General features: G+C 49.1%; 4 protein-coding genes and 2 pseudogenes across 13 annotated transcripts; 3 read left to right on the top strand and 3 right to left on the bottom strand.

Annotated features, from left to right (window-relative positions):
* The first annotated feature begins 15107 nt into the window (after nucleotides 1–15107).
* On the top strand, nucleotides 15108–31277 carry TEX261 (testis expressed 261). Of its 3 annotated transcripts, none has more exons than XM_077958423.1 (6): nucleotides 15108–15128; nucleotides 23431–23510; nucleotides 25233–25386; nucleotides 27389–27456; nucleotides 28187–28289; nucleotides 28509–31277. In XM_077958423.1, the coding sequence occupies exons 2-6, from the start codon at nucleotides 23502–23504 to the stop codon at nucleotides 28622–28624; spliced, it is 450 nt and encodes a 149-aa protein (XP_077814549.1). In that variant the 5' UTR covers nucleotides 15108–15128; nucleotides 23431–23501; the 3' UTR covers nucleotides 28625–31277.
* Nucleotides 31278–31878: 601 nt separating this feature from the next.
* ANKRD53 (ankyrin repeat domain 53) lies at nucleotides 31879–38581 on the bottom strand. The gene is made up of 6 exons (XM_001101292.5): nucleotides 38315–38581; nucleotides 37868–38114; nucleotides 37353–37552; nucleotides 35117–35281; nucleotides 34515–34635; nucleotides 31879–32609 (listed from the first exon to the last, which is right to left on the bottom strand). Exons 1-6 carry the CDS (start codon nucleotides 38482–38484, stop codon nucleotides 31920–31922), a joined length of 1593 nt encoding a protein of 530 aa, XP_001101292.3. The 5' UTR covers nucleotides 38485–38581; the 3' UTR covers nucleotides 31879–31919.
* Nucleotides 38582–46993: 8412 nt separating this feature from the next.
* Nucleotides 46994–76731, bottom strand: ATP6V1B1 (ATPase H+ transporting V1 subunit B1). 7 transcript variants are annotated; one of them, XM_077959448.1, is made up of 15 exons: nucleotides 76371–76619; nucleotides 68812–68867; nucleotides 62239–62530; nucleotides 54323–54421; nucleotides 54037–54130; nucleotides 53371–53448; nucleotides 52386–52525; nucleotides 51445–51546; nucleotides 50780–50877; nucleotides 49519–49642; nucleotides 49108–49258; nucleotides 48767–48849; nucleotides 47891–47995; nucleotides 47569–47698; nucleotides 46994–47471 (listed from the first exon to the last, which is right to left on the bottom strand). In XM_077959448.1, the coding sequence occupies exons 5-15, from the start codon at nucleotides 54041–54043 to the stop codon at nucleotides 47308–47310; spliced, it is 1182 nt and encodes a 393-aa protein (XP_077815574.1). In that variant the 5' UTR covers nucleotides 54044–54130; nucleotides 54323–54421; nucleotides 62239–62530; nucleotides 68812–68867; nucleotides 76371–76619; the 3' UTR covers nucleotides 46994–47307. The 7 variants fall into 7 exon arrangements, with proteins under 7 accessions (XP_077815574.1, XP_077815571.1, XP_028688246.1 ...); XM_077959445.1 differs by lacking the exon at nucleotides 62239–62530 and adding an exon at nucleotides 55418–55545 and having other exon boundaries at nucleotides 76371–76561; XM_028832413.2 differs by lacking the exon at nucleotides 62239–62530 and adding an exon at nucleotides 68276–68355 and having other exon boundaries at nucleotides 76371–76561.
* On the top strand, nucleotides 56618–58534 carry LOC100428567 (elongin-C pseudogene; annotated as a pseudogene). The gene has a single exon (XR_013402720.1). The product of XR_013402720.1 is annotated as an elongin-C pseudogene (transcript).
* A 2232-nt stretch (nucleotides 76732–78963) lies between the features above and the next one.
* Nucleotides 78964–112466, bottom strand: VAX2 (ventral anterior homeobox 2). The gene is made up of 3 exons (XM_001100565.5): nucleotides 112105–112466; nucleotides 91468–91655; nucleotides 78964–79632 (listed from the first exon to the last, which is right to left on the bottom strand). The coding sequence occupies exons 1-3, from the start codon at nucleotides 112349–112351 to the stop codon at nucleotides 79195–79197; spliced, it is 873 nt and encodes a 290-aa protein (XP_001100565.4). The 5' UTR covers nucleotides 112352–112466; the 3' UTR covers nucleotides 78964–79194.
* Nucleotides 82083–82195, top strand: LOC114672055 (small nucleolar RNA U13; annotated as a pseudogene).
* Nucleotides 112467–140784: the final 28318 nt, after the last annotated feature.

Here is a 140784-nt window from a genome sequence, read left to right on the forward strand (position 1 = left end):
ACTTAGAAGGCTGGACATTGGTCCAGGTGAGAGATGAACAAGCAAGTGATGGAGGTGGGGGTGGGGGACAGAGCAGGAGTCACGGGGAGGGAGCAAGGAGGGGGTCATGCTAACATCTGTTGATCTGGGATGAGGAAGTAGAGAGAGGCTGGAGTTTACTTTCCCACAATGAAAGAGGCAGAGGTGAGGGGCTTCCTTACCGAGGGTGGAGGTGGGACTCTGGGGCTGGCATCTGCAAAGCAAGGGAAAGACAGCCTACGGGACTGCAAGGGACAAGGGGTGCATGGGGTCCCCAGAGCACAGAGGCAGCCATACACAGCTGGTGTAAATGTTCTGTTCTTCAAGTCTCTTCAGCCATGTAAGGGAACTGAAAAAAAAGAGGGATCTTATCTGCCTTGATCTTAAATTGTTCTGAGGGATGTGGGGCCTCAGGCCAGGGCAGCAACTGGAGCAAATCTGGTTAGTTTACTCCTCCTTCTTTTCTGAGCATGTGGGTGTCTATGTGTGAGTTTATATGCATGTCCTGGCTTGTGTCAATCTATGCGTAGGTGTGTATTTTTTTTTTATATTCGAACTTCTCTTTGTATATGTTTCTAAGTGACTGAATGTGTCTACAGATGCATGTAGTTGAGATGACGTCCTCATGTATTTTTCTATATTAATGTGTCTACAGATTTCAAGTGAACGTTTCAGTTCTCAAAGAAACCTAAGCAAGCCTGCATATTTAGGCACCTTTAGGCAGATGCGTAAACGTGCACCTGTAACTTACGCTGGAGCCAGCTCACACAGCTCACAAAAACCCAGTTTCATGTACAACTCTCCATCTTTCATGAGGTATAATTATGTTGGTAGCTTGAAATCACCATGGTGGGAGTATTTACACCACAGAAATCAGTAACTGCTACAACTCAGGTTGTTATTATTTCCAGAAAGCTGACTGTTAACACTTACCAGCACACCACTGGGTATATGCCTGTGAGAAAGCTCATGGTCTGTGTATATCAGTGTATAAGCACACACTGTATATGAAAGTGTGTACCTGTGTAGCGGCTCCAATGTTTTACAGACTGCAAACTCAGGGGTACAAAAAGATAACTTTTTCTACAACTAAACTTGATTTCTGACTCAATCCTCCCCTCTCCCTAAAAGCAGAAAGCTTAATCCAGTTAATCATTTACAGGTAAACTCAGTCATTTCAGGTTTCAACTGAGGTCCAACACTTGTCCTCCTCCCCTTGGCTCACTGGGGTGACGTGTGACAGCCAGGGTTAAACAGCACTGCAGCAGTGCCGAGGAGAGGCATCCACTAGCCTCTGCTGAGATGCGCAGTTTTCCCACTGGGGCATTTGGTCTCCTGACATCTCCTAAGATTCCCAAGGCACCATGAGCCCTCCAGTTGCCCAGTCTATACTGCCATTTTGGGAATGTGTCTCCTTGTCAGGTGTCAGGGATGTTTATATCTCTTTCATAGTGCCTAACTATACAACACTCTGTAAGATAAAGTGTATGTCCATTTTATAGTGGCAGAAATGCTCAGAGGTTAGGGACCAGATTGCCACAACGCCCTGTGAATTATGGACACTAGTACATGCTTTTGGTCATGATGGATTAGACATTGGTGCTTGAATAATCAGAATCCCCCATTCCATCACTGGACCCTGCACCAACTGTGACATCTCCTATGCTACGGTATAGCAGGAAACCCAAAAATAAGTGTACATGGAGAGACGGCTGGGAGGTGGAACCAATATGAATTCTGTGGCATGTAAAACCAGTGGAATAAGTTTCACAGACCTCCCCTCCCGAGCCTGTCTGGTTCCTTTATCAGGATTTAGTTATCTGGCTTCTAGATGGAGCCCTGGTACTGAGCTACCAACATTGTGTGTCCCAGAAGAGAGAGGCAAAGAACTCACAGCAGTGGGGTGGATTTTTCCAGAACAGACCTCCTCTGGAAGAGGTCTTGTGAAGTTGCTGCAAGGAAATGGTGGGCAAGGTTTAGAGGGAGGGGGATCTCTTCCAGGCACCTGCCTTGCCCATTAGCAAATGTGCAGAACTCATAGTTCCCCCTTTTATAAAATTGTATTTTTTTTAAGAGATAGGGTCTCATTCTGTCTCCCAGGCTGGAGTGCTGTGGTGTAATCATAGCTCACTATAGCCTCCAGCTCCTGGGCTCAAGTGATACTCTCTTGCCTCGGCCTCCAAAAGAGCTAGGACTAGAAGCACGCACCACCATGTGAGGCTAATTTTTAAATTTTTTTTTGTAGAGATGAGGTCTCGCTTTGTTACCCAGGTTGGTCTTGAATTTCTAGCTTCAAGTGATCCTCCTACCTCAGCCTCCCAAAGTGCTAGGATTATAGGGGTGAGCCACTGCACCTGGCTATATTTATTTTTAGAAAAAAATCAATAACTATAATTTTTTGAGATAACTTTAGATTCACATACAGTTGAAAGAAATACTACAAAGAGATCTCAGTTTCCCCCAGTGGTAACATCTTTCACAACTACAATATCACTACTCAGATATTAACATAGATACAGTCCATCAATCTTTCAGTTTTCTCCTTTTTTTTTTTTCTGAGATGGAGTTTCACTCTTTCGTCCAGGCTGGAGTGCAATGGCACGATCTCGGCTCACCGCAACCTCCGCCTCCCAGGTTCAAGCGATTCTCCTGCCTCAGCCTCCCTAGTAGCTGGGATTACAGGCATGTGCCACCACGCCCGGCTGATTTTGTATTTTTAGTAGAGACGAGGTTTCTCCATGTTGGTCAGGCTGGTCTCAAACTCCCGACCTCAGGTAATCTGCCTGCCTCGGCCTCCCAAAGTGCTGGGATTATAGGTGTGAGCCACTGCGCCTGGCCCAAATGGTGGGTGAATTGAGCCATTGCAAGGCATATAGGTAGCTGTCAGAATGCTTTTTCTTTTTTCTTTCTTTTTATTATTTTATTTTATTTTATTTTGTTTTGAGACAGAGTCTCGCTCTGTTGCCGAGGCTGGAGTACAGTGGCGCGATCTCGGCTCACTGCAAGCTACGCCTACTGGGTTCACACCATTCTCCTGCCTCAGCCTCCCAAGTGGCTGGGACTACAGGCACCTGCCACCACGCCCAGCTAATTTTTTGTATTTTTAGTAGAGACGGGGTTTCACCGTGTTAGCCAGGCTGTTCTCGATCTCCTGATCTCATGATCCACCCGCCTCGGCCTCCCAAAGTGCTGGGATTACAGGCGTGAGCTACCGTGCCCAGCCCCAGATTTCTCCATTTTTTTTTTTTAATTATACCCATTTTTTTGTTTTTGTTTTTGTTTGTTGAGATGGAGTTTCATTCTTGTCGCCCAGGCTGGAGTACAGTGGCACCATCTTGGCTCACTGCAACCTCCACCTCCTGGGTTCAAGCGATTCTCCTGCCTCAGCCCCCCGAGTAGGTGGGATTACAGGCACGCACCACCACGCCTGGCTAATTGTTGTAGTTTTAGCAGAGATGGGGTTTCACCATGTTGGCCGGGCTGGTCTTGAACTCCTGACCTCAGGTGATCTGCCCACCTCGGCCTCCCAAAGTGCTGGGATTACAGGTATGAGCCATCATGCCCAGCCTGTTGTACCCATTTTTATAAATACATGTGTGTGTTTAGTTCTAGTTTTATCACATGTGTAGGTTCACGTATCCACCACCACAGTTGAGATACTGAACTGGAATCCATCTCTAGCAGTATTCCTCCAGTTCTTCTTGTATACACACTCCCTTTCTGCCTTGAACCCTGGCAGCTAATTTGCTCTCCATTTCCAAACTTTTGTCATTGCAGGAATGTTATATAAATAGAATTGGGTTGGGCACAGTGGCTCATGCCTGCAATCCCAGCACTTTGGGAGGCTGAGGTAGGATGATCACTTGAGGCCAGGAGTTCAAGATCAGCCTAAGCAACATAGCGATCTCCCCATCTCCCCGTATAATTTTAAAATAAAAATGAAAATAATTTTAAAATAGAAATAAAAAGTGCTGTTTTAGTGACACAGTCACACATATAAATCTCTCTATACTCTACATAAAGGTTATAAAGTCATGGCTCCTTATCTGAATCCTTGAACCTCAAGGAAGAATGCAAGACAGAGCCACCTCTGGGGCTTTCTTCTCAGCTCCTGGAGCGGAGCCTGGCTGGAATCCACCTTCCCCATCTGCCTTTGGGCATCTGGGAAGCAGCCCAAGCCTGGGGCTGAGTGTGGGCTTCTGGGAGAGCTCCTGCTGAGACAAGGGACAGTCCCTGGGGGATGGAGGAAAGGTTTGCTGGGGGAAGGAAGAAAGCAGAGGCTGTGAGACTTGCTCCAGGCAACTGTCTCGACTGGCTTTGCCACTCCCTACCAGGTTCCCAGAAGTCTCTCCTTCCAGCCAGAGTGCCTTCTCCCAGAATCCTGAGGGTTTTCAACCCCTCTTCAACTTAGCAGTTCCATCCTTCACAGTTACATGTGTACATGAGCGAAAGCCTGCTCCCATCTAACCTGATTCTCTCAGGACGCTTCTAAGGATGCCCCCTCCCCTGTTGCCCAGGCTAGAGTGCAGTGGTGTGATCATGGCTCACTGCAGATTCGAACTCCTGGGCTCAAGTGATCCTCCCACCTCAGCCTCCCCAGTAGCTAGGACTCCAGGAGCACACCATCACATCTGGCTAATTTTTTATAGAGACAAAGTCTCCCTATGTCGCCCAGGCTGGTCTTGAACTCTTGCCTCAAGCAATCTTCCTGCCTCAGCCTCCCAAAATCCTGGGATTACAGGCATGAGTCCCTCTCTGACACTCTCTGAAGCTAGAAATCGAGAAAGAGGGGCTGTGAGAGTCAACCAGCTGGGAGCATTGGGAGGCTAGAAAAGAAACGGGTTAGAATGGACTGGAGCAGTCAGGTTGGGTTCCTGGAGGCAGTAGTCTTAAAAGACTGATGAGACATGAATGCATAGAGAGAAGGGGCAGGAAGGGCACTTGGAAGGGTGGGGCGGAGGAGGGGTTTGTGCGGGAGATGGGGTCAGAGCTGGAACTCAGAGCGTCATGCTTGGGTGCTTGTGGCTGGTGGGCAGGGCTAGGCAGCTTTTCTTCCCTTCACCTGCCCAGGAGATCTGGACAGTGACCTGCAGGCAAGAGACTGGACAGAAGAAAGAGGACGGGCCAGCCAGTAGCTTAATCAGTGATACCGGTCCCCTTGCATCATGACCTGTAGGTCTCAGAGAGTTCCTGGGGCTGACTGCAGCCAGTCCTGGCTCTTCCAGTACCTGCTAGAGGAGAGTGAGCCCAATAGTCTGGTTTGCTCAGAACTGAGGAGGGCTCCTGGGACATAGGACTTTTCCATTTTTAAAATGGGAGGAGTTGGTCACTCTGAAGAAATCTCTTCCAGAGAGGGGGCCAAGAGCAAGGCTGAGGGAGCGACCCCGGTGATCCATGCTATCGGTAATACGACTTGAGTGTTTTTAGGAGGGGAAATGTTTGGTTTTCAGTTTTATAAAATTGTCTTCCAATAACTTAGGGCAGGATTTATATGTTACTGCAAATAATAAAATGAGGTATTCATAAAATGGATTAAACTGATCCATAGATCAGTTCGGCAGTGTTTCCCAATATTTCCTCAAGATATGTTAATGGGTACCTCCAGAACACAGGATTGTTATGGTCCTTGGGAACACTACGTCTTCCCAAATCCACCTGTCCCACCCTCACCCTGCAGAGACACAATGTACTGCCCATCAGTAGATTGAGGCTCAGAAAGCCCCAAAGGAGAGAAACTTGTTTCATCCTGTTTAATGGCTAAAGAAGCAAGGCTATTTGCACAGATGTAGTCTGGTTTCTCAAGTGGTATTGAGTCCCTAATACATTTTCCCTGCTACACACACCACAGGTTTTCTCTTCCATCGAGTTTGGAAAACTCTGGAAGTGAACATAGATCACAGGGTGCCACCCACCTTATGACCCTGGAGTCCCTGTATCAACTCAATAATCCCACAGCCAGGTTTTAAGGATAAATCAGCTAGAAGTGTAATTTCTATTCTTGTTCAATTTTTTTCTTTAATAATCCACTGGCTGGATTATTACTGGATTAATACTGGATGCTATTCAAAGGCTACAAAACTTCAACTCCCCACATGCCTCATACCAAAGCCCTAGGCCTGGGCTTTGTTTCCCTCAGGTTGGGACAAACAGCAGCTGGGGGTCCATGCCCTGGAGCCAGCTCATCACTTCTGAAGGCCTCAGGAAGATGCAGCAAGCCGAGGCCTGGCAGCATGGGAGAGTGGGGCTGGCCCTCCACTCTTTCTTTCCCTTACCTTCTTTTCGGAGGCAGCCCTGAATATCCCCCAGACACTGTTTCCGAAAGACTTCGGCTGCTCCAGCCTTTTCTGGCCCGTGTGGAGAACAAGTCAGGTGGCTTTCAGTTCTCCAGACCGAGGCCAGGGCCAGATCAGGGCCAGGAGGTGTCACCCAGGACCTCTCATGGGCCCTCCCTAGCATCCTGCCTCTGTCTGCATGATGGACTATATCAAGGGAGGCCATTGGAGTTGTTGACACAATGGATTTTTCTGCAGTCATGAACCCCCAGCTGGAGCATTAGGAGAAGAAAGGCAGGAGAGGTAGGCCTTACCCAAGACCTGCCCTCAGCTCTGCAGTCCCCTGACGGGGCAGATGGAGCAAGGATTAGTCAGAGTGTGCAGGAGCAGGCAAGAGAGGCAGTAGAAAAGGCAGGATTGGAGGATGGCTTGGAGAGTGAGAGGTGTTCTAGGAGGCGATTTGGGCCCCGGTAAAACTGTGAAGTAGTACAAGTTGGGCTCTGGAGGCCTGAGAAGTGGGAGTGGAGTGGGCACCCTTCCACAGGAAGCCAGGTCTTGTGCTTTCTCGTGGCCCAGGCACTGTCCCCTCTCCACCCTCAAACCCCACTGGGAGGAAAGTCAGGTAAACCAGCACCCACTGAGGATCCCAGCCTAGGCTGAGGAAAAGCCACCTCACCTTCCCCAGAGTACCGAGATCCCAGACATGAGCATGACGGCCGGTAAGCTGGGGCTGCCACTTCCACCCCAAAAGCCGTCCACCGAAAAGCCCCGGAAGTGGTGTCAAGGGACATAACAGCATCAAGCTCAGAGACCTGATGGTGGATATGTGCAAGGATCGATTGTGTGTTCCAGTGAGCGGGCCTTCCTCTCCCCACCTTTCAGGACCCCTCCCCAGTTAGGGCTGTGCACTTTAAGAGAAGCCCTGAGGGAGAGCAAGGATTGGCCTGGATGGGTGTTTCTTCTGATGGCACGGGCACTGTGACAGGTTATGCACAGATGCTGGGCTTGGGCCCTTCGTTATACCCTCTTTATTGCACTACATCGTGGGCAACCACCCAGCCCAGGGCCAGTCTTATTGCTGAACTGTCTCTGCTCTTTCTCAAGAACAAGCAGGACTGGAGCCACCATCAGAAAGGCTGGCTGGCCCAGTTGGTCCCATGTGGCCAGGCATGTGCGGTTCAGTGGCCTGCTGAGGACTAAGCAGAGGGGACAGCAGCACCTTTCCTGAGACAAGTGGGAAGAAGGTATCAGCCATGGCTGACCGAGCGGTGACCCATGGCCCAACACAGAGCCAATTAGCAACCACCACAATGGTGGTGGGCTCGCTGCAGCTTCCACAGGAGGTCCCATGTGCAACCGGCGTGTCAGGCCGAGTTAGCACCAGGAGGGCTGAGCGGAGTCCGACTGGAGGCTACCTGAGTGGGAGAGCGTGGGTGATAACACTTCCCTCGGGGTCTCGGGAGCTGAGCCAAGTGAGACATTCAAATGCCTCTGCTCACAAGTGCGTGCGGGGGTGCGTGCATGTGTGTTGTGTGTCTGCGTTGTGCACATGTTTGTCGTGTGTCAGTTGCATGTGCATGCTTGCTCATGTTCATGGAACGTATTTAGTGCATGCCTACTTTGTTTGCGCTGGGAATTCTGGGACTAGACAGGCCAAAGTCCCTGCCCTCATGGAGTTTACATTCCTGTGGGAGAGACAGAAGATAAATGCACATCGACTGTATTGTCTTGTAGTGATAAGTGCTATGAGGAAAGTCAAAGTAGGGAATGGGCTGGGGGCTGCTGTTCAGCTAGTGTGATCAGGGAGGCCCCCCTGAGGAGGTGATCTTGGACCGAATAATGAGGAGGCAGCCTGTTGAATATCTGAAAGAGGAGGGCTATAGACAGAGGGCAGAGTGAGAGAAGCTGCAATTCTACTATGCTGTGTGTAGTGTGGACAGGAGAAGAAGGGAGATACCATATCTGGGGTGGCATCTGGCAGCCCAGATGGGGGCAGCCCTCAGTAAGAACCTACTTGCCCAGCTCAACCCTGAGGGGCAGCTCCGACTCCCTCCCTAGCCCAGCTCCCCTGCCTGGCGCACACGGGCCTCCCCTGCTTGTGTAGTCAGTGCCTGGGACTGCCCCTGTGGGTACCCTTGGCTCTGCAGATCCCGCTGTGTCCACATGGTGTCCAGCTCCAAGGGATGTCCAGGAAGAGTGATCAGGGCTCATACAGCCAGGCTTGACCCTGGGACCAGAGCCTGAAGCTGCTCTCGAAGCTGCATTCTGGTGGCCAGAGGCACAGCTGCCCATGGATATTCTGGTATGTAGGACCCACTGGCAGATGATGGGATGGGCCTGCCCAGAGGCCTGAGGGGACACTGGAGACTCTATACCAGGCTCTCCCAGCCCCCGCTCCCAGACTTTCCCTTGGGGTTCAGAGGCCTGATGCAGTACGCAATTCCAGCAAGTGAAGCAACCAGGGCTGGGCCCTGGGAAAGTTGTGGGGCCTTGCCTGCCCTCACTGCCCCAACCACCTCCCCTCCATGGAAAGGGCAGGCTCCAGTCCCCAGCAGAGGGGTGGAAAGCCAGTTTCCAACTTTGACCTCCATCTCCCAAACCCCACAGCCCTGGGATAGAGAACCTCTTAGGTCCAGGGCAGGGGAAGCTCAGCTGGCCCCGCTTCAGGTGACCTAAAAAAAAATTGGGTAGATGCAAAGAAAGGGAGGTGAGATGGGTATGACAAACTGTTGTCACTGCACCAAACTAGCCAGAGGCTGCCTTTGACTGAGGAAGACTGATTTGGGTGTCTCGGGAGGATGTCAGGTGTGAAGCTGTGTCTGTGGGCCTGCTACCTATGTGGATTTGGTGTCTGGGTTAGTCTGGTACCTTCCTGCTTGCTTGGGTGTCTGTGAGTGAGTCCTCATGTGCCCACAAGTCTACCTGTGCACTCCCTGGGAGCCCTGCACTGCCAGCTGCAGGGGGCCTCTCTTGTGTGTGCCTTTCTGTGTGTGAGATGTTCCGAGGTTTGTGCCTGTCAGCCGCTGAGTCTATAACACTCTGTTCCCCAGCCTTGCCCTGAGGCTCTCTGGGGAGAAGCTGCCTGCTCAGCTCTCACCAACACTGCATATGGGGATGGCAAGGAGGCTCAAGAAGCTCTCGGGAGATGCAGTTCTGCTGCTGTTGGCTGGCAGAGGTTTGCACTTAGCTTTGTCTTCACTGTCATTACACACACACCCCCACCCCCCCCCCCCCACACACACACTGCATACAGCCAGCTAAGCCAGCAGCCCTAAAATTAGTCACGCATTGATTTTGGTCTCTTACTGGTCTCTGGACGTGGTTTCAGACTCACATCACTGCCACTGCCCACTCCCAGCCCCCTCCCCCTGAAGGTGCATGGAGAGTGGTGGTGAGTAAAGACAGGCAGCTTGGGTGGGACAGGCAGTGTGGCTGCCACAGGAAGCTGGTGTGCTGGGCTCAGAGATTTCAGGTTTGGGATGGAATTAAGAGGTAATCTAGCCTCCCCCATCCCTCTACCATCGACCAGTGCTATCAGCCACAGTTGTGTGTCTGTGTGTGTGTGTGTGTGTGAGAGAGAGAGAGAGGGCTCCTGCTCCCGTCCAACCTGATTCTCCAAGGACCCTTCTAAGTATGGGCCCCTCACTGACACTGTCTGGAGTGGGGAAGTGGGAAAGTGGGGTGGGAGCATCCACCAGTGCATGGACTTCTGAGCATCTCCCTCATGCCCGGCTCAATGTTTGGCCAGGGTGTGGTGAGTAGACAAGGGTCTCACAGACTGGTCAGTGAGGCAAGGTGTTAAAGGCCTGGAAAGTCAGATAAGAAACAGCAGAAGTCACAGGGAATCAGTGAGTATGTCTGATGAGGACCGTGAATGCTGGTTGCAAACAGGAAGCTAGAGAAGAAAGGGTTAGAATGGACTGGAGCAGTCGGGAAGGCTTCCTGGAGGCAGGGATGTTACCTAGGTCTTGAAAGACTGATAGCTGGATAGGCAGAGAGAAGGGGCAGGAAGGGCTCGTGGAGTGATCACGGGTGGGGTGGAGGAGGGGTATGCACAGGAGGCAGGGACACAGGATGGATAGGACTCTTCAGAGTTTCAGAGCTGTGACTCAGAGTGTCATGGCTGACTCTGACCCTGTGCAAGACATGGGGGGAGCTACACCGGGAGGGATGGACATGCTGCCCAGGAAACGCTGGTGAAAAAGGGAGAAGGCTGGCAAAGGGACTGGCACTTGTCTCATATGAAGAATGGCTGTGAAAAGACGTGGTCTGGAAGAAGACTTGGGGGCTGTGTGCGTGCCTGCGTGCGTGTGCATGTGAGAAACGTGAAGAGTGGACGTTCCGAGGCAGTGTATTTCAGTGGGTAAGCATGTGGATGCTATTGCCAAGAAGACTGGCGACTGGAGTGACCAACTTGTCCCAGTATGCCAGTGGCTTTCCTGGCTTTAGCACTGAAAGTTCAGTGGCATGAGTATACCAGTATGGTTGGTTGTCCTACCTGGGACTTGCTAGCTGTTACCTAACTTCTCTGTGCCTCAGATTCCTCCTCTGTAAAATGGATCTAATGGATACCTATTTTGGCTGGGTGTGGTGGCTTATGCCTATAATTCAGTGTGTCATGCATGTGAGTGGTGGGTGGGACCAGGACAGCTCCAGGGCTCACCCTTGCTGGGTTGGGTTAGGAGGTAGAGGAGGAAGGGCAGGCTGGGCAGGGCTGGCCTCACTTGCAGGCCCCTCCACTGCTGTCATCTCTACAGCTCTGCATGGGAAAAGGCGGGTGTTGGTGCTCAGGACTCCAGTGGCCGGTGCTCTCCTGTGCTCCTCCTTCCCTAGGGCTGTGTTCCATCCTGGCTGCCCTGTGGAAGCCCTGAGGAAATGGGATGTGGCCCTGTGAAAGCAGGTTGACTTGAAGAGCTGCTGGAGACCGTCCTAGAGAGTCTGATTCAACCTGTCTTAGGTAACTACAATGTACAGCCCCAGCTGAGAGCTACCAGACTGGGAGTTGGGGGACAATGACGGGACATTGGTACGGCTGGCTGTGGGACAGGTAGGGCCCAAACTCTGGGTCAGCATCTGTTGAGCCCTGGGAACCTCCTCCCCTGGAGCAGTTAGGACTCTTTTTTTATTGAGACCGCGTCTCACTCTGTCACCCAGGCTGGAGTGCAGTGGCGTGATCTCGACTCACTGCAAGCTCTGCCTCCCGGGTTCATGCCATTCTTCTGCCTCAGCCTCCCGAGTAGCTGGGACTACAGGCGCCTGCCACCATGCCTGGCTAATTTTTTGTATTTTTAGTAGAGACGGGGTTTCACCGTGTTAGCCAGGATGGTCTCGATCTCCTGACCTCATGATCCGCCCGTCTCGGCCTCCCAAAGTGGTGGGATTACAGGCGTGAGCCACTGCGCCCGGCTAGGACTCTTGAGTTGCAAGAAATAGAAACTCAGGGCTGGGCGCAGTGGCTCAAGCCTGTAATCCCAGCACTTTGGGAGGCCGAGACGGGCGGATCATGAGGTCAGGAGATCGAGACCATCCTGGCTAACACGGTGAAACCCCGTCTCTACTAAAAAAAATAGCAAAAACTAGCCGGGCGAGGTGGTGGGCACCTATAGTCCCAGTTACTCGGGAGGATGAGGCAGGAGAATGGTGTAAACCCGGGAGGCGGAGCTTGCAGTGAGCTGAGATCCGGCCACTGCACTCCAGCCTGGGTGACAGAGTGAGACTCCGTCTCAAAAAAAAAAAAAAAGAAAAAAGAAAAAATAGAAACACAGTAGTGCCTCAAGAACCCAAGGGTGCAGGGAGCAGCCGGAACAGGAAGGGTCTGTAAGGCCGAGGCCACACCCCACTGACCGTTCCCTCTGTCAGGCCTTCCACAGAAGTGAAAATAGCCTTAACTGATGACATTCCACCATTGTGATTTGTTTCTGTCCCACCCTAACTGATCAATGTACTTTGCAATCTCCCCCAGTCTTAAGAAAGTTCTTTGTAATTCTCCCCACCCTTGAGAATGTACTTTGTGAGATCCACCCCCTGCCCCCAAAACATTGCTCCTAACTCCACCGCCTACCCCAAAATCTATAAGAACTAATGATAATCCCAACACCCTTTGCTGACTCTCTTTTTGGACTCAGCCCACCTGCACCCAGGTGAAATAAACAGCCTTGTTGCTCACACAAAGCCTGTTTGGTGGTCTCTTCACACGGACACGTGAGACACCCTCCTCGCAAGCATCAGCTAGGGTCTTCTCACCATAGACTGACTTCCTCCGTCATTTCCACATGGCATAAATGGCCACCACAGGGCTCACAAGCTGCCATTGAGATGGTTCAGTGCCACACACTGCACACAGGCCAATCTGGCCTCGCTCAGTTCTGCTCTCCAGTTGTGGGAAAGAGCCCATTTAGCCAGCTTGGGTCAAGGATCTCCACCTCTAATGGAGGGAGGGTGACCTGGCAGAAATATGGCTTCAGGGGCCATCCCCATAGGCAGGATAACTCCTGCCCACCTCACGCCCCTCTTCATGCCAGGCCCTGTGCTGGCTACTGTGGACACAGACATGAGGACACTCCATGGCCTGCTCAGGAACTATTTGAGCTGGGCTTTGAGAAATGAGTGGGCGTTTTTCAGGTGGGCAGGTGGTAATGGGTGAAGGGGGATTCTGTGTCTGAGGCAAGAACTCCCCAGAAAGAGAAGACAGCAACCAGCTCTCTCCCCTCTGTCTGGGTGGAGTGGAGAATGCCAAGGCGTGGAAGGACCCCCAAGGGAGACCATCCTAACGTGTTGTTTGGATTTGAGATTCACTGTGCATTTTCCTCCTCCCGCCACCGCCCACTGCCCCAGAATCAGACGTCCTTCCTCCAGTGGTTGGGCTGAGGGTGATATGGACAGTTGTTCTATTTTATGTTTGTCTTTTTAAAAGCAGGGCACACTGCTGCTCTAAACAAAATAGAGGCTCTGCTGGGAAGGAAAAAAGGAAAAGAGGACATTGGACACAAACCCTCAACCTATGAACATGGTCCCCTTGATTGTCAGCATCTGACTCTGCACAAGACGTGGGGGAACTGCACCGGGAGGGATGGACATGCTGCCCAGGAAACACTGGAGAGGGAGGAGGCTGGCAAAGGGACTGGCACTAGTATCAAATGAAGAATGGCTGTGAAAAGGTGAGACGTGGTCTGGAAGAAGATGGGGGCTGTGTGTGCGTGCCTGCATGCGTGTGCGTGTGAGAAACGTGAAGAGTGGACGTTCCGAGGCAGTGTATTTCAGTGGGTAAGCATGTGGATGCTATTGCCAGGAAGACCGGCGACTGGAGTGTCCAACTTGTCCCAGTATGCCAGTGGTTTTCCTGGCTTTAGCACTAAAAGTCCCGTCGTGTCATGAGTATAGTAGTATGGATTGCCCTACCTGGGACTTGCTAGCTGTTACCTAACTTCTCTGTGCCTCAGATTCCTCCTCTGTAAAATGGATCTAATGGATACCTATTTTGGCTGGGTGGGTGGCTCATGCCTGTAATTCCAGCACTTGGGGAGGCCAATGTAGGCAGATTGCTTGAGCCCCAGGAGTTCAAGACCAGCCTGGGAAACATGGCAAATTCTTGTCTCTACAAAAAAATACAAAAACCAGCCATGCATGGTGGCATACTCTTGTAGTCCCAGCATCTCGGGAGGCGGAGGTAGGAGAATCACCTGAACCTGGGAATGTCAACGCTGCAGTGAGCCGTGATGATGCTACTGCACTCCAGCCTGGGCGACAGAGCGAGACTCTGTCTCAATACCACTACTACTACTACTACTAATATCTACTTTATAGAAGTATTGTGGTTTAAACAAGAGAGTGTATAAAGGACCTAACCCAGTGCCTGGCAAAAGACATGTCCAACAAATATCATTTATTTATAATACATTATATTAGATATATAGGCTTTTTCTGGGCAGTCCCAAGTGGGGAAACTGGACCAATCTGTTTAGTGTAAGGAAAAATTTCCTCACAGATCATGGGATAGTGAATTGCCATGGTGTTCAAATACAGGCTGATGTAGGGTCTGGTTGTGAAGTGGAATGTAGAGCTAGCATCCACCTGATCCAGAAATTTCTTTTTTCGTTTGTTTGTTTGTTTGAGACATGGTCTTGCTCTGTCGCCCCAGCTGGAGAAGTTGCTCAGGCTGGCAGCATTTCTTAGTTCTCTGATACATTCAATGTCATCTCTTCTCTTTCTTTCTTTCTTTTTTTCTGAGGAGGGGAGCTAGCTTGTCAGAGAGAGCTGCACCTTTTCTTCTCATCAGGAATTCCTGTCATGGGAGGACCCCCTGGAGCTGCTTGGATAAAGACAGAGAGACACTGCAGCCGAGATTCCAGTGATCCGCGTTATGCTAATGACAGGAGTGACCGTGAATGGCTCTCTGCTGTCCTGGCTAATGGGGCTGCCTCAGGATAGGAGCTGCTAGCCCAGGGCGGCTGGACTTCCATCAGCCAGCTGCTCACCTCCCTGCACCCCAGGCTGTGGGACTAGAACAGCCCTGCTCAGGGGCTCTGCTGAGGGGCATGCGTGTGCATGCATGTGTGTGTGCGTGTGTGTGTGCACATGTATGCGTGTGCGTGCATATGTGCGGGTGCTTCCCTCCCCACCCTTTCCTTCTTGTCATTCCCCAGCCCCACCCCTTCACCCCCGCCCCACCCCCTGCCCTTTGTCCTCTAGCAGTTTAGCTGAAGACAATGTTGAGACAATTAACAGTGCCCTTTGAGGACTTGTCACTAGAAAGCTCTTTAACCCAGCCACCTGAGGTCGGGCCCCAGGCACATGACAGGGATGGAGGAGGGGTGCCAGGACCCTGCGGCAGCTGCCAGGGTAAGGCGCCGGCACCGTGTAGAAACCAGGTCGGGAGGCCTAGGTTCCTTGGACATATGGATTATCTGGACATAGCAGGGGTCATTGTTTTTCATTGTAGTTTTTCTCTCACTAGAATTTTGGTCTTGCTAACCGGCTGCAGAACCAAGATCTTAGAGGTGGGGTGCCAAGCAACACACCTGCCAACTACAGGGGCCATCACAGAAAAAATTTCCCCCGGCATGTGGCACCTTAAAGAGGGGACATCGTGTGGTGGATGGCATGTGTTAGGGTGCAGTGGGGCAGGTGGTAACCTCTCTCCTCAGCTCTTCCTACCCCAACGCTGCGCTCCTGGGAGGCCTGGGGAGTTGGTGGGGAAGGAGTTCAGCTCGATGTAAGAGCTACACAGTGGGAGGAGAGGACTAGGCAGAGGGCGGGCCCTGGGCCTCCAGGCCTGTCTCTGCCATGTCTCACAACCATCGTCTATAGCCAGACCATGCCGGGGCAGCAGGAACCCCGATGCCGAGGTGGACCCTCTCTACAATTGTGTGTACTGTGTGTGTGTGGCGGGTGGGTGTCTGCTATGTGTACTCTCGGGGCCTGCCCACCTGGCCTTCATGAGCCGGATAGTGGGGTCCCAATTGTCTCTCAAAACTCCTTTCCGTTAGCGATGAACCGGTCTTTGGTCCTCTCCAGCTCCTCTGGTTGCCACTAGAGGGCAGCAGCCCACACAATCCGGCAAGGGGAACTTTGGCGGCCGACTCCTGGCCCTACTGCCTCCTACTTCCACCTGTCTGCACCTTCCCAGCCCCTGGGGATGTGCAGGTCCCCACCGTGTGGGTGGACCACTGGGACCACAGATCCTACTAAGGATATCCTTGGCCTCAGGCATAGTGAATATGTAAGTCTGTTAGAATGAGAAGGGGAGTGGGTGAAGACAGTGGAGGGGACCAAAAGTGACCAGGGGTGGTCAGAGCCAGAACCCTAAGGTGTGTTCATTTGTTCCTGCAAGGATAAAGGCACGGGGAGAAGAGGAAAAGCCCAGGGGACCAGGCAGCCTGCAGGGAGATGAGGCAGGATCCAGCCCACTGGCCAAATGGCACCTGATGGCAAGGCAGCCAGAATCACCGTAACTGCAAAGGCAGGTGACTCAACTCAGAAAGACCAGAGAAAACATGTGGACTCCGGAGCCAGCCTGCCCGGGTTTGAGCCCTGGCTGCTTAAAATATTAGTGGTGTGACTTTGGACAAGATATTGAACCTCTAAGTGCCTTGGTTTCTTATCTGTGATGGAGACAGTAATAGTATCGCCTGTGCTAGATGTGTGTATTAAATAGGTTAGTACATACAAATCAGTTAGAACAGGTCTGACACAGAGAAAGAACACTATAAATGCTAGCAATCATTGCTTTCTGCACTTCATCTTAGCCAAAAAGCTGAAAAGCAATTTGGTCTTTGTTTTCTCAAGTAGAGATGCCGATTATGTTGAAATAACTAGTTTCCCCTAGAACCCTCTCATGAAATATATGGAATTGGTCCCCCGCCCTACAAACATTTAATGGTAACATTTGTTTTTTCTTCTTTTCTTTTTTTTTTTTCTTGAGACGGAGTTTCGCTCTTGTTGCTCCGGCTGTAGTGCAATGGCGCGATCTTGGCTCACTGCAACCTCTGCTTCCTGGGTTCAAGTGATTCTCTTGCCTCAGCCTCCTGAGTACCTGGGATTACAGGCATGTGCTACCAAGCCCGGCTAATTTTTTGTATTTTTAGTACAGACGGGGGTTTCTCCATGTTGTTCAAGCTGGTCTCGAACTCCTAACCTCAGGTGATCCGCCGGCCTCAGCTTCTCAAAGTGCTGGAATTACAGGCATGAGCCACTGCGCCTGGCCCTCGTGGAGTTTTTTTTGGAGACAAGGTCTCACTCTGTCACTCAGGCTGGAGGGCAGTGGTGCAAACATGGCTCACTGCAGGCTTGACCCCCTGGGTTCAAAGGATCCTCCCAACTGAGCCTCTCAAGTAGCTAGGACCACAAGTGTGTGCCACCATGCCCAGCTAATTTTTTTTTATTTCTTGTAGAGATGGGGTCCCACTATGTTGCCCAGGCTAGTCTTGAATTCCTGGGCTCAAGCAATCCTCCTGCCTCGGTGCCCAAATTGCTGGAATTACAGATGTGAGCCACCATGCCCAGCCACCTGTCAATATATAAATCAACAAACTGATCAGTCACCTTTGAACTTCCAAACCCTTTGACTCTTGAAATGAGTCCCTTGAATTGGGTGTGGTGGCCCTGCTATCCTTTCTTCCCTCCTTCAGGAAAGGCCTGGGTCTGCTCCCCTGGTAACTCCTTCCCTAAACACAGCCTGAGGACCCTCCCTGAGCCCCGCCCTGTCCTGTTGGGTCAGGTGGAGCTGACTTCTCACCACTTTCAGGAAATGGTGGCTTCTCTCTTCCTGCTGTTGGAGGAAATTCGAATCCTCAGCCTTACCTCTCTCAGGCTACTTTTGGCTTTAAAACTGTGGGGAAGTGAAAGTGCCCAGCCCTGGAAAAACAAGACTGGTGCGAAGGTAAAAGCACTTAACCTTTTGGGGACTCCAGTTTCCCTTATCTACAATTCTGGAGAGGGATGGAGGATATTTTTATAGTTTCCTCCTTCCCTGGGAAGATGTTTAGGGAAAAAAAAAAAAAAAGACCAATTGAGACTTTACTGGTTGGGTGTGGTGGCTCATGCTTGTAATCCCAGCACTTTGGGAGGCTGAGGCAGGTGGATCACTTGAGGCCAGCCTGGCCATCATGGTGAAACTCCATCTCTACTAAAAATACAAAAATTATCTGGGCGTGGTGGCGAATGCCTGTAATCCCAGCTGCTTGGGAGGCTGAGGCAGGAGAATCGCTTGAACCTAGGAAGCGGAGGTTGCAGTGAGCTGAGATCGTGCCACTGCACTCCAGCCTGGGCAACAGAGCAAGACTCTGTCAAATAAGTAAATAAATAAGAGAGGGGGAGAGAGAGAGAGAGAGAGAGAGAGAGAGAGAGAGAGAGAGACTTTACTGTGCCTCTACTCACTGATGCTTCTGTGTCTCCAATACAAACTCCTCAGTAGAAAAGATCTGGACATGAAGCCCCCCTATTGGAACAATTAGGGATGACCAAGTCCCATGACCCAAGGTTAGCAAACTTACCAGTAAGGCACCACTCAGTGGTTTTTCCTCACATAGGCACTGGGTAACAACAGGAAATTGGAGACATCCTAGCAGGTGCATCATATTATGAACATTTTAATTTTAAACTTCATTTATGAATAGGTAACACCTTTCCATATCTTTACATAGTTCAATGTTTTAAGGATATAAAAAGACATACAGTGGGAATGCCGTTTCCTACTCTCAAACCCCACCCCTTCTCTTCCTAGGAAGCAAGCAATATTACTGTTTTCTAATGTATCCTTCCAGAGATATTTTATAGAAAGAAATGTGTAGCCTGGGTGATGGGGCTCATGCCTGTGTTCCCAAAGTACTACTTTGGGAGGCTGTGGCAGGAGCATTGCTTGAGCCCAGGAGTTCAAGACCAGCCTGGACAGCATAGTGAGACCTCATCTGTACAAAAAATAAAAATAAAAACATCAGCCAGGTGTTATGGCATGCACTTGTAGTACCAGCTACTTGAGAGGCTGAGGTGGGAGGATCTCTTGAACCCTGGGGGTTGAGGGTGCAGTGAACTATGATCTTGTCACTGTGCTCCAGCCTGGGTGACAGAGTGAGACCCTGTCCCTCCCTGTAAAAAATGTGTATATAGATTATTTCTCCCCATTCTTTTGCTTTTTTTAAAAAATAGTCCTATATAGGTACATAAAGAACACCCTCATTGGCTTTTAGGGCTTGGTTTTATGATGTACCAAAATATACTTAACCAGTTTCTTGTCAATGAACACTTAGGTTGTTCTCAGTCTCCTACAGTGCTGCAGTGAAAAGCCTTGTAAATAAGCATATGGTGAGGCTGGGTGCAGTGGCTCACACTTGTAATCCCAGCACTTTGGGAGGCCAAGGTGGGTGGATTACTTGAGGTCAGGAGTTCGAGACCAGCCTGGCCAACATGGCGAAATCCCATCTCTACAAAAATACAAAAATTAGCTGGGTGTGGTGGCAAGCACCTGTAATCCCAACTGCTCGGGAGACTGGGGCAGGAGAATCTATTGAACCCAGGAGGCAGAGGTTGCAGTGAGCTGAAATCATGCCACTGCACTCCAGCCTGGGCAACAGAACAAGACTCCATCTCAAAAAAGAAAAAAAAAAAAAAAGCATATAGCCTTTAAGGTCTCACTCTGTCACCCAGGCTGGAGTGCAGTGGTGTGATCCTGGCTCACTGCAACCTTGAACTCCCAGGCTCAAGCAATCTCCCACCTCAGACTCCCGAGTAGCCAAGACTACAGGCACCATTGCACTTGCATAATTTCTAAATTTTTTGTAGATATGGGGTCTCACTTTGTTGTCTAGGTCAATCTCAAACTCCTAGGCTCAAGTAATCCTCCTGCCTAGGCCTCCCAAAGTGCTAGGATTATAGGTGTGAGCCACCCCACCATACCCCATACACATATCTCTCAGGCATTCTTAACTGGGGGTCCAGGGACCCCTTAGAAGTCAGCAGGTATAGAATTTAGGGAGACAAATTCAAGAAGCCTGAAAACTTGGAAGGAGAGAAGTTTCTATTTTTATCTATAACTCTCTCATATGATTAATGATATCTTGAAATATCATTTATACTAACTCCTACTTTGTCATTGTGATAGGTAGTTATTAGATTTTGTAATAGGTCTGCTTATGTCATATATTAATAAAGAAGCACATAAATTACAGAATACATTTGGTTTTCTAAAAATATTTTAATACTTGCATTTCAATATAATTGGTTTGCTTTGTAATCTTTCTTTTGTTTTGTTTTTGTTTTTTGGTTTTTTTTTTGTTGTTGTTGTTTTTGAGACGGAGTCTCGCTCTGTCTCCCAGGCTGGAGTGCAGTGGCACCATCTCGGCTCACTGCAAGCTCCGCCTCCCGGGTTCATGCCATTCTCCTGCCTCAGCCTCCCGAGTAGCTGGGACTACGGGCGCCCGCCACCATGCCCGGCTAATTTTTTTTTTTTTTTTTTGTATTTTTTAGTGGAGACAGGGTTTCACCGGGTTAGCCAGGATGGTCTCGATCTCCTGACCTTGTGATCCGCCCACCTCGGCCTCCCAAAGTGCTGGGATTACAGGCGTGAGCCACCGCGCCCGGCAACTGTAATTTTTTTTTTTTTTTTTTTTTTTGAGACAGGTTTTCATTCTGTCATCCCAGCTGCAATGCAGTGGCCCAATCATAGCTCACTGCCATTGCCATCTCCTGGACTCAAGTAATCCTCCTGCCTCAGCCCAGAGTAACTGGGACTACAGGTACACACCACCATGCCTGGCCATTTTAAAATTTTCTGTTGCCCAGGCTGGTCTTGAACTCCTGGCCTCAAGTGATTCTCCGACCTCAGCCTCCCAAAGTGCTAGGATTACAGGCATGAGCCACTGTGCCCAGCCTGCTTTGTAATCTTTTTTTTTTTTTTTTTGTCTTGAGACGGAGTCTCGCTCTGTAGCCCAGGCTGGAGTGCAGTGATGCAATCTCGGCTCACTGCAAGCTCCGCCTCCCGGGTTCACGCTATTCTCCTGCCTCAGCCTCCTGAGTAGCTGGGACTACAGGCGCCCCCCCACCACGCCTGACAAATTTTTTGTATTTTTAGTAGAGACGGGGTTTCACCGTGTTAGCCAGGGTGGGCTTTGTAATCTTATGTATTTTTTTTTTTGGAGGGGGGGAGTTATGCATAACATAAAATTTACCATTTTAACCATTTTTTACGTATACAATTCAGTGACATTAAGCACATTCACACTGTTGTGATGCCATCAGCACCAACCATCTCCAGAACTTTTTCATCTTCCCAAACTGAAACCCTGTATCCATTAAAAAGTAACTCCCCGTTCTTTGTCCCCCAGACCCTGGCAAGCACCATTTAACTTTCTGCCTATGATTTTGACTACTCTGGGTACCTCATGAGTGGAATCATACAATGTGTGTCCTTTCCTATTTGGCTTATTTCACTTAGCTTATTTCACTCATGCCTTCAGAGTTCATTGATGTTGTAGCATGTGTCAGAATTTCACTTCATTTTAAGGCTAGATAATATTCCATTGTATGTTTACAGCACTTTATGTCTATCTTTTTGTTAGCCGATGGACATTTGGGTTGCCTCCCTCTTCTGACCATTGTGAATAATGCTACGAATACTGGTGTACAAATGTCTCTGCTTTCTCAGTTCTTTTGGGTATATACTCAGAAGTAGAATTGCTAAATCATATGGTAATCGTTTTTTTAGAAATATGTATTTTTATGCATGAAAAATATGATTCTGAAATAAGCCTACTAGACTCTTGCTCTACATACTTTATTTTGCATGCCTGTCTCGGCCACTACATGGGAGACTTGTTCACAAGAACTAACCGGTTCCAGGTGCCCCTCAGGAACCCTCCCAAAGGTGTAGTAAATGCATCCAGCTCCTAGCGGACGCCCTGCGTGCCTGGCACGGGGTGAGGTGCAGGAGATACAAAGGTGCAGAACGTACCCCAAAAGAACAGCCTAGAGGGGAATTAGGCCTGAGGATGACCGATTAAAATCACTCCAACTCCTGATTGTGCCGCTTCCTAGGTGCATGACCCAGGGCAACTTCCTTTGGTCTTCCCCATCCATAAAATGATTTACGTCATCTGCTCAGATTTCCAACAAGAACACACCTCGCCTTTATCACAGAGCGTGGCATATATTAGGAATTTCAATAATTTTGTCCCTGCCACCTGCGATAGCAAGAGACAGATCTGTCCGCAACCTGCCCAGAGGCAGGTTCTGGGGAGGTTACTGGTGCGCGGTCGGGCTGCCCTGTCCGGCCCAGGACCACCTCCAGGGTGGTGCGGGAGTGCACAAGGAGCGACTGGAGGCTGCACTCCGATCCCCAGTATGGGCGCTTGGTCTCCGCCCCTGGGGACCGTCCCGCCTCCCCTCGGCTGCAGCCGTCTGCATTCGTTCCCGTCAGTGGAGCGGGGGATCCTGGTGGTCGGAGAACGCGGGGCAGCGGCGGTTGGCCCTCCTCTCCGGAGGGCGGCGCTAGCGCGGGCCTGGCCCCGGGCTGCACTCGAGCCGAGCTCCTCTCGGCGGCGGCGCACCGTCGTCCTGCGGTCCGCGGGGCGGGGGCGCGGCGGCAGCGGCGGTGGCGGCTCTGTGTCGCCGGAGCCGAAGCGCGCAGGCCCGTCCCGGCGGCCGGGGAGCGGGCGGGTGGGGCGCCATGTGGTTTATGTACCTGCTGAGCTGGCTGTCGCTCTTCATCCAGGTGGCCTTCATCACGCTAGCCGTCGGTGAGACTGCACGACCCCGCCCCGCGCGGGCTCGCGCCCCGGCATCGGTGCTCGTTGGGGGTCGCATCGAGGGGGTTTCGGAGCCACTCGTGGGGCCATTGCCCGGCGCTCCTGGCCTTCGCCGCCCCAATCCCATCCCGCCTGATCCTGCCCCTCCTGTCGAGCCTAGCAGCCCGGCCTGACCGCGGCTCCTTCCAGGTGTCACAAAGTCCGCTCCGGCAGTGCCCGGGAAAGGGTGGCTCGAATGCCCCGCCCGCGCCTGCGGACCACTAACCGCTGCGGCTCCCACTCTTCGCTGGCCTGCGGCGCGGAACTTTTCCCCAACGCTTACCGCCTCCTTTGCGCCTCTGGCCCTTCATACTTGCTGCTCTCTCCACCTTTGACACTTCCCCTCTGACTAGTTCCCATTCGGCCTCAGTTGAGATGTCATCTTCTCCGGGAAGTCCACAGGGGTTGATGGTCCAGCAGTGCGCTGTCCTTTCCCTAAAGTAGTATTTCTCACACTGAACTCGTCTGTCTGTCTCCCCCTACTGTTCCCTTTCCCTTTCCTAAGCTGGGTCGGGGAGGACCTTGTCTGTCTTGTTCAGCTGTATCCTCAGCCCAAGGACCTGGCTCATGCCAAGTGCCCAGCAGGTGTTTATTGTATACGCGAAATTCTGTTTTCTGAACCAGAGGTTAGCATTGTACTGAGGCATCAAATGCAGACTTTCATTGATTTTTATGAGATTTCTCCTTAGTTGCCCTTAGAAAGTTTTACTTCTGCAGACTTGGAAGGGCAACACATGGGATGTTTGGTTTGTTCTTGACCTTCTGGGGTCCATAAAGGGTGGATGGGGACTGGGCTGCAGGGAGAGGGGTGACCAGGATGGTGGGAATGACCCTGACTGATAGTGTCCCTGCCTCCCACCCTGCAGCGGCTGGACTCTATTACCTGGCAGAACTGATAGAAGAATACACAGTGGCCACCAGCAGGATCATAAAATACATGATCTGGGTAAGTGGCATCTTTCTCCAGGAGTCCTCCTCACTTTTTACCCTGCCTCAAAAGCAGGAAGTGTGGAGAGTTTGGCATGAATGATGAGGCCTGTGTCTCTGCTGTTTCCTGAGCATACACTCTTACCTCCTTGCCCTGAACGCTGTCTTTTGGGTCTGCACTCCTGGGCCCAGATCTTCCCTGGGCTCCTTCCCCAAGTGGCATTGTTTCACTGTAGGCCTTGTCCTCTAGTCCTTAAGGTGACAGCCAAGTGTACATTCTCTGTTGACAAGACCATGGATTAGACTTTGCTTAGCTGTCTCCTATTGTCTTTAGCCCTTTGCTCTGCTCACAGCATTTAAAACTTAGAGGAGCCATAAGACAGTTTTGAGTATATGTTTATTGCCATCTTTCTAATCGGATCAAGTGATTTGTCCTAAGAGTGGCACAGCTTCGCTGGTCTTGCTCTCCCCTGGTCTCATGGGAGACTTCTCTTACTGAAGACACCGTCGTTGCCACTGATGTCAAAGCCATAGGGGTGACTGCTCGTGGACAGACTTCCTTCAGCTGCAGGAAAGGCTGGGGGTAGGGTGCTGCTGGCGGGAAAGTGTCCACAGGCCCTCAAGTTGCCTGGTGTCAGCAGCCACTTGCACTCTGGGCATGGCCTGAGGTTGGGAGTTCACAGTGGAGACAAGACTATAGCCCTCAGCTCTGGTCCAGAGGCCCAGCTTGTGGGTGTTGGCACACGAATTAGCCCTTCATGCAGCCAACTGTCATTTGCTAAGCACTGACAACTGTAGGTCCTTATGAGTAGTGTTTTTCATACTGTAGGCGTGATTCATTATTTGGCTGTATAGTTAATTCAGTAGTTCACAATCAGCATTTTTTAAAAAAAGGAACATAAATAGAATTGAAATTTGAGCTTTGATCATATATATGTATATATGTGTTGGGGTCACAGTGTAAAATGTTTTTCTTTTTTTTTTTTTTTTTTTTGAGAGACGGAGTTTCGCTCTTATTGCCCACGCTGGAGTGCAGTGGCACAATCTTGGCTCACCACAACCTCCGCCTCCTGGGTTCAAGTGATTCTTCTGCCTCAGCCTCCCGAGTACCTGGGATTATAGGCATGTGCCACCAAGCCTGACTAATTTTGTATTTTTAGTAGAGACGGGGTTTCTCCATGTTGGTCAGGCTGGTCTTGAACTCCCAACTTCAGGTGATCTGCCTGTGCCTTGGCCTCCCAAAGTGCTGGGATTACAGGTGTGAGCCACCGCCCCTGGCAAATGTTTTTCTTACTGTGGGTTGCTGTCAAAAAGTTTGAGAAATGGGCTGAGTGCAGTGGCTCACACCTGTAATCCCAGCACTTTGGGAGGCCGTCAGAAGTTTGAGACCAACCTGGCCAACATGGCGAAACCCAGTCTATACTAAAGACACAAAAATTAGCTGGGCGTGGTGGTGCATGCCTGTAGTCCCAACTACTCAGGAGGCTGAGGCAGGATAATTGCTTGAATCCAGGAGAACGCACCACTGCACTCCAGTCTGGGTGACAGAGTAAGACTCTGTCTCAAAAAAAAAAAAAAAGTTGCCTTTTGGGAGCAGAGAATCTAGTTGGGGAGGCCAGACCTGTGAAATGAGGAGATTGAAGCATGAACCTAGTGCTGCCCAGAGTGGGCTGGGGGTTGGTGAGTCCAGGAAAGTTGCCTGGAAGAAGTGCCCTGCATTGTCTGCCTCTGGTTGTTTCAGTTCTCCACTGCTGTACTGATCGGCCTCTACATCTTTGAGCGCTTCCCCACCGGCATGATTGGAGTGGGCCTATTCACCAACCTCGTCTACTTTGGCCTCCTCCAGACCTTCCCCTTCATCATGCTGACCTCGCCTAACTTCATCCTGTCGTGTGGTGAGAGGGGACAGAGTTGGGGAGGCCCCTGAAGGGGTTGGGTGTGCCCATCTCCGTCCTGGGCACTAAAGGGGATACAGAAAAAGGAATCCAATTGTTGAAGTCCTCCAGGAATCCAGGCTAATTGGGAAGATGCAATTCTTACTGCTGAGGACTCTAGAGCCCACCTTGGCTCTAGTGAATAGAATTTGTTGGGGCTGGAGGCTCAGACAGGAGGGCTTTCCCAGAGAGGTAAGTTTGAAGGAGAGTTTGGGAAAAAAGAGGTTGTGGATTGGCTGAGGCAGGGCCCCCAACTAAGCAATTCCAGCCTCAAAAAAACCACTTGGCCAGAAAAAGCTGAAAGCCCTTCCGGTAGGCAAGCAGGCAGCTCTCCGTGCAGTCCTCTGACCCAAAGTCATGGTTAGAACTGGAGCCTCGTGGGGCTGTGAGCGCCCGGCAGACTCTGGCCTGGTGTGAATGCCAGGTGCGGCTGCAGCTTCTCATCTCATTCTCACTGGTTGCCGCTGCCTCGGGCTTGAGCCTGGATGTGGAGGACCCAGTCTTCTTGGCGTTGCCCTGCCACCGCTTTCTGACCCTGGGGAATCGTTGGCCCTCTCTGGGCCTTAGCTTCTCCATCTGTTCAGAGAGGATGTTTCTGAAAGAACTGTTGGGAGACTCAGTGGACATATAGTAGGTGCGTATAGATATTTACAGATATTCCTGGAAAAGGCTCCGGAAAGTATTTTGGTTGCCAAGATTACCATTGCTCCTGTTCATCATTACTGGCTACCCCAGCTTTCAGTCAGGGTATCAGGTGGAGTTAGGGGATTTCTTAGAGTGACTTTTCTATTTCTATGAGAGAGCCTGGAGAGTGAATATTATCCACACAAAGGGCATATTGTTAAAGCCAAAACTGGTTTCTTCCTTGGATGTTGGTGTGATTTCACCAAAGAATTTGTTCAGCAGAGGTTTGTTTAGGGAGCCCGTCCATGGAGACCAGGTGCCTCTGTCCTAGGGAAGAAGTCCTGCCCCCAGCCCCTCAGCAGCAGGCTCCCCTGACTTCATTCCCTTGATCTGCCTTTTGATGTCTAAAAGAGTTTTTCCAAAAGATCTTGTGGGCACCAGGCACTATCCTACCTCCCATTATCTCTTAGCCCTAGAGTGTGGCTAGGCATAGCAGAACTGTAGTCTTTGCCTTAGAATGGGAGAGGCAGGAGAGAAGAAAGGAGACATGGGAATTGCTGTGAGGTGTGTTTGAGGGGACAGTCAGTTTCAGGCGACATGTTCTTTCTGGTGCCTGCCCTTCACCTCACCATGGGAACAGGCAGGGATGACTGTCTCTTGAGCAGCCTGTGTCTAGGATATGCACACGTGCCCTCTTTTATAAACTCAGTTGCACACCAAGGAGGGGTGGCTGTGTGTGCGTGTGTGTGTGTGTGTCTAGAACGTATCAGTTCACGCCGGTATGCCTTACCTGGGGACAGGATGGGGAAAGACCTGCTCCCGCAGAATGCTGAGGAACCTGAAGACTGTACCTCAAAGCATCTAGCAAGTCTTGCCCTTTTATTCCTGAGGAGCGAGAGCCTTTTTATTTGAGCAGGACTTCTCCCTGCTGCCCAGTTTGGAGTAGAGCCTCTTAGGGGCATCTAATCTGCACACCCGTGATTTCTCCCCACCTGTCACTGTGGGAGAGCTTTCTTTAGCACTCACATCCACTAAAAACGAGGTTCATTATCATGATGCTTTGGATTATGTAACATAGAAGTCTCATTTTTATAACATGCAAAGAGCTTTGTTACCTTCTAATTTTACTTGGAATGCCCTGTGCAGTGGGGCAGGTTGAGGCTCATTCTCCCATTGTAGCAGATGGGAAACAGTTCTAGGCAGTAGCCTACTCTGAGTTGAGTGTAAAGTCAGGCCTAAAACTCCGTGGAGGCTCCCAACTTCTGAGGGCCTTGTGAAGTTAAAAGTACAGTTTTCTATTATTCCCCTTAAACTGACTGACTCTTCATTCCCTCAACAGGACTAGTGGTGGTGAATCATTACCTAGCATTTCAGTTTTTTGCAGAAGAATATTATCCCTTCTCAGAGGTAAGAGGTGTCCAGCACATTCAGCTGTTAACAGGGACAGGGTAGTAAAAGGGAACTTGCATGGTTTACTTTGTGAACTTAGCTATGATTTGAAACTGAATCTGTTCAAGGATTACATGTTTGAAAAAAAACAAAACATAGATAGTTTGAGAAAGCAGTGTGGATGGGGACAGAATGTGCCCCTTTGTCTGAGGCGGGGAGGACACTGCTCTTCCTCAGTGAGTCCTTTGGGTCCCCCTGGAGGGGTCATCCTGAGGTCAGGAAGGGGCACTAGGGTGACCTTCTCCGACACAGTCCTTACAGGGCTGGGATGGACTGCACCCCTGAGCCCCAGCTTTTCCCAGTGGCTGCCAAAGTTTTCTTCTCTCATGATTTCTCCACACCCTCCTGCTCCAGTTTGAACCTCTGGGAAGAGCAAGGTCACTTCTTTGGGGAGTGTGGGTCAGTCATTCATGGCTTAGGACTTCGTCTGCCTCCTTCAGTCCAGGGGAGTTGCTTGTCCTAGTGACCAAGATGTGGGGCTTGTGGCCACATTCAGTCATCTTCAGCCTCCACCTTTCCCCACAGAAGGATTTCTATGTCTGAGGGTGGCGTTCCCTGCTTCCCAGGCCTGGGCCCCCTTTGGAGATCAGGTGTGGCCCCCTGTGCACTCTTGACCGACACAGTGACCACACCTAGCCTACTCTTGGCACCTCCGGGACACCCTCTTCTCAGTCTCTCTTGTTGCCAGGTCCTGGCCTATTTCACTTTCTGCCTGTGGATAATTCCGTTTGCGTTTTTTGTGTCACTTTCGGCTGGGGAGAATGTCCTGCCCTCTACCATGCAGCCAGGAGGTGAGAAGGGATTTGTAAGGGGCCGAGGTGGGAGCAAGCCAGCAAGCCCTGGGTTGGCAGGGATCCACTGAGGGAACCGGAGTCCAGCCCTGTGTTGGAGACACCTGGGCTCGGGGTTGGGAGAGCCGTATTCACACACACACTCACACACACTTTCTCTCTCTCTCTCTGTCTCTCTCTCTCTCTCTCTCTCTCATATTCTTGCCTGTGTCTCCACAGATGATGTCGTCTCCAATTATTTCACCAAAGGCAAGCGGGGCAAACGCTTAGGGATCCTGGTTGTCTTCTCCTTCATCAAAGAGGCCATTCTACCCAGTCGTCAGAAGATATACTGACCCCGATGCGGGCAGGATGTGGGGGCAAGATCAGGAGAGTCAGGCCCCTGGGCCTCTATGCCAGGTGGGGACCGGAAGTCGGGAAGGCACCTACCACCTGCCCTGGCTTTTCTCCCCTCAACTCTGAAGCCCCATCCCCACCCTCCTTGGGGGGCTCAGCTTGGCTCAGATCTGATGCTGCAAGAGGCTGTAACCTCAAAGGGCACCAAGGAGGGTGGCAGAGCCTACTTAGCCAGGAGGCTGAGATCCCTCAGCCCTCCCCTGTCCCTTCCAAGGTGGGTCAGGAGGTTCTGGCCTAGCTGGGGCAGGCAGGGCAGGGTCTGTGAAGCTGAAGAGCAGATGGTGACAAGTTCTCTGGGCAGGTGGCCATGGGGAGGGGCCATGGCTTGGCATGTCCAACAGAAATAGTTTTTGCTGTTGAACTGTGATTTCTCTCCAAGTACGGATTTCCGTTTGAATAAAGCTTCTAGGTGGCACTGTTTGCCTTAATACCCTGACAGTTCATCTTCCTTTCTTCCTGCTAACCTTCTGCCCTGGACTGGACTCACTTTTCTGCTCCAGGGATTCCTTTTCTGGGTCTGGGTCTTGCCCTTCCCAAGGGACTGTTCTTGTGGCCCTTAATGGGAAGGGGGCAGGGGTGAGGAACTGAGCCTGCTCAAGGAGTGGGAAGTGGGGCTATAGGCAGCCTCTCTGATGCACTCTCTTCCATCTCTTTCCCCAAGGCTCCGTGACTGTCAAACTGGGAGTAGGAGAGGGGACAATTTAGGACTGGGTTAGATTTTCAGAAGAACATCTACAATATCCTATTTATAGATCTTCCTCTGGGAAAAGGAGTGGTTTCTGGCTGAATACTATCTTAGGCTCAAGGAGAAACGAAATAAAAATTAGCTTCCAGGCAGCCTGTTTTTAAAGAAATGGGACTAATGGGAGAAGCTGTTTGTCACTCTAAGAGCATCCAAGGCCTGGCCCTCTTCTGTGCACTCTTGGCTCCTGGGGAGATATATCTGCCTTCTAAGAAGGCAGGCCAGGTCTTGGGCACAGACCTGCATTTGTTGACCTTATACTCCAACTACAGTGCCTTGCAAGTGCTCAACAGTACATATTGGAATGAAGTCCCCCGTGAGAGCCATTTCTGGCCATGTTCTATACCTCAAAGTGAGGCCGGCAGGTACAGAGACGAACTGTACACATGTGATACCTTTAAGCCACTGGAAAAACCCCCGTGCTTGAAAATATTTCCTCTATATCATGCCTGAAGTTCCATCATAGCCCTTCATTTCCTTGGCTTTAGCATGTACCTTCTCTTAAGAATACCAGCTTTCCCCTTTCCCTGAGAGGAAGAGCACATGTTGGTCTTCTCTCAGTGTGAACGAGGTTGCCAGGCCCTTTTCTCCTATGCAGACCAGAATAGACAAGGCAGGGGACACTGGCGGCCTGCGTTATCCTCCCATTGGACTGATAGCTGGCCCTACTCTCCTCCCTCTGCTGCTTGGTTCTTCACCTTGATGATGTGGCTTCGCCCCCTCCACTCTACTGCCAGTGTTCTCCCAGAGGTTGCTAAATCCAGCAGACCCCTTTCCTATCTTACTAGATCTAGGCAGCATTTGACATGGCTGATCACCCCTTGCTTCTTGGATGACACTTCCCTGGCACCTCTGTGGCTAGTTGTCCTCCTACCTCTCTGGCTGTTCCTTTCAGGCTCCTGTGCAGGCTTCTCCACTTGCCCATGCACAGTAGGGTCTTTCAGGGTTCTGCTGTGGGCTCCCTAGGGAAGCCCATCCATCTGGATGGTTTCAAGGACTGTGAGGAATTTAGTGTTGACCTCCAGCCCCAACATCCTTCCTGATCACCTGAATCACAGTTTTGCTGCCTTCTGTGTGCACAGACAATTCAGGTCCACAGCCCGGATGGTACTTGCTGTCTTCTGTGAACCTGCCCCTTCTGGGTACTTCCCTTGGCCCCGAGATCACTCAGGAGCCAGACAGGAAACTTCTATTCCTGTTTTCTCTTTCTGCCCACCACATCCAGTCTCTCAAAACGGTCAGGTCTACCTGAACATCTTGATTTGAGCCACTCCCACTGTCATCATCTTTCACCTGGATTATCGTGACAGCCTCCTATTGCTTCTCTATCCCGTAGCCAGAGCTGTCTTCCTAAAATGCATTGCATAGTTGATCAAGTCACTCTCTGGCCTAAAACCTTCCATGGCTCCCTGCTGCCCTCAGGATAAAGTCTGGACCCCTCAGCATGGCTTGTGAGACTCATGGTGTCCTGGTCCCTGCTCACCTCTCTAGTTTCATCACTTGTCTTCTTGCATTCTGGGTCCCAGCCTCCTGTATCCAGAGATGCAGTGGCTCTCCGTTGCCACTCTGATTCCTCCTTTCTTTTGGCCACAGAGAAAGGGTACTTTCTCTGTCAAATCTCAACTTAGACTTGACTTCCTCCGAGGAGCTTTGACTATACCCTCTCCTCCTGACCCCCACCCTGGCATACTACACAGATCACTCTGGGCTTACTTGCCTGCCTAATGGTCATCTCCCCACTAGACTGTAAGCTCCTTGAGGGCAAGGATTGTGCTGGAATTTTTGTATTAACAGTGCCTGGCTTGGTGCCTGGCACCTAGAAAGCACTCAATAAATGTTTGTTTAATGAATGAATTGTAGTGATGTGTACAAAGAGATACATGGGAGCCAGTTAACTTCCTGGAGGAAGTACAAGTGCTTTCATAGACTGGGATGGAAACCACACATCCCTCCCCTCCCTGGATGTGCTGCCCATGCCTCCCTGAACTGCTGGGAATAAGAACCTCAGTGGCTGCTGGGAATAAGGATGGCAGCCCATAGTAGCAGGGAAGCCCGTGCCAGGGGGACATATTAGCTGTCCTCCACCCCATTCTGGGTCTCAGCTTAGAGCCTGCAGCAGGAAGGGCTTAATCTGAACAAGAAACAGAATTTCCCAGTGGGTCCTTCCATCCTGGAAGCCTGGGCCCTTTGGGGTGGGAGGGCAGTGGGTGCCAAAATATGACAACTTTTACAATGCCAAGGTGAAGGATAGCAACTGACCCCCTACTCTGAACCTAACTTGGATTTCCTGGGGGTGTGCCAAGAGATTTCTTTGCAGAGAGAAAGGAGGCCTGGGGTCTGGGCTCTTGATTGGGAAGGGGGACTCCTGTTCTCGAACTTGGGAGTGGGAAGCCCATAGGCACCCCTCCCCCTTTCCTGGCCACCCACAATGCAAATCGCCACACGTCAGCCTTCACTGGGCTGCCTCAGGGGGAGAGGTAGCAATGATAACTTTATGGGTTGATTTGTGGGGAGGGCAGGGCAGGGAGTCCTTGATGGGATCGCACAGCTGCCAGGAAGGCTTCATCAAATGTGTCACGCAGGTTCATGGCCAGAGTGTCGGTCCAGAAGGTGTCGTCACCCAGGTGCCGCTTCCTGGGCACTTCCCTCATGCTGATGGGGTAAAAGCCCTGGGGCACCTTCATTCTGTACGGCCGCACATGTGGATACAGCATGCGAAGCAGCACCTCAAAAGGGAGCCGCGGCACTGGCGCCACCCAGTGGCCGTCCACTGTGTGCAGCCACGCACCGCCGTGCCGGTCTGGTCTCACCTCCAGGAAGCTGCTGAAGTCGTGCTCCGGGCTGGGGTCTGGATGCACGCCCAGGCGGATGCCTTGCGAGTGGCTGATCTTGGTGGTGGGGGGTCTGGCAGGGTTGTTGCTAACATTCCACATCGTGGGCCGCTTGATCGTGGACTTCCTGTAGATGGGCTTGGGCATCTCCGTGGGCTGTGGAATGCATTGCAGGCGCGCCTCCACAGAGGGGTGGAAGCTGCTGGAACACTGCGATCCCCGTTGCTCTGGGGTCTTGGAGAGGGCGGTGGCCCGGGCTTGCTTGGTATTAGAGACCAGAGAGTGGCCTGGGTGCAGCTTGCCGTGTAGCCACTTTCTGATAGCAGCTTCCCTGAGAATTTTGTGCTCTTTCTGCAACAACAGAGGGTACAAGAGAGTCATGGAGGCCTGCTGCCCTCTGCTTCTGTGCAAGGAGGCCCTGTGGCTGTAGCTTTTGGAAACCACGGTCTGAGGGATGAGGGAAACTCTGACTCTGATGGGAGTAACACCTACCTTACGGAAGCCAGCGTTCCGATGGGGGAGACAACTTTTTCCATAAGGGTGCCCCCGGGCTGAGTGGGGAGACAAAGCATCTCTCCCAAAGGGGAGATCTCCAATCTGATGGGAGAGAGATAGCCTCTGCCCTAGGTGAGGCTCCAACTTGACATGGGAGACACAGTCCCTGCCCTAGGGAAAACCTCAAGTCTTACAGAAAGACAAGTCCCCACTTCTCTAAAGGAATCTGCAGTCTGATAGTAGAGACATGTCCTGTCATAAGAGAGTCTCTGGTGTGAAGGGGGAAAAGGCAAATGGGAAGTGCACACTGCATCCTTGACCCTGGAAGGAGAAAGCAGAAAGGACCAGATGGCCTGATGTGGACACACTTCTTGGAAGTGAGAAGTCATGCAGGGAGGATACAATTGGCTGGCTCTCTAGGCCCGGTGGCAGCAGCTCAATCTAGCTCTCTCCTTGCCTCCACTGCAGCCTTCCATATGTTGTCATAGAACCTCCCCCACCGCCATTGTCTCACTATCTCACTCCCAGACTGTTGCTAAGCAGTCAGAGGCTTTGGAGATTGACCCAGCTCCAGACACAGGCTCTGATTAAGCTAAGCCAATCATAATAATTCCATCAGACCTTGCCCCAGACCTAAGTCAGTCAGCATATGGCTTTCCTTTAGTTGTAGCTATAGAAACGAGAATGGACCCTTGATCGAATTGAGGGCATAAGAGATGAGGGGAGATGCAAGGAGCTTCTGGAAAAGGTTAGAGCTACAGAAAACAGATGGGCCTTGCCTCCTCTGGACAGTGTGTGACTCTGAGGACTAGTGACCCCGGCATTAGAGGAGGATAGGGCTGAGAACTGGAGAGAAATGGAGCTGAAACAGACCTGATGTGCTGGAGTCAGCAGCCTCAAAGCCCACCCCACTTCAGGATTCACTTAAGATTCCCAGTATCTTCTGAGTTTTCTGGGTTTTGCACCCTATGTAATTTCACCTGCTTAAAATCCCCTTTCTTACCCAGCCAAGGTCCTTCACTGATGTGGGCCCCTGCCAAATCTTGGCAGCCTCCAACTTACATCTGATCCCCAGCTGCTCTGAGTTTTCAGTTCTCTGCATACATCATGTTCCCAGGTGCCTCTATGCCTTCCCATGCGCTGCTCCTTATGCCTCGTCAGCCCTTCCCTCCTTCTTCATATAGCTAACTGCTGCGCATCCTTCAAGACTCCTCTTAAGCATCATGCCTCCTGACACCCTCCTGGACCCTCTTCTCCTTGATGGGGCTGTAACCTGCCTCCTCTGCTAGACTCTAAGCTCCTTGAGCATGGGGACCACATATTGTTCATCTTTGGACCTGAGGGTCTAGTAGGTTTCTAGCACAGAGTGAATGCCCAGTGCCTGCTGGAAGGAAGGGTGGATTTTTTTAACCAGAATGTGAGCTCCAGTTACCTGCAGGGCCTTGGTCTCATTGAAGGTTCTTATCCTGAAAGAGGCAGTGCACTAAGAGGGGCCCGGAAATACTTGTGAATTTAAGCTTGCTTAAATTGGCTTTCTAACACAGGATAAGACTTTTGACCAAAAGACTGGCTTATTTAAAAGTGGAATTTCAGAGTACAGGGTGGGAGTACAGGCAAAAGGGTGACTCTTTCAGGGTGGGAGTGCTTCTAGCCACTTTTCCACAGTATGTGGGTCACTGCCCCTCTGCTCACATGCCTGGATAGCAGCTGGCACCCGGCTCCCCGCACCCCCCCCCCCCCCCCCGCCCCTTCCCCACTTACTTGATACTCAATCAGGTAGTTGTACTCCATGAGGGCCAGCTGGCTCTTGAGTGTCTTCATCTTTCTCATCTCACAGGCAAAGTCCTTCTTGTCCTTTTTCCACATGGCATCCTTCAAGAACCTGGTGCCAAGGTCGGGACAGGGGTGTCATCCCACAGTGACAGAGCTTCCACCTGGGCTGGGAAGACTGGCTGCTGCTGAGGGCTTGGATGGGGATGAGGGGAGTGGCCAGAGGGAGATGAGCAAGATGAGCCATCCCCATTGCCTGGGGCCCTCTGGCTCCCTACTTCTTTAGGTGAAAGAGGAAAGTCCTTGATGACATGGTCACCGCCCTCCTGCTGAGGCTGGTCACCTTTCCTGCCTCAGGGCAGGAAAGGAGGGCAGTGATCAACCCAGAGGGCAGGGGACCTGGGCAGACTTACCCCCGAGCCTAGGTGATGAGGTGATTGCCTCATTCAAAATATCCTGGGCAGTAGACGCTTCCTCCAGCTGTCTGGCATCCCAACCCTCCCCTTAAAGGCTCAGCTATGGTGAGGGCTCTAGGGAAAAGGCTGGGGGAGGGGAAGGGGTGGGCAGGCTCTAGGTGGTTCTCACACTCTCACCGGGCACAGGCACGGTGGTTCCATATTTTGCAGAAGTCAATGGGTTTGTAGCCCATGGCATCTTGGGCGTGGACGTTGGCGCCACTCTGTACCAGGACCTTCACACAGTCCAGCAGGCCCTCACGGACTGCCAGGTGCAGGGGCGTGCAGCCGTTGCATGTCTGACTGTGGAAGGCCCCGCCAATGGGGATGACAGCAGAAACGAAAGACAAAGAGCATCTGCCCATCAGATAGATGGACACACCAGTTTCCAAGCCCTGCTCTACCATCTGTCCACTGGGTGACCCTAGCTATGTCTCTCCCTTGCAGCACCTCAATTTCCTTTACTGTAGAGGGAGGAATTGGACTAAGTGAACAGTAAAAATCTGATTTTAGGAGGTATGTGACAGTTAAGAACTGCTGGAAGGAGAGCTGGCTTGGTTCAGAGACCACTAACCTCATCTACTCTTAAACCAACCAGCCCCCTGCCCTTTCCCCATGTCTCATCAGATTCCCTGTGCCCACAAGATCTACATGACCTGGGCCTAACCTCCTCGATTTATCCTTTGACCTTGCCCACTCTTTCCCAACACATGATGTTACCTCTACCTGGAACACTTCCCTGGCTCTTTGCATGTCTGGCTCACTCTGTCTTCAGGTTGCAATTTAATGTCACCTCCTTAGAGGTGATTGCTTCATCCAAAATAGATCCTCCCCCTACCTGCTTTACCACCTACCCCATCACCTTGTTTATTTTTTTCATAACCACTTCCCATGCTCTGTCAAGATTTTCTTCATTTATTTGTTTGCTAATTTACTCTCTGCTCCTGCACTAGAATGTCAGCTTCGTGAGGAGAGGGAGCATTTCTGTGACTAGCGTAGTGCTTGGCACATAGTGCATGCTTGATACTTTGAATGAATGCAGTCTCCTGTATGCCATGCACTTTTCAGTGATCACAGTAGTCCCATGTGATAGGCACTGCCATTCTCCCAAGTTTCAGTTGAAGACACTGAGACAGAGGTTCCCAAACTTAGCTGCAAGTTAGAAGCACCTGGGGATCTTTTCTGACTTCCAAAGCCCAGGTCACACCACAGACCCATTAAATTATAACCTTTGGATTGCAACACTGGTGTTTATATTTTTTAATTTTAATTTTTTTTTTTTTTTTTTTTTGAGACTGAGTCTCACTCTGTCGCCTAGGTTGGTGTGCAGCGGCGCAATCTCAGCTCACTGCAAGCTCCGCCTCCCGGGTTCACGCCATTCTCCCGCCTCAGCCTCCCGAGTAGCTGGGACAACAGGCGCTCACTACCACACCTGGCTAACTTTTTTGTATTTTTAGTAGAGACGGGGTTTCACTGTGTTAGCCAGGATGGTCTTGATCTTCTGACCTTGTGATCCGCCCGCCTTAGCCTCCAAAAGTGCTGGGATTACAGCCGTGAGCCACCGCGCCCGGCCTAATTTTTTTTATTTTTTATTTTTTGAGATGGGAGTCTTGCTCTATGGCCAGGCTGGAGTGCATTGGTGCAATCTCAGCTCACTGCAACCTCCGCCTCCTGAATTCAAGCGATTCTCCTGCCTCAGCCTCCTGAGTAGCTGGGACTACGCCACCACACCACCCGGCCAGGTGTTCATATTTTTTGAGCTCCCTAGGTAATTCCAATGTACACCTAAGTTTGGGAGCCAAAGCACTGGGGCTTAGAGGTTGAGTGACTTGCCTAAGGTCCCGCTGTCTGCTAGCAAGTTGCAGAGCTGGGATGTAGACTAGGTCTGTTAAAGGCCAATCTCTCTCTCTCTTTTTTTTTTTTTTTTGAGACAGAGTCTCACTCTTGTTGCCCAGGCTGGAGTGCAATGGTGTGATCTCGGCTCACCGCAACCTCCACCTCCCGGGTTCAAGCAATTACCTGCCTCAGCCTCCCGAGTAGCTGGGATTATAGGCATGTACCTCCATGCCCGGCTAATTTTGTATTTTAGTAGAGACAGGGTTTCTCCATGTTGGTCAGGCTGGTGTCCAACTCCCGACCTCAGGTGATCCGCCCGCTTCAGCCTTCCAAAGTGCTGGGATTACAGGCATGAGCCACCACGCCCGGCTAAAGCCCAGTCTCTTTACTACACCATGTGGATTCCTGACTGCTTTATGTGGGACCCAATCCTTGTCACCTCCAGCAGCCCCTCTGCTTGTCCTGCATGGATTTGCCTGCCTGGAGGTGGGGCTGTGCCTGTGCCTGAAGTATCCCTCCTGAAGCAGGCTGGACTCACGCATTGAGGGCTGCGCCTTTCTCCAGCAGGTAGTAGATGCAGGGGAGGGCCACGGTGGTGTTGTCCTTGTGGATGACGAGGTGCAGGGGGGTCTGGCTATTGTTGGTCAGCAGGTTCACGGGAAACTTGTACTCCTCTACCAGGACCTGCAGGCATGCAAGCTTGCCCCGTTGGGCTGCGAAGTGGATGGCAGTGAAGCCCTGTGAGGTCCAGAGCAGGCAGGATGAGGCTGAGTGGGGTTGAGGTCCCAGGGTCCACAATTTATATAAATTTATTGGGGTTACCTTCACTGTCTTTCCTGTGTCCCCAGGAATGCTCACATCCTTTTGTTAATTAACCAGTGTGTGTTCATCAGCCCACCCAACCTCCCTGCCCCCAAAATGGTCCTTCCACAGCCAGAAGATGAGTTAAATTAGGAGGCTTTACCCAGAAAAGGACATCTTCTCCAGGTGACCACTCTGAGCAGGGTAGCGGGAGAGGGACCTCAGTCTTTGCCCCCACACTCAAGACCTCACCTTGTAGTCGGTGGGGATTTCCCTGAGGCTCTGGTTCAGACAGAACCGCAGCCATTCCACGTTGCCCACGGCCGCCGCGAACAGCTGGTAGTAGCTCCGGATCGCCGTCTGGTCGATCGTGGTCTGGTCGGACTCCTCGCTGGGGCTGGGATCAACGTGGGGTGCGGTGAGCGAGGCAGGGCGGTGTGGCAAGGCGAGGGCAGTCGCCTGCGCACGGAGGTGGTCGGCGAGGTAGGGCAGGGGCTGGCTGGTGGGCGGGGCAGTGGGGAAGCGACTCTGGGCCAGGGCCCGGGCACCTCTCGGGAGGCGATCCTTGGCCCCCGCCTGGCTCTCCGGGCTTCTCTGGCCGCAGCCTCCGCCCCCGCCCTCTCCAGGCCCTGCCCACCAGGGAGGCGCTGGGCCGGGTTCTCGCGCCTGGCAGCCTGGACACCTTCTCCCGCTACCCACCTGGGCTGCTTGGACTCCGCATCAGTCCAGGTGGCCTTCAAGGAGACTTTGTTCGCCCGCTGCATGGAGCCATGTGGAGCTGGCTGCGGCCGAGCACCTCTCCCTTCTCCCCTTTCTGAGTGCCAGCTTCCCGAGCCTGCCCGCCGAGCGGTGCTGCCCGCGGAGGCCATCGCGGGGCTGGAACTTGAACCCGGGCCAGGCGGGCTGCTCACCCACCCGCTGGCGCCCCGTCCCCGGGGGGCGGCTCCTCGCCCGCTGGCCGCAGTTTCCCTTCCAGGCCGCTAGGGTTCGGCCGCCTCTCTAGCTAGAGGGGCAGAGCCCGGGCGCCTCCGGGGACCCTGCCCGCCTGCCGCTCCCAACCCGCCGCTCTGCTCCCGGACTGAGCCAAAACCCCCACCCAACCTCCCAGTCCTGCTGTCCAGGAAACTCAGCATCAAACACACAAACAACAAAGACACTTAGCTTTTGTTTCCGATTATCAAACTAATAAGTAGAAAACAGAAATGTTCAATGTGGAAATTAAAAATTACCATCCCACCACCCACAGAAATCATGGTTTATTGCAATATATATGCATATCATGACTATTTTTTGTATCTCTTTTCGTTTATTAATAGCATTATATTATGAGCTAGCGCCGATTGTCACTCCACATACTAAATGTACATTATGATGCAACCACAGCCCAGCATCATAATGGATGTGCCATTGTTTCACATGAGCTGCGGGGAACGAAATGGCTCAACTCTGGTTGTTTTCTTAGAATGGATTCCTGGGGGCTGGGCGCGGTGGCTCAAGCCTGTAATCCCAGCACTTTGGGAGGCCGAGACGGGCGGATCACGAGGTCAGGAGATCGAGACCATCCTGGCTGACACGGTGAAACCCCGTCTCTACTAAAAAATACAAAAAACTAGCCGGGCGAGGTGGTGGGCGCCTGTGGTCCCAGCTACTCGGGAGGCTGAGGCAGGAGAATGGCGTGAACCCGGGAGGCGGAGCTTGCAGTGAGCTGAGATCCAGCCACTGCACTCCAGCCTGGGCAGCAGAGCGAGACTCCATCTCAAAAAAAAAAAAACAACATGTATATGATTGTTTTGTTGGGCCTATAATGTATAGAAATGTAATCTATTTGACAATAACAACACAAATGAGGTGGGCGAGAGCAAAGCTGTATTGGAGTAAAGACGTAACAGCAGTTGGTAACTCATATCCATGAGAACAAATAACAAGAACCAGAAATAGTAAGTTAGAAGATTAATATAATACAGTCTATAAATATGTATTTACTATACTTCTCCCCGTCTTTAAATGACATAAAACTATACAAAGCAATAATTATAACAATGTATTATTTGCATATTATATATGCACTATGTATAACAATAGCACAAAAAGTTAGAAAAGGGAATTGAGTAATAGAAGAATAATGTTTCAGTGTCTCACCAGAATTAATTTAGTATAAATCTGAAATAGATTCTGATAAGCTAAAATGAATATAGTAAGCCCTAGAGCAACCACTAAGAAAACAACTGAAAAAAACAGAATGAAAAATGATTGAAGGAATTAAAATGTTACATTATGAAATATTCACTTAATGCAAAAGAAAGATTAAAGGAGAAACAGGAATGAAAAAGACATGACATATACAGAAAATGAAAAGTAATGGAGTCAGAAATAAATAAAACAAAAGGAAAAGAAAAGAAAAGTAAAATGACAGCTGTATATCCTACCATATCAGTAATAACAGTCAGACTGGATAAAAATCAATATTCAACTATATGCTGTCTACAGGAGACACTTTATTTTTTATTTATTTATATTTTTTGTAGCAATAGGGTCTTACTATGTTGCCCAGGCTGGTCTCAAACTGTTAGCTTCAAGTGATTCTCCCACCTTGGCCTCCAAAAGAGTTGAGATTACAGGCGTGAGCCACTGCCCCCAGCCCAGAAGACACTTTAGAATCAAAGATACAAGTAGGTTGAAAAGGAAATAGATATATTATGCAAACAGTAAACATAAGAAAGATAGAGTGGCTACACTAATGTCGGACAAAATAGACTTGAACAGCAAAACAAAACAAAACAAAACCTGCAATCAAACCATGTTACTAGAAACAAAGGAGGACATTTTATAATGAAAACAGGGTCAATCTGTCAGAAAGATATAACAATTATAAACATATATGCACCTAACACCAGAGGCCAAAAATATAGGAAGTAAAAACTGACAGAATTGAAGAAAAAATAGATAATTCAACAATAATAGTTGAAGACATCAATATCCCACTTTTGATAATGGATAGAACAAGTACCCAGAAGTACAATAAGGAAATAGAAGTCTTGAACAATACTATCAACCAACTAAATCTGAAAGAAGTCTGTTGTACTCTTCATCCAACAATGGCAGAGTACACATTCCTCTCAAGTGCACATGAAACATCTGTAGAATAGACAATATGCTGGACCATAAAGCAAGACTCAGTAAATTTAAAATAATTGAAATGTTTTCTGACCGCATTGGAATGAAATTAGAAATGAATAAGAAATTAACTTGAGAAATTCACAAATATGTGGAAATTAATTCACTCCTAAATAACAAATGGGTCAAAGAGGAAACCACAAGGAAAATTAGAGACTGCTTTGGGATTGATTAAAACAATAGGGAAAATTAACTAAACTCAAAGTCAGTTTTTATTTTTTATTTATTTATTTTTTTGAGACAGGATCTCACTCTGTCACCCAGGCTGGAGTATAATGGCACAATCTTGGTTCACTGCAACCTCAACCTCCCAGGCTCAAGTGATCCTCCCACCTCAGCCTCCTGACTAGCTAGGACTACAGGAACGTGCCACCATGCTCAGCTAATTTTGTTTAATATTTTTGTAGAAATGAGGTCTCACTATGTTGCCCAGGCTAGTCTCGAACTCCTGGGCTCAAGTGATCCTCCCACCTTGTCCTCCCAAAGTGATGGGATTACAGACATGAGCCACCATGCCTGGCCTCAAAGTTGGTTTTTAGAAAGGGACACCAAATTTGGCAAACTTGAAGAAATAAGACCTAGTGTTTGATAGATCAGTAGGGTGACTATGGTTTACAACAATCTATTGTACATTTCAAAATAGCCAGGAGAGAATAATTTGAGTGTTTCTAGCATAAAGACAAGACAAGTATTTAAGGTGATGAATGTCCCAAGTACACTGATTTGATCTTTAAAAATTATATGAATGTATTAAATTATCAAATGTACTCTGAAATTATGTACATCTACTATGTATCAGTAAAATAATTGTTTTTTAAAAATTGGTAAATCTTTAGCTAGACTGACCAAAAAAAAAAAAAAAAGAGAGAGAAGACTAAATTTATTAAAATAAGAGATGAAGGGGGATATTACTATGTACTTTACAGAAATAAAAAGGAGTACAAGGGAATATTATGAACAATTACTTGCCAACAATTTGATGACTTAGATAACAAGGGAAAAAATCCTGTAATAACACAGCCACCAAAATGGATTCAGGAAGAAATGGAAAATCTGAATAGACATATAGTAATTAAAGATAATCAGTTAGTAGTAGTAGAAGTTAGTAGCAAAAACTGCCGAAAAGTCCAAGTCCAGATGTTTGGTGAATTTTACCAAACATTTAAAAAAGAATTAATACCAGTTATTCACAAAGTCTTCCCAAAATATAAATGAAAAATGAACAATTTCAACTCATTTTGTTAGGCTAGTATTACCCTGCTACTAAAATCAGATAAAGACATCACAAGAAAAAAAATTTACAGACCAATATCTCTTGTGAATATAGATGCAAAAATCCTCCATAAAACTCTAGCAAATCATATCCAGTAACATATTAAAAAAGATTGTGCACCATGATGAAGAAAATTTATCCCAAGAATATAGGTTTGGTTTGATATCTGAAAATCAATATAATGCACTATATCAAGGGAATAAAGGATAAAAAACCATGAGCATCTCAATAGCCACAAAAAGAGCATTTGACAAAATTCTACATCTCTTATTACAAAACAATCAACAAACTTGGAATAGATTGAACTTCCTCAACTTGGTAAAGGAAATCTATGAAAATCCACAGTTAACATCATACTTAATGGTGAACAGCTGAATGATTTCCCTTTAAGATCAGGAACAAGACAATGGTGTCCACTCTTACCACCTCTATTCAATACTGTGCTACAAACAAAACTTATTCCCTGAAAATTATAAAACTTAGTTGAAAGAAATTAAAGAAGACTGGAATAAATAGAAAGATATTCCATGTCCATGGATCAAAAGATTTAATATTGCTAAGATGGCAATACTCCCCAAATCAATCTACAGATTTAATGCAGTCCTCCTTGTAATTCAGGCTAGCTTCCTTTTAGAAAATGACAGGTTGATCCTAAAATTCATGTGGAAATTCAAGGGATCCAGAATAGCCAAAACCGTCTTGGAAAAGTGGGAGCACATCCACTTCCCAATCAAAACTTATTACAAATCTACAGTAACTAAGAAGGTGTAGTAATAGCATAATAGTAGACATATAGATCAATGGAGTAAATTTGGAGTCCAGAAATAACCTGTCACATTAATCGTCAACTGATTTTTGCTAAGACAATTCAATGGGAGAAAGAATAGTCTCTCCAAAACATGGGACACTGGAACATCCATATGCAAAAGAATGAAATTGGAACCCTGGCTCACATCATATAAAATATTACAATGGATGAAATACTTAAATATAACAGTTAAAACTGTAAAACTCGGCCGGGCGCGGTGGCTCACTCCTGTAATCCCAGCACTTTGGGAGGCTGAGGCGGGTGGATCACGAGATCAGGTGATCGAGACCATCCTGGCTAACAAGGTGAAACCCTGTCTCTACTAAAAATACAAAAAATTAGCCAGGCATGGTGGTGGGTGCCTGTAGTCCCAGCTGCTGGGGAGGCTGAGGCAGGAGAATGGTGTGAACCTGGGAGGCGGAGCTTGCAGTGAGCAGAGATCGAGCCACTGCACTCCAGCCTGGGCGACAGAGCAAGACTTCATCTCAAAAAAACAAAACAAAACAAAACAAAAAACCTGTAAAACTCGGCTGGGTGCGGTGGCTCACACCTGTAATCCAGCACTGTGGGAGGCCGAGGAGGGAGGATCACTTGAGGTCAGGAGTTTGAGACCAGCCTGGCCAACATGGCAAAACCCAGTGTCTACTAAAAGTGCAAAAATTAGCCCGGTGTGGTGGTGCTTGCCTGTAGTCCCAGCTACTCGGGTAGCTGAGACAGGAGAATCACTTGAACCCGGGAGCAGTGAGCTGAGATCGTGCCACTGCACTCCAGCCTGGGTGACAGAGTGAGACTCCATCTCAAAACAAAAACAAAAACAAAAAACTGTAAAACTCTTAGAAGAAAACATAGGTGTAAATCATTGTGACTTTGGATTAGGCAATAGGTTCTTAGATATGACATCAAAAGAAAAAATAAACAAGACATCATCAACATTAAATTTTTTTTTTTGTGCTTTAAAAGACATCATCAAGAAAGTGAGCAGACAGCACACATACAGAATGAGAGAAAATATTTGCAAATCATTGGTAAAGGACTAGAACTGGTATGTCAAATATATGAACAAATCTTACAACTCAATAATAGAATGACAACCCAATTTTAAAATGGGCAAAGGATGTGAATAGATATTTCTCCCAAGAAGATATACAAATGATCAATAATCATTCATTGTTAGGAAAATGAAAATCAAAACCACAATGAGATACCACTTTGTACCCACTAATATGGCTGTAAAAAAAGGACAGATACTAAGGGTTACTGAGGATGTGGACAAATTGGAACCCTCATCCACTGCTGGGGGAAATGGAAAATGGTGCACCCACTTTGGAAAGCAGCTGGCGGTTCTTCAAAACGTTAAACTGAGTTACCATCCGACCCAGCGATTCCACTGCTAGTTGTCTACCTAAGAGAAATGAAAACATGTCCTCATAACAACTTCCACAGGAATGTTCATAGTAGCATTATGCATAATAGCAAAAAAGTGAAAACATCTCACATGGCCATAAACTGCTGGATAAACAGAAGGTGGTATATCCATTCTGTGAAATGTTATTTGGCAATAAAAAGAAATGAAGTACTGATGCATGCATGGATGAACCCTGAAAATATTTTGCTAAGAAGCCAGTCACAAAAGACCACATATTGTATGTTTCCATTTATATGACATAAAACAGACAAATCCATAGAGAGAAAATTGGTTAGTAGTTGCCTGGGGCTGAGGAGTGAATGGATTGTGGGGAGGTGTTGAGAGGTGAAAGCTAAGGGTGTAAGGTTTCTTTTTGTGGTAATGACGACGTTCTAAAATTGTTTGTAGCCATGGATGCACAGCTCTGTGACTATACCAAAAACTTACCTCTTACAATTATAAATTGTATAGTATGGGAATTATATTTCAATAAAGCTGTTATTAAATAAAAACAACTCTTTGCCCAGTGGACACTCAAACCTTTCCCCAAGATGGCTGTAAATTATCTTGGGATGGGAATGGGGAGGGCCTCCTTTGGTGCTAGCTCTTGATCCAATAATTCTGACGTCATCTACAAAACGTTTACCTAGAAATGAAACTCAGCTCTTTGCTGAAGTTCTATCCTTCCAAACCACCCTTCTTTCCCTTCCTAGGTAGCATTCATGAATTCACTGTAGATGGGGCAGGGGAGACAGAGGGATTGATATTACAGAAAAGTTGGCAGCTTTGAAAGTAACTTGAGGCAGCCTGATTTATAGAATACTCTTCATCCATTTCTTAACTGGGGATCTTCAGTCTTCTGCACTCATGCCCCCCATGTCCTTCAGGGCCTCTGCCTAGCAACTCTCCTCCCTTCCTGTCTGGAGCAAACCAAATTCTACCTAGCATCTCTCAGCCAGAGCTGTTTAGAGTTACGCACATCTTTTGTGGCCTCCTGAGCTCACGTTCCACATGAAATTTATTAAGATATATGTGTGTTTGTTTGTTATTGAGACAGGGGGCCACCCTGTCTCTCTCTGCCGCCCAGGCTGGAGTGCAGTGGCGCCATCACGGCTCACTGTGGCCTTGACCTCCCAGACTCAAGTAATCCTCCCGCCTCAGCCTCCTGGGTAGCTGGGACTACAAGTGTGTGCCATCAGGCCTAGGTGATTTTTAAAAATTATTTTTCTAGGCACAGGGATCTCACTATGATGCCCAGGCTGGTCTTGAACTCCTGGGCTCAAGCAATCCTGTCTTAGCCTCCCAAAGTGCTGGGATTACAGGCTTGAACTATCACACCCAGCCTATCAAGCTCGCTCTTTCTTTCTTTCTTTCTTTCTTTCTTTCTTTCTTTCTTTCTTTCTTTCTTTCTTTCTTTCTTTCTTTCTTTCTTTCTCCTTCCTTCCTTCCTTCCTTCCTTCCTTCTTTCCTTCCTTCCTTCCTTCCTTCTTTCTTTCTTTCTTTCTTTCTTTCTTTCTTTCTTTCTTTCTTTCTTTCTTTCTTTCTTTCCTTCCTTCCTTCCTTCCTTCCTTCCTTCCTTCCTTCCTTCCTTCCTTCCTTTTTTTTTCTTTTGAGATGGAGTCTCACTCTTATTGCCCAGGCTGGAGTGCAATGGCACGATCTTGGCATACCACAACCTCTGCCTCCTGGTTTCAAGCGATTCTCCTGCCTCAGCCTCCCATGCAGCTGGGATTACAGGCATGTGCCACCACACCCGGCTCCTTTTTTTTTTTTTTTTTAGTAGAGACGCGGTTTCTCTATGTTGGTCAGGCTGGTCTTGAACTCCCGACCTCAGGTGATCCACCCACCTTGGCCTCCCAAAGTGCTGGGATTACATGTGTGAGCCACCGCTCCCAGCCCAAGCTATTTCTTAAGGAAGATAATTATCTCCCTAAGAAAAATTTTATTGTCAACTGTTAAGACATTAATGTAGCTTTTAAAAATTTTATTTATTTATTTATTTGAGATGGAGTCTCACTCTGTTGCCCAGGCTGGAGTGCAGTGGCGTGATCTCGGCTCGCTGCAACCTCTGCCCCCTCCCACCCCGGGTTCAAGTGATTCTCCTGCCTCAGCCTCCCTAGTAGCTGGGATTACAGGCATGCGATAATATCACACCCAACTAATGTTTTTTCGTATTAGTAGAGACGGGGGTTTCGCCATGTTGGCCACGCTGGTCTCGAACTCCTGACCTCAAGTGACCCCCGCCTTGGCCTCCCAAAGTGCTTGGATTACAGGCATGAGTCTCGCTATGTTGCCCAGGCTGGAGTGCAGTGGCTATTCCCAGGCACGATTCCGCTATTGATCAGCACTGGAGTTATGACCTGTTTGGTTTCAGACCTGGACTTGTTCACCTCTCCTTAGGGAACCTGCTGGCCCCCGTCTCCGGGAGGTCACCATATTGATGCCGAACTTAGTGTGGACACCACATCAGCATAGCTCACGACAGACCAGAACTCCTGAGCTCAAGCGATCCTCCCGTCTCAGCCTCCAGAGTAGCTGGGACAACATCCTCAGGCTCCGCGCTGGGCTTTTTAAATTTTAATTTTAATTTTTATTTTTTAGAGGGAGAATAGTTTAATGAACTCCTTGTACTCATCACCCCAGCCCCCAGCTTCAACAATTATCTTTTCCTTTCATTTTTATCTTTCTTTTGCCAATCTTGTTTTCGACGAAGATAAATTCATCTCAGTTACTTTTTATTTTTATTTTTGTGGGCTTTTAACATAAAAATACAGATACTCCCGTCAGAGCAAGGCATCGCAACCTTCTGTTCTTCCGCAGCGCCGGGAATCGAGGGGGAGGCATGGAGCGCGGGAAAGCAACCGAGAGAGGCAAAGGGATGGAGCGCGCCGCCTCCCCCGCCAACCTCGGAGCCAGCGGAGAGCGGAGGGCGGAGGGCGGCGCAGAAGCCGCTGGTTGGGGTGGCGAGGGAGGGGAGACCCGGGACCGAGGGCAGGGTCCCTGCCGGTGTTGGGGCGCCACGGCGCGCGGGGTTAGAGCGCAGTGTCGGGCGCGAGGTCCTGCAGCGCCCCCTCGCGGGAGTAGAACTCGTCGATCACGGCCTGCGGAATGCGCTTCAGCATCTCCTTGGGGAAGATGCGCAGCAGCTTCCAGCCCAGGTCTAGCGACTCGAACACCGAGCGGTTCTCGTAGGGGCCTAGGGACAGAGCGGGATTCCCGGGAGTGGTAGAAATGTGTGTGGGGCGGGAGGAGGGTGAAGAGTTTACTGGCTCCACGCCAGCGACGCGCCTTACCCTGGTTGATGAAGTTCTTCTCAAACTTCTGCAGGAATTCCAGGTAGAGCAGGTCCTCAGAGGTGAGCGCCTCCTCCCCAACCACTGCCTTCATGGCCTGCACGTCCTTCCCGATGGCATAGCAGGCGTACTGCGGGAGGGGCAAGGCGTCGGTGTCCGCTGCGAGCTTACCACGGGAGTCCAGTAGCCCCCAACCTGGCTCTGCTGGGACCCCGTTCGGAAAGGAATTTTGACGGGAGAAAAGCTCGTCCTTCAGATGGGGCTCAGACCTTCAGCTTCTGAAACTAGAGGACCCACCAGCCCCGGACCCTCTCCTCCTTACCAGCTGGTTGGAGACATCTCCATGGTCCTTTCTTGTCATGCCCTCCCCAATGGCTGACTTCATCAGCCGCGACAGGGAAGGGAGCACGTTGATGGGGGGGTAGATCTGAGGGAGAAGAAAAAGGAAGTGGTGGAGAGCAGGACTCAAGCTTTGCTCCCCCCGTCCCCAAATTGTTCTCAGGAGAAGCTCCTCATTTATTCTACATTCCGAAGGGTCAACAGGCACACCCACCCTCTCTTATCTCCCACAAAGTCTAGGGCTTGGGCATGCAGCTGTCATATGTGGCCCTAGACAGAACAGTGGAGGGAGTAGATGACATGGCATTAGTTAATAAAAGGCTCAGTATTTCAAAACTTTTGATAATGTGGACAAAAACCTCTTTGAAGCTTAATGGTTAATAGCTGAAAAAACAAAAACAAAAACCTGCCAAGCAAAGAGAAAAATGTCATAGGGGTCGCCTTTAACCTACACACAGGACAGATGTGTGTCAGCCGTTGTTTTCTCTCTACCAAAGCAAATAACTGGAAAGGGAAGGGAAATAGTATTTACTATCTGCCAGATGCTGTCTATATGCCAACTTATTTTTATCCTCCACAATGCGTCTGGATGATATATTTGATTATTCTCATTTTATGGATGAGGAAACCTAGGATCCAAGAGATGAAATTATCTTCTCAAGATCCCAGAGCCAGGTAAGCCAGATTCTGCTCAGGCCTGTCTTCTGTCTGTGAACCATGCAATCTTCCCTGTGGCTGTCTCCTGTTTGGGGTTCGCTTTGACTGGCCCCTCCTAATTCATGCCCGGGGGCAGTGGAACATCTGTTCCTCAGTGTTTCTCTGGGCTGAGAGCAGGAAGTGGGCAGGGACAGGGCAGTACCTGTCTGTTGTGAAGCTGTCTGTCCACGTAGATCTGTCCCTCGGTGATGAAGCCCGTCAAGTCTGGGATGGGGTGGGTGATATCTACAAGAAAACACAGTGGTCTCAGTGTGGGTGGGGCCCAGGTCTCCAACCACTCAGGGCTACCTGGGTTCTGTTTCCCTCATGGGAGTGATAGCGGTGTGTGGGGGACATGGATGGTGGAGGAAAGGGCTGTGTCTATCTCAATGGAGGAAAAGCGCTGGTGCACATCTGTGCAAAGCAATGTGGGCTTTTTAAGTGTGTGGTCAGAAAAGGGAGGGCAGGGGAGCTCTGGAGGGTAGTGGGCTGTGAGGAGGCTACCGTCATTGGGCATGGTGAGGATGGGGATCTGCGTGATGGATCCGCCCCGACCCTCCACGCGGCCTGCCCGCTCGTAGATGGTGGCCAGGTCTGTGTACATATATCCAGGAAAGCCTCGGCGCCCAGGCACCTCCTCTCTAGCAGCAGAGACCTGCAATATCCATGGGCATTGAGGTAAGAAAGGGAGTGAGAGGCTGAAGCTAGGAAGGGTGGGTGGGAGTTCAGTGACCCTGTGAGAAATGGAGTGGGGGGCAGGGGAGGAATGGCCAGGCTGAGACCAAGCCCTGGAACTCATGGGAGTGGGGCAGGCTTGGGTGGGCCAGCTCCCCTCTGTTTGCAGGGTGACCCTCTGGGGTGTCAGGCTTAGGGAGGGGTAGGGAGGAACCTGACACCCCTTGCTAGCCAGCTCACCTCCCGCAAGGCCTCTGCGTAAGAGCTCATGTCCGTCAGTATGACCAGCACATGCTTCTCACACTGGTAGGCAAGGAATTCAGCAGTGGTCAGCGCCAGGCGTGGGGTGATGATCCGCTCGATCCTGGAGGTGTGGCCAGGTGTTGAGAGAGCCTGGAGCCTGGGCTAATGCTCCACATAGCCCGGGGGTTGAGTGCAAGGTGAACTGGGAAGCTGGTGTTGTGCATAGTGGCAGAGGAATGGATAAGATGAGCCCTTGGCCCCATCCCCTAGGCCAGGACCACGGTTCCCGGGAGTAGGCAGACTCCAACACACACCTCGCCTACTGTCCGAGGTAGGAAAGGGGACAGAGGCTGAGGCCAGGAGGCAAGTTGGGTGGGAAAAGCCAGGCAGGGCCAGGACTTTGTCTGGTGACGAAGAGAGTGGCTTTTGTCCCCTGTGGGCTGAAGGGGAAGGACTCTGGCATATCACCCTGTAGATGAGTTGGGGGCACCTGCTTTACCTCTGTCTTACCCTAGGGCACCCACACTTGGGTCAGCTGGAGCACTCTCACCCCACATTCTCTGGATGGTTTCGTCCCTCTCACTGCTCCTCTCAATGTCCCTTTCAGTGCTCCAAGCACACCTAATGTCCCTGTCTCTATGCTTGCCAGCCCTACAAACCCTTCCCACGTGGAGCGCTCCTGAGCACCGTACCTTGGCTTCAGACACTCTCAGGTTCCAGCTTTGAGGCTGTGGCTCTTCCCCTTGGGGATGTCACCAACACCTCCAGGATTCTATTATCTGCTTTCTGGAGTACCCTCCAGAAACACCCGGGACAGTTTATTAGAATTGTTTTATCCACCTGGCCGCCAGATTTAAACTCCCATTTTCTACACTTTTAAAATAGCAGTTTTTCTAAACAAATGTTTAGGGAAATGATCTCCTTGGGGTGACTTTGTGGATGTGACACGGAGATAAGGAGCCCTGAGTTGGGATGGTGGCTGGACATGGGTTGTGGGAAGAGCAGAGGGCACAGGCAGCAGGCAGAGTCATGGTCTGGCTCCCTCTGTCTGCGGGTTTTTCCTAGCCCTTCCTAGGAGGCTAGCCTTTCCTAGCCCTTCCCAGGCCTCAGTTTCCCCATCTACACAATGAGGGTTGTTCTCCCAGCTATGGCCCGTGGCTGTAGTTCTGGGATGCCCTGGAGCCCCGGCACTCTAGGTCTTGGAAGGGGACAGGGTCTGCCCACCTGAGGGCAGTTTGGGCCTCAGGGGAGAGCTCACGTGGGGTCGTTGGCCAAGTTCAGGAAGAGGCAGACGTTCCCCATGGTTCCATTCTGCTCAAAGTCAGACTTGAAGAATCTGGCTGTCTCCATGTTCACCTGGATACACAGCAGGGTCGGCTGGAGGTAGGGCCCTGTGGCCTGAGGGCAAGGCCCGGCCCCTCCCAGCTGTCCTCAGGAAAGCCTGTGGACTGACCAGCTACCAGTCGCTAGGCACCATGGCCATGGGGTGGTGACCCTGGGGCTGGAAAGGGCAGGCTCTGGGTTTGCTGCCCCAGTCCTCACAGGGCCTCGTCAGATGCCCCTGGAGAAGCTGAGACTTCTTTAAGTCCAGCTCTGCTCAGTGCCATCCCTGCCCCTCCTGTCACCAGCTGCTGCTCTGCCCACCTCCCTGGGCTCCCAGGCCTCCCCTTCCTGAAGCTATCTTTTCTCCCCAAATCCCCTGGCTTCCCCTCCTTCAGGCCACCCAGGGCCCATCTTACCACTGTGATTGCCTTTGGGACACCCTGAGGGCCATATGGCCCTGGTCACTGCTCCCATCCTCACCCCTCCTGGCTGGCCGGGACACTGATGGCTTCCCCATCAGATCAGGTCATGCCAGGGGCTGAGGGAGACAGGCTGCCTGCTCCCAGCCTCCAGAACGTGCCAGTCTGCTAAGTCCCTCACCCCCATGGCTGCAAAGACGATGGCGAAGTTGTCGTCGTGGTAATCCAGCACAGCCTTGGACTTCTTCACCAGCCCCGCCTGGCGGCAGATCTGAGCGGCAATCTAGGGCAGAGTGGATTGGGCGGGAGTACTTCACAGTCGGAGCCGACGCCCACCCCATTGAGCACCACTGGCTCATGGCCTTTGGTGGGAGGGATCCAAGCCCAGAGAGGTGAAGGGGCTGCCCCAGGTGTACAGTCTTTCTTGGGGTGGAGGGTGGGGGCTATTGTGCAGCTGCTAGTGGGCTGGGGGTGCCTGATACGAGAGGCAGGACAGAGTAACAGTCCCAAAGAGCAGCTGCCTCCGTACGGGTCTGGGCACCTTGGCATAAGGCAGGGCCATACCCTTCCACAGCCTGCTGGGGGGCTATCTGGGCACAGAGTTGCCCTGGGCCTGCAGTATGTGGGCCTCCAAGACACCATGCCCAGAGTCAGGAAGGAAGGGTCACAGTAGGGTGGGGGCACTTATGCCCTCTGATCGCTCAGGCCATTTTGAGTGGTCGGGGTGCTGGGTGTCTGGAGGAGCATCTCGAGACCTTGTCACACCAGCTGCTCTGAGAGGAAGCGGCTGTTCACTGTGGTGGTTGAGAGAAGCAGGAACGGGTAGTAAAGATGAGTGCAGGGACAGTGGTGGGGCTGTGAGCTCCCCTGAGCAGGACTTTCTACTCTGGGAGCTCCCCATGGGCTCCCTTGCTTGGGGCAGCCTGAATTTTGGACCTGGAGGAAATCTTGTACAGTCCTGAGTCCCTGAGCTGCCTGGAGACAGCTGCCAGTCTTGATACTGGTGACCCCAGCCCCGCCAGCCCCTGCCTGCTTGGCACAGGAGCCATCCTCACTGGCCCAGCAGCCCAGCCACTGCTCTGTCCCTCCCCCAGCCGTGCCTGCTGGCCATGCAGGCCTCACCTCATTGTGGGGGAGCCCGGCTGCTGAGAAGATGGGGATCTTCTGGCCACGGGCAATGCTGTTCATGACGTCAATGGGAGAAATGCCCGTCTGAATCATCTCTTCTGGGTAGATGCGGGAGTGCGGGTTGATGGGCTGGCCTGGGAGAGAGCGATCACAGAGCCATGCTCAGGCGTTCAAACCCTTCCCTGACCTCCTCAACGCTGACCCCAGACTCCAGAGCAGCGCTGTTTGACGGGCCTTCTGGCGATGATAGAAACGCGCTCTGGCCGTGCTGCCTGATGTAGCCCTAGATACAAATGGCTACAGAGCACATGACATGTGGCTCTGAAATGGGACTTTCTTTCTATTTGAATTAGTTCAAATTTAAATAGCCACAGGCCCAGTGCTACCTTGGACAGCGCTGCCCTCGTGCTTTGGAAGTGGCAGGCAGGCGGAAACTCAGGCTGAGGCTCTAGTGCCCAAGGGGGCAGCGCCCTCATCACCACCTCCAGGTACTAGTGCAGGGTTCAGAGGGCCTGCGGGTGACTCAACCTCCTGTCTGAGCAGATGAGTCTTCTGTGCTTGGCCACTGACTTTCTGTGTGGCCTAGGGCAAGCCATGGGTCCCCACAGGCCTCCAGCATGTCCTCAGTAAACAGGTGGGATAGGGTTTGAGGCCTGGGGAAGGTGCCCACTTGAATGGACGAGAGCTGGCAGAGCACCGCAGCCCACTCTCAGGATTGTGGACAGGAAGCCAAAGGCAGGGGCATGATGGCCTGGGGCAGGCATGGAGCACTGCCCAACGATGATGGCATTTTACAGAGGATGGACATGGAGTGCTGATGGCAGTGTTGGGGTTCAGTGGAAGATTTGGGGATAGAGACGCACGCCTTTGCTGCTCTCCCATCACATCTGATCTGCTCATGAGTCTGGGCAGAACTTCCAAGAGTGGGGAAGGTGTTAGGGCTTGGTCCTGAAGCCATCCAGTGCCTCCAGTCACTCACCGTTGATATCCAGAAAGTCCTCCGCCATGACCACTGGCCCCTTGTCAATGGGCTTGCCGGAGCCATTGAACACCCGACCTGAGTGTGGGCGAGGAGTGTTGGAGGGTGCTCAGGCTAGCCCTGTGTCCCTCACTGCTGCCTACCCTCCACACCACCACCAGCTCCCTCCCACTCCCCAAAGGAGTGTCCCGTGTCCCCTTCCCCTGCAGCCCACAGGTAGCCCTGTGACTAGCTACAGTGACTGTTGCTGTGAGAGTCTTCCTTCCTCTCCTGGAAACCTTTACAGGCAAGGCCTTGGCCCAGGACAATGACTCTAATGGGGGATTCCAGGACTAGAGAGAGGAGAGGGCCAGGCCGGGTCTTGGGAGAGAATTAGGGGATATTCAAGGTTTAGCAGTCCCTTTCAGCCTGGCTCCAAATAGGTGGCTACCTACTGTGTCTCTAGTCTATTGAACCCACCTTCCTCATTTATTGAACACCTGTATGTCAGACCCTGCGCTGGGGTCAGGAATCAGAGAGAAGACACACCCCAGACCTCAAAGAGCCCACCAGGGAGACAGGCATATAAACAGGGAGCGACAGTGTAGTGTGCTGAGGGCTTGGTCAGAGAAGCTGGGCTGGGAGGGCAGAGGAGCACCTCCATCCCTTCTCCTTCCTGTCCCTCACCCAGCATGTCCTCTGACACCGGAGTCCGTAGGATGTCCCCTGTAAATTCGCAAGTGGTCTTCCTGGCATCGATCCCTGATGTCCCTTCAAACACCTGTGGGAACAAGAGGGAGTTTCTCCACTAAGGGGCCTGCTGGAGGGAACAGGGCTACCCATTCTGGACATGTTTTGTACTCTCAGGGAAATAGACCATTTCCTCCTGCCTTCAGAGTTTGTAAGATAGTGTGGGAACTTTATGGGTTAATTCATTGATTTAACTAGCCAATGTCCCATTGACCCCACTCACCTGAACAATCGCCTTGGTGCCAGCCACCTCAAGCACCTGCCCGCTCCTCTGAGTCCCATCTGGGAGGGTGAAGTGGACGATCTCCGCATACTGGGCAAACTGGCAGGAGGGGAGAGCAGCCATGTGAGACAGTGAGACCAGAGGCAAAGTCCCTTCTCCTCAAAGACTTCTCCGGCCACCCCTGACCCAGTCCCAAGCAGTTCTCTCCCCTCTTGTGCCCAGACACTTGTGGAAATGAACTCGAGGGGCTGGAAAGTGAAAGTCTGAATTCTGTTTGGGAGGCAGTTGCACCCACTTCGGAGTTGCAAGACCAGGTTAGAATTGAAACTCTGAAGCTTAGTAGCTGCCTGACCTTGTGGAAGTTACTTTACAATTTCAGTAACTCATTAAATACGTAAGTCATAAGTAATGAGCTTTAGTTTCCTCATCTTTAAAATGAGGATAATAATAATACTACTTCCCACAGCTGCTATAGGGAAGAAATGAGATAATATATGCAGATCCATTAGCATGGTGCCTGGCACTTTGTAAAAGCTCAATAAAGATGTAGTAATGATGCCGGGCGCAGTGGCTCAAGCCTGTAATCCCAGCACTTTGGGAGGCCGAGACGGGTGGATCACGAGGTGAGGAGATCGAGACCATCCTGGCTAACACGGTGAAACCCCGTCTCTACTAAAAAATACAAAAAACTAGCCGGGCGAGATGGCGGGTGCCTGTAGTCCCAGCTACTCGGGAGGCTGAGGCAGGAGAATGGCGTGAACCCGGGAGGCGGAGCTTGCAGTAAGCTGAGATCTGGTCACTGCACTCCAACCTAGGCGACAGAGTGAGACTCCATCTCAAAAAAAAAAAAAAAAAAAAAAAAAAGATGTAGTAATGATTGGGCTGCCTCGGGTTCTGGACAGCGTATCTGTTTCTGCCCCTGTGGACTAGGGGTCAACACACTGGCAAAGTGCTTGCCTCTGCTGAGGCACCAGGAGAAAGACTCTCTGCTCACAGGCGTCTTTCAGTACCAGTGGCATGGGACTAGAATTGACTTATGTAGTCCTTCCAGGGATCAGGAATTTTAAAAATCAGGCTAATATTCAGAATATATACAGAACTCTTAGGCTGGGTGTGGTGGCTCATGTCTGTAATCCCAGCACTTTGGGAGGCTGAGGCGGGCAGATCACTTGAGGTCAGGGGTTTGAGACCAGCCTGGGCAACATGGTGAAACCCCGTCTCTACTGAAAAAAGAAAAAAAAAATATATATATATATATATATATACGCATATATTGCCAGCTGTGGTGGTGCACACCTTTGGTCCCAGCTACTCGGAAGGATGAGGCTGGAGAATCGCTTGAACCCAGGAGGCAGAGGTTGCAGTGAGCTGACATCGCACCACTGCACTTCAGCCTGGGTGATACAGTGAGACTCCATCCAAAAAAAAAAAAAGAACTTTTAAAATGCAATAATCAAAAGGATTTGATCAAAGGATTTGAAAAAACATTTCTCGGCCGGGCGCGGTGGCTCAAGCCTGTAATCCCAGCACTTTGGGAGGCCGAGACGGGTGGATCACGAGGTCAGGAGATGGAGACCATCCTGGCTAACGCGGTGAAACCCCGTCTCTACTAAAAAATACAAAATCTAGCCGGGCGATGTGGCGGACGCCTGTAGTCCCAGCTACTCGGGAGGCTGAGGCAGGAGAATGGCGTGAACCCGGGAGGCGGAGCTTGCAGTGAGCTGAGATCCGGCCACTGCACTCCAACCTGGGCGACAGAGCGAGACTCCGTCTCAAAACAAACAAACAAACAAACAAACAAAAAAAAACATTTCTCCAAAGACAACATACAAATGGCCAATAGCCACAAGATAAAATACTCAACATCAGTAGTTATTAGGGAAATGAAAATCAAAACCACAATGAGATAGATGTCACTTCACACACCCTAGGATGGCTATAATAAAAAAGATATGCAAGGTGAGGTGGTTCATGCCTGTAATCCCAGCACTTTGGGAGGCTGAGGCACATGGATCATATGAGGAGTTTGAGATCAGCTTGGGGAACATGGTGAAACTCTTGTCTCTACAAAAATACAAAAATTAGCCAGGCATGGTGGCAGGCATCTGTAGTCCCAGCTCCTTGGGAGGCTGAAGCAGGAGAATCCCTTGAGCTGGGGGTGGGCAGAGGTTGCAGTGAGCTAAGATCACACAACTGTACTCCAGCCTGGGCAACAGAGCAAGACTCCGTCTCAATACAATACAATACAATACAATACAATACAATACAATACAATAAAAAGATAGATAATAACAAGTGTTGTTGAGGATGTGAAGAAATTTGAATGCTCGTACAGTGCTGGGAGGAATAGAAAACAGTGCAGCCACTTTGGAAAGCAGTCTGGCAATATTCATAATAGCCAAAAGTGAAAATAACTCAATGTCCATCAACTGATGAATGGATAAACAAAATATGGTGTATTCATACAGTAGAATATTATTCAGCATTAAAAAGGAAGAGACTGCTCTGGAACCCATGGGGGCAGGCAGCCAGCTCAAGGGGCGGCCCTGGAATGGGGCTATGGTGGTACATGTGGACCCAGCTATGGTGGCTGCGGGGCTAGTGAAAAACTTCTCAAGATCCTTGGGAAGCAAAGGAGGATTTCATAAGAAAAAAATGGATGGAGGGGAGAAAACCCATGGTGGCTGCGAAGGCCCTGATGCCATGTATGTCAAATCGATATCATCTGATGGTCATGAATGTACTGTAAAAAGAGAACATACATCAGCACCAGGCACTATAAAATCTATGTTGAGTGGCCCAGATCAGTTTGCTGAGAACAAAACCAATGAGGTCAATTTTAGAGAGATCCGTTCACATGTGCTATTAAAAGTATGTTTGTATTTTGTGAACAAGTTTCACTACACTACCAGCTCCGCCAAGATTCCCGAATTCCCGATAGCACCCGTAATTGTGTTAGAACTGCTGCTGGCTGCCACCTTCCTAGACTGTTAAAAAAAAAAAAATTATAATCAACTGTTAACTCTTTTCAGTAGTTAATACCCAAGCTTCAGTTAGCAATTTTTTCATACATAGTGTGTTGCCTGTATGCAGTTGAATTATATAAAGTTCATTGCAAAGCAGATTTGTTTTTTGCATAGCAATCAGAGTTGAAATTTGTTTGTTACATCAACAAATTAAGGACATTTTCACAAACTGAGAAATAAATATGCCAATTCATAAAAAAAAAAGAAGTACTGATAGATGCCGCAACATGAATGAACCTTGAAAATATTATGCTAAGTGAAAAAAGCCAGGCACAACAGGCCACATATTACACAGTTCTGTTAATAGAAAATGTCCAGAAAAGGCAACTCCATAAAGACAGAAAGTAGATTAGCTCAGGGCTGGGAGAGGGAGGACTGGAGTGAGAACTAATGGACATGGGGTTTCTTTTTGAGGTGATGACAATGCTTTGGAATTTGATCATGATGATGTTTGCATAACTCTGTGAGTATACTAAAAGCCACTGAATTCACAGTACGCAAATTATATTTCAATTTTTGTAACACATCAGGGTCCCAGATAGTCAGGTGGCTGAGACAGGAGGATCACTTGAGCCCAGGAGGTCAAAGTTGCAATGAGCCATGATTATGCCACTGCATGATCATGTCCCACTTCAGCCTAGGTGACAGAGTGAGACCCTGTCTCAGAAAACCAAACCAAACCAATCCAAACCAACAAACCATCAGGCTGTCCCTCCAGGATCACAGGCAGCACATGGGCAGGTAGAGCTTTGTCCCGGGGAATCCCTAAGCTCTGCTGTCTGTGCCTGCTCTGGGAGCCACCCAGTCCCAGTCTTTACCCACAGCGAAAGGAGACCACAGACGTGGCCAGGGAAGCTGGGCTAGCAGAACACACCATCCCCATTGACACTCATCATCAGCTGTCATAAGCACCAAGAGATCTAAGCCCCGTACCTGCACCTTCTTCCTGGAAAAAGTCCTGGAGCAAACGCATTGCATCCCCTAGGCTCCCTCACCTCACTTCCCAGGTGGCTGATTTACTCCAGGGAGTAAACTATAATCTTAATCCAACTAAAATTAATGGTTCCAGGCACAGTGGCTCACGCCTATAATCCCAGCACTTTGGGAGGCTGAGGTGAGAGGATTACTTGAACGTAGAAGGTTGAGATCAGCCCGGGCAACACAGTGAGACTCATCTCTACAAAAAACCAAACCAAACCAAACAAAAACCCAAAACAACAAACAAACAATTGATGGTAAAAAGATAACACTTTCCTCCCAAATTCCTAATATTCTGGGAAATTAAAGCACTCTTCTGAATTACCTTTTGTCATTAGAGGCAATCAAGACTGAAATAACAGATTATCTGGAAAAGAATGAGGAGGTCATCATTTTGTGCCACGACCTATGAAAGATATAAAGCTGTACCATGTTCTCTGACCATAAAAGTAAGTTAGAAATCAATAACGACAGAAAAAAAAAAAGTCAGAAAAACCTCTTACATTTGGAAGAAAAGCATTCTAAGTATAGAAGCATTTATATCAGAATTAGAAAACATTTAGCTCCCATAATAGTGAAAAACTGTATATCAACATATGTGTGAAGCATTTAAAGCTTTAAATGATTATATTAGATAAGAAAAATAGTTGAAGAAGCTAAAAGTATGCAATGTGAGAAGTCAGAAAAAAGAACAGCATTAAAACCCCAAAGAAAGTAGAGGAAATAAGAGTAGAAATTATTAAAACAGAAAACAAATATATAATAGAGAAGACCAGCAAAGCCAACTGGTTTTTTGAAAAGCTGACTAAAACAGACAAATTGCTGGCAACACAGATTAAGAAATAAGAAAGGCATCAATAAATAATTGTTGGAATAAAAAAAGTCACAACTAGATAAACTGATAATATTTAAAAGATAATGAAAGGAACTATGAACAATTTTATGCAACACATTTGAGAAATTAGATGAAATGGATAAACATAACTCAAACCAAAGCCAACTGAAAATGAAATTGAAAGCCAGAATAATCCTGAAATCTTGAAGATATTAAATAAGCAAAGAAAACACCAGTCCCAGATAGTTTTAGCAGTGAGTTCTAACAGTCAAGGAATAAACACTTTGAAACTTAAGCTCTTCAAAGCTGGGAAGAGAAGGTACCGTATTTAACTCATTTTATGAGGCAATTATAGCCTTGATACCAAAATAAAATAATTATGGGAAACTGGTAGGCAATCTCACTCATGAACATGGATGCACAAATCCTAACAAAATATTAACAAATCCAATCTAGAAATGCATAAAAAAGACCAAGTTGTAAGCCAAAATAGTAAAGAAAAGAAATAAAGATAAACATATACACACAAACAGAAATTTTAAAAGACCAAGTTGGGATTATTTTAGGAATGTTAGTCTGGTCTAGTATGAGAATATCTATTCATATAATTCACCTTATTAACAAATTAAAAGATTAAAAACTATGAACATCTAAAAACATTTTGAAAAAAGTTTTTTTAAAAAAACCCATCCAGCCGGGCGCGGTGGCTCACACCTGTAATCTCAGCACTTTGGGAGGCCGAGGCGGGCGGATCACAAGGTCAGGAGATGGAGACCATCCTGGCTAACACGGTGAAACCCCGTCTCTACTAAAAATACAAAAAAATTAGCCGGGCGCGGTGGCGGGCGCCTGTAGTCCCAGCTACTCAGAAGGCTGAGGCAGGAGAATGGCATGATCCCGGGAGGCGGAGCTTGCAGTGAGCCGAGATCGCACCACTGCACTCCAGCCAGGGGGACAGAGCGAGACTCCGTCTCAAAAAAAAAAAACCAAAAAAAAACCCAACCCATCCATGATTAAAACCAAAACCAAAAAGAACAAAAGTACTCTTTGAAAACAGGAAATAAAAGGAAAATTTCTTAACCCCAAAAAGAATATCCTCAAAAAACCCTAAATAGGCTGGGTGCATTGGCTCATGCCTGCAATCCCAGCAGTTTGGGAGACTGAGGTGGGCGAATCATTTGAGGTCAGGAGTTTGAGACCAGCCTGGCCAACGTGGTGAAACCTCATCTCTACTAAAAATACAAAATTAGCCAGGTGTGGTAGCGCATGCCTGTAATCCCAGCTATTGGGAAAGTTTAGGCAGGAGAATCGCTTGAACCTGGGAGGCGGAGGTTGCAGTGAGCTGAGATCGCACCACTGCACTGGGTGACACAGCAAGACCCTGTCTCGACAAAAAACAAACAAACCCTACAGAAAATATGATATTCAATGATATGATGCATAAAGCATTCCCTTTAAAATTAGGAGCAAAGCGAGAATCTCTGCTATTTTCATTCTATTCAGCCTTGTACTGGAGGAACTAGTTAAACTAATAAAATAAAATGAGTAACAATTAGAAGGAAACAACTACCAAATAGAAAGCCCCCCTAACTCCCAAATACATTAAAGATAGTACCAAAAGGAAAACTATAGATCAATTTCTCTTATTAACATAGATGCAGAAATAAATTATTAGTCTAATCAAGCAGTGTATTAAATAAACATGTATGACCAAGTAGGATTTAATCCAAGAATGCAAGACTAGAGCAATCAACATTACGGAATTTGTCAACATTTGATAACAAAAATTATAATAATAGAGAGTTCGTCAACATAGATTAAAAACAAATCCTACAAGATTATGTAAATAGAAGCCGAAAGGCTTTTAATAAAATTCAGCATCTGTTTCGCTTGTTTGTTGGTTTTGAGACAGAATCTTACTCTGTCCCCCAGGGTGGAGTGCAATGGTGAGATCTCGGCTCACTGCAACCTCTGCCTCCCGGGTTCAAGCAATTCTCCTTCCTCAGCCTCTCAGGTAGCTAGGATTACAGGCGCACACCACCACGCCTGGCTGATTTTTTGTATTTTCGGTAGAGACGGGGGTTTCACCATCTTGGCCAGGCTGGTCTCGAACTCCTGACCTCAGGTGATCTGCCAGCCTTGGTCTCCAAAGTGCTGGGATTATAGGGGTGAGCTACTGTGCCTGGCCAAGCATCTGTTTCTAATACAATTCTATATAAAACAGGAATGGAAAGCAACTACTTGAACACTAAACTATTGACCAAAACCAACATCAGCATCCTTGTACATGGTAAAATGTGAAAGTTACTTTTATTTCCAATAAAAATCAGTAACAGACACAGATACCTATATCACAATTGTTACCTAACATTGTTTTGGAAGTTTTTGTTTATACAGTAAGACCAGAAAAAGAAAGGAGAAAATTAAACATAAACAGAAAATGTCCTTTTTTTTTTTTTCTTTGAAACAGAGTTTCGCTGTTGTTGCCCAGGCTGGAGTACAATGGCGCGATCTCGGCTCACTGCAACCCCTCTGCCTCCTGGGTTCAAATGATTCTCCTACCTCAGCCTCCTGAGTAGCTGGGATTACAGGCATGCGCCACCATGCCCAGCAATTTTTTTGTATTTTTAGTAGAGATGGGGTTTCTCCATGTTGGTCAGGCTGGTCTCGAACCCCTAACCACAGGTGATCTGCCTGCCTCAGCCTCCTAAAGTGCTGGGATTACAGGCGTGAGCCATCACAACTGGCCGAATGTTCTACTTTTTTAAAGATGGTGGTGGGAGGTGACTGTATTCTTCAAAATGTCAAACAAAGGCTGTGGGAAAATGTTCCAGATGATAGGAAGCTAGACAGACATGACAAATGCAATACCTGACCTTAGACTAGATCCTATACTGGAGTGAAGAAAAAAAATGCTATATTCCAATTTATCAGCTTACCTGGGAATTGGAATATGGATGGTAGATTAAAGTATTGTATCAGTATAAATTTCAGAAGTTGATAGCTCTACTGTGGGTATATAAAAGAATATCTTAATTCTTAGGAAATACACACTGAAGTACTTGAGCTTAACATACCCTCAAAAGATTCAGGAAGTCCAGGTGTGGTGGCTCATGCCTGTAATCCCTGCACTCTGGGAGGCTGAGGCGGGTGAATCACCTGAGGTCAGAAGCTCAAGACCAGTCTGGTCAAAATGGTGAAACCCTGTTTCTACTAAAAATACAAAACTTAGCCGGGCGTGGTAGAGGGCACCTGTAATCTCAGCTACTCGGGAGGCTGAGGCAGGAGAATCGCTTGAACGGCCGGTGGAGGTTGCAGTGAGCCAAGATTTTGCCACTGTACTCCAGCCTTGGCAACAAGAGTGAAACTCTGTGTCAAAAAAAAAAAAAAAAAAGTGTCAGGAAAAAATGATGCACACACAGCCACACATGGAGAGCAAATGATAGAGCAAGTGAGATAGTATGTTAACAGTTGGTGACATGGATGTTCCTACTACTATTTTTATTTTTGAAAATTTTTATAAAATTGAAATTGTCTCAAAATAAAAAGTAAAGTAAAAGTATGCTGATGGAAAAAGAGACATAATTCCCTTTATTTGCAGATTATATTATACTTTAGAAAAACTCAAGAGGCTCTGGTTTAGAAAAAAGTTTTAGAATGAATAAGATAATTTGGCTGTTTATAAGACAAATATATAAAAATCATCCCCCCCCTTTTTTTTTCTATTTTAGTAGTAACCAGTTAGAAGAAGCAATGGAGAAGACTATCCCATCCGCAATAGGGCCAAAACTCATAAAATAGCTATAAATAAACAAGAAAGATACAAGAAAAAAATATTATGGAATAACATTAAACAAGTCCTAAACAATGAAGAACATTATTGTCTTCCAAGACAGAATGACTTACTAGCATAAAAACATGAATCCTGCCGGGCGCGGTGGCTCACGCCTGTAATCCCAACACTTTGGGAGGCCGAGACGGGCGGATCACGAGGTCAGGAGATCGAGACCATCCTGGCTAACACGGTGAAACCCCGTCTCTACTAAAAAATACAAAAAAACCAGCCGGGAGAGGTGGCGGGCGCCTATAGTCCCAGCTACTCGGGAGGCTGAGGCAGGAGAATGGCGTGAACCTGGGGGGCGGAGCTTGCAGTGAGCTGAGATCCGGCCACTGCACTCCAGCCTGGGCGACAGAGCGAGACTCCGTCTCAAAAAAAAAAAAAAAAAAAAAAAAAAACCATGAATCCTTTTAAAAAGTATATAAATGTAATCCAACCCTAATGGATTATCGTTTATTTTAAAATTTAATAAAATGATTTTGAAGTTCACATAAATGTCTGAGAATAGCCAAAGTAGTTATGAAAAAGATCAGAGATAGAGGACTTGCCTTATCAGCACGGTGCTGGTGATTATCATCATCATTACTATCGTTTTATCACCTCCTGGCCACAAACTAGTGACCTTAAGGGCTTGGGGGGAGGAGCGAAGGGCCCAGTTCCCCAGCAAGGTGTGACCAGGGTAGGGGCCACTACGCCAGGAACCCTTGCTGGTCGAACTTGAGACTAGGTTTGCAGCTCTGACAGTCACACGGAAGGAAGCTCTAGCTTAGGTCCCTCCTTGTCCTGTGAAGAGGATGCCAGGAAGGTGACCTGTGGTTCCCCAAACCACCCCTCAGCCTTGCGGAGTGGGGGCCTTAGCAGGAGGCCGGCCCAGGAGGAAGGCTCCGAGGTGGGAGGAGGTGCTAAAACCCCGGCGTCTTGGGTTCTCAACCACAAGAGGGAGCCCAGGAGCACGGACAGCGAGTGCCTGGGAAACGCGTGGAACACACGTCCCGGCTCGTCTCCCACTCTGATAACCTGTGTTTCGATACCAAACGGGCCTTGCCTCATTGTTTATTACCTCCCTGGAGGTGACGGAGGGCTGTTTTTAACCTCAGGGGAAAAGTTGCTGTACAGAGCACAGGCCAGAGTGTGCCTCAAAGAAATCAGGCGGAGTGATTAAAAGTGATCATTTTCTGTAATCCCAGCTACTCGGGAGGCTGAGGCAGGAAAATCGCTTGAACCCGGGAGGCGAAGGTTGCAGTGAGCCGAGGTCGTGCCACAGCACTCCAGCCTGGCGACAGAGCAAGACTCCGTCTCAATAAATAGATAAATAAATAAATAGTGATGATTTTCATGTGGGCTTATGTGGGTGAGGGAGGGAGGGAGGGTGGAGAGGAGAGGGGTGTGTTCTGTGTCCCTGAAGGATAAAATCAGAGAAAATGAACTTTAAATAGCAAAAATTATGGTCAGATCTGGGGAAGGGCCATCAGGTTTTCACACCCAGGCATGGAGGGTGTAGTGTCTGGAAACTTTAGGAAGAGCCCCAGGCTCTAAGTGTGTGCTGGCTCTTCGTCGTTGTTATTGTTGGTGGTGGCATCTCATGACCAGTTAGGGCAGTGGGTGCCAGGGAGAATTCCATTGGGGGATAGCGAGTCCAGGAGCTTGTATCTTAAGGGGCCCTATTTCCCAACCACATACTGAGCAGGCCTGATCCCATCGACTCTCACTGTGGGTTACTAAGAGGGCTGCAGGAAGAGGGCATGATGCAGTGCAATGGAACCCTGTGCTGGAGATTCACCTGAGCTCTCAACCAGCAAGTGGCCAGGCACCGGGGAGCTGCTGCGTACACACAGAGGACTGAAAGTTCTTAGCAAGCCTGTCGGGATTTGTGCACAGGAATGCTGCCTCTAAGGTCCCTCCTGCTTACAATGGCCAGGGCAGTGCGGGAGCTCCTCTTTGGAAATTGTCTTCAGAGCTGATGCAGACTCTTTTGAAAGCAGCCACAGACATTGGGGGTCGAGTCTGGTGGTTAAGGTGAGTACTTACTCCAATTCTCAAACAGGGAGCAATTTGAATCACAGAATACAGGAGTCAGAAAATTCTCTAGAACAGAGGTTCTCCGTGTGGTCCCCATACCAGCAGCATCACCTAGGAATTTGATAGAAATGTACATTCTTGGGCCTCCTACGCCAGACATGCTGCATCAGAGCTCTAGGGTGGGGCCCAGCAATCTGCCCGTTAACAAGCTCCCTGCACCCCCGATATTCTGATGCTTGTTCAACTTCTGCAAATCAGTTAGCCTTTTCTGGGTCACAAACATCTGGAAAATCAGATGAAACTGTAGAAACTCCTCCCAGAAAAATGCACAGGCACATTCATGCATACCTTCAGAGGTTTGCACACAATTTCAAGGGCCTAATTCCCTAAACTAAGAACCTCTGATCTACACAAAATTCTTCTCTCAAATGTTCTTACATTTGAGGACGGAAGCAGGAAGAGTAATTGCCTGTGTGATTCAATGTGGGCAGAAGGTGGCGCTGTAGAAACGCTGTAGCATTTGCTAAATCCTGGAAGAGGGAAACGGGTAGGGGCAGAGGAGAGGAATGCGGAGAGGTGCCTCCACCACCCAATTATTTTCTCTGCCAAAGCTACAGATGCAAACGATAGTCACAGAACCACAGATCTGGGGACCTAGTTCTGGTTTCCTAGGTCGGCCTCATTTTACAGTGGAGAAGGTGAACACCTGTATAGGTTCCGACTCCATGCCACCCTGGGTCCCATGGGGAATGGCAGGTGTGGTGGAGAGTGTGGTGGAGGTGGAGAGGGGCAGGAGGTGGCACCAACTGTTTAATCAGGCTTATTAGCATTTCTGCATTCCAGGCAGAAATACTGCTGGCTATTCTCAAGGGAGAATAATGCTACATTTGTCTGATGTGACCCTCACAATAACCCTATTATTATTTAATAGATGAGGAAACTGGGACTTGCAATGCTAGATCGATGGTTCTCTAAGCATCAGTTCATCTGGAAGGCTTGTGAGGACAGACTTCTGGGCCCTGCCCCCAGAGTTTCTGATTCTGCCGGTCTGAGGTGGAGCCCAAGAATTTGTATTTCTGACAAGTTCCTGGGTGGTACTGATGCTGTTGATCTGGGGTTGGCAGGTAGCTAGTAGAAAAGAGTGGGATGGAGCTGGGATTAAAATCCAAACCCAGTGTGCTACACTCAACTACTCAGCCACACTTCCTCCTGGGGCATCCCTTACACTGGGGGGTCAAATGGTAATGTCCCTATGAACTCAGAATCTGTTTGCTAGCAACGAATGGGTCTGATTTCTTTAATATTGCTGGCTCAGGTTTTGACAGGTCCATAGCTAGTCATGCTAACATTTATTCATTCATTTATCTCATTAATGTACTCACCTTTCCTTTGAGCAAACATACTGAGCACCTACTATAGCCTACGTGTTCAGTAAAAATGCTGTGTTGGGCTTCTGGAGCTAAAGACGAACAAAACACAGTTCATGGCCAATAGCAGGGCACGGTGTGTGTGGGGAAGGGCAGGGAGGAGATATGTGGCCAGATCTTGACCAAATGCCTCAATGGATGCCACTAATAAAACCACAAAAAGTAGAAAAGAGGGAGAGGCATCCAGGAGAAGGTGACCTCTCAACCCTGGGGATGAGTCAGAGGGAGGGAACAGGGGGAAGGGTAGGATAGGAGGCAGAGGGAAAAATCTGTGCACAAAATTACAGCTAGCCAGGAGCAATAAGTTCTAGTGTTCTATACCACAATAGGATGACTGTCCATGACTCTAGTTAACAAATATATATACATATGTCTTCAAATAGCCAGAAAGCGGATACTAATATTCCCAACACAAAGAAAGAATGCTGGAGATGATGGATATGCTAATTGCCCTGACCTGATTACTATGCATTATATAAATCAAAACATCACTGTGTACCCCAGGAATATGTACAATTATTGTGTGTCTATAATAAAATACCCAGACACAAGCCTGCAATCTTTGTCGTTCCTTTCCACATACTCTGTCCTCTTGTCCAACTAATTGTGAGAAGAGTTCTTTGCCTGGAACCTGTCTCAGAGTCTACAGAGAGAACTCAGGGGTTCTGTGATCTTGGATGGGAAAGTTATATTTTTACATTCATTAATGTTTACAGAAATTTAGTGTTTCCTCTAGTTCTGAATGTAAGCAACAAACCACAGTAGAATTAGCAGTTCCACAGTACCTGTGACTTTGTCACCATCAGAAATCACAGATATTTTCATACCAGTTACAGTTGTTGCAGAGATCTCAAAATCCTATTTGTGCTCATCACTACTTTAAAATTATAGCAGTGAAACTGGTGGCGAGATCTCGTTATTTAATTTGTTAATAAACATACATTACTGATCACATTTTTAAAAAATGATATGCAAGTGCCCAGAGATCTCAAATGGCAGCCCCATGCAGACACTATTTCAGGTGTTAGTTTTTACACAGGGAAGGGAGAGTGATGAGCGTGAGCGGAAAGGCTTGCAGCCACCTTCATAGAAAAGACCTGTAAGTGGCCGGGCGTGGTGGCTCACACCTGTAATCCCAGCACTTTGGGAGGCTGAGGCGGGCGGATCACAAGGTCAGGAGATAGAGACCATCCTGGCTAACACGGTGAAACCCCGTCTCTACTAAAAATCTAAAAAATTAGCCGGGCGTGGTGGTGGGCGCCTGTAGTCCCAGCTACTGGGGAGGCTGAGGCAGGAGAATGGCGTGAACCCGGCAGGCGAAGCTTGCAGTAAGCCGAGATTGCGCCACTGCACTCCAGCCTGGGCGACAGAGTGAGACTCTGTCTCACAAAAAAAAAAAAAAAAGAAAAAGAAAAAGAAAAGACCTGTAAGCTGAGGGCACTGGGGAGCCCTAGGCGAATTTGATGCAAGGATCAGGTCTGAAAGGCTGGAGGATGGAAAGAGGATAGGAGGGTGCCAGGCTGGGAGCCCAAGGCCATTGCCATAAAAAGGTAGCAGTGGGGTGGGAGGGAGCTACAGACATGGGTGCTGGCAGGTGTGGGGGCTGGGACAAGAGGGTTCAAAGGGGCACTGAGACTTCCAGTTTGCTCAGCTAGGTCGTGGGGTGGGAGGCTGAGGGATTGGGGCTGGTTGGTGGAGGAAGGATAAGAGAGTGATCTTGTACCTTTGCAGGGCTCTTTATGGCTCAAGAATTCCCAACCCCAGGACTCAAGATACTGTGAGTGTCTGCCAGTTTCCCAGGGGCTACAAAATAGCCCACAGCCCACTTACCTTTGGTGGGGCCACTTCACTTCCCACCCATGTTGCTGAGACTGAGATATTCCAAAGGCCTTTGGAAGTCATCAAGATCCCTAGAAATTTTAGTTGGCATTGACTCGCCACCTCCTCCTCTTTCCCCTTAAAAGAAGATCCTGTGAGAGCTGCGGGTGGGGAGAGTCTAGCCCTCGAGGAGGTTAGGTGCAACCGTGCTACGGTCCAGCCTTCCTCTGAGGTTAGGTACGCCCATGCCACTGATGGGGAAACGGAGGCAGGACAACTCGTTAGGGGTAGAAGCAAGTTTCCCAAGGCCCAGGGCTGGGCCTCCATGGGTTTTTATGGTTTTTACTGAAAAGGCAGGGAGGAGAAAGCTTGGATGGCTGCGGTTACAGCTAGGGTAGGAGAGTGGGAGTGGGTGCCTGGACGGAGAGAATAGAGCAGGCCCTGGGGGCCATGGAGGGAAAGGGTAATTTAAAAGAAATCCTGCAGGGCAAGGGAGAGGCGCCCTGGGATTTGGCCTTAGTGCCAGGGAGGCGGCGGAAGAGTCTTACCTTGACCCGGTCCAGCACCACCAGAGGCCCGTTCACGCTGCACACAGTCCTGTAGGCTGGGGGAGGGGCAGGGGTGAGGAGGGGTCTCACCCCAAACACCTGCTCACACACACAGAGGCATCCTCCGCCTTCCCTTCCTCTCCACACCCCACCTCCTTCCCAGCCTGGGCCGTCAGGGTCATTAGCTGTGACAGGGCCAGCCACCATTGCTGTAAGGGTCATGCCCCTGCCCGCAGGGCCCCCGCTGCTCGGACACCTGCAGGAGGCTGGGGGAGGGCCGGGCAGAGGGCAGAGGCCTCCTCAGAGTCCGCCCCCATCACACAGAGGCCTCTCATCCCTGGGGCTGCTTCCCCTCTGGCTTCCACCCCCACCTCACCCACTCCATCCTCTCTCACTCCAAACATTTTCCAAAAGTTCCCGGCCCCCGGCTGTGGCCGAAAAGTGCCCTCCTCTGCCCTCACCAGGACTGTGTGTGTGTGGTGTGTAGGGGGTGCAGGTGTCAGTGAGAAAAACCAAATGGGGCTTCTGCTCTCATCACAAGGTTTCTGGACTCCCCAGGCTCACTGGGTGCTCAGCATGGGATGGGAGGGAGTGCAAAGGCAGGGGAAGGAGGGAAATGCCTGCAGATGTGGCAGCTGCAGAGACCCACACATGGGAAATGAGCTCAGCTTGCACAGGGAATTGGGTTAGATGTCAAGAAACACTTCCAAACTCCCATAGAAGAAGCTGTGGACTGGCAGGAGGCAAGCGTAGTTTTGGTTCTGCTAGAGGCTGGCTGAGAGACCTGGGACAATCCCTTGCCCATAGTCCTGGGATACCAGTGCCCTTCTCTGGGGTTCTTGTGATGCACCAATGAGATGAGACACCTGAAATGAAGGCACTTGGCAAGGTGGGCATAGGGCCTGTGAGGCCACTGGGTCAGTCACAGGCTGGCAGGATGCAGAGGGGAGTGGCCCAACCCCTCTTTCACAGGCAAGGAAAATGGGGCCCAGAAGTGTGAGAAGCCTTGGCCAGGGCCACACAGCACATCTGTGGCAGAGCTGGAGCTGGGACCCCGCCTTGTGCTTCTTGCTGGACCACACTGGTTCTCGGCTCACTTACCCTCCTGCTTTGGACAAGCCTGGCCCCAAGCCACCACATGCCAAAGAAAAACCAGAAGTCCCTCCCCTTCCCAATCTGGATATCTGTGGTCAAACTTCTTATTTTTGTTTGATCTAAGCTCTTTTCACCAGGACTTAAACTAGGAAGACCGACTGGGCACAATGATTCTTGCACAGATCTTTACAAGGATCCTCCAAGTGTAAGAACCATTTGGAAAACTCTGGGCCTCGAGGACAGCCAGAGATGACAAGTTCAACTTGCACTTTGCTGTAGCAGGGGAACTCCCTCAGTTCCCTGCCTTCAAACCTACCTTACAGACCTGACTGGCCTGCACCTGAGCCACCCTCTTTTTCCTTCCTATTCCCACCAAGGAGGTGTCCCTGCTTCCTTCATAGCGGGTCCTTCCTCTGCACTGGGAAACAGGCTCTAGAGATGACTCCATGGGGTGAAGGACCAGAGCCTCCTTGCCTCTCTCTCTCTCTTTCCTCTCTTCCCATGAAGCTCTGATGTTTCCAGTCCTAAAGAAACCTCGCTCAGTCCCAGTCCTTCTCCAGCTCCTCCCCTCACAAGCATGGCCCCCACTACTGGCTTTCCTTCCCCACCTTTCACCCTCTCCTTGGCCCTGTCAACTCTGGCTTCAGTGGTCTCTGATGCTATACTCAGAGCCCGGGCACACTGCCCTCTGGAAGATCTCCTCTGGGGCTGCCCATCAGTCTCCTCTGAAGACTCACACTCACACTCCTCACTGTCAGACCTTTGGGTGCCAGAGGACTTCAAGGCTTGGCCTGGCTCTCCACTTCTCCCTCTCCTTTCCTCTGAGATCTGCTTTCTTCCTTCCCTCCCCGCTTCCTTTCTTCAAGCATATCTACTGCATGGATGCCTTCTATGTACTAAGCGAGGCAAATGAAAGTGACAAATGAAAATATGAAGTGCCTACAGGCTAAAAGGATACAGAGCAAATAACATAATTACAAACTGCAGTGGGTGCTCCTAAGGGAAAGATCAGGATGGGTGAACGAGAGTGGGAGGGAAGACCAGACTGGGTGCGCTTGGAGGAAGCATCTTATGGGAAGAGCTGTTTGAGTTGAGCCTTCAGGGTCAATGGGTCGAGCCTCCCAGGGAGCTAGGGAAAGGGCACTTCTGGCAGAGGTGAGAAAGAACTCATTCAGGGCCTTCGGGGAACAGAAAGAGGGCAGTGGGCTGGCATGCACAGGCTCACTTCAGGTGCAGTAAGACCTGTCACCTCCAAGAGGGCAAGACATCATCTGTGGTGCTCATCGCGGTGTCCCACTTCGTGGAGTAGTGCCGGGAATATGGTACACACTAAAGAAATATTTGGACAGGTACAGTGGCTCACGCCTGTAGTCCCAGTGCTTTGGGAGGCTGAGGTGTATGGATTGCTTGAGCCCAGGAGTTTGAGACCAGCAATATGGTGAAGTCCCGTCTCTACAGAAAATTAAAAAATTAGCCGGGCACGGAGGAACATGCCTGTGGTCCTAGCTCTCAGGAGGCTGAGGTGGGAGGATCACCTGAGCCCAGGGAGGTTGAGGCTGCAGTGAGCTCCGATCATGCTATTACTGCACTCCAGCTTGGGTGACAGAGTAAGATCCTGTCAAGAAAGAAAAGAAAGAAAGAAAGAAGGAAAGAAAGAAAGAAAGAAAGAAAGAAAGAAAGAAAGAAAGAAAGAAAGAAAGAAAGAAAAGAAAAGAAAGAGAGAGAGAGAGAGAAAAAGGAAGGAAGGAAGGAAGGAAGGAAGGAAGGGAGGGAAGGAAAGAAAGAAAAAGAAATCTTTGCGGCTGGATTATGTTAACTCACCCCATCTGCTCCTTCCCATGCTTCCCACATCAGAACCGTTGTGTGTCCCCTCCTGACCTTCCCAAGCCTCCAAACCAAATGAGAGTCCTATCGTCCAGCCTAAAGGGTTGCACCCGTAGCACCAGTCATACGTCCTGAAAAGGCAGAGAGTAGAAGAGAAAGAGGATGCACTGGGCTAAGGGGTTGTTGGGCGTAGGAAGACTCCTCAACGAGAAAGGGTAGGAAACAGAGGCTTGGGCATTACCCTTCCCACCAATAAAAAAAAAACCTCTAAACAGCCACAGCACTCCCACACCCACATGGTGTTTGGATCAGACTGTCTGGATCGCTAGTGGATTGTGCAAGCAGGGGAATGCAGGGCAGGCAGGAGAGACCCTCATTTTTATAAGCCCCAGGGAGAGCTGGCATCTGGCATGCCACACCTGCCAAAGGGCTGCGCTGGGGGAAGAAAGCAATGATGAAAAGATGCAGGGTGGGTGGGCTGGATAGGGAGGTGGGGCTGTGGGAGGGGATGGGGCCCAAGGACCAGAAAAGTCCAGGGAATCATTTCTAATTCCACCGCCTCCGGAGACAAGTCTTTCAACTTCCTCCCTTCCTTCACAGCTGCTCCCCCACTTCACAACCCCTGTCATGTAGAATCCCCATTAACCCTGACATCCAGCAGCTCCACCTGGGAGTGGGGGCAGCAGCAGAGTGGTGATGGGGGACAGAGGATTAGGGGATCCACACAGCCCTTCCCTCTGGAGGAGGGGCTGGCCTGGAAGAGGCCTAGAGGCGGCTGCAAAGTACTTGCCGCAGGCCCTCTGGGAGTCAGATGCCTTCCCCGGCCAGGCCACTCTGGTGATCAGGGTGAGATATCAAAGCTCAACATCTTAGCACATCAGCCTCAGCTGTGAGTTGCCTTCCTGGGCTTCTCGCAGCTTCCAGGCCTGGCTCTGCGTGAACACATCGCTTCATAGCCTGGACCCTTCATTGCAGATAATCCACTTACGCGGCTGTTTCTGTTCAGCACTGGACTATGTACATCCTTCAAGGCCTTGCCCCTGACTGACTACGGCAGCCCACTGGGTCCTCTCCCGACTGCTGTCCCACAGTACTATAGACAGGGACCCTAGAGGGATGATGTCTCTCCCCTCAGATGTCTTAGAGCTCTGCCCCTCCGCCGTTAGGCCAGCCTGATCTTTTCTTCTAGGCTGTTCGGTTTGGACACAGCCAAAATGGGGGCTGAGCAACAGAGGTGTCCTTGACTGCAAGCCGGTCCTTTTGTTTGTATACTGCAGCCTCCACCTCCATATGTCCCTTGCATGGAGTGGCAAAACGAGGCCCAGAAAGTGGGCTAGTTTCTCGTAGGACGCGCCACAGTTCAGGACGGTATCCTGCAGCGCTCAGCGATTATGGCCACTCTGCAACCCTGGGATGTTCGCCTGGACCCTGGAGAAGGAAGCGGGTGCATTGCCACAGGCAGAGGGGCGCTCCTTCCATGGGCCTTCCAGAGACTTTGCCGACACTCCCTCCAGCTGCCCGGCCCACCCCCTCTCCATTGTCCTAGCTGACACTTTGGGTTGTGCTCCGGCCTTCTGGCTGGTGGAGCGCCTCTCTGCCCCCACCTCCCTACCGCCTTTTCTGTCAAAGGCTCAGCGGGGCTTCCGCGCGGCCCACTAATTAGCGCTGGCCCAGCCACACCTGCAGCGTCCTGGGAGAGGGCTGAGACAGGCGCCCATGCGTGAGGCCAGGGTGGGGGCAAGCCCAGGGCAGCAGGTCCCGCACCTCCTCCCCGATCCCGCTGAAGGGATTAGGGGAGGGAGGGCAGGGGCTGGAAGCTGAGGGCTCTTCAGCCCAAGACCCTGCTTGTTGGCACTCTCTCCGTGTAACTCCTTCCCCTTCCAGTTGAGGAAATCGAGGCGGGGAAGCAAAGCCAGTGGTTTGACACTCAAGCTCCTGGGGGATCTGCGGGGATCTGACCTGGCTTCATCCCTCCAACCAGGCTGCCAGCTTGTCCTTCCTGACCTTTGCTCCTGCTGGGCACCTCCACCTGCCAAGCCCAACATCTTCTGCCCAAACAGATGAAGCTCCAGGATACCTCCTCCCCGGCTGGGAGCCAAGGTCCTTGGGGAACAATTCTAGCTCCTCCACCCTTTCTGGTGTCTCCCCCTTTCTGGCCAGTCCTCTCTCAGCCACTGCAGTGAAATCACCCTTAAAGTCTCAGGCCTCTTTAGCCCACCTGCCCAGGGAAGGCAATGCCTCTTAAGTCACCTGGACTCATCTCCACCCATGGCTGAGCGAGCCCTGGGGACTCCTTGCCCTTAGCTCCCCCCTCCCCAGCTTTTCTGCCAGAGTTCTGTCTGGGAGTGCTTACAGACCCAGGGTAGGAGGCCAGGCTGGCGGGGAGACAGGCGGAGAGGGACAGAACAACCCTGCCTCCAGTGTACTGAGGGTGCAGCCCTAAATTTTCAAACCCTTGCCAGCCCTGCGCCTGTCCACAGGCCCCAGGGAGAACCCCCCCACCCCTCCCACCCTCAGAGCCTGAGGAGGAAGCAAGTGGGGTGGGGAGGGGATTGGGAGACACTGCAGATGAAGGGACACACCGAGGAATCTGAGCATGCCCCTGGGGCTGGGAGGGCATCTGGGCTGAGCTGAGGCTGGTCCCGTGCATCCTGTGAAGACACTCGATAGGCAGCAAAAGTAAAGGTGCTGGCAGCGAGCAGAGCCTAGAGGGGCTCCCCTGCACGGACCTTTGCTCTGGGTCCCTGTTGGGTTGTTGGGTGTGAACACATTTTCCTGGGTGGAGGCCATATACAGCCAGCATCGAGGGAGGCATGCAAACATGGGGTGGCGGGGGGGACACTGCCACCCCTGGGTTCCAGCCTGGGTCAGAATCTCCAGGGAATGTTGACTATAAATAAGGGGCTGGGTGGGAAGGAGCTGACAGGAGGTGGCTCCAGGCTTGGGCCATCCTACCCAGAGGAGTGTGGGGTTAGATGTTATCTATAGGGTCCCTGGGCATCAGGAGGTGGGAGCACATTCCAGGAAGAAGGAAAGCAGAGCATGAAGGTGCAGATCACACACCACGCTCGGCACCCAGCAGCTCCCCAGTGCCCACAGGGAGGAGGGACGGCCTGCAGGGAGTGGGGCTCATCACAACAGACTGGCAAGAGTCACACATCCTAGCTTAGGGCTCCAGGCCTGGGCTCTGGACCCAAGGGGGCCCAGTCACTGCATATTTTTGGGCCTAGGCGACCCTAACTTTGGTCTAGGGAGAATCTGGACCTCCTATCCTCCCCCAACCTCCATGGGGCAGGGCCTACAGGCCTTCCTTGAGAAATCTGACCCACCCCATTCTCACCATTTCTTCTTCGCTGGAATGTGCTCCACCCTCAGCACCTGCCTCAGGCCTCAGGAGGTGCCCCACACCCCAGGGCTCTCCTCCCATGCGCCCCTGGGCCCCTTTGCTCTGATTTCACCCCTCAGCTACCCTCTGAGTTCACGCCACCTCCTCTCCTGGCCTGGATAGTAACAGAGGAACGGAGGGAGGTGGGGTGGCTGTCAGGCTCACTTCCCCTCACATCACACTCCCTGTTAGGAGCCTCTGGCTCTGCATAGCTGTGGCGGCCACGCTGGTTTACTCCAGTGAGCCTCTGGCTCTGCATAGCTGTGGCGGGCCACGCTGGTTTACTCCAGTGAGCAGGGCGGCCTGAGAATTCACCAGGCCAGGGAGAGTGACCTTGGACAAGGAGATGCAGGGGTTCCTTTTGGTCCTCTGGACCTTGCCCCAGACATCTGGGCCACCCTTGCAGGACAGGCACAGGAGCCACACGTAGGGCCTCCCCTCTGAAATTGACAAGGGTACATCCCAGCGCCTGTGGACACTTCCATGCCTCAAACCTGGATACTCGTTCTTATCCCAGCTGTACACACTCTCACCTTACTCAGATATATGACCCTGCCGGAACACATACACACGTGCTCTCTCCATAAGCCCACATGCACACACATACATCACACCTAAGTGCACACACACACACCTTTGCCCTGAGTGCATAAGCATGCTGTCACACATTTCCTCACCCCAAGTGAAGGTGGGAGCACCCCCTAGACACATGCTCCTACCTGCTTATGCACACAGGCACCTCCCCAGTCGGGAGCAGAACATGACATGCACCCATTGATGTGATGCACACAAGGCACCTATTTCCTCAGGCTGAGAGTGCTGACACTCTACACTGCCACACACGCCCCTCCAAGTACACTTAATCACACCCCGCCTCACGCTGAGTGCTTGGGTGCACGCTCCTCACACAGGCACGTTTACACAAGAGCAGGTGCACAGCACACCCCACTCTCAAGGGCAACTGGAAGCTGTCTCTGGACTTGGGGTGTTACGGCAGGATTGGGCTGATGACAGCTATTCCCCAGCCCCTCTTCTGGGGTAGGCTGGGCTGGGGACCTGCAACCCCTCACCTGCAGAGGTGGCCCCTGGTCCAGGTGGCCCCACGGTGTCACTCTGCTGGACAGAGAGCCCTCCAAGTCTCCCCAGGTCTTGGGTCCTCCTCCTTTTCTGAGGCCAGAAGCAGAGCCAGGGAATCTGGCAGCCCACCCCAGCTCCCCACCCTGACCTCACCCACCATGGTGGAGGGGCTACTCACTGACACGGGGGTGGGTGATGTAGTTTCGGGTGACTGCCTGCATGTGCTCTCGGGCTGCGCCTAGGTTGCAGCCACTGCTGGGGAGCCCCCCAGGCCTGCTGTCTATCTCCATGGCCATGGTGCAGTGCCCGGCTGGGAGCCCAGTGCCTGAGCCTGCTGCTGGTGGCAGCTCTGAGACCTCAGGTCCAGCTGGAGCTGGAGAGAGCCGCTCAGCCTTCCCCTGCGGCCACCCCTCCCCTCTCCCCTCCCTTCCCTCTCCTCCTCCTCTAGGTTGACAGTAAACAAGGAAGCCTCGGGCTCTGGCTCCCAAGCTTTCCTCACACTGAGTTGTGCAGGTCTGGGAGGGGCACCGGTCACCTGGGAGCTGCAGGATGTGGAGGGAGAAGGGCAGAGGGGAGGGCTGGCTTTTTCCTGCTTCTGTGCTAGGCGGTCCCTCCCCGCCAACCCTAAACTGTGTGAATTCAGTTCCTCCCCCTGGACCTTCAGGTGCTGTCAACATTCCCACACTCGTCCCTCAGCACAGCTCTTTCTGGTCTCTCCACACCCAACTTCTGGCAGGCTGCCCTCTCTTCACTGTTCTCGCAACCTGACCTCACCCTGCACTCCTTGCCCTGACTATACCTGGATACTTCTTCCCCGCACAATTCCATCGTCATCTTTTTGAACATCTGTAGAGAATTATTTCCTGGTCAGCCTCAGTTCTGCCTCCTACATGAAGCCTTCTCTGGATTCTCTAGCAGCCAAGATTTACTAAACATCTAGCCTCTTTCCTAAGTCATGCCCTTTAGGAGAGGCCTCTCTTGTCCCTGCCACTGGGCTGTGAGCCCCCAAAAGCTGAGCCTGTGTCTCCACCCACAGACCTGGGTCTCCTGAAGCCTGTCTGTCTCATTTTATTGAGAGATCTTGAGAACGAGGGCTGGTCTCTCTCCATCTGATCGTAGAACCAGGTCTCATCTTCTTACATTCACCTCCAGAGTTCTGTACAGCAGGCCTGCCCTGACCTTTCCAGTCCAGGTCAGAAAGTAAAATAGAGGTCCCTGTATCGTATAACTAAATACCTGGAGTTATAAATCAAGCTATGTGCACAGCCTGGCCTGGGTTCCACCCAAGACCTCACCACTCCTTCCCAAGAACTCTCTTTGTGTCATGAAACTAAGAGTTGTGGTTTCTCCTGGTGAGTGGAGTGTGGTACAGGTCCACTGGGCAAGGCAGGGTGGACCCTGGATGGTAGCTGGACCTGCCCAACCCAAGGTCTTCCGGTCACCCCCATGCCTCATTCTAGACTCAGGATTTCTGCATTTCTAAGCTCCTCCCCAAACCATACCACTGAGCAGAGGGTAGGGCAGAAGTATGTTTGTCTAGGGATCACTGTCCCCAAGCACCCACTCCAGGTGACTCAGGACAGCCAATCTGAAACCAAAGCAGTGGCTACTATGTTTCTCAGAGCAGACTGGAGGAGACTGTGCTTGTTATTTCTGTTCACAGAGTCAAAATCTGACCCCGCATCCTCCCGCCTGAGGACCCATTTCAGGTCTCTGGTTCCTGTCTCGTAATGCCCATCCTTTCAAAGAACTCTCCTGTGGAGGGCGGGGGTGGGTGTGACCACCAAGGAGCAGCACGAGGAAGATCTTTGTGGTGATGGAACAGGTCTGCATCTGGATTGCAGTGGTGAGTCCACGAATCTATAAAATGACATGGCACTATGCACACACATGGTACCAATGTCAATTTCCTGGTTTTGATATTGTACGATAGGGAAGATGAAGCTTATCTGTCTCATACGATTGAGTTCCTGCCAATGGAGGGAACTTCTCTGTCCTATCTCTGCAGCTTCCTGTAAATCTACAATTACTACAAAATAAAAAGTTAAATAAAAGGGTCTTGAGCAAGACTCTTAAATTTAACTTTTAAAAATTTTATATTGTTTGAGCAATATAAAATATATACATTATATATATATATTTTGAGACAGAGTCTCCCTCTGTTGTCAGGCTGGAGTGCAGAGGCATGATTTCAGCTCACTGCAGCCTCCGCCTCCTGCGTTCAAGCGATTCTCCTGCCTCAGCCTCTTGAGTGGCTGAGATTGTAGGTGCCTGCCACCACGCCCAGCTAGTTTTTGTATTTTTTGTGGAGATGGGGTTTCACTGTGTTGGCCAGGCTGTGTGTATATATATTCTAAAGGGTTTCATGTTGCAGTCTGTGATGGGTAGGCCCACTCTGAACACCTGGACTCTTGCTTGCATTTACCTTTGATGCCCTCTCTCCCTCTCTCTCGACCTGGTCTCACCTTTCATCATTCACCCTCTTCAACGTGACAATGTTTCCCTCTCTCAAGTATTTTTTATGTTTGAAAGAGAGTTTGTAAAGGGCAACATTTAACCAAAGAATTCGTGTTGGTGCCATGGGCCTCTATTGAGTGGGAGTCAGGTGCCTGCTGACCCACACATGTGAGTGCCCTGACCCCCAGAATCCCAGTTTCTGCCCCCTCCCATCTGAGATCCCTCTGACTCTAAGCCCATTTTCCCTTCCAGTGACAAGAGGGATAAAAGAGATTGAGGGGTAAGTAGTTGTGCTGTGGGCGCTGTTTCCCTTCTTGTCATTGTTTTCCTTTTATTTCAGTGAGAGACACACACACGCACACCACTCACGCACACAAGCTGCGGGACCAAGGCCGTTTGGTCTTGAGTGTCTGAGCTGGGGGGCAGGTGGGGAGGAGTGCGAGGCTGCTGCCCCTCCTCTCCGGGGCCTGCTCAGTGCAGTCCGCTGGGGCACAGGAGGCTGGGAAGGTGCTGTGCTCAGGACTCAGTGTCACAGGGTAGGAGTCTTAAGTGTTAGTTTTCTTGCCGCTGCCGGCGCTGCCCACTTTCCGTTCTAGCCAGCTGTATGGCTCGAAGGCCGAGGAACCCAGTTCGTAGCCAGCAGGCAGGTCCAGCAGTGGGGCCGAGGAAAAGCAGACAGCTGGCAGAGGGGGCGGCAGCGGGGGGGAAGCCGAGGCCGAGGGCAGCGGGTTGAGGCGTGGAGAGGAGTTCCTGGGGTCACCTAAGGAGGTGCCCCTGTGGCTGGCAGGTAGGCCTGGCAGGCTAGGGGTCAGCGCCAGGAGGCTGGGGGCCCTGGGCACAGAGAGCAGCCGGCCCTGCTCCAGCAGCCGCAGAATGTTGGAGGTAGCAAAGGCCTCGGAGGCTGAGGAGGACGCCCGCTTCTCCAGGTCTCTGCTCTGGTCTTTCTTCTGCTTGGTGCGGCGGTTCTGGAACCAGACCTTCACCTTGGGGTGGGGGAGGGGTTGTCAAGGAGGGAGATGGGACAGGCGAAGCAAAGTGGGGGCAGGCAGGAGGAGGAGAGGAGAGGAAGGGCATGGGTAGGGCAGGTGGTGGATGGGGTGGGGCAGGGTGTGAGGGTGGAGCGAAGAAGGGCATGGATGGGGCAGGTGGTGGATGGGGTGGGGCAGGGTGTGAGGGTGGAGAGAGGAAGGGCATGGGTGGGGCAGATGGTGGATGGGGTGGGGCAGGGTGTGGGGGTGGGGCAGGGTGTGAGGGTGGAGCAGGAGGGAAAGAAGAGCAGATTGTTGTTAGGGTCTCCCCACAACCAGCCTGCTCTAGACCAACTGATTAGGGACTCTGGTCCCCCAAATTATGGAGGCCCCTCTACTGCTAAACTGACTCTGGCCTAGGATGGAGGAACGGATTGACAGACAGAGGATGGAGTTTGGGGGTACAACTGATGTTCTCCTCTTGACCCACATGCCCTTGGCTCAAAGTCAAGTTCACGGCCTCAGCCACCATTTATGTGCTGGTAATTCCAACTCTACCTCAAGCCCAGGAGTCTGAACTGAGATCCAGGCCACGTATCCACCTGCCTGCTAGACATCTCCCCATGGATATCTCAAAAAACACCCCAAACCCCACATGTGCAGCTCTGTCCTCCAAACAGAGGCTTCGCATGTTCCCTCTTCCATCATGGCCGCCTCCACTCACCTATGCAGGAGCCCCTCTCCCCGCTCCCTAGAGCAGACCCTCCTCTCTTCCTTTGTTCTCTCTGACCTGGACCATGGCACTGTCTCTACAGAAGCACCTCTCGACCCTGGCTGCCCATGAGAACCTGGGGAGCTTTAAGACCCTAGTTCACTTCTCACCTTGGACCAATAAACTCAGAACAGGGGAGCCTGGGACCCAGACTCTACTAGTTTTTAAAGCTCACCAGGTGGTTCCAAGGTGAAGAAACTGGTGTTTTAAAGGTGTCTCTGCCCCAGGTCTAAACTGTAACATTTAGAGGGCTTGGGGCAAGAGAAAAAATGGAAGCCTCTGGCTCATGGCCCACCCTGGCTCTGATCCACACGTGTGTGGCTGCCCCAGCCTGTTCACACTCTGCAAATAACCCCGCATTGGCTGCTTCTTGGGCCTGGGGTGCTGAATAATGTCTGTGGTCTGCCCTTGGGAGGACTGACCCTGGAGAGGCCCAGACAGGTGCTGGATGTGGGCTCAGGGCCATTTGGCAGGGAATTCTGAAACTGGACACTTTGGTGGCAGGGATGGGTGGTCTCGAAGGTGGGCACAGGCTTCTGGCAGGCTAGACCCCTTGGCTTTGCAGAGTCCTTATCATGTAGTGGGGGGGCACGGCCAGAGGAGGGGCCAGATTCCTGTCTGAGGACGGTGAGGCCTCTGCCTCCATGCTGGCTGCTGCTGCCTTTGGAGGGAGCTCTTTCTAACCTGATCTGACCGTTGCCCGGTTTGAAGTTTTTAGCAGCACCCTCCCGCCCCATCACCTATAAAGGCCAAGTTTCTCAATGTGACACCAAGTGTGACTGGATGTGGCAGGTTGTTGAGGGGGACTTCTGTTGGCCACACAAAGCTGAGGACACTGTGGTGCCACAGTCTGAAGAGAGTCACCAGCATCATGGAAGAGGTCTTTTTCAGGGCCTCTGAGAGGAGGCAGAACTGGCCCTGCCCCTACCACTCAGCACCCAGTGCTCCAACCCCCTTCCTAGTCTACGTGAGGAAAGGGAACTGGGCAGGAAGCTCAGGCTCAGTCCCCTGGGGGCCACAGAACCTCATGGGAGGAAGGGTGTGCTGCCCCACAGACACAAGTTGGGGGAGGGCCCAAAAGAATCACTTGTAGGCACTAGGAGAGACTGGCATTCATGCCCCAGTCCAGAAACTCATCAGGCCACAGCACCTACAGGCCCATGTCATGGGGGCCACCATGGGAGGACCCAGAGTTGTTTCCCTGGGAACACAGAGGCCAACCCTTCTCCTCACCTGGAGCTGGGGCAGGTGTACCAGGAGGGAGGTTGAGAACCGTGGAGGGGAGGGCCCAATAAGAAAAGGTCAGGAAGACCTTGCTGGTCCCTTCCTGTAAGGAAGGTTTTGAGAAGGTGCCAAGAAATGGGTGGAGGAGGAGGCTGGAGCCAGAGGGTTGCCCAGGTTAAGAAGACAGGCAGAACCAAGGCAGACTAGGCCACCTTGGCCATGCCAGACATCACCACCTCCTAGGAGTGACTGGCCCTCCAGCAAAGGCCTTCAGAAAGTGAGGCCTGGGTGCCTCCCCTCCTCACACCAGAAGATGTCCAGTCTTTTAAAAATATCTCCGCCTCCTTGAAGCCACCCTCTACCCTCTGATCCTGGAGGAGGTGGCTGTTGGGGGAAGAGGGAGCAAGTGACTGAGACAGATCACAATCCCCTCCAGAGGCTGCACTGGGAGGAGGCAGAGTGGGCAGGGGTCCTTTCGTAGTTCTTCAGCAGGATGATTGCGTGTTCATGCTCCTATGTGAGATGTGCTTTCCTCAAACCTCAAACCTTGCTGGCAAGCAGTGAGTCAAGGCTGTTCTGAGTGGGGAAGCAGTGTGGGGCTTCAGGAGAAGATGAGATTTAAACTAGATGTGAGCTTGGTGTTTTGAAGGACATTGGATTGAGTTTCTTTCTTTATTTTTGTTTTTAGAGACAAAGTGTTGGTTTTCTGCCCAGGCTGGAGAGCACTGGTGTGATGAGAGCTCACTGCAGCCTCAAAATCCTGGCGTCAAGCGATCCTCTTGCCTCAGCCTCCCAAGTTCTGGGACTATAGGTGCACACCACCGCACCTGGCGGACACAGATTCAATAACCAAAAATGACCAGAAAGTTATGGGATCTACTTGAGGTTGATTGCTTCCTTTATGTGTTCATTCACTCATCAGATATACACTGAGGCCCAGGGAATCAGCAGTGAACAAAGCCGAGTGAATCCTTGCCATGTGGAGTGGGCAGTGGAGTTGGGGAGGCAGAGGATGAACAACAAACACAAACAAGCCTATCTGTCAATTGGCAACAAGGACTTTGAGCCGTGTTTCTCAAATTATTTGAGGTGAGGACCATTTATTAAGTGTCCAATTTTGTTGAGGACCAATACTTTAAAAAAATACAATTAAAATGAATTACTGGAAAGATTACTATATACATTTTTTTTTTTTTTTGAGATGGAGTCTCACTCTGTAGCCCAGGCTGGAGTGCAGTGGCACGATCTCGGCTCACTGCAACCTCCACCTCTGGGGTTCAAGTGATTCTCCTGCCTCAGCCTCCTGAGTAGCTGGGATTATAGGCGTGTGCCATCACACCCAGCTAATTTTTGTATTTTTAGTAGAGACAGGGTTTCACCATGTTGGCCAGGCTGGTCTTGAACTCCTGACCTCATGATCTGCCCACCTCAGCCTCCTAAAGTGCTGGTATTACAGGCATGAGCCACTGCACCAGGCCTTTTCTAAATACCTATTGTCTATTTCTGTACTTACCGTGTCATAGACAGGTAACAGTTTATGGGCTGGCAGTGGCCCAAGGGTCATACTCTGGGGGGCACTGCTTTAGAGAAAGGTGGCAGGATAGCAGACAGGAAGGAGCGGGGGTGACTATTTTGTTAATGGAATGACACATGCAGCCTCCCTGAAGAGGGGACATTTGAAGAAGATACCAGTAAGGGATGGTCAAGGGAGATTCAGCCAAACCTAGCTAAAGGCAGTGACTGGAAAGAAGAAAATCCTTTCCTATTTGTCACCTCTGGAATCTGACTGCTGAGGGAAGCAGTCCCACCAGATCCTCAAGGACCATAGCGCTGCACACTGCTGCATTCCCTGTCCCTGCTGGGAAGCTTCCTGACCTCTTAGCCAAGCCAGCACCTCCCCGTCCTAGGACGTGAAGCCAGGCACCACCTCCAGGAACCCCTGAGCCTCAGTGTCTCATCTTTAACATGGGGACAATAATACTTGGCTATTGCAGAGATGAAAGAAGAAAACCCATTGAGGGGGCTTAGCATCATGCCTGGCCCACAGGAAATGTGGGTAGTTATTTATCGCTTGCTTTCTTTGTTTCTAGCTCTGTTTCTGAACTAGAGGGAGAGGAGACACAGATGTCATGATTCTGGTCCTTGGGAAGCTGAAGGTCTAGTGGGGGAGTGGCACTAACTCATTGCCGACAAACAGAGGGCAATTCGTACTCAGGGAGTGGCAGTAACGGGGTGTGACAGATGAATGACCAGGCATTTGCAAGGTGCTCTCCCACATATCCCATCTTCCTGCAGCTCTGAGTGTAGCAAGGAGAGGTGGGTGTGAGCTGGTGATGGGTTTGGGCATCTCCTGAGAAGGTGAGCCTGGACTCTAGGAGAGGAGAAGTCAGAGGCAGATGGAGCAGGGGCTGGGACCAGGGGTGCTTGTTTCTTGGCCACATATGGGCTAGGTCAGGAATTCTCAAACTTGGCTGCACATTGGAATTTTCTGGGACAATGTCCAGGCCTCATTCCACACCCATATTAAATCAGAATCTCTAGGGAATGGGGCTGAGGCCTGAGTATTCTTCTAAAGCTCTGTGGGTGATTCTAATGTGCTTCCCAGCATTGCAAACTTCAAGAGCAGGAGTAAGAAGGCTCAACTCTCTACTTCCCACCATCAATCCCATCAGGCCCATCAGGCCGTAACAGGTAGGTTCATAAGGTCCTGCAAATGTTGTCTCTCTGTCTCTCTGAAGAACAGACAGGCTCAGAACCCTCTGAATGTGTCCCTCCTCCCCCAGGAGGCCTTCATTTCCACCTCCGGGTCATCCTCTTCTCAAGGTTAAATCCAAAGTGATCCGTCCTTTTCCGCTTCTGGGAAACCATTCCTAGCCAACTTCACAGGGCGGCGAGGCCAGCACGCCTCTCCCCTCACCTGCTCAGTGCACCTTCTGGGCTGTCTCCCTCCTCTGTCTTCTCAGGGCCCTGTGTGACCTCCTGGAGGCTGTCATCTTGACTCCCTGGGACTCAGTGAGTGCTTGGTGCCTGCCCTGCCCGCCTCCCGATCTCTTGCTGGGCCACACTGTGACCCATGGCCCCGCCCCGCTCCCTGATGTCTTGCTAGGCCACACTGTGACCCACAGCTGCGCACCAGGGGATGGGCATGGTTTCCACTTGGCTGCCAGGACTACAGAGGAATTTTCCAGGAGATTACCCACCAGCTTCTTTGGGATCATGGTCAGTATTAAATTCCAAGATTCATTGTTGATCTGGAAATGGCATTCTTCTTTTAAAGACTGTTTCCTGTGACCATGGGCCCATACTTAATCTGAGGTGAGCGGTATCTGTGTATCTAGGATGGCCTGGTTTTTGTAATCTGCACTGGAAAGGTATAATCTATTCTGCTGTTCTGGAAGAAGCCATCTGGGGCACAGGCATCAAGCATGAGGCTGAGGACAATGCTGAAGGGCTGGACCAGCTCTTATCCAAGCTAAGTGGGCATCCCGGGGGCATACTGGGACTTGGCAGTTTGTTCTCCGCCTGACTCCTGGGCTCCTGGCCCTAAGAACGTCCTCCAGGCCAGCTGCAGGAGGGGAGTCCTGAGCCAGCCTCTCACCTTCCCTTCCTCTGCAGCCACATCCTCTTATGTCCTGCTCGGACCCTGGTACTCCGGTCATTCATTCAGCAACACAGAAATATCAAGCATTTGATGCAAGCCAGGCATTGCCAGGTGCTGAAAAAACAAAGATAAATAAAACTCCATTTTGACCCTCTTGGCTGTCAGGCACTAGCAGGGTGGGTCATGGGCAAGCAGTAAGTGTTATGGTATGGTAAGTGTTTTGGTTGAAGTAGCAGACAATATAGTGGAGAATCAGAGGTCAGACAGCCCCTAATTCAATTCTGGTTCCCTTACTAGCTAGATGACTTAGGACAAGTTACTTAACTTCTTGGTGCCTCAGTTTCCCCATCAGTAAAACAGGGTTCATAACTCTTCCTCATAGTTTTGTTGTAATGACTCCGTAGGCTAATAATCATGGACTTAGTAAAGTGCCTGGCAGATGATGAAGTCTTTTTTTTTTTTTGAGATGGGGTTTACTCTGTCGCCCAGGCTGGAGTGCAGCGGCACAATCTCGGCTCACTGCAAGCTCCGCCTCCCGGGTTCACGCCATTGTCCTGCCTCAGCCTCTCAAGTAGCTGGGACTACAGGCGCCTGCCACCACGCCTGGCTAATTTTTTGTAATTTTAGTAGGATGGGGTTTCACCGTATTAGCCAGGATGGTCTCAGTCTCCTGACCTTGTGATCCGCCTGCCTCGGCCTCGCAAAGTGCTGGGATTATAGGCGTGAGCCACCGTGCCCAGCCGATGATAAAGTCTTTTAAGCAACATGGTGATCACATCTGGTCAAATTTGCTCACTTTTCCGTAAGCCAGTGATTCTCAGACATCACTGTGCACCTGGAATGAAAAGTATATAGGTTGTGGGGTCTTCCCTAGAAATCTGACTGGGAACCTCTGGGCTGAGGGTGGCACAGGCATCTGTATTTTACCCCAGGGGAGCTGTACGTACAGCTGGTCTCCAGAGCATACCTTGAGAAATGCTGCTTTAATCAAACACCAAACTTTCTTTTTTAAACAAAGCATGGTGACAAGGTGTATCAGAATGTTTCTAAAATTAAGGAGAACTGGACTAAATGGGGCTGTCCCTGTTCTCCAACATGAGAAGAGCTTTGAGTGCATGCTACTGTTGGGCTGATAAAGGTGGGCAGAGGGTTCTTTTGTAGTCTCAAGAGAGAGATTCCTCTGAGGCTGCCCCTGCTCTCCAGGGCAGCCATGCACAGCCTCTATTTCACAGCCATGGAGTCTGGGCAAGGCTGGGACGGAGGTCAGCTGCACTGTGTCTTGCTCACTGTTCCTACTGTGGTGGACTCTTTATCCTGCAGAGCCCTGTGGGTGGTGGGGAGCCAAGGAAAGGGCTTCCCCATTCTGCCTGCCCAATCCTGTAAGTGGGCTTCTGATTTAAATCTGCAGACAACTCAACTGAATTGGGCATGCTAGATTATAAAAAGAGACTAGCCATGGAAATGGGCCCTGAGCAAGCTCTGTGTTTTCTCTGCCTGAATTGGAACCATGCCTGGGTCCTCTGAGTATCCAGGGAAGAAGGTAGAGATGCTGTTTGGCAGAAGGAAGAGAAGAGAAAAAAGAGAGAAGAGAAGAGATAAGAAGAGAGAAGAGAGGAGAGGAGGAGAGGAGAAACAGAGAGAGAAGCAGGTATTTTGGAGAGCAGTTGGAGTGCATATTCAGCAGAGCACTGGGAGGAAGGTCTGTGAGCAGCTGGTGCTGAATCTGTTGGGCCCAAAAGAACCTTTGGCTTTCAGTCTCTTCCAATTCCTGGCTACACCGTGGTTCCCGTTATTGAATTTCCACAAGGCTATGGCTTCTGTTTTTATCCCTGGGGAGACCACCCATTATCTGAGGGCACCTGAAGGAATTTCTTATCTTTTCCCCCAAAAGAGCTCTGACAGAGACTCTCAGATAACTTAACTTAAATCAGAGAAAAACCAGTCCTCCCCAAAATCTGACATGCCTTCCTGACATCTCTGCTGGGATCTCAAACTTAACTAATCCAAAACAATATTCTTGATTACGCTCCCACCATCTTGCTTCTCCCCTACTTTCTCAACTCGTTAAATGGTGTCACCATTCTCCCAATTGTTCAACCCAAACCACTTCCTTTCCCTCACCCTGTGCGTGTAATCCATGAACAAGTCCTAACAGGTTCCAGCGCTAAATTAGAGTACCTCTCACGTCAGTGCGCTTCTCTTCTCCACCACCGCTCTGTTCAAGGTCCATGTCAGTAGTCCCTACCCGTCCACTCCTGTCCCCTGTGGTCCCTTCCCTGGGTGGCAGCCAGAGCAACTTCTGTAAAATGCCAATCATCTCCTGTCACTTTCTCTTCAATGTATTATCATGATCTCTAAGCCCCGCATGATCCTCCCCTACCTACTTACTCTATTACCCTGTAGCTCCAGCCACTCTGGCCTTCTGACACTTCTAGAGCATTCTATGCCAGTTCCTGCCCCTCAGGTCTTCATAGTTACCCTCTGCCTTGACATGTCCTGGCTCCTCATCTGGCTGTCTCTTCCTTCTCACTCAGGCCTAAGCTCAATGTCATCTTCTCAAAGAGGCCTTCCCTGAACACCTCAATAAAACACTTCCTTCTAGTCTCTCTCCTATGACCCCATTTGAGCTCCCTCATAACACTTATCACTCTTGGAAATCCAGTTTGTCTTTGTCTCCATGGATCTTAACTGCACAAGGGCAGGTGCCTGGTCTGTTTTGTTCTAAGCTATAGCCCTAGTGCCTAGAAGAGTACCCGCTATATAGTAGATATTCAATAATATTTTTGAACAAAAGTATGGGTGAACATACTGAGAATGCCACAGAATCCTAGCTACAAGTTAGTTAACCTCTCTGAGGCTTAGTTTGCTTAAATGGGGATAATAGGACCCATAAAGCCATCTTCTTCTAAAGGTTAAATGAGCTCATGAATGCACCTGCTGCAAATCTTGAGCAAGTTATTTATTTAACTTTTCTATGCCTCAGTTTCCTTTTTTTAAAAGTGGAAACCATATACTCTTATTGGCTGGGCATGGTGGCTCACACCTATAATCCCAGCACTTTGGAAGGCGGAGGAGGAAGGATTACTTGAGACCAGGAGTTCCAGGTCAGCCTAGGAAACAAAGCAAGACCCTGTCTCTACAGTAAATAAATGAATGAATGAATAAATAAATAAATAAATAAATAAATAAGACTTACTGTCGTATGCTAATGAGGTGATTCAGGGTGGATCTCTAGGTAGTTTCAGGACTGGGGCTGGTTCTAGAAAGACCATACTTGTGATTAGAGGGTGGAAACTTTCAGCCGACCCCATTTTTTCCTTCTAGGCAGGGGAGGGAAATGGAGATTGGATTATAGTCTTTTTTTGTTTGTTTTTGAGATAGAGTCTTGCTCTGTCACCCAGGCTGGAGTGCAGTGGAGCTAACATGACTCACTGTAGCCTTGACCTCCTGGGCTCAAACAATCCTCTCACCTCAGCCTCCCAAGTAGCTGGTACTACAGGTGTGTGCCACCACACCCTGCAGTTTACTGTTTAAACTGTAAAAAATGTTTCAAAAAACTGTTTTAGAGATGAGGTCTCCCTGTGCTGCCCAGGTTGGTCTTGAACTCCTGGGATCGTGAGTGATCCTCCCTCCTTGGCCTCCCAAAGTGCTGGGATTACAGGCATGAGCCACTGTGCCAGGCCAGCCTGGATTTAGTCTTGAACAAGGAGACCAGGAGAACTTCTGGTTGGTGAACACGTGGAAGCGGTGGGAACAGGGACACTGGAAACGGTATGGGAGCTCCACGCACCTCCCCCTTACCTTGCCCTTTGCCTCTTCCATCTGGCTGTTCCTCACTTGTGTCATTTATAACAAACCAGCAAGTGTAGGGGAGGTGTTTCCTGAGTTCTGTGCGTCATTCTAGTGAATTGTCAAACCTGAAGAGGGTGATGTGGGAGCCCCCAGTTTTAGGCCAGTCCATTCAGAAGCACAGGTGGCTCCTGGAACTTGAGTCTGCTGTGGCACTGTCTTGTGGGACTGAGCCCTTAACTTGTAGGGTCTGAGCTAGCTCTGGGAATTGCTGTCAGTATTGAACTGTTGAATATACTCAGTGACGCTGGAGAATTGGAGCACTGCCTGCTGGTGGTTGGAACATACCATACGCTTGGTGTTGGAAGAAAAATCTCACATGTATCCCACAAGGTTGTGGTGAGGACTAAACTAGTTAGACTATGTCACACCCTTGGAACAGGACCTGGTGCATGGGAAGTGCTCAATAAGCATCAGCTGTCCGTGACTTTTACTATCTGTCAACCCTAGGACTGGGGACAGAGAAAGGAGGGTCATCAGTGGGAACAGTGCGGAGGACTCGCTGAGGGCCTACTGTGTGAGCAGCTGTGTTCTGGTTTCCTTGCGGAGCGCCACGAGGGGCCGTGGCCTATAAACACATTCTTGCCCTTGGGAAGCAAATACTGGTGGAGATCCAACACCACACACATGTACACATACGCGCACACTCACACACACACGTACACATGCGCGCACACACACACATTCTCTCTCTCTGTGTCTCTCTCTCCAGGTCAAGCCATGTGGAAAGGTCTCTTGGGAAGAGGGCAAGGCACCTGCAGAAGGCTTCCTGGAAGAGGAGGGGCTTGGGCTTGACCTCCAAGGGCAGCTCCGTGTAGGGAATACGGGCCTCGGTGACTTCCCCAGGAGCTCTGGCCTGGCCCTGCCACTGCAGCCTCCTCTCTGAACACAGGCCAGGCTTCCCAGCCCCCTGTTGAGCCCAGCTGGAGAGAGGCCCTGAAGGGTTGTTTGGGAGCTCTGCAGTGGCAGCTGGGGGAAAACAAGTGCAGGTGGAGATGACCCAGCCCTGCAGGACAGCAGCTGCTGTCCTTCCCCAGCCTGCCCCTCCTCCCGGTCTGCCCCTCCTCTGCCTCTCGCCCCTTCTTGCCTCTTCCTCTGTCTTACACTCAGTGTACCCCAGGAGGAGCCTGCTCACCCCTCAAGGGGACCAGGACTTCCACGGGCATCTGACTATCCCCTCCCCAGGGGTGGGCTACACAGCACTCTGTTGGTGGGATTTGAGGGGCTGGAGGAATTACACTGAGGGAAGCAGGGAGAGCTGACCTCACTGAGGCAGGGACACAGGGGAGGACAGCAGCCACACAGCACAGAGGGGAAGCCCTCACTCCAGCACAGCCTCCTGCCTCACTCCAGGAAGGAAACCAGCACACTGCTCCAGACCAGCGCTTCCTCACTCCCCTCCTCCCTTCCTCTCCACTTTCTCAATCCTATTTTGGCCATTGTTTGCAATGCATGTATTGATTGATCTCCCTCAAATATGAAAGCAAACTACTAGAGGTCTGGCTGAAAGAAGGGTCTCTGAGTTATTCTTTGACAAGCTCAAGGAAGGTTGCCCGTTTATAGGCAGCATGAAGACGAGAGACTGCTTGTCCAAAGCCCAGCTCTGGAACGAATTAGTTCTCTGACCTTGGGCATAACTTCCTGTCACCTGTAACATGGGAATGACATCATCTGCTTCTTGGCAGGGATTAGTTACTTAACATAGGCAAAGCACTTAGTGCCTGACACATGTTAAGTACTAAGTATTATTATTATCATTAGTAGTAGTATTCTGTAGCTCTAGTACCAGCTTGAAGGGTCTCCATTCATACAGGGTAGGTGCTTAATTTACAAAAGTTTTTTTCTTTCGAGTTAAGCATACTTCAGTTAAAATGCCAGTCCTACCCAGGTGAAGGGGGTGTGCAGACCCCTCCTTTCCAACAAGAGACTGAGGCACCCTGAGATGAAGGGAAGGTGATGGAGAGTGGGAAAGGGCCAGAAATGGAGAAGCAAGAGGTCCCCAGCCCAATTTTATAATGTTTCATCTTCCCCAGAATCTTTATTTCCAACCAGCCAAGCCCTCACCATCCCTTCTCGTCACTCCTCTTACATGCCAACACCCCCTCAAGCCATTCCCTGCGCCCTGAGGGCTGCTCTCCCCGTTTCTCTGAACCTTTTCCATATTCCATCCAAAAGTGCCTGATGTATCCAGAAGGGCCTCGCTGGCATTTCCTGACTGTCTATGGTCACGGTGTGTTTATTTGCTCTTTCGCTCTCATTTACCTGTAGCTGAAAGTCTTTCCCTCGTGTTTGTCTGAACTCCTCCGAAGTTGGGTCTCCCTGTAGCAGTTCACAGGGCCTCATATCCCCAGGAGTTCCCAGGCTGCCAGGACAAGAGTGGAGTGGCCTGGCCCTGGTCTCTTACCTGGGTCTCGGAGAGGTTTAGCTGGCGGGCCAGCTCAGTGCGCTCGCGGCCCACCACGTACTGGCAGCGCTGGAACTCCATCTCCAGGCGGTACAGCTGCTCGGCAGTGAAGGATGTACGTGTCCGCTTGGGCCGGTCCAGGTCCAGGCCCTTAGGCAGGACAATTTCCCGAATTGTCCCCTTGGCATCTGCAGAGACCATGAAAGGAGCCAGGTTAGTTCATTAGCTAGGGAGTTAGATCACCAGAAAGCATCTTAATAAAAGGTGGTGTGATCTATCGCGGAGCTCCTCCGGCCTGGATCTGGTTGCATGACCTGTAACAAGTTGCTCACCCTCTCTGGGCCCAGATTCCTTAACCACCCAATGCAGGATATTGTATCGAATGAGTGGCTAAATGTATGTGAATAGGCCTCAGTACAAATACCATCGTGGTCTGGGAAGAAAGGACTCACTCTGACCCAGCCAGGATTCTGGGCCTTTGCAGAGTAAGGAACAGATGGGAAAAATATGCTGGATCCTCAAGTACATAGGGAATGATGGGTTAGAATTGAGTGTGATCAATCAGGTAAGGCTTACTGGAGAGGTCAGAGCCGGGTCCTAAGCTGTGTGTGTGTGTATGCGTTGTGTGTGTGTGCATGCATGAAGGAGTGTTATCCACAGACCTGGGGTCCATGAGGAGGCGGCTAGCTGATGAGGGGCAGAGGACAGTCTGGGGAGCTGAGGTCCCCAGGAGGAGCCCAAGGACAACTGCTGTCATATCAGGCTGCTGGGATGCTTTCCAGATGGGGGCTTCTGCCACTCCCCATATACCTAGTCCTGAACAGTAGGGCCACTCCTGGACTCTGACCAATGCCCTCCACGCACAGGGCCTCCAATATTTTGGAGCCCACTGAAGAGAGATTGAAAACCCAGCAGCCCATGTTCCCCATGCACTCCTGATAAAGAACTTAGTAACATTTAACTACAGGGGTGGAGATGATCCATGTTTGACCCACACATACTGATGGCTTGAAATCTAGTTATTAGAACATTTTCTGTTACAAATTAGATTGTGGAAATATGCAGCATCACACCTGTAGGATTTACAAAATCACTACCAACAAATGATGTCCATGATAACGAAGCTAAACTAACAGGAATTTCCATTACTTAACATTGGCAATGGGAAGCTTACCAACTCAAGGACGCCGTGAGGAAACCCAGGGAAGAAAGCAACCCTCCACAGGTGCAGGAATTCCAATACCCTCCAGGGGGCGCACGCAGTCGGAGTTTGCAACGCGGCCAGACTGGGCAGTGGCTGTTGACGTTGCAGCCATAACAAAGGGTGACACGTCTGCAGTACTTGCTCTGGGTCAGGCACTTAATTTAATTTAATTTTGTTTTGTTTATTTATTTTTTGAGACAGGGTCTCACTCTCTCGCCCAGGCTGGAGCGCAGTGGCGCATCTCAGCTTACTGCGGTCTCGACTTCCTGGGTTCAATCCATCCTCCTACTTCAGCCTCCTGAGTCGCTGGGACTACAGGAGCGCACCACAACGCCCAGCTAATTTTTGTATTTTTTGTAGAGACGGGGGCATAGGGGATTTCACCGTGTTGCCCAGGCTGGTCTGTAACTTCTGGGCTCAAGTGATCCGCCCTCCTCAGCCTCCCAAAGTGGTGGGATTACAGGCGTGAGTCACTGCACCCGGCCTTATGTTATTTTTATTTTTTTCTTTGTTTTTAAAAAATGAGATGGGGTCTCACCCAGGGTGGTTTTGAACTCCTGGGCTCAAGTGATCCTCTTGTCTCAGCCTTCCAAAGTGCTGGGATTGCAGCTGTGAGCCACCACACCCCGCTGTTTTAAGCAATTTAACCTTCCCAATGTCTCCATGAATTTGGAATTATTATGATCCCCGTTTTACAGATGAGGAAATGGAGTAACAAATTTTAAGTAATTTACTCAAGGTCATACTGGCAGTGTCCAAGAAACTCTTGAAACACCGTCAATTTTTTTTTTTTTTTTTTTTTTTTGTGAACACACTCTGTTGCTTAGGCTGGAGTGCAGTGGCACCATCTCAGCTCACGACAACCTTCTCCTCCCAGGTTCAAGTGATTCTCCTGCCTCAGCCTCGCGAGTAACTGGGACTACAAATGCGTGCCACCATGCCCGGCTAATTTTTGTATTTTTAGTAGAGACGGGGTTTCACTATGTTGGCCAGGCTGGTCTCGAACTCCTGGCCTCATTCATGATCCATCCACCTCGACCTCCCAAAGTGCTGGGATTACAGGCATGAGCCACTGTGCCTGGCTCCATCATTTTACTTTATGCCTTCCCTCGGTTCGTTCTTTCTTTCTTTCTTTCTTTCTTTCTTTCTTTCTTTCTTTCTTTCTTTTCTTTCTTTCTTTCTTTCTTGCTTTCTTTCTTTCTTTCCTTCTTTCTTTCTTTCTTTTTCTTTCCTTTTCCTTCCTTCCTTCTTTCTTTCCTTCCTTCCTTCTTTTCTTTCTTTCTTTCTTTCTTTCTTTCTTTCTTTCTTTCTTTCTTTCTTTCTTTCTTTCTTTCTTTCCTTCTCTCTCTCTCTCTCTCTCTCTCTCTCTCTCTCTCTCTCTCTCTCTCTTTTCTTTTCTTTTCTTTCTTTTTGAGATGGAGTCTCACTCTGTTGCCGAGGCTGGAGTGCAGTGGTGCAATCTCAGCTCACTGCAAACTCCATCTCCCGGTCTCACACCATTCTCCTGCCTCAGCCTCCTGAGTAGCTGGGACTACAGGCACCCGCCACCATGCCTGGCTAATTTTTTGTATTTTTAGTGGAGACGAGGTTTCACCATATTAGCCAGGATAGTCTCGATCTCCTGACCTCGCAATCCGCCTGCCTCGGCCACCCAAAGTGCTGGGATTACAGGCGTGAGCCATCATGCCCGGCCCTCAGTTGGTAATTCTTAATAATTCAATTAATAGGTTGAAATGAAGTGGACTTGGTCATGAGTAAAAGATGGAATCTTCTGGATGAGTTCATCACTCCCCTGGAGAACATAATGGAAAGAGCTGTATTTGGGACATGCTGTCTACCAGGAGGCTCCTTGTGATCCACAGGGACTGAGGAACCTACCTTGAGAATCCCTGCTCTAGATGGTTACCCTGAGTCCCTCCCTCCAAATGTGGCACCCCAGGAGACTGACTCTTTCTGGGTCCTGCCAGTGCCAGTTGATGCTCCCTCTCCAGGGTATGATCTGGCTCCTGGCTCAAGAGTCCTGGCTCTGATCTCACAGGTTCTCAAGCACCATCCTGTTCACAGTCAGCCTCAGGGAGAAGGTGAGCCAGGGTGGAGGATGTGTCACTGCTCACTCAGAGGTGGCCTCCCTCCCCATCCCAGGCCAGGTCCTACCAGGCTGCTGGGCAGAGCCTATCAAAAGCTGTGTCGTAGAAACTATAGACCTCTTAGGACAACTCAAGCTTCCCAGCTCCAATTCTGTTCACATTCTAAAATGATAGGGTAATATTTGTGACCCCACTGTGACTGGATCAGTCTCCTTTGCTCAGGTTCCATAATTTCCAATTGTGAGAGCAGACTCAGAACTTTGTCACAACACTCCCAAGTGAATCCATCTCAAATGGCACTGATTTTATCAAACATGTTTTGTGGGGTACGAATAGGAGGAACGGTGCTGTTACAGCTGGTGTCATACTCTCCCCTTAATCAGCCTCCTCAAGCCCACCCTGGAGCATCTGAACCTGAGCCCCTAACCATAAGATCAAACCACCCCTCCCTCTTTATACAAGACCTAAAAGGAGGATTGCCACCTCAGGGAGCAGCCAAGTGCAGCTGTCTCCCTCAGGGTCAGGGAGGCACGAACCAGACGAGAAAGGCAACCTCAAACTTGCCACCAAATATCAAAACATGCCATGCGAATAAGTGCATGAAAAATGTTCAACATTGCTGGCCGTCAGGGAAAGGCAATTAAGGTCACAATAAGAAACACCTATCAGAACAGCGAAAAGAAAAAATACCAAGAGTGGAAAAGCTGGTGAGGATACAGAGAAGCTGGATCTCTCCTACATTGCTGATGGGAATGGAAAATGATACAACTAGCTTGGCAGTTTCCTAAAGAGTTAAAAATATACTTATCCTACAACTCAGTGACTGAACTCCTGGGCATTTATTCTAGGGAAATGAAATATTTGTTTTGTTTTATTTATTTATTTAGAGACAGAGTCTCGCTGTATCCCCCAGGCTGGAGTACAGTAGTGTGATCTCAGCTCACTGCAACCTCCACCTCCCAGGTTCAAACGATTCTTATGCCTCAGCCTCCTGAGTAGCTGGGGTTACAGGCACCTGCCAGCATGTATGGCTTTTTTTTTTTTTCTTTGAGATGGAGTTTCACTTTTGTTGCCCAGGCTGGAGTGCAGTGGCGCGATCTCAGCTCACTGCAACCTCCACCTTCCAGTTTCAAGTGATTTTCCTGCCTCAGCCTCCCAATAATACCAAGTAGCTGGGATTACAGGTGCCTGCCACCACACCCAGCTAATTGTATTTTTAGCAGAGATGGAGTTTCACCACATTGGCCAGGCTGGTCTCGAACTCCTGACCTCAGGTGATCCGCCTGCCTCAGCCTCCCAAAATGTTGGGATTACAGGCGTGAGCCACTATGCCCAGCTGAAATCTTATGTTCACACAAAAACCTGTATACAAATGACCATAGCAGCTTTATTTGTAATAGCCCCCTAATGGAAACAAATCAGACGTCCCTCAGTGGGTGAATGGTTAAACAAACTGTGGCATAACTGTACTCTGGGATAACACTCAGGAAAAGAAGGAATAACGATTGATACACACAACAATTTACTGAGGAAATTATACTGAGGGGAAAAAACAGTCCCCAAAAGTTATACACTATATGACTCCATTCATTTAATATAAAAGTAACAAAATTATAGAGGTGGAGACCAGATCAGTGGTTGCCAGGGTTTGGGGATGGAGGAAGGACCTGGGCATCAATGAGTAGTAAGAGGAAGTTCCTTTGTGGTGACACCATAGTACCGTATCATGGCTGTGGGGGTGGTGACATGGATCTATAAATGTAATAAAATGTCATAGAACTATATACAAAACCCCAAAAAACAGTGCAAGGAAAAACAGGTGAAATCTGAGGAGGTCTGTAGTCTAGTTAATTATATTGTACTAGTGTCAATTTTCTGATTTTCATAATGTACTATAGGTTTGTAAAATGCCACCTACAGAGAAGCTAGGTGATGGATACACAGGACCTCTCTGTACTATTTTTGTAACACCTTGTGAGTGTATAATTATTTCAAGATAAAAAGTTGACAACAAAAGCATGCCATAAAGCTAGAGTGATGTGTTGTCACAGAAACTGACTAATCCATTAGTAGAAAGAACACAATAGTGTCCCTGTATTCCATCTGTAAGATGATTTAAAATGGTACACAAATAAACATATGTCATGTCAAAAGTTAGGCATTTATTTTAATGTTTACTATAAAAAATTTAAACCTATAATTTTATAAGCTTAGGGTGAGGCTAAAGTGGAAATTTAATCTTAAAATGCATTAAGCTAAAATATTAAGAAAATAAATGGAATATGAATATAACAAATGAAGATGGGACTCAAATGGCTGCATATGGGGAAACAATAGCGTGGAAAGTACAAGATAAGGGGATATTAGACACATGTATCTATAGTCATAGAGTTTATCATAAAGGGGCATTCGAGATGGGAAAAGAGTGATTTAGTCCATTAGGCAGATTGGTGATCATAAATTGTATGTTTGGAATAAAATTAAGTTAAATTTCTGTCTTGCTCCATAAATAACAACACATTTAAAGTGGATTAAACAGCAAGTCATAGATGATAAAATGATAAGCGCATTACAAGAAAATACAGGAGGATGTTTTTAGAATCCTAGGCTTGGGATGAGATTTCTCAGCAAGCTACAAAACTGGAGGCTGTAGGCCAGGCATGGCGGCTCACGCTTGTAATCCCAGCCCTTTGGGAGGCAGAGTCAGGTGGATCACCTGAGGTCAGGAGTTCGAGGCCAGCCTGGCCAACGTGGAGAAACCCCGTCTCTACTAAAAAATACAAAAATTATCTGGGCATGGCGGCAGGTACCTGTAATCCCAGCTACTTGAGAGGCTGAGGCAGGAGAATCACTTGAACCTGGGAGGGGGAGGTTGCAGTGAGCTGAGATTGTGCCATTGCACTTCAGCCTGAGAGAGAGAGCAAGACTCGGTCTCAGAAAAACAAATAACAAACAAACAAAAAAATACTGGAGGCTGTAAAGGAAACATAAAGGATGTATTTGACTACATTAAAGCTAAAAACTTGGGTGACAAAAGCACCAAAATCAAGGTAAAGTAAAAGAAACAGATTTGAAAAAAAAATACATTTAAGAGTCAAAGAGGCTGGTTGTGGTAACTCACGCCGGTAATCCCAGCACTTAGGGAGGCCAAGGTGGGCAGATCACTTGAGGTCTGGAGTTGGAGACCAGCCTGGGCAACATGGTGAAACCCCTTCTTTACTAAAACTACAAAAGTTAGCTGGGCGTGGTGGCATGCACCCGTAATCGCAGCTACCCGGGAGGCCAAGCCATGAGAATCACTTGAACCTGGGAGGTAGAGGTTGCAGTGAGCCGAGATCACACCATTGCACTCCAGCCCGGTGACACTGTGAGACTTTGTCTCAAAAAAAAAAAAAAAAAAAAAAAAAAAAAAAAAAAAAAAAAATTAAAGTAAATAGCCTAGTAAAATAAATGGTCAAGTAATTTATCTGGGTCATTCACAGAAAAAGACAGCTAAATGGCCAATAAACCTATGAAAGGGTAAGCATAGCTTTATGGTAATCAATATAATACAACAATGTTTCCAGCAACAATGGAAAGCCCTTTATATCCCATAAGATTGAAAGGACATTAACAGGTGATTAAAAACAATGATGACAATTAATAACAATGATGCACTGTAGGGAAATCTACATTCCTATACGCTATTAGTAGAACCATAAATGAGTCCATCTTTTAAGGCTGCATTTATCAAGATTAAAGATGCACATAACTTTTGCTTCCATTATTTTATTTTATTTTATTTTTTTTTTTTAATTTTTTTGAGATAGAGTCTTGCTCTGTCGCCCAGACTGGAGTGCAGTGGTGCGATATCAGCTCACTGCAGCCTCCGCCTCCTACGTTCAAGTGATTCTCCTGTCTCAACTCCCGAGCAGCTGGGATTACAGGTGCCCATCACCACGCCCCCTAATTTTTGTAATTTTTTAGTAGAGACAAGGTTTCACCATGTTGGCCAGGCTGGTCTCAAACTCTTGACCTCAAGTGATCCGCCCACCTCGGCCTCCCAAAATGCTGGGATTACAGGCATAAGCCACCACACCTGGCCTGATTTTATTTTCGTTGGCATTTGTGCTAGAGAAACACAGGCTCAGGTGCTCCAAAGTATATACAACAATGATGTGTATTGCTGCACTGCTCAAAACACCAAAAATTTGAAAGCATCTTCAATATTTTCCACAAGAGAAATGGTTGAACAAATACTGGTACATTCATATTATAAAACACCATGTAGTAATTGAAAAGAATGAGGCAATAAGCTATATGAACAGACATTAGTGTATGAAAGTAAGGTACAGAATAACATGTGTAGTTTAATCTCATTTATGTAGATTAAAACAACTGAATATTTTCAACCATTCAATATGTATTTAATAAGCACTTATGTGTCAAATACTATTCTAGGGCCTGGGGATACAGAAATGGGCAAAAGAGAAAAGTACTTGTTTCCATAAACCTTGTACTAGGGAGGGAGACAGATAATAAATGTAAAGTTATTTATTTATTTATTTATTTATTTATTTATTTATTTATTTTGAGACGGAGTCCCCCTTTGTCGCCCAGGCTGGAGTGCAGTGGTGTGATCTCGGCTCACGGCAACCTCTGCCTCTTGAGTTCGAATGAGTCTCCTGCCTCCACCTTCTGAGTAGCTGAGATTACAGGCGCCCACCACCATGCCCACTAATTTTTGTATTTTTATTAGAGGCAGGGTTTCACCACGTTAGTCAAACTGGTCTCAAAATGCTCAAGTGATCTGCCCGCCTCAGCCTCCCAAAGTTTTGAGATTACAGGCGTGAGCCACTGCACCCGGCCTTCAAACAACCTATTTTTAATAAAAAATAAATTTTAAAAATATGTAAGGCAATGATGAGTGCTGGGAAGGCAATAAAACAAGATAAGGGGATATTACTGTCCCTGCCCTAAATAACAAAACCCAATAACCAGAGAGAGTATGTGTGCTGCCACACCCTTTCTACTTTGATGGTCTTGGAAGCAGGAGTGAAGAAGCTTTACCAGCCTGGGTTTCTGAGTACCAAGATGAGCCCCTGTCCACTTGTGATGGACTTATGTGAGTGATAAATGCATTTGTGTTTTGTTGGGCCTCTAAAATTTGGGATTGTCTCTGCAGCAAAATATAGCCTATCTTACTAAAGTAGCCCTCTTTTTTTGAATTGCTCCTTTTCTGGGAGGAGTTTGGGAGGAGCATCAGGAAAGAGGAACAGCTTTCATTCCAGGGCTTCCTTGCAGGTAGGCACTTATTAGGGTGAAATGTACTCATTCCGAGTCCTACATTTTGCTGCCCCTCAAGTCTCCTCAAAGAGGGGTGAGCTCTGGGGGTATGTGGGAGGATGAATTCTGCCCAGAGAGCCTTTGCTTGGGAGAGGTGGTGACCCCTGGCCTAACAGTAGTTAGCTTATGCTTCTGACCTCAGGTGCCCTGCTGGCACCTCTCCAGTAGACACCCCCCGCGACGCCCCGTCCCACCTCCAAAGCCCTATCTCACTTCTTTTCCTACCTAGAACCAGGTAGTCTCTGTGCACAATAAGCTGATAATATGCTGACTTTTTTTTTTTTTTTTTTTTTTAAACGGAGTCTCGCTCTGTCACCCAGGCTGGAGTGCAACGGCGTGATCTTGGCTCACTGCAACCTCCGCCTCCCGGGTTCAAGCGATTCTCCTCCCTCAGCCTCCTGAGTAGCTGAGATTACAGGCGCCCACTGCCGCGCCTGGCTAATTTTTGTATTTTTAGTAGAGACGGGGTTTCGCCATGTTGCCCAGGCTGGTTTTGAGTTCCTGACCTCGGGTGATCTGCCCACCTCGGCCTCCCAAAGTGCTGGGATTACAGGCATGAGCCACCATGCCTGGCCGATAATATGCTGACTTTTAAGTGTGCAAGGCCCTTCCTGCCCCTACCTACAAACATAATGTGATTACTATAAAAATTCCTTATGGAAAATTCATTCTCAAGTTTATTGGGAACATTGAAAATGCTAGAATAGTCAACAAGAAAAGTTAAACAATAGGAGTGAATACATGTATTACCACACAGCAAGTATGTTACAAATCTACAGCAACTAAAATGGTATAATGCTGCACAAGGGTTATGAAGCAAATCCATGTGTCTGTGTGGATCTGGTATGTTATGAAGACAGTATTTCGAATTAGTTGGAGGAAAGACAGGGTTATCAGAGATATGACTTTTGGACAATTAGTTCATTATTTGGAATAAAGTTATTTATCTCACACTGTGTGCAAAAATAAACACAAATTTAAATGTAAATAAAGCTCTAAAATTTGAAGAACAAATATAAAATAACTTTCTAAAAAGGAAAATAAATGACATATTTGAGTACCAAAAATAAATGCTTCTGCCGGGTAAGAGACAGTTAAAACACAAATGAAGATTGGGAGAAAATATTCATAATGAATGCTTAAGAGAGTCCTAATGTCTGGTGTACACACAGCCTCTGTAAACCAGTGAGTAAAGTCAAGCAGTCCAGGGAGAAACCAAACAAATTATTCAGAGAAGGAGAAATGCATGTGGTTAATAAATATGAAAAACGACTCGGGCTAGAGGAATCAGAAAAATGAAAGTTTTAACAGCAATGAGATACCTCCTTTTTTTTTTTTTTGAGATGCCATATTTTATCTATCAGACTTGGAAAGTTGTGCTGGCAAGGCTGAGCAGAATTAGGTTCTCTCAAGCTGTGTTAATAAGAACATAAATTGATATAATATATGGTTTTTGAAGAGAAATAATGCCTAACTAAACTTAAAATGCACAGTGCCTTTGTCTCAGAATTTTTATAGAGCTTTCTATCACACAGAAACATTGGCATACTTGATAAATACAGACCCATTGTTTGTAGCATAGTTTGCAAGAGGGAACAAAAGGGAAAAAACTGAATGTTTATCAATAGGAAAATTGTCAATAAAATCATAGTCTAGTAATAACTTTCGCTATATGTAGACATTAACAAGAATGAGACACATAACCTGGATGGATGTTTATTGTATACTACTAAGTGGAATGGCAAGTGTGCATAAACCCATTTTTATATTTTAAAAAAGCAGTAAAAGTAAATCCTCTGTGTGCATGTGTCTGTGTTTTTATAACCACACAGGAACAAATCTGGCAAAATAAGTACCTCACTCTTCTCTTGCCTCTGAGGAGTGGAAACTGATCAGGGAGAAAAGATTCTATGCATTTTTTGTCTTTCTTTATTATTTCTTTTGCTGAAAAAACTAGGTAATAAAATTTTTTTGGTAACAAAAATTTTTAATATGTTTGTATATGTATATATAATGTTTTAAATGCTGGATGACGATTTTTCTAACTAAGAGCTAGAATCTAGAAGCCCAAAAAGGAACGACCATTAAATGTGATTAGGGTTTAAATGTCAGTTTAGGAAAAAAAAAAAAAAAATCCCACGAAGAAAGTTTTTTGTTGTTGTTGTTTTGTTTTTTTTGTTTTTTTAGAAAGTGACCTGGGAGTTGTTTGCAATACATGTCACAGAAAAAGGGCTCCTTTCCTTACTATATAAGTAGCACTGCCAAAGATGAGAAAACGATTAGTGATTCGATGAAGAAATGGCTAAATATATGACTAATTCACAGAAGAGAATATTAAATGAAAAATAACTACATAAAAACATGCTTAACCTCACTAGCAATTTAAACTACTAATAAAATGGGATTATTTTGTCACTTGAAAAGATTTCACTCTAAAAAATTAAGTATATCCTGAGTTGGGAGGACGTAGAGAAATGGCACTTTTATACAAGATGGCTAAGAGCATAAATCAGTATTTTTGATATAAAATTTGGAAATACTATCATAACTTTAAATTTATATCCTTGGATTTTAAAAGTTTGCTTCCAGGAATTTATCCTGTAATTATATTCATACCGTGTATATGTAAAATGATTGTTGTTACTTTAAATATTTTATTATGACAAATTTCAAACATTTACAAAATTAGGGAGAGCAGTATAATGAGCTCCAATATACCTGTCACCCAATTTCAACTATTAGAAACTCAGGAATAATCTTATTTCTTCTATTCTGCTGTAATTGTTAGCAAATTCTAGAAGTCATAACATTTCGCTTACGAGTATTTCAACATGTATCTCTAAAAAAGGGGGACTCTTAAGAAAGTCACCTACAATACTATTATCACAATAAAAATTGACAGTTATTCCTTAACATAATAAAATATCCCACCTGGTTTTACATTTTCCAAATTGTCTCATAAATAAGATTAAACAAAACCATTTGTTCAAAGGAGCACTCATTCTATGGTAAAAATGAGATGTTGCCTGATAAAAAGATAGGAATAATTAAATATAAAACAAACCATTTGTTCAAATTAGGATACAAAGATGTTCACTACAGCCTTGTTTGTAATAATGAAAAATTACAACCAACCTAAATATCCATCAATAGAGAACCAGTTAAATAAGTTATATTATATCTACATAATGGAATCCTATGTGGTGGTTAAAAAAAATGAGGGAGTTCTAGAAAGAAAGATTTCCACAAATATTCTTTTACCATACTTGCAAGCTAAGACAATTTTTTTAAATTAAAAAAAGCCATTGCCAAAAATCCCATTTTTGTAATATATAACTTACATATTTGTATTTTTCAATTACTAGGTAAAGTTTGGAAGGTAAATCTTAGGAGTGGAAGTGTATTATGTAAGAGAAATGAGAAACTTTTAAATTTTATATGACATAGCAAAATAGTATGGATTGCTTTTGTAATTAAAAAGATATTTTATGAGAGGCCCAGGCAGGAGGATTGCTTGAGGCCAAGAGTTTTAGACTGGCCTCCTCAATATGGTGAAACCCTCTCTATTAAAAAAAAAAAAAAAAAAAAAAAAAAAAAAAAAAAAAAATTAAAGCCAGGTCAGCATTGTGGGGATTGCCTGTAGTCCCAGCTACTCCAGAGGCTGAGGCGAGAGGACTGCTTGAGGCTAGGAGTTCAAGATTATAGTGGGCTATTGTTGGGCCACTGCACTCCAGCCTGGGTGACAGAGTGAGCCCTTGTCTCTAAAAAATAAAATATAATGACATAACAAAAATAAAAAGATACTTTATACTTTTGAAAACAAAAGACCATCCTAAACCGAATCAAAGGATAAATTGTAAACTAAAATGTTGCAACACATATTGAAAGCAATACATAGAGTTTCTGCAAATCAGTGAGGAAACAGTATATTTGCAAATTAAACTGGTCAAAGGAAATGAATCAATAGATAGAGGAAATACAGCTGGCTAATGAATATGAAGATTGACAAAGATGAAATGATACAAAATGTCCAATGTGGGAACAGGGCAAAGGGGTGGGCATAAATTACTAAACTTCTCCTGCAGAATAACTTGGCTATATTTATCAAGATGTAAAATGTGAACTGTGCTGGCAAATTTGGGGAAACAATCACTTTCAGACATCCCTGGTGGCAGTGTAAATTGTTACTATCTTACCGAGGACAATTTGGGATTATCTTGCAAATTTCAAACACAGATACTATTTGACCCAGTAACTTACTTTTAGGAACTTCTCTGACAGATATACTCACACATGTGGAAATGACCAAGAACAAGTTTTTTTATTTCAGGATTACATATAATAGAAACAGATAAGAAAATAACCAAATGTCCACAAATAGGGCACTGGTTATATGATATTCATTATGATCCACCTAGTCCATTTAAATTGAATATTATGCATCTATAAAAAAACAAACAAATAGCTATTTACACCCCGAGATATATTGGGAGAAAAAAATTATATAACTGCACTGATTTCCATAGGCATAAACATTATCTGGAAGGACATATTAGAAAGTCCTTGAGCCAGGTGGGAAGTGGGTGATGGGGACAGGGATGGGAGAGGTTTTTCACGGGATAATTTTTAAAAAGTGCTGTGGCTCCCACCTGTAATCCCAGCTATGTGGGCGTTTGAGTCCAGCTTAAACCCAAAATAGTGAGACCCCCATCTCCTGATGTCTGAAAAAAAAAAAAGGATTTTTGATGAATTATCTATTTTACAATTACCCATTACAGAAAATGAAACATATTTAAATTGCGTGTGTAAACCTTTTGAAGCAGCAATCACACTGCTAGAAACTTATCCCACAGAAACAAAGGTCGAGAAGGCCGCTGCCTTCGAAGCTTACTTCAGTGTTTATACAAAGGAAAAACAACCCCGACGCCCCTCCTGTCTTTAGGGAAATTAGGCTCTCCCCAACCAAAGGAATACTTAATTCTACAGTCAAGGGACAGCAAGAACTAGTTCAGCAGAAAAGATGATCACTGCAGATTAAATTTTTTGAAATGGTAAATTGCAAATCAGCCTATGAAATATGATCCTGCTTTTATTTATTTGTTTGTATAAGAGCATGGAAAAATCGCCTGGAAGGACTCGCCCAGAATTGAAAACAATGGCTGTTCCTGGGATCCTTCTCTGCCTTTGGTTTTTAAAAAAAATCGAGCTCGTATTACTTTTTGAATTTAAATCCTCTATTTACCTGTCTACATTGTAAGTGTGGCCCTGCCGGAGGCTGTGCTTTGCAGTGTCCTTTGCCCGGCCCTGGCTCCCGCAGCTCCGCGGGAGGACGCCGTGGGCTGCCAAGCAGTGGGGAATAGAAGGCGGGATAGGGGCTCTGAAAGTCAGTGTCTCCAGCAAGACGCTAAGGAAACCGTGGCATCAACTGCGCGGTTATTTTTGGCTCCAGTCGTGGGCTGCAGCCTTGTGAGCTGGCAGGGGCAGGGGCACAGATTTATCTAGTTATTTCTGTCAACCCTCTGGCTGGCTTTGCCCGTGGAACCTCACACCCAGCAGCCGCCAAAAGCCGGGACACTCACCATTGACTTTATGAGCGGCCCAGCGCTTCCCAAGACCTCCGCTCCAGCCTGGGCCGGCCTCTAAGCGGCCGCATATGTGAGGGTTTTCAGTTTTTGTAATTTTGTAGTTTTGTAATTTTGTAGTTTCAGGTTTTGTAATTCAGTGCTTCCCAAAGCTGCGGATTGCACAAACAAAATTCCAAAGCTATGGCGTTGCCAACTTCATGTTTTAACAATTATTCTATGTCCTGCCATGATCACTGTTTCATATAAGAAGGACATTGCAACGTCAAAAAATAAGATAATCTTAGAACACACGTTCTTCCAGGAGAAGGCGTTGGCCGCCTAGTACCTACAGAAATACGCGATGTTGATGAATTCTGTCTCGTTTAAATTATTTGAGAAGTATTTATTGAGTGTCTACTGTACGCTAAAAGCATCCGGGAAGATCGCCTGGATTTGGTGGGCACAGTGACCACCTTCTACGCGGTCTTTGCCTGGCGTCGAGGGAACAGGGCTCGGGGAGCGTGCCCCCTAGACTTCAGCGCGGAAGTCCCTACCCAACTATTCATGGCCTGGCTGTGGGAGCTGGGCAGAAATAGCTCACATCCCTGGGACACTGCATGCCGGCAGCTTCAGCCAGGATCAGTCTGGCACACAGTAGGTACGCATTAATGTTTGTGGAATAAGTTAAAGAACAAGAAATGCGCGGTAGCTCAGTCCTGTAATCCAGCAATTTGGGAGGTCGAGGAGGAAGGACCGCTTGAGCCCAGGGGTTCAAGGTTACAGTGAACTATGATTGCACCCTTGCACTCCAGTCTGGGCGACAGAGCAACCAGTGTATCTAAAAAAAGTGAAAGAAAAAAGGAAAAAAAAAAAAGAAAGAAAGAATAAAGTATGTTAAGGCTACCGGGGAGACGTTCAAGGAGGGCCCTGAGCCCTTACAAGCCCAAGCCCCTATCAAGACCTTACAGCACACTCCTCCAGTCTGGCACTCACCCTGACTCTCCGGGTGCATTCACCCTGGCTCTGTAGGTCACATCCAAGCCTGGGGCTGCTACCTCTTTCTGCAGTGCTGGATGTCCCCAGTTAGCATCCACCAACAGTGGGAGAACCTAGGGCACTGAAACCCCCAACCACCTTCTGGGATAAGCGCGGTTGGGGGTGTGAGGAGTGAACTAGGCTCCTAGATCTGTCTGGCCCCAGGGATTGGTGGGCAGGCTCATGCAGCCTTGGTGTCCTCTATCAGAGTATCTTGAACTGGGGTACAGAATCTGCAGATGCACAGCCAGGTAACTGGCTGCTGGCTCTCCAAGGGTAGTCAGGTCTAGCATTATTTGTGATTTTATATTAAGCAAAGAGCAAATAGGCAAAATTCACATGCTCCACCTCCCACCATTAAAATAGAAATCAAAGAAATGTAGCCAACAAGAAAGGAGCATGCGGCCAAGAGGTTTAATTGGGGAAATGGCACCCAGGCCAACATGATGTATAGACACCCTGTCTCCTTACAGATGGTGCACAAAAGAGGAGGACTTGAGCCCGGTGGCTTTGACTGACTGCGGGTGCATGCCACTGCCATCTCTTCCCTTTTCTGTAGCCCCAGGTACCCACTCACTGTCTGGACTTCCAAAGAATTTGGCTTCCTTGCCCCTCGGACTCCCCAGAAGCTACCTGGGGGACCGTTCCTGAAGAGGCGGGTGTGTGGGGCGGGGGATGCGGTGGCGGTTCCATGGGTTCCTGGGTCTACCAGACCAGAAGGGGAACAGAAATCGCCTGAGGAGGGAAGGAGCTGTCTAATCTTCCTGAACGGTTCCCTGAAAATGAAAACTGGGCACACAAGACACAACTACAAGATGATTTTTCGGGTTGCTGGTCTGCTTCAGTGTGTGTTTGTGGGGGTGAGGGTTATGGAAGGGGGAAAACAAAAGAAGACCCAAATGAGAGGGCCTGCTGGCATAGACCCACTAAGGGAATGTGGGCCTCCTGCCGAAAACAAGTAAAAGGGAAAAATAACGTAAAGCAACTCCAAGAAAACAAAACAAAAAAAGAAACCCTCTACAAAAGCTAAAACCAAAAAATAAAAACAAGTACAAAAATCTAAGTGTAGTTCCTTGCATGAGCCATTTACACTTTTCCACGTCTGCCTGGGGTGCTGGTCCTGGGTTATCAGGTCTATTAACAGACTCAGATATTGAGACGAAAGTCCCACGGTCCTTGCTAAACGCCTGCGCAGCAGGGCTAGGCCTGCGGCCAGGGCCGATCTCCCCAAGCCCAGTGGCTGCTGGAAATCCAAGCAGAAAGCGAGCAGAGGCCGGCCGGCCATGAGCCTGGACCCGGCTGCTGGAGGCGAGGCGTCTGTCCCTGCAGTAACCTGCCAGCCGGAGCCCCGAAGCTGCACCCCCTTGCACGGCTTCTTCAAACGCGCCACTGGGAGATAGGGCCCCAGCGGCTGCACGCCATTGTGCTGTGTGTACGAGTTTGGACTTGCGTGTTTCTGGAGCGTGGGTCCCGGCTGCCCGCAGATTCTCCGAGGGGCTGGACTCCACTAAGGTCAATCCCACCCGTCCCACGGCGGGCATCGCCCAGCCCAAGCAAGAGGCCTGGGCTTCACGAGTCCTCTCACGGCCCCCAGCCATCCGCGCATCCATTCAGCTCCCGGGTGAAAGCGTTTTTGCTGCTGGTGGTGGGGTTGCAGCGAGTGGCTTCTTCAAGGGATCCTGCAGTCATCACACCCTACCGCTCCCAGACAGAGGGGTTCGGAGGGTTTCGAGTGGGGTTTGAGGACCCACAGTGGTGGCTCTCAGCCCAGGGTGGCCGCTTTGGGTGAGCAGGAACGGACACTACGCATTGTCTGTAAAAGTTGCTGTGTTGGTGGACAGAATTTCCCGGATCTATCAAAATCGGTCGTTAAATTCGCGTCCGGATTAATTTGGGAAACAGGTGCGTTTGAGTGTGCAGGTGCGAGCGTTGATCGTGGGGTCGTAGGGAGTCTGGGGTCAGAGTTGTCCACCTCTTCTGCCTGCTGGGATCCCAGCTCCACCGAAAAGGCTGGTGCTCGGCCACTGCCCTGTGCTGTTTGAGCCACGACTCAGGCGGCCTGTTCCTTTGGTTGCTTCCTGCCTGCCTTTGGTGTGCGGTTTCCAATATAAAACAAAAGGATTCCTCCGTCCCCGCCCTCACTGGTCTAGGGACTGTGCACGCGGAGGTGTGGAGCGGCCTTCTCGGGCCTTAGGGTCCGAATGGGAGGCTCGCTGTGTCCGCGGTGCGACGTGCGGGGTGCCTGTTGTGCGCCCGGCCTATCATCTCAGCAGCTCCGGTCCGTGCCCTTGTGTGACGGGAAAGAGCCTTCATTTTGATGCACGGGAGGCATCACATTTGGCCTCCCTGGCTCCCTACCCTGCATTGGCAGAGGCTTGAGTCACTGGTCCCAAAAGGTTCCCACCAAGGAGATTGGGGAGGGCGGCACTGTGTGGTCTGCAAGATGGTGCTGATTTTCCTTTACCATCAGTGTGTTCTTGACCCCTAGGTGCTCACCTCCCAGTACAGCCCAGACCCTGGGCCAGAGCCAGAAGGAGGGGGAAAGGGGTGACTTGGGAGAGGCCTCAAACAACAAAGGTCCACTGCCCCACCCATCAAAAGTGGTTAACCTCAGAGCTACACCCTTCCTTCTGTCAACAAATATTTATGGAGATCCTACCGGGTGTTTGCAGTTTTAGACATCACCTCTGATTCTTGGCAAGTCCTTTAAGGTAAGGGCTATGGGTCCCTTTGTAAGATGAGGAGGCAAGCAAAGAGAAACAAAGAAATTGGTTCAGGTTTAAAGGGCTATAAGGTCAGTAATCTAAACCAACTTTGCTTAACTCTGGCGCCCAAGTTCTCCTCCTACTCCCTGTGCCAAAGGACTCCCTCAACAAACCTGCTCCCTTGTGGTAGGCTCTTAGGTGGAGGAGTGCAGAATGAAAGGAGGCAGAAAGGACCCAGAAGGCCTCCCCAAGAAAGGGGAGGTCCTGAGGAGGCCCCAACCCAACATTGACACAGGACAGCAAGTGCAAATGCCTCCCTTTTACCTTTTAGTGGTTTCCTTCCAAAGATTCTTTGGGAGGATGTGTTCTCAGAGGTCAAGGGAAAAGTGTATTGAAGGCCTATGGAAGGGATGTTCATTCAGGGGCCAAGGCAGTTCAGACTTTCCTTCACCAGTCCAGGCCTGTCTCATTGATCAGAGCCCTGAGCCATGGCAGGACTGCCAGTGACTCAGGTGACCCTGGCTAGGAGAGATTAGTGGTAAATCACATCCTGAGCGTTTCAGGCCCATAATAACCTCCCCATCATTAAATGGGGAAGGGCAGAGGGATTTATAAAAGCCACACTTGCCTTTCATTTCTGTTACGTGTGTAAATATATCCTCTATGCTTTATATCTAATATTTTGATTATATTTTACAAACGCAATGGCACCTCTGTGTGTGCACATACATTTATAAAAAGTACACCCCCTGAAGACTCACACAGGCTGTCTTACATCCAGTGCAAGCCCATCTCTGCCTGACTGTGGATTGCTCCAGCTTGGGTGGCCCCACCTCACAGGCTGGAGGGTCACTTTTGAATTCCACTTCCTATTAGTTTACCCCTGAAGGCTATTTAATTGACATCTGTACACAAAACTTATTTGCTCTACATAAAGGGTTAGTAGGGCAGAGAGGGTGTTAGGTGGGCACAGAACTCACAATTGTCCTGGGGGGAAGAAAATGCCCACCCATAGGTGGGGTTCAAAGTGATGAGTGTCACAGGCAGGGACTTTAGATCTTCCCCTGGGAATGTGTGGGATTGGGGGACTGAGTTCTCTGGCAGTCCTACAGATTTTTTTAAAGGAACCAAAAGGGCTGCTTATGCCTTCACTCAGGACACCCCACAGTCTAAAGAACAAAACCGGATTTAATCCCTGGTGCCCAACAGGTCCATACACCTGCTAGAATTCCTGATGGTATAACTGCCTTGACTTAAGCAGTCAACTATGAGTGGCAGTGAGCACCCACTGTCCCAGTGACATCTGGCACCAGCAATGTTTCCCAGAGCTAGGGCCCCTACCTCTGTATTCAAGGCAGTCATCAGTCACCCTCACACTGGGCTGCCTTCATGCTCTGCACTCCAGTCCTCAGAGCCACCCACACCCAGCAGTCGCAGAGAGGTCGTACCCAACTGGCCCAGGGTGTCCCAGTCAGCTTGAGGGTAGCCGAGCTCAGACCAAACAGAATCCCTTCGCTGGAACGACCCAGGGCCAGCTTCCAGCCTGTTCCCTTTCCCCAGGCGGAGGCCAAAGAAATCAGCTGGGGACAGTGGCCTCCAGAGGCCCAGAGGCTCTCCCGAGCGGCGCGTGTGAAGAGGCTGGAAAGAGGCAGCGGGAGGAAGCCGGGAGGAGGGAGCCCAGGAAGGAGCCTGGGGGAGCCATTACCGCCAGTGGCCTCTTCTGGCGCTGGGTCTCCCGGTCGCAGGGCTTGGGGTGGAGGAGGCAACGGACTTCAGTCTCTGGCCGCGACCTGGGGTCGGGCTGAGGGCAAGACCCTGGAGTCCCCTTTCTCCTCCCATCTCGCCGGGCAAGGCCCAGATCCTGGGAAAGCGGAGCCCTCGGCACTGCGAAAGGCTGGCGCTGGGGGCCTGGGGAGCCTCGGCCTCGCGGCGAGGAGGCCAGGAAGAGCTGGGTAATCGGTCGCAGTCCAGATCGAGGCGCTTGCAGGAAGAAGGTGCCGGGAAGACGCGTTCGGCTGAGAGGAATGGCCGGGAAAGAAGAGAGGAGGACGAAAGCCAAGGGAGAAAGGGAAGGACGTGAAGGCCAGGCCGCGGGAAGGCGGCGCCGAGAGCTGGCTGGGCCCAGGCGCCGCGAGGAAGTGGGAAGCGAGAGAGTGAAGCACAGCTGGCGAGCGCCGCGCACGCCACTCTCCGCGTCCCGCGCCATCTCCCCCGGGCAATCCGTGCGGGTCCGGATTGCCGGGGATGGGAAACGCGGCTGAGCAGGACGGGAGGAAGCACCCCGGCCGCCCTGCAGAGCCAGGGCCTTTTCCTCCCGCGGTTGCCGACGCTGCTCTCTCCACGTCCTGTCCCCGCGGAGCGCGCGTGACGCTTTTCTCCGCACTTGCTTGAGGGTCACGGGACAGAGACCAGGCTCTCAGCATCCGGCACTCCATTTCTGCCCCCGCCACAGTAGAGGTCCCGGGTGGGCCTACGACTAGGGGACTGGACCGAGAGGCGGAGTAACGGGGACCGCTTCGGTCCCATTCGCTGCTTTGTCCCCTCACTCAGCTCAATGTCCAGCACACAATAGACGCTCAAAATATTTGCTGAATAAATGACTGGATGACGAATAAATGAATATATGAATTGGGAGATGTCACCTGCAAGAAGGTCGGGGGCCCCAGTATGGGTAGGGTGAGGGTCCAGTGGAGTAGGGCCACGGGTTGTCCCCTTACCTCGCACCAGGATGCGGCGGCAGTGGTCTGCCTCGCCGGGCCCGGGCTGCCCGTCGCTGTCGGCTCCGCTCTCCCTGGAGCCTGCGGGACTGGAGGCTGAGGTCCGGGCCACCTCCGTTGGGCTGTGGCCACCGCCATCAGCTCGCAAGTCCTCCGCTCCGCCGCGGTCCCCGCCGCGCCCACCGCCGCCAGCAGACTCCGCCCGGCGCGCGGGGCCCCGGTCGCGCTCGGCGCCCCCATCGCCCATGCCGACCGCCACTGCCAACCCCACTATCGAGGAGCCAGCCTAGGCTGGTCGTGAGCGCCGCTCCCCGCCCCTCACGCCCCCGCCCGACTCCTCCTCCTCTGGCCCCGCCCCTGGCCGCTGCTCCTCCCCTCGCCGCTGATTGGGCGGGAGTCAGGGTTCCTAGACTCCCAGCTGCGCCGGGGCTCCGCGCCAGGGGGAGAGATGGAGGGGGAGGGGAGCGGTGGTCCCACTCCACCCGTAGTCTAGCCCTGCTCCAAACCGGGCAGAGGGAGAATGGGGCGGCCTTGAGGAATGCCCTACAACCCCTCCTAAAGTTGATCAATCTCTCCTCCCCTCCACCGTTCCCCTAGCTTACTCACCTCCCCACTCCCTTGTTCCCACAGAAGCGCAGCCGCTGCGCTCCGGCCGATTCAGCGGGATCAATAACCAAAGTGCGCAAAGAAGGCGACCTCGGCGAGACCTAGCAGAGAAGAGGAGGTTGGCCTTGCTCGGGGGCTTGGCAGGGTGGGGTCGGTGGGGGTGCTGGAGGCGGGGGCGCAGGCCTGGGCTCAGTGCGCCAACCCCTAGATTTATACCCACACCCACACTCATGAACACAGACCGGAGGACCCCCTCCCCCGGCCCTCATGGAAGATCAAGGGCGTGAGTGGGCGAATGAGGCTGGGAAAGTGAGGCAAGGAGATCGACTCACCCGCGTCCCCGGGGGACACTGAACAGGCGCACAGACAGACAGCCGGGTGCAGGCGCCCAGAGACTCGAGAGCGAGGCTGACCGTGGTAGGCGGCAAAGTCCTGGTTTCCCCGCAGGTCTGAGGCCGTCACAGGGGACCGCACCACGAGACAGGGATAGAAGGTGGGGATTTCCTTGTTTCCCTCCGCGGAGCTTTCCCCGTGCTCTGTCGCTGTGTCGCTGTCCCGGGTCCCGCCTTCTCCGAGTCTGCGGAGAGGTAAAGGGCGGAGGTGAGCAAGGCTGGAAGTGTAGCAGGGTCAGGCTGTGAGGAGTTGAGCAGCTGGGATCCTGGGGCTCAGTACCCCTCCCCGAGGCGTGCGGATCCCCAGCATTTACTGGAGAGGCCGGCGCTCGCCCGAGCCTAGTGTCTCTCTCAACGCACTGGGAGGGGACTTTCTTTGACTCAGAAGGGGACCTGGACGAAAGATTGAGAACGAAGGTGTGTGTGCAAATGTGTGCACGCGCAACAAGGCCTGTGACCCTTCCCCTAAAGCACTACAATCTCAGACTTTCCTTCGTGTTTTTGACCTGCTGGCGTGAGCAGGGTGCTTCGGTCTGTCCAATAATCTGGTTAAGGGGGTCTATGAGAGCGGGTGTGGATATGCCCGTGAAAGTGGCTGTAGCGTGGCTGTAGCATGGCTGCATGTGTCCCTGGTGCAGCCTCCATTATCCCTGTGAGTGGGAAAGCAGTTATATGAGTGTGTGCGTGTGTCAGTACCATAGTGCGTGTACAGTGTTCATGTGAATGGTTGCCTGTTTCTGATGCCAGATATTCCTGGCAGAAGGTGAGGTTGCGGGGGGACACATACCAATTATTTAATTGAATAATTAACAACTACTCCACTTAGGATATGGAACCTAGGGAAAGGGGAGGGTAAAAAGGGCAGGTCGGGAGGTCTTGCTGGTAATAAACAAGGGAGGGAGAAAGGAAGAAAGGAAGAAAAGAAGGAAGGAAGGAAAGAAGGAAGGAAAGAAGGAAGGAAGGAAGGAAGGGAAATGCAGCCACAAAGTGATTTGGGTGGGTGGCAGGAAAGGTGGGATTGAGCCCAAGGCTTAAGTCAGCGTGTTCAGAGGGAGAACAGCGTGGACTACCTGTAGGTGCTGAGAGTTTGTGGGCCTGGGGCACAGGACTGTAGGAATGTGTATGTATGTAGGAGGAAGGAGTGAGAAAGAGGTTTCAGGAGGGTCCTGGGGAAAGTGTGACCCAGTGGAACTGAGCTCGGCTGAAGGAATCCATGTTGCCGGTGGCCATGAGCTCTGCACTGTTCCTCCCGGCCTGGCCTTGGAAGTGGCAGTGAACTCCTTACTGACTGCCATGCAGGTCAGACCCTCTCTCTCTCCATCCGCCAAGCTTCCCAAAAGTCTTGTCTCTCACCCAGCCACCACCTCTACTCTGCACTTCAGTTTTTTGCCTCTCTGGCTCTCTCAAGTTTATTTTTATTACTTGAGTAAGATACATGTAATATACAAAAATTATAAACAGAAATATAAGCGAACACTCGGCTTGCCTGGACACTGCATCCCTACCCCCAGCTCTAGCGGTTCTGCTTGCTGCAGATGAGGCCCCAGTTTCTGTGCAGACAAAAATGGAAAAGCAGCACTTGCTGGACCGTGCCAGGCTTCGTTTGTTGTCATCGTTTTAATTTTTTCATTTCACAAATGGCATCTTTCCATGCCAGTAACTCGAGTCTCAGTCCTGGAGTCCTTTTCCAGTGCCCATGGATGAGGTCCTGGGTGTGAGCACACTCCTGGGAGAGGTCGGAGGCCTCTTATAGAGTCCTCCGGAGCCTAGACTCTGGACGTTCTGGCAGCTTTCCCTTCCCTGTCTGCTCCTGGGAGCCTTGCAGGGAGCACCGCCCGGCTCCAAGCCAGCTAGGTATCGACTCTTGGGTGTTCCAGTCTTCTCCTTTCTCCTGCACCCTTTATTCTTCCTTTCTCACGTTCTCTCTTGGAGGTATAAGATTCGGCCTCCCTCTGGAATCCTGGGTGTCTCTTGTGGGCAGGCCTGGGCAGTGGGGCCCCAGCCCCAGTGCACGTGCATGTGGGGATGGAGTGAGGAAGTCAGGGCTTCTGTGGGCGGAGGCGCCCGGGTGTGTATGGAGGAGCAGTGGAGAGGAGGACTGGGTCTCCTCACTGAGCCCTTCCCTGACCCAGTCAGACCCCTTTCAGGCCGAGCTGGGAGCCTGGCCGCAGGAACAGAGGTTCTTGAACCCCAGGCCGCCTGGCCCCCAGTGCCTCCCTAAGCTTGCTGCCTGGGCGGTCTAATTCCCCACCAAGGAGGCGCTTTGTGCGGGAGCCACTAGGCTCCCACCCGCGTCCTCCCCTTCCTAAAGACAGAGGACATCTTGCTTCGCTAAGTCCCCCGGGTCCTTGGTGAGGAAAGCTGGACCACCTGTGCCCGGGTACAGACACATGGCGAGGGTGTACTGGGGGATGTAGGGGTGCGGTACCGCCCCTTCAGAGTATGTGTGTGGGTTGGGGAACAAAGCGTACCTACGCTGAGTCCCTGCCTGGCTCTAGAGGAAAGTTCCTGCCCAGTACAAGACCAACGCAGAGCTTGGAGGCCTGGCGAGTCCGCCTGGCGCGAATTCACTGGGATCAGGGATTCCCCATTCGCCACTAGCACCTGAGCGCCGGTGTCCCGGGCCTGCTGCCCTCCTCTTCACCTTCAGTCTCCCCCTGCGGCCTCACTGTGATCTCAACCCGCCAAGACCCCAGAGGCCCAAAGAATTTCTTCCGACTCTTCACTTCCTCTCTTTTTTGGTAAGGCGATTGAGAAACTGAACCTAAGGGAATTGGAAGGGGACTGCCAAACGGTGAGGGGAGGGCAGTAGTGGTTCAGGTCCTTCATTCTCAGTGGGAGAAATGGGAAGACCGTTGGCAGGGAGGGGCACTCCTGCTCCCAGCTCCCCTTAGAGACCCTTTAGAACTGGGATCCCCTGGGGCTTCTCCAAAGCCCGGCTGGAGTCGGGGAGAGAGGCCATCCTCTCTGGATTCAGCCTTGCTCAGCATCCTCTGCCACCCTCCAATTCCTGCCGCCTTTTCGGGGCGCGGGCCTGTTCCGGTCATTCCCTGTGGACCCTCCAGCCCTGCACCACACACCTTCTCGCCTTTTGGCCGCTCAGCAGGAGGGACGGAACTCCCGAGCCTTCGTGGCGCTAAGAACTGGATCCCCGGTGCCTGTGGATAAATACACTCCCCTGCCCCCTACCCCCAACACCACGACCCACAGCAGCCCTCTCTAGGGTCGGCAATGTGAGGCCTGTGCTGGCTGCTAGGGGAGCGAAGGGATGTATGTGGGCGCGTGGAATTCGTAGGCCAGGTTCCCCAGACACTACCCAGTACCTCTCTGCGAAGCCGTTCTGTCCTTTACTGCCAGCGCTCTGCAGTTCTGGAAGAGCCTTCAGTATCCGGCTCAGGTGCTCAGAACCTGTGTCCAGCATTCTGTCTACTTTCGTATCCTTCGGGATGCTCTGGCCGGTGCACCAGGCCGGCTCTCCAGGCCTGCACTCTGTCCTGCTCAGTCTGGCTACTTAGGGTGCGCTTCCCTCTAGCTGAGGCTGGGGCCTGGCTTCTCTCCCGCGGTGCGCAGTCATGCGGTGCCTTCGGCGGCTCCCCCTGCGTCTTTCCTGTCCTCCCCTTTGACCCTCTCTGCCTCTACCACCCCGTTGCCTCTCTCAGCTAGCGCATCCCCCCAGCCATTTCAGGCCCAGAGCCCCAGAGGCTCAGGCAGCCTGGGTTCCTCAGCTCTGCTCTGACAACTTTCTTTTTGGGTCTCTTGCCCTCCTCTCTCTTCTCTAGTTTTGGGGCCCACCTTAAGGTCCCTGGGAAATCCTCCGCAGCACTTGCCCTCCTCCCAAAAAATCCAGTCTCCAGGCCTGCCATTCTGCTCAGCCATCATGCAGGAATGGGAGTTCTTTTGCAGCTAAAGAGAGCTGGGAGCTTGGGATGAGCAGAGAGGAATAATCCTCACAGAAACTACTCAGGGAGTAGTTTCTTTGTCTGAGTTGGCAGAAAGCCTCTGCACCCCACTTCCTTCTCCAGCCCCCTGTCTGTGCCCCAACTCTAGTGCCTGGGATACTGACTTCTGCACCAGCCTGTTTGGGAGGGGCCCACTCACCCACCCACTGCTAGGGAAGGATTGACATTTTAAGATGTGATCGTATTGGATTTTGGTATTTTTACAATGAGCATTGTTATTTTTATAAAACAATAAAAATATATTTATTTCTGAGAAAAGTAGCAGCGCTGAAAGTGAAGGAGGTAGCTCCAACAGTAAGACCATAGGCAGGTCCTTGGGGTGTCGAGAGAGGTGGGGGAGCTCCTCAAATCTCACTGTGTAGGCCCCTCCTGGATCACTGGCCCCTGCAGGCTCAGTCACTGCTCATTTCAGACAACACAAAATGACTGTGGCATGTCTGTGCTGGATGCCAGTGTTGCTCTCTGGGGTTTATGCAGGAGAAGGACCCTTGGGCTGTAGGGGCACTCTCTATGAGCACAGGTGAGAGGTTACCCCTGAGTGGGGAACAGGGAACCCAAATTTGCTGTGCTGAACCCGCCTGGTTCAGGGTGAGAAGCCAAAGACTCCAGCCACTGCACCACCTCTGGACCCACCACCTGTCCAACCTGGCATTTACCTTCGCTGGCCTAGGCCCACAGGGTCTTCAGTTGGCTTTGTGTGCTCTGGGTTGCAGGACAGTAGCTTTAACTGCTGCTGAATCCTTCCCTCTGCCACCTCAGTGTGGGTTTCTGGGCCTAGTCTCCCCTAAGACACCTCCAGGGCACAGCACAGAGCCCCCTAAGGCAGCACTTACCTGCTTTGCCTCTCTTTGCTCCATCTTCTCTGTCCCAGCAGGGATTCCAGCCAAGCTGTGGGAGCTCTAGAGCCCATCAAGATCTGCTGCCTGTGTGCCAGGCCTGAAGCAAGGTGCTGGCAACTTTCCTGATCTGCTGAGTTCCAGGGCCTAACCAGGAGGGCTTCCCCCAGGGAGGCTGTGGGTCTAGGCCGGGCTGTAAAGAAGGCCACACTGGAGTGACCATTGCTAACATGTCAGACCTGAGGAGGTCCTCTAGGTACCTAACCAGGCAAATATACATTAGGCAGTACTGCCTTGGCTGTGGCCTTGGCCCAGGGCCAGGAAGGCTTAAAGAAGGAGGCAAACTGGAGTTCTCAACACTTGCCACATATTAAATCACCCAGACAACTTAATGGCTGGTGCTCAGCTGAAGACCAAATGGCTCCTTAGTGGTTCCTAGTGGCTATCCGTATATTTAAAAGGCTTCCAGGTGAAGCCGGGTTGGGAACCACCTGAATTTGGAAAAGGGCTGGGGAAGCTGGCACTTTGCTGGAGCAAAGGCCAGTGGTGATCAGCATACTCTGGTTCAGGAAATGAGAAATGGTCAGGACTCTGGGTGGGATCAGGGAGGGGGCAAGCCAGGGGTAGTGGGGTCTGGGAGGTGGGGGAAGTTTTGTGGGAGGAGGTTCATTCGGGGATGGTTGAACAGACCCGGGCAGAACATGACTGGACCCAACCTCCAGGTGTCCAACTTAATCTGAAAAGCCCTGTCCATCCACAGGACTCAGGATTCTCCAGGGCTGCCCAAGAGCAGGGAGAGGATGGCTGGGCCAGAATAGGGAGAGAGGTCCCAGTCGGCAGCCAATGGAGACCAGTGTCCCCAGGTTCTGGAAGGGGGGCTTTCGGACTCCTGACTTGGTAATCTTCTCCAGATTGATCCCAGACTAGTTGGCTTCTTCCTTCTTCTCCCCGGTAGTTCTCTGTGACTCTTCCTCCTCCTCCCCTTTCACCTGATGATTTGGTCACCTCCCCCTCCCTTTGCCTCCGTTTCTCCTTCTTTTCTTTAGCCTTCCTCTTTCCCTTCAGCCACCCCTTCCCTGGGCAGTTCTGTCCTTCCTGTCCCTTGAGTTTTCGAGGCAGTTTCCCTAGTATCCTCCTCACCAACACTCTCTCCTTCCTCCATCTCCCTTTTCCTTGCTTCCTTATTTCCCCTCTTCTCTTCTGCCCTCTCCCTGTAGGGGTAGGAGTGCCCTCTTTCACTTGTCCATTTTAGGCAAATACAATCCCACTAGGTGTGGAGTTGAAATGAACAAAAGAAATGCAAGAGACTTGAGACAATCTTCTAAAACTTTTTCTTCTTTCTTAACAAATTAAATCCCTTCACTCGCACCACTTTGATTTTATCTAGATCATTCCCCAAATTCGCTCGATCCTTCATCTGTTTTCTAACATGGAATGTACTGGCTAGTGCTGGAAGTTGTGCTAGACTCATAATTTCATGAAATACTCACAAGACTATTTAGGGTAGGGACTCAGTTGTCTCAATTTGCAGAAGAGGATACTGAGACCAAGGTCACAGAGCTGGTTCATGTGGGACCCCAAGGGCCCTGCCAAGGCAAGCATTTCTTCCCCTCCTTCCAACTTCACTCTGTGAAGGGGGCTGTCTCCCAGTCTAAGAGGTTCTTGGTAGGCTGGATCCAGGCTCCTGGCACAGCACAGAAGGGGCCTTTTGAATTGAGGGGCAGTGTCATTCACTGCAGGGGAGCTGTGGCCTCTACAGAGACTGAAGGAAACTTGGACTGCAAGGACATGGACACTTGCAGGGCAGAGCCTGGATCTACCTTGGCTGGGTGGTGGGCTTATGTTCTCAAACTATGTGTGTATGCTGTATTGATTTTTGTGTTTTGGTAATAGCTTTATTGAGATGTAATTCACATGTCATATAATTCACCCATTTAAAGTGTATAATTCAATGGTTTTCTCGTGTATTTACAGATATGTGCAACCATCACCACTGTCAATTTTAGAACATTTTCATCACCTCAAAAAGAAATCTGGATCTCCCAGCCTTCTATCTCCTCAAACCCCCAGCCCTAAGCAAACACTAATCTACTCTCTGTCTTTATGGATTTCCCTATTCTGGATACTTCATATAAATGGAATCATCACCTGTGGCTTTTGTGCCTGGCGTCTTTTATTAGCATAAAGTTTCAAATTTCATCCATGTTGTAGCGTGTATCAGTACTTCATTTCTTTTTCTGACTGAAGAATATTTCATTGTATGATTAGCTCACTTTTTGTCTATCCATTCATTATTGATGGAAATTTGGATTATTTCTACCTTTTGTGTGAGCATGCCTGTGACTCCCAAACTGGTTTTCAGCCTGCAGGTCAGCAGCTTGACCAGAAGAGAGGGGAGGTTTCCTGGGAGCAGCTAGACGAGCCCGGCAAGGCTTGGGAAAGGCCACTGATGGCTATGGGTCCCCAGCTAATCAGTCACCTTCTGGAAATATTCTTTCCGATTTTGTCCAATGGGGAAGAGCCACCTGGGCTGCAGCATTGTAGGAATACAGTCTCTGAAGCAATGATTCAGAGTAGTGGCTCCTGGCTAGGTTGGGTTCAAATCCTGGCTCTACCACTTAACTAGTTGCTAACAGGCTGCTGAACCTCTCCATGCTTCAGTGTTCTCATCCATTAAGTGGGAGTAATATTAGTATCAACCTCTGGAACTGTTAAGAGGAGTAAATTAATATATTTAGAGCACTTTACACAGTGCACTTTACCTGGCACTCTGTGGGTGCCGAAGGAAAGATTTAAGCTTGTGTCATTTAAGGCTTAAAGCCAACAATACACTGTAGCCCTAATTGATCCCTCTCCTCCTCCTGCCAGGGTGCATGAAGAAATGAGGTTAGCCATGCCCAACGGAGCAGCGGGAGACTGTCCAGCATGCGGGTTGTGAACCCAGATTCCAGGGCCCTCCACATTGACTACCTTAGTGCCTGTCCCAGATGGTGGGTCCAGGTGAAATGAAACTGGCTGCCAAGGCTGAGGATAGCAATTCTCCTCCCAGTTTGGCTCAACTTTCTGCTTCTCAAAAGTGGTCATTGGGTTCAGAGGACAGTGTGCTGTGAGGCCCGGGCTCGAACCCTGTCTTCCTTTATCCAACTCAGCTCTGGCACAGACACTGGGGAGCATTCTGAGTTTATCATTCCGCTCTCACACCCAAAGCCAGATCCTGCATTCTGCCCAACCTGAGAACCCCAGCCTATCCATCAGCCTTTCCTGAGGCTCAAGGAAGAACAATTCAGGGAAGAAACAACAACTCGAGCCCAAGAAAGATCTGAGTCCTCTGGCACAGAGACAAAGGGAGATTGTAAAGGCTCTGTGTGTGTGTGTGTGTGTGTGTGTGTGTGTGTGTGTGTGTGTGTGTGGCGGGGGGGTAGGGGGGCACACGGGAGGGGGCAGGCATCATTTCCCAGGCATTTCTCATGAGGTGCTCCTGGAAAGCTCAGGGTGCAGCTGGGATCACTGGGACTGCTCCCTGGGCTGTCTTTGGGGAGGGGTCTGGAGGCCAGCATGGGTGGCCTTTGTTATATCCTTTCATACCTTTTGAATTTGTGGTGTGTTAAAAGTCAAATGAATCCAGTAAAACACAAGTTTAGAATAGGCTTGAAGCATTTTGTTCCTGTGTTTCCATCAAGGGCAGTAGCTCACCTTTCCTTCCTGACTGTGCCTCAGAGAGCTTGCCTACAGTGACTTACCACTTAGGCAGGCCTCCTTTTTGTCTTTGCCACTAGTCACTACAAAGTAGGCAGGTCTCCTTTTCATCTTTTTGTCATTTTTGTCTTTGCCATGCCTTCTGTGCAAGCCAGAACACTGTACATTCAAGGTCACTAACCACCTGTCTCCCATATCCCCAGTGCTGGGAAAACCTCAGATTTGGGGCCCTGTTGCCTCAAGCAATAATCATTTATGATCAGTGATCCATGTCACCTGCAAGCGGGTTCCAGACTGAGCTTGGCAAACAGAAGTCAGGCATCTCTGGCACCTCTTCCTAGGTCACCCTCTCTCTGAAGTTTCCCCTTCACCATGTGAGCCAGAGTCCCTGCTCTCAGGCGCAGGTGGGTCCCAACACAAGCACCCAAGGCCGGTCTGCTGAGTGGCCTATTGTCCATGGTGAATAGGAGAGGTTACCCAGGGACTGGGTCTCTAGGAGCCACCGGCCTGGTGGGAACAGGCTAGAGGAATTCTCTATCTCTTAGCCCTGGGAGAGGACTTTCAAAATGCAAGAGTGAGGAGCTGAATGACAGCCCGTGTTGGGTGACAGTCGGGCCTCTGTGGGAAGGCACTGGCCACTATCCAAGGCCTTCTAGAGGTGGCAGCCTAGGCGGCCTGTCCTCTTACTCCAAGATGCTGCTAGGAATTTATATCTACTGGAAACAGTTATCCAGGAGCTGTTGCACATTCTTTGAAATATTTGTCATCTAACAAATGTTTATTGAGTTCCTACAATATGCCAAGCACTGGGGGACAGCTGTGAGCCAAACAGACTCGAATAGTCGGTCGTGCAGACTACATCACTGGAGATGGCCACCCTTCCTGGGACAGTCAGAGTGATACACGATCAAGGCTGGAACCCCGGAGTGTGATCTCTGGGGTTGGGAGGAGCATTCTACCTGGTTGTTTACATGTTGCGCATGCCAGGGGATAAGTTTAAGTATCCGATTTTTTTTTTTTCCTGGCTAGAAAACAGCCTCTGAAAATAACTCCCCTTAAAGAAATGCTTTTTACGAAGCCTCCATGGTCCTGGAATAATGAAACACCAAGAAGGGAAGTACAGTGCCTTGGGTTGGTTTCAGTTCGCTTACAAAACAAAACAAAACAACCCCAAACAAACATGCAGACCCCCACCTTGGAAGTGTTTCTGTGTGTGTGTGTGTGTGTGTGTGTGTGTGTGACCTGTTTGTAAATGCGTGTGGTGTGAACTAATTTCATCAACTTTTAAAATAATGACTTTTACTTTTTTTTTTTTTTTTAAAGAGACAAGGTCTCACTCTATAGCCCATGCTGGTTGCAGTGACACGATCACGGCTCACTAAAACCTTCTACTCCTAAGCACAAGCTATCCTCCGGCCTCAGCCTCCTGAGTAGCTAGGACCACAGGTGGGAGCCACCACACTCGCCTAATTTTTTATTTTTATTTTTTGCAGAGACAAGGGTCTCGTTAAGTTGCCCAGGCTGGTCTGGAACTTCTGGCCTCTACAGCTTCTCTCCCCTTGGCTTCCTAAAGTGTTGGGATTACAGGTGTGAGTCACTCCGCTCTGCCTTTTTTTTTTTTTTCTTTTAAAAGGAAAACTTGCATCTGAGAAAAAAATTCTAAGCAGCACAAAAGGTTAGGAAATGACTAGTAGGTGCCTCTCCAGAATCTCAGCCCCATCCCTAGAAGCTCAAGCTATCGTCCCATCTCACTCTCTGGCTGTAAAAATGAGATTAAGTCGCCCTGTCCGAGGTTCTTCCTGCCTGCCCGCCTCACCCGCGCCTGGCGCTGGCTCCTGGCTGCGGGTGTCCTGCTTACCTTTCCTGCGCCCTCATTGCGCGCCAGCCACGTGGGAGAGTGCTTGCTTCCCCACAGCGTCGCCAGCTTAGCGTCTTACCGAAGATTTTGATCTTTGTGCGTCCGACGGGTCTCTTAAAGAAAGGCATGAATTATGCTAGGGAAACAAGAGGAAGCAAGAGAACGGCAGAATGTTTGAGGCAAGAGACGGTTTGCTTGGGCCCTAGGGCGTGCGAGCGCAGGCTGGGGACAATGCGGGGCAGTCGTGGCCTGAGCTCCAGATCACACCTGCACTCAGAGGTGGGAAGCCCTCATGCCAGTCACAGCCGCGCGAGCCGAGGTGACGGGGCAGCGGGGTCAGCGGGAATTAGCGCGCCGGGGCCGGGGCGAGGGATTGCCGCGGGGCGAGAGTTCGGGACGGGATTAGCGGGTTCAAAAGCAGGTCAGGGAGAGCTAAGCAAGGCGACGAGGTCCGCGCGAGGTCAAGGTCCCCGAGAGAGGCGGGTTCCGGGCCGGGATCGGGAAAGGCAGCGGGCATTGGGATAGCTGGGAGGCTGCATCGGGAAGACCGAGTTCCGAGCGCGTGGAGGACTTGGCCAGCTTTCGAGCGTAGGCCGCGTCCTCTAACGGCCGCGGGGCGAGGACACCTCTGACCATGGGCCTTGGTCAGGAGGAATGAGCGAGCGGCGAGGTGAACCGGGTACGAGTGCGCGGCAACTTCAATGAATGTATCGGAGGTCGTGAGGCGCGCGCGCCGCATATCTGCAGAACCGGGTTTATCTATTCGTCTTTTACATCGTAATCTTGTTTCCTTTTATTTTTATAACACTTTTTCTTTCTGGCAAGGGAGATCATCTCTTAGGCAAACAAACAGTCAAAAAAAACTGCACTGAACAATGCAAAGAAATGTTCTTGCCAAGAGTCCGTCTCTTCCCCGTCCCCTGGCACCTGTGGCCTCCCTGCAGAACAGATCCCAAAGTGTGACACCTTCTGTGTAAAAATCATCGCAACTCACACTCCACCCTTCTGTGCGTCCTGCACGTGCACCAAGGGAGAGCTGGAAGGACAGCCGAGGGACACACGCTCTTCCAAGAAAGAAATAGGTTTTAGGGGTGTGTGTGTGTGTGTCTGAGCCCCTGACTTGAAGTTACTGGAGAAGGTATTCGTATATTATTTGGGTTCTCTCTTAAGGAGCTTTTGGGTTCTCTCTTAAAGAGCTCATGGGGAACACACGTGGCGGTACTGTGGGATGCGAAGTGGGCGCCTCACTAGGAAACCCTGGCCTTGGTGGATGATCTAAGAAAAACAAACAAACAAACAAACACCCAGACGGACGGATACATGGGCACTTTCGGAATCGCTGGGTGCAGGCCGCCCGGCCGCCGTCGCCATCTCCGCCGTTCACTACTCCAGGCACCTGCCTCTCTTCCCCAGCCACGGCCTTTAGGGCTCTCTTCCCGCAGATGTCGCCTGGAGAAATGGAGCCCGGATGCTCAGGCGCGCGGCGTGGTATCCCCAAGCCCGGGACTTCTGTTTTGGCTCTGGTTGATTTTCCACGGAGAACCGAAGAGTCCGCTCCGCAGGGCGAAATTTGCAAGTCCTTGGGGGAGCTGGTGACGGGGGCTGGGGCGTGAGTGTGAAAGGGCAGGAAGGCAAGGAGAGGGGAGAGGAAAGCCGGCTGAGAAGTGGGGGAAAGCCGCGGAAGCCGCGGAAGCCAGGCGCGCGGGAGCTGAGCGCGGAAGCGGGGTCGGGGGAGGGGCGGGCTGGGACCAAGGCGAGGGGCGGGGCCGGAAACGGGCGGGCGCGCGCCCCAGACAAAGCGCGGCCGGGTCGGCGAGGGCTAGCTGCGCTCCCCGCAAGGTCTCCCGAACCTTCGCTTGGCCGTCGGGCTGGTTGTGGTGGGGACGCGCAGGTTGCTGGTGGGGAAGCCAGTCCAAAGGGATCGATCGCTGGAAAAACCCCACGCATTCAACCCAAACGGCCTTCTGCTCCGCGTAACCTCCGGGTGGCTGGAGCAGAGCCTAAGGGTCAAGGGCGAGGGGCCCCTTCCCTGCCCTTTCGTTCAGGTGGACTCCGTGGCCGTCGTTTTGTTCTGAGACCACCCCCCCCCCCGGGAATTCCACTGCCGGGCCCCAACCCCGACTGGCAGGTCAAGGTGCAGAACGTCCCTCCATTAGAAATGCATTCCCCTGGCTGAAAATGTCTTCTTTTTCTCAGTTTTACAATCATGTACACAATGTTAAGACTCTTCTTGATGCCACTTCCAACCTCTGCACTGTTCGCATGGCTAGAAGAGCAATCACAGAACTGAAAGCAGGGAAAATATTCCCGTGCTACCCCTAAAAGACTCAGTCTCTCTCTCTTTTTTTTTTTTTTTTAATGTGCGTCCTTATTTTGCATAATGTTAGTCCTGGTGAACATGTAATTTTGTATTCAGTCTTTTCTACTTGAGGCCACACTTTAGTATTTGCTATGTGCTATGATCCTCATAAACATACTTTTCAATGGCCGAGTAATGCTGTATTATGTTACTGTGTAATTTACTTAAACGTTCAATTACTTGATATTCTGCCGTGTCTAGTTTTTCTGTATGAAAATAATACACAACCCAAAACCTTCTTGTATATAGTTTTCTCCTTTGGGGAGGATTATTTCTTCAAGATTCTTACTGTTTCAGCAGGAAGGGGACATTTTCACTACTCTTAATAAATTGCCCAACTGCTTCCCAAAGCAATTTACGCAGGCATTTATTTTCGGGTCATTATGGGCGTAGTGCTACCGGTCAGAAAAGTCCAGACTAAATCAGTCCCACCCTTACAGCACTTTCCCTGGACCCCAAGCCTCTGAGAGGCAGGCCCCCGGAGCAAAAATCACCGCTCAAAGTGGGGAGCACCGTGGGCGGAGGGAAGAAGAGGCAATAGGAGCCGGGGAGTGGGTAAGGGTTGTGAGGGTTCTTTCCCCAGCCTGGAGAAAGTCAGGAAAGGCTTTACCTGACTTAGAGAGGAAGTGAAGATGACTCCCGAGCACAGCCCCAGGCAGGGGTTTGTCAGTAGAAATGGAGGGAGAAACATAGAAACCTTCGCCTGCGCAGGCTGCAAAGTTTGTTGGGTTTGGAGAGGTAAGTAGTGGTTATACGCTGCACAGGATCATAAATGTGGGTGGGAAAGTCCAGGAAAGTGGGACTCTCGCCAACCAGTCCAAGGAAATTGGAAACAGACAGCCTGGTTATTGTGCATTTGCATTATTTTAAACGGTTTTGCTGTATTAATAGAGGCATGATTACATAATCATAATTATGTTTTTCTGAAAAGTAGTTTACATTTCCTTATTTAAAAATACTAATTGTCTTGCCTTCTGACTCTTCAGGCTGAAGAAAGAAATACGAATTGTCCTTTAAGAAACAATTCCTTCTCTAAACCACAGTAATATGTGTTTTAAACCATAAAAGCAATACATATATTATTTGATTTTTTTCATAAGAATATATTCACATAAGATTAATTTAAAAATTATAAGTGAACACAAAGTCATAAAATAATCAGACAACTGTATACAAGTCCTTCCTTGATCCTCTCTCCAGAAGTAGCATGGCTTATAGTTACTGTGTTGCATATGTGAACTATTTAGATGCTTTTTGCAACAATGATTCATATTCTCTGCCACTCTGTAATTGCCTTAAAAAAAAATAGCTCATAGTTTTGTTACATGTTAATGGACGTAGGTCTGGCTTGGTAACATTATATGGATGTTCCACCATTTTTTGTCTGTATTTAAAAATTACATATTTAATTATTGGTTGTATTTTATGTAATAAATGTTCAAACAATGCCAAAAGATAAAGATAAAACATGAAACATCCCTTCATGCTTTTCCCTACTTCTACCCTATCTCATTCCTCAGAAGTGTGAGGTGAGAAATTTGGGGGTTGTTTCGGCAGCTCCCCTCCCTAGTGTGTTTTAAAAATTGTGTATGCATGGTGGCTCACGCACTTTATGTAGGCATGGTGGCTCACGCTCTTTGGGAGGCCGAGGTGGGCCGAAGTGGGCGGATCACCTGAGGTCAGTACATCACCAACCTTGCCAACATGGTGAAACCCCATCTCTACAAAAAATAGAAAAATTAGCTGGGCGTGGTGGCGAGCGCCTGTAATCCCAGCTACTCCGGAGGCTGAGGCTGGAGAATCGCTTGAACCCGGGAGTCGGACGTTGCAGCCGAAATCGCACCATTGCACTCCAGCCTGGGCGACAAGAGGGAAGCTCCGTCTCAAAACAAAACAAAACAAAACAAAGCAAAACAAAAGTTGTGTGTTTAATCTCTTTAAACTGAGGACTCACTCACATTCTCCTCCTCCCTGAATTTCACAGCCCCCTTCTCCAAACCACTGGGTTGTATTTAAGCTTTATTTTTTGGTGTGTGTTTTTATTTTATGTACATGGTATTGAGTTTTATATTTCATTTTATTTTTAATATTATTTAAAAGTTTTAAAAACAATTTCAAATGTATGGGAAAGTTGCAAGAATATTACAAAACTCTAGTATAGCTGTCTTTTAGCTGCAATTGCATTGTTCTCTTATAAAATTATTTTTATGGAAGCATTTGAGGATAAGTTGCAGACACCATGCCCTTTTACTATTAAATACTTTAGCATGCATTTCCTGAGGGCCATCACCTACATGCCACATTGCAATGATTAAAATTAGGAATCTTAACGTTGATATATTATATAATCTTCAGATCTTTTTTTTTTTTTTTTTTTTTTTGAGAGGGAGTCTCGCTCTACCCAGGCTGGGGTGCAGTGGCTGGATCTCAGCTCACTGCAAGCTCCGCCTCCTGGGTTCACGCCATTCTCCTGCCTCAGCCTCCCGAGTAGCTGGGACTACAGGCGCCTGCCACCTCGCCCAGCTAGTTTTTTGTATTTTTTTAAAATAGAGACGGGGTTTCACCGTGTTCCCCCAGGATGGTCTCGATCTCCTGACCTCGTGATCCACCTGTCTCGGCCTCCCAAAGTGCTGGGATTACAGGCTTGAGCCACCGCGCCCGGCCATAATCTTCAGATCTTATTCAAATTTCATCAATTGTCCCAATAATGTCCTTTATATTATTATTTTTTTTTCTGGTCCAAGATTTAATTCAATATTATCCATTGCATTTAGTTTTTAAGTTCTTGTTAGTCTCCTTTACCTGGAAACAGTTTATCAACCTTCTTTGTACATGTTTGTAACAGACATTTTGGAAGAATATGGACCAGTTAGTTAGATTGTATATATTAGAGTTCCTTGTTTTATTTCAAACAGTCTGAAACTTACAAAGAAATTGTCAAGAGCATTACAAAGAAACCACCTCCTCCACTTACCTGTTTGAACTCAAGTTGCTGACATAATGCTTTAGTTTGTATTTCTAACAAACAAGGACATTCTCCCTTGAAATCACAGTGCAATCGTCAAAATTAGAAAATTAATGCTATCACAGTTGACTCCTCAGACCCCATGAAACCTTGTTAGTGGTTCTGGAAATGTCCTTCATTATCAAAAGGATGCAGTAAAGATGTATTACAGTCAGTTGTCATGTCTCTTTAGTCCCCTTCCATCTGTGACAGTTAGTTCCAGTCTTTGTTTGACTTTCACGGCCAGTTATTGTGTAGAATGCCCCTCGGTGTGGGTTTATCTCATGTTTCCTCACAATTCAATTCAGACTATGCATCTTTGGCGGGAATATCACAGAGATGATATTGAATTCTTCTCATTGTGTCGTCCTAACAGATGGTACATGATTTTGATGTATCCTTCACTGCGATGTTAACTTTGATCATTTGAGTAAGGAGTAAGTTTCTCCCTGTAAGGTTATTATTTTTCCCTTTGCATTTAATAAGTATTTCGCAGGGAGGAACTTTTAGACTATGTATATATCCTGCCCCTCATCAAACTCTTAGTGCATTGTTTAGATCAATATCAACAAATGGATTCCTATTGTGTTCAGTGGGCTATATTTTGTTACTATATTATTTATTTAATTTGCAAATTGTCCCAAATGTGAAAGTCTGTTCAAGCTAGCTTCTTTGTCCTTTTGTGGGGGTAATAGCTTTATTGAGATTTCATTCATATATCATACACTTCACCTATTTAAAATACACTGTGTAATGTTTTTTAATATGTATATTCACAGAGTTGTACAACCACTCCTATAGTCAATTTTAGAACATTTTCGTCATCCCCAAAAGAAATCCCATTCCCATTAGCTTTCACCTCCCAATTCTCCCATCCCTGACAGCCCTAGGTAAATATCTACATTGTGTCTCTATAGATTTGCCTATTCTGAACATTTCATATAAATGGAATTGTTCAATATGTGGTCTTTTGTGACTGACTTCTTTCCCTTACCATAATATTTTCAAGGTTCATCCATATTGTAGCATAAATCAGTACTTCATTTTTATTTTATTTTATTATTTTATTATTATCACTATTATTATTGTTATTATTTTTGAGACGGAGTCTTGCTCTGCTGCCCAGGCTGGAGTGCAGTAGCGCGATCTCGGTTCACTGGAAGCTCTGCCTCCCGGGTTCACACCATTCTCCTGCCTCAGCCTCCAGAGTAGCTGGGACTACAGAAGCCCATCTCCATGCCTGGCTAAATTTTTGTATGTTTAGTAGAGATGGAGTTTCACCGTATTAGCCAGGATGGTCTCGATCTCCTGACCTCATGATCCACCCGCCTTGGCCTCCCAAAGTGTTGGGATTACAGGCGTGAGCCACCGTGCCTGGCCAGTACTTCATTTTTAATGGACGAATAATTCCATTGTATGGATATACCGCATTTTGTTTATCTATTCGTCGGTTGATGGACATTTGGGTTGTTTCCACTCTTTGGCTATTATGAATATATACTGCTGTGAATGTTCTTGGAGAAGTTTTTGGTGGACATATATTTTCATATCTCTTGGGTATACACCTAGGAGTGAAATTGCTAGGTCAAACAACTAATTCTATGTTTAGCTTTTTGAGGAACTACCACACTGTCTTCCAAAGTGGCTGTCCCATTTTACATTTCCCCCCAGCAACGAATAAGAATTCCAATTGTTCCACATCCTTGGCAACACTTGTTATTGTCTGTTTTGTTTTGTTTTGTTTAAATTATAGCCATCCTAGTGGATGTGACTTGGTATTTCATTGTGGTTCTTATTTGCATTTCCCTGATGACTAATGATGTTGACCATCTTTTCATGTGTTTATTGGCCATTTGTATATCTTCTGTGAAGAAATATCTATTCATATCCTTTGCTCATTTTCACATTGGGTTACTTGTTTTTGTATTATTGAGTTTTATTATTTATTATTTTTATTTTTAAGGTAGAGTTTTCTAGCTGCACAGGTTGGAGTGCAGTGGTGCAATCAGCTCTCTGCAGCCTTGAAATCCTGGGCTTAAGTGATCCTCTCACCTCAGCCTCCTGAGGAGCCAGGACTACTGGTGTGCACACCATGCCCAGTTAATTTTTCATTTTTTGTAGAGACAGAGTCCTCCTATATTGCCCCAGCTGGAAGGGCTTTTTCTAGTTTTCTTCTTTTCTGTATTTATAGCTACCTTCTCGACCAGTGAGAAATCTGTCTCCTGTTTTCCTATTTGATCAATTTCCTGGTGTGTAACCAGTTTCCTGTGGCTGCATTGCCTCTCTGTGCCCCACTCCTACTGAGGAGGCTCTGCTCACCCCAGTGTGGATGAGGTGCCTGATGCTGACACTGTGTGGATGTCTCCCCGCTTGGATCCCAACACACCCATGTGGATTCACCGTGGCAGGCTTTCTCCCTTGTGGGGATGCTTAGCTTGCTTGGCCCTACCTAATGGCTTTTGGATGAAATTTTCAGGAAGGGAAGAGCAACTATATATATAAAATTGTGGGTTTTTTTTTTTTTGCCACATCAATTGACTCTTTATTTTATGAGAGATTTCTCTGTAGCATGAGATGCTGTTTGACAGCACTTTACCCACAGTAGAACTTCTTTCAGAATTGGAATCTGTTTTCTCAAACTGTGCTGCTGCTTTATCAACTAAGTGTATATAATATTCTAAACCCTTTATTGCCATTACAAATAATGTTCACAACATCTTCACTGGAAGTAGATTCCATCTCAACAAACCACTTTCTTTGCTCATCCATAAGAAGCAACTCCTCATTCATTCAAGTTTTATCATGAGATTACAGCAATTCAGTCACATCTTCGGCCTTCACTTCTTTTTTCTTTTTTATTATACTTGAAGTTCTAGGGTACATGTACACAACGTGCAGGTTAGATACATAGGTATACATGTGCCATGTTGGTTTGCTGCACACATCAACTCCTCATTTACATTAGGTATTTCTCCTAAAGCTATCCCTCCCCCAGTCTCCCACCCCCTGAGAGGCCCTGGTGTGTGATGTTCCCCTTCCTGTGTCCAAGTGTTCTCATTGTTCCATTCCCACCTATGAGTGAGAACCTGTGGTGTTTGGTTTTCTATCCTTGTGATAATTTGCCGAGAATGATGGTTTCCAGCTTCATCCATGTCCCTGCAAAGGACATGAACTCATCTTTTTTTATGGCTGCATAGTATTCCATGATGTATATGTGCCACATTTGCTTAATTCAGTCTATCACTGATGGACATTTGGGTTGGTTCTAAGTCTTTGCTATTGTGAATAGTGCCACAATAAGCATACATGTGCATGTGTCTTTATAGTAGCATGATTTATAATCCTTTGGGTATACACCCAGTAATGGGATCACTGGGTCAAATGGTAATTCTAGTTCTACATCCTTGAGGAATCGCCACACTGTCTTCCACAATCGCTGAACTAATTTACACTCCTGCCAACAGTGTAAAAGCGTTCCTATTGCTCCACATCTTCTCCAGCATCTCTTGTTTCCTGACTTTTTAATGATTGCCAGTCTAACTGGCGTGAGATGGTATCTCATGTGGTTTTGATTTGCATTTCTCTGATGACCAGTGATGATGAACATTTTTTCATGTGTCTGTTGGCTGCATAGATGTCTTCTTTTGAGAAGTATGTTCATATTCTTTGCCCACTTTTTGATAGGGTTGTTTGTTTTTTTCTTGTAAATTTGTTTGAGTTTTTGTAGATTCTGGATATTAGCCCTGTGTCAGGTGGGTAGATTGCAAAAGTTTTCTCCCATTCTGTAGGTTGCCTGTTCACTCTGATGATAGTTTCTTTTGCCGTGCAAAAGCTTTTTAGTTTAATTAGATCCCATTTGTCAATTTTGGCTTCTGTTGCCATTGCTTTTGGTGTTTTAGTCATGAAGTCCTTGCTCATGCCTATGTCCTGAATGGTATTGCCTAGGTTTTCTTCTAGGGTTTTTATGATTTTAAGTCTAACATTTAAGCCTTTAATCCATCTTGAATTAATTTTTGTGTAAGGTGTATGGAAGGGATCCAGTTTCAGCTTTCTACATATGGCTAACTTGTTTCCCAGCACCATTTATTAAATAGGGAATCCTTTCCCCATTGCTTGTTTTTGTCAGGTATGTCAAAGATCAGATGGCTATAGATGTGTGGTATTATTTCTGCAGCCTCTGTTCTGTTCCATTGGTCTATATATCTGTTTTGGTACCAGTACCATGCTGTTTTGATTACTGAAGGCTTGTAGTGTAGTTTGAAGTCACGTAGCATGATGCCTCCAGCTTTGTTCTTTTTGCTTAGGATTGTCTTGGCAATGCAGGCTCTTTTTTGGTTCCATATGAACTTCAAAATAATTTTTTCCAATTCTGTGAAGAAAGTCATTGGTAGCTTGATGAGGATGGCATTGAGTATATAAATTACTTTGGGTAATATGGCCATTTTCATGATATTGATTCTTCCTATCCATGAGCATGGAATATTCTTCCATTTGTTTGTGTCCTCTTTTATTTCGTTAAGCAGTGGTTTGTAGTTCTCCTTGAAGAGGCCCTTCACATCCCTTGTAAGTTGGATTCCTAGGTATTTTATTCTCTTTGTAGCAATTGTGAATAGAAATTCACTCATGATTTGGTTCTCTGTTTGTCTATTAATGGTGTATAGGAATGCTTGTGATTTTGCACATTGATTTTGTATCCTGAGACTTTGCTGAAGTTGTTCATCAGCTTAAGGAGATTTTGGGCTGAGACGATGGTGTTTTCTAAATATGCAATCATGTCATCTGCAAACAGGGACAATTTGAGTTCTTCTTCTCCTAATTGAATATTCTTTATTTCTTTCTCTTGCCTGATTGCCCTGGCCAGAACTTCCAACACTATGTTGAATAGGAGTGACGGGAGAGGGCATCCTTATTTTGTGCCTGTTTTCAAAGGGAATGCTTCCAGTTTTTGCCCATTCAGTATGATATTGGCTGTGGGTTTGTCATAAATAGCTCTTATTATTTTGAGATATGTTCCATCAATACCTACTTTATTGAGAGTTTTTAGCATGACGGCTGTTGAATTTTGTCAAAGGCCTTTTCTGCACCTGTTGAGATAATCATGCTGGTTCTGTTTATGTGATGGATTACGTTTATTGATTTGTGTATGTTGAACCAGCCTTGCATCCCAGGGATGAAACCGACTTGATCGTGGTGAATAAGCTTTTTGATGTGCTGCTGGATTCGGTTTGCCAGTTATTTTATTGAGGATTTTCACACCGATGTTCATCTGGGATATTAGTCTAAAATTCTCTTTCTTTGTTGTGTCTCTGCCAGGCTTTGGTATCAGGATGATGTTGGCCTCATAACATGAGTTAGGGAGGATTCCCTGTTTTTCTATTGATTGCAATAGTTTTAGAAGGAATGGTACTGGCTCCTCTTTGTATCTCTGGCGGAATTCGGCTGTGAATCCATCTGGTCCTGGACTTTTTTTGGGTGGTAGGCTATTCATTATTGCCTCAATTTCAGAGCATGTTATTGGTCTATTCAGAGATTCAGAGATTCAACTTCTTCCTGGTTTAGTCTTGGGAGGGTGTCTGTGTCCAGGAATGTATCATCTCTTCTAGATTTTCTAGTTTATTTGCATAGAGGTGTTTATAATATTCTCTGATGGTAGTTTGTATTTCTGTGGGATTGGTGGTGATACCCCCTTTATCATTTTTTTATTGTATCTATTTGATTCTTCTCTCTTTTCTTGTTAGTCTTGCTAGCGGTCTATCAATTTTGTTGATCTTTAAAAAAAAACCAGCTGCTGGATTCATTGATTTTTTGAAGTGTTTTTTTGTGTCTCTCTCTCTTTCAATTCTCCTCTGATCTTAGTTACTTTTTGCCTTCTGCTAGGTTTCAAATTTGTTTGCTCTTGCTTCTCTAGTTCTTTTAATTGTGATGTTAGGGTGTTGATTTTAGATCTTTCCTGCTTTCTCTTGTGGGCATTTAGTGCTACAAATTTCCCTCTACACACTACTTTAAATGTGTCCCAGAGATTCTGGTACGTTGTGTCTTTGTTCTCATTGGTTTCAAAGAACATCTTTATTTCTGCTTTCATTTAGTTATTTACCCAGTAGTCATTCAGAAACAAGTTGTTCAGTTTCCATGTAGTTGTGCGGTTTTGAGTGAATTTCTGAATTCTGAGTTCCAATTTGATTGCACTGTGGTCTGAGAGACAGTTTGTTGTGATTTCTGTTCTTTTACATTTGCTGAGGAGTGCTTTACTTGCAATTACGTGGTCAATTTTAGAATAAGTGCAATGTGGTGCTAAGAAAAATGTATATTTTGTTGATTTGGGGTGGAGAGTTCTGTTGATGTCTATTAGGTCCGTTTGGTGCAGAGCCGAGTTCAGGTCCTGGATATCCTTGTTAACTTTCTGTCTCATTGATCTGTCTAATATTGACAGTGGGGTGTTAAAGTCACCCATTATTATCGTGTGGGAGTCTAAGTCTCTTTGTAGATCTCTAAGAACTTGCTTTATGAATCTGGGTGCTCATGTATTGGCTGCATATATATTTAGGATAGTTAGCTCTTCTTGTTGAATTGATCCCTTTAGCATTATGTAATGATCTTCTTTGTCTCTTTTGATCTTTGTTGGTTTAAAATCTGTTTTATCAGAGACTAGGATTGCAACCCCTGCTTTTTTTTTTTTTTTTTTGCTTTCCATTTGATTGGTAGATCTTCCTCCATCCCTTTATTTTGAGCCTATGTGTGTCTCTGCACGTGAGATGGGTCTCCTGAATACAGCACACTGATGGGTGTTGATCCAATTTGCCAAGCTGTGTCTTTTAATTGGGGCATTTAGCCCATTTACATTTAAGGTTAATATTGTTATATGTCAATTTGATCCTGTCATTATGATGTTAGCTGGTTATTTTGCTCATTAATTGATGCCGTTTCTTCATAGCATCAATGGTCTTTACAATTTGGCGTGTTTTTGTAGTGGCTGGTACTGGTTGTTCCTTTCCATGTTTAGTGCTTCCTTCAGGAGCTCTTGTAAGGCAGGCCTGGTGGTGACAAAATCTCTCAGCACTTGCTTGTCTGTAAAGGCTTTTATTTCTTCTCTCTTATGAAGCTTAGTTTGGCTGGCTATGATATTCTGGGTTGAAAATTCTTTTCTTCAAGAATGTTGAATATTGGCCCCCACTCTCTTCTGGCTTGTAGGGTTTCTGCTGAGAGACCCACTGTTAGTCTGATGGGCTTCCCTTTGTGGGTAACTCGACCTTTCTCTCTGGCTGTGCTTAACACTTTTGCCTTCATTTCAACCTTGGTGAATCCGATGATTATGTGTCTTGGGGTTGCTCTTCTCGAGGAGTATCTTTGTGGTGTTCTCTGTATTTCCTGAATTTGAATGTTGGCCTGCCTTGCTAAGTTGAGGAAGTTTTCCTGGATAATATCCTGAAGAGTGTTTTCCAACTTGGTTCCATTCTCCCCATCACTTTCAGGTACACCAATCAAACGTAGATTTGGTCTGTTCACATAGTCCCATATTTCTTGGAGGCTTTGTTTGTTTGTTTGGTTGGTTTTTTTTTTACTCTTTTTTCTCTAAACTTCTATTCTCGCTTTATTTCACTAATTTGATCTTCGATCACTGATACCCTTTCTTCCACTTGATCAAATCAGCTACTGAAGCTTGTGCATGCATCACGAAGTTCTCGTGCCATGGTTTTCAGCTCCATCAGGTCATTTAATGTCTTCTCTACACTGTTTATTCTAGTTAGCCATTCGTCTAACGTTTTTTCAAGGTTTTTAGCTTCCTTGCGATGGGTTCGAACATCCTCCCTTAAGTCAGAGAAGTTTGTTATTACCCACCTTCTGAAGCCTACTTCTGTCAACTCGTCAAAGTCATTCTTTGTCCAGCTTTGTTCTGTTGCTGGTGAGGAGCTGTAATCCTTTGGAGGAGAAGAGGTGCTCAGATTTTTAGAATTTTCAGCTTTTCTGCTCTGGTTTCTCCCCATCTTTATGGTTTTATCTACCTTTGGTCTTTGATGCTGGTGACCTACAGATGGGGTTTTGGTATAGATGACCTTTTTGTTGGTGTTGATGCTGTTCCTTTCTGTTTGTTAGTTTTCCTTCTAACAGTTAGGTCCCTCAGCTGCAGATCTGTTGGAGTTTGCTGGAGGTCCATTCCAGACACTATTTGCCTGGGTATCACCAGCGGAGGCTGCAGAACAGCGAATATTGCAGAACAGCAAATATTGCTGCCTGATCCTTCCTCTGGAAGCTTTGTCCCAGAGAGGCAACTGCCTATATGAGGTGTCTGTTGGTCCCTACTGGGAGGTGTCTCCCAATTAGGCCACACGAGGGTCAGGGACCCACTTGAGGAGGCAGTCTGTCCATTCTCAGAGCTCAAACACCCTGTTGGGAGACCACTGCTCTCTTCAGAGCTGTCGGACAGGGATGTTTACATCTGCAGAAGTTGTCTGCTGCCTTTTATTCAGCTATGCCCTGCCCGCAGAGGTGGGGTCTAGAAGCAGTAGGCCTTGTTGAGCTGTGGTGGGCTTCGCCCAGTTTGAGCTTCCTGGCCACTTTGTTTACCTACTCGAGCCTCAGCAATGGGGGACACCCCTCCCCCAGCCAGGCTGCCACCTCGCAGATTGATCTCAGACTGCTGCACTAGCAGTGAGCAAGGCTCTGTGGGCATGGGACCTGCCAAGCCAGGCACAGGAGAGAATTACCTTGTCTGCCAGCTGCTAAGACCTTGGGAAAAGCTCAGTATTTGGGTGGCAGTGTCCCGTTTTTCCAGGCAGTCTGTCATGGCTTTCCTTGGCTAGGAAAGGGAAATCCTTCGACCCCTTGCACTTCTTGGGTGAGGCGACGCCCCACCCTCCTTTGGCTTGCCCTCCATGTACTGTGCTGCACCCACTGTCCAACCATTCCCAATGAGATGTACCAGGTACCCCAGGTGGAAATGCAGAAATCACCTGTCTTCTGCGTTGATCACGCTGGGAACTGCAGATCGGAGCTGTTCCTATTTGGCCATCTTTTTTTTTTTTTCTTTTTTGAGATAGAGTCTTGCTCTGTTGCCCAGGCTGGAGTGCAGTGTTGCAATCTCAGCTCACTGCAACCTCTGCCACCTGGGTTCAAGCAATTCTCCCACCTCAGCCTCCCATGTAGCTGAGACTACAGGTGTGCTTCACTACACCCAGCTAATTTATGTATTTCAGTAGTGACGTGGTTTCATCATGTTAGCCAGGCTGATCTTGAACTCCTGACCTCAAGTGATCTGCCTACCTCAGCTTCCCAAAGTGCTGGGATTACAGGTGTGAGCCACCATGCCCGGCCCCATGTTATATTTTTAAAGATCTGTCTCTGTTGCTTCAGATGGCTGTATAACTCTCCATGGTGTGTGACCACTTCATTTTACTCTGCTCTCCCAAGGTCAGATATCTAGGTGGCTCCAACAACTCCCCTGCCATCTCAAATAATGCCATAACAGGCTGGGTGTGGTGGCCCATGCCTGTAATCCCAGCACTTTGGGAGGCCGAAGGAGGTGGATCACCTGAGCTCAGGAGTTTGAGACCAGCCTAGGCAACATGGTGAAACCCTGTCTCTACAAAAAATACAAAAATTAGCCAGGTGTGGTGGTATGTGCCTGTAGTTCTGGCTACTCAGGAGGCAGAGGCAGGAGAATCACTTGAGCCCAGGAGGTGGAGCTTGCAGTGAGCCAAGATGGTGCCATTACACTCCAGCCTGGGTGACAGAGCAAAACCCTGTTTTTAAAAAAAAAGCCACAACAAACATCCTTGCACAGGTTTCCCTAAGCACCTGTGGGAAAATATCTTCGGGAGCTACACCAGGAGTAGAGTTTCTGGGTCACTAGAAACATCTAACTTGCCTAAACATTGTCAGCTTGCTGTCCAGAATGGCTGCTCCAGTCCACACTCACCAATGTGCATGTAGTTTTGTGTATCCACACATCCCCTCCACTGTCAATTTGGTATTTTCCCACTCTCAAGTTTTTGCCAGTCAGTTAGGCATCAAGGGATATTTTGTTGCTCTAATTTCCATGTCTCTGGAAATTACTAATGATCTTGAGCATCCACCCAAAAGCTTATTGGTCTTTGACTTTTCCAGGTCTATGCATTTAGCTGCATGTAGTCCTCTATTTTCTTAAAACCTATATGGGCTCTGACTGCTCATATTGTTTTCCAACCCTCCCAACCTCCACCCTTTTAAATGTCTTGGAAAGCTTTTTATCGCTGCATGGAAGTGAGAGCTTGAGTGACCCATAAAGTATTAAGCCATTTCCCTATTAATGGGCATCTGGAGTCTTCAGAGGTTTTTCGCTACCACAAACGAATGCTCCCATAATCCTCCTTAAACGTGCATCTTTGCACTTGTGCCTGAATTTCTTCAGATAAATTTTTAGAAGTGGTGTTTTTAGTTTAGCATGCATGTTTGAAGACACCATATTTAGCCATATATGAGTGTTGTCAAGTCTGTGGTGGAGACCAGGGACTCAGTCAGAGACCACAGTTTGGGAGGAGAATAGGTATCACTGAGAAGTGTTCCTGATTTGAGACATAGGAAGATGCATTGAAGCTGGAGTTAGGTAATAAGGATAGCTGCCAGGAGACAGTGCTGAGCACACGCGGGTAGTCAGCCAAGTTGACTGGGATGTGCCAGGTAGTGGGAAGGGAGGCCACAGCCTTCCTGAAACTGCCCCGTAGACACCATCAGGCCCAGAGGCAGCTGCTCTGGAAGGAGCAACAGGGAATTTTGAGTCCACTGACAGGAGTAAGCAGTATTTTTTCACAGGAACATTGACCACCACCTTCCCCTGATGGCCCCAGAGATTAAAGGTGGACAAGTGGACACCTGCCTGGTCATAGTCTTCTTCACAGTCTGAAATCTTGCTTCCTAAGGAACTGCAAGGATGTAGGTTTCTGCCACATACAGTTGGGCAGATTGTGCATTGCACAAGGTTACCTGACCCAGAAGATAAATGGGGACTGAAAAAATTACCCTGAGCTAATTCATACAGATTTTTTTCCCTGTCTCTGAGCCATGAGGGAGAAGACAGTGCTAGGGCTCCCTGGCCTCAGGTCAGCTGCACAACACTATCCAGGGGACAGTCCCTAGGATCGCTCTCTCACCAGCTATCTCCTACTGAAGAGGACATGTCTCCTTTTCCAGCTGTCCTTCAGGGAGGCAGCCCAGACTCCCTGGGGAGACTCTATCCTGTTCTGCTTTGGACCGGGCCAGTGTGGGGCTGTGTGGTGAGCAGAAGAGTAGCATTTTCATGGGGTGCAGACTGGGGCAACTGGGCTGAGCTTCAAACTTGTTTTCTTTGAGGAAGAGTTGAGGACTGATTATATGCACCAACTCCTGGCTGTTAAAGAAGGAGACAGAAGGCCATATGAGGTGGCTCATGCTTATAATCCCAGGGCTTTGACAGACCAAGGCAAGAGGATGGCTTGAGGCCAGGAGTTCAAGAACAGCCTGGGTAACACAGTGAAACCCCATCTGTAAAAAAATTTTAAAAAATTAGCAGGTGTGGTGGTGTGCATCTGTAGTCCCGGCTAGTTGGGAGGCCGAGGTGGAGGATCACTTGAGCCTAAGAGTTTGAGGCTCCAGTGAGCTATGATTGTGCCACTGCACTCCACCCTAGGTGGCAGAGAGAGACCTTGTCTCTAACAGAAAAAAAAAAAAAAAAAAAAGAGGCCAGAAAGACATGGGGGGTCTTATTTCTTTTTTAGGAATCCCCAACCTCAGTCACAGAAACAAGCACCTACAGAGACGAAGACACAGAAGGTGGGTGAGGACCACTGTGGGCTTGGGGAGGGAACAGCGCTTCCTTTCACACAGCAAGAAGTTCGGGCTGCTTGGGGGCTCCAAGGGGCTGGAGTTTGAGGAGACTTGGACAGGATCAAGTGGTTGATTTGGTCTGAGGTCAGCCAGGGGCTGTGTAGGGCCCAGTGTAGAGCTGTGGCAACCTCATCC

Source organism: Macaca mulatta, chromosome 13, assembly GCF_049350105.2.
Source record: "Macaca mulatta isolate MMU2019108-1 chromosome 13, T2T-MMU8v2.0, whole genome shotgun sequence".
NCBI lineage: Eukaryota > Metazoa > Chordata > Mammalia > Primates > Cercopithecidae > Macaca > Macaca mulatta.

Coding starts and splice junctions, on each gene's coding strand:
- TEX261 (XM_077958422.1), top strand. CDS start 21,861: ATGATTTACGTCATCTGCTCAGATTTCCAACAAGAACACACCTCGCCT. Junction 27,457..28,186: donor AATATTATCCCTTCTCAGAG/GTAAGAGGTGTC, acceptor TCTTGTTGCCAG/GTCCTGGCCTATTTCACTTT. Junction 28,290..28,508: donor CTCTACCATGCAGCCAGGAG/GTGAGAAGGGAT, acceptor GTGTCTCCACAG/ATGATGTCGTCTCCAATTAT.
- ANKRD53 (XM_001101292.5), bottom strand. CDS start 38,484: ATGGCCTCCGCGGGCAGCACCGCTCGGCGGGCAGGCTCGGGAAGCTGG. Junction 35,282..37,352: donor AAAGGCGCAGCCCTCAATGC/GTGAGTCCAGCC, acceptor GGCCTTCCACAG/TCAGACATGCAACGGCTGCA. Junction 34,636..35,116: donor AACCACCGTGCCTGTGCCCG/GTGAGAGTGTGA, acceptor CCTTGGCACCAG/GTTCTTGAAGGATGCCATGT.
- ATP6V1B1 (XM_001100824.5), bottom strand. CDS start 76,488: ATGGCCATGGAGATAGACAGCAGGCCTGGGGGGCTCCCCAGCAGTGGC. Junction 54,422..68,811: donor TGGTGCTGGACCGGGTCAAG/GTAAGACTCTTC, acceptor CCCTCCTGCCAG/TTTGCCCAGTATGCGGAGAT. Junction 47,472..47,568: donor GAAGAACTTCATCAACCAGG/GTAAGGCGCGTC, acceptor CTCTGTCCCTAG/GCCCCTACGAGAACCGCTCG.
- VAX2 (XM_001100565.5), bottom strand. CDS start 112,351: ATGGGCGATGGGGGCGCCGAGCGCGACCGGGGCCCCGCGCGCCGGGCG. Junction 91,656..112,104: donor CCGCCGCATCCTGGTGCGAG/GTAAGGGGACAA, acceptor TGGTCTCTGCAG/ATGCCAAGGGGACAATTCGG. Junction 79,633..91,467: donor TAAACCTCTCCGAGACCCAG/GTAAGAGACCAG, acceptor CCCCACCCCAAG/GTGAAGGTCTGGTTCCAGAA.